Here is a 144,179-nt window from a genome sequence, read left to right as displayed (position 1 = left end):
TTTGATTTTAATATTAATATATGTACTTTATAAAAACAAAGAGGAAGTTTAAAGAAACTCAGAGGCCTGGAATGTGAATACTATGAATCACATGACTTTGAGTTCTTATTACCTGTTTTTAGGCTTTTACATATACAGTATTCCCTCACTTATCATGGGTATTATGTTCTAGACCCCCCTGTGATAGGTGAAAATCCGCGAAGTAGGAACCTTACATTTATTTTGGTATTTATATATATTTTAAGGCTTTATAAGCCCTTCCCACACACTTATAAACCATTACTAGTCCCTTATTAACCTTTCCCACTCCCTTATTAACATTTCCCACACTTTTATTAACGCTACTTATGTTCTTAAACATATTCTACACTCTTAAACCTACATAAACTTAACAACATACTTATACAGTATTGCAAAATCCCACGATATAGTGAAAAATCCGCGATCAATAATTAAATATAATATTTTTAAAAATCCCGTGATACAATGAGGCTGCAATAAGTGAACTGCAATATAGAGAGGGACTACTGTATCCCTACGTGTTTATCAGATATTTTTAAAATATTATGCTAAGATTTATTGGATGTACAATAGGAAATTATACTTTGAACACTAGAATATCTTTTTTTGCAAGAAGGGATTTTAAAGTCATATATTCAATAGCCTCATTTAACAGTTGAGAAAATTCATGTCCAAACAGATGAAGATATTTGGTGGAGGTTACACAGGTTGTCAGCAAGTTTTCCAGCTGAGTAGTTTCGTTTTTTAAAGAACTTTATGGAGACTTATCACAAATCTATTCAAGTGGCATATAATTTTATAAACAACATTTATTTTGGAAAAAACCCAGTGGTTGTGTTTATAGTAGCTACCAATAGGAACATGGTGTGTGTGTGTGTGTATATATGTTTGTGTATGTGTGTGTGTATGTATGTGTGTATATGTGTGTGTGTGTGTGTGTATCTATATATTTCTATACTATAGCATACACTGTGCATCCAGAAGTCATTATAAAATTTAGGAAACAGTATAGTATATAGAGATTCTTTTGAGGAAAACATAGATTTTAATCATGCTTTTCCCACCTATCTAACAAGTATTTTCCTTTGTGTTTTTCTAAAACTAATAATTTATGTAATTTATTTCTAAGCTCTTTCTTTTAGACATAAAATTAAGTACTGAAATGTAAATATGAAAATATATATGAGGTCTATCCAGAAAGTATGCAGCCATGTAATATGAAAAATAAAGACATTTATTGAAGGAGATATAAGGCACATGAAACATTGTACACAGGGCAATGATGCCTCAGTCCCTTTCAAAGTAGGCACCTTGGGACCTCACACAGCTCTCCTAGCATATTCTCCACTGTTCAAAACACTGCAAAATTCTTTCTTGGAATCGCTATTCGCTGCCTTGTTGTATTTTCCTGAAATTCATCAATGGTCTGAAATCTCTTTCTTTAAAGGTGATTTTAGTTTTGGGAAAAGCCAGAAGTTGCCCAAATCTGGGCTGTAGGGGGCTCTGAGTCATCTAGGTGATTTGATGTTTCACTAAAAAACTGCATAAAACATGATGCATGAATGGGCACATTGTCATTAGCTGGTTCATTGTTGTGTTGAAACTGCCAATCACCATTTGCCCATAGTTTTGACCTTCTGAATAATTTGAATAGTTTCTGTGGAGGAATGTTGAAGCTTAACGCAAAATTTGTTTTTCTTCTTGCTCATTTTGAATACAACAGTCACAGAGTTCACGTGCTCACTTAACACCATCTACCGCCCCCACTGATGAGTACAGTGAAGTCGTCATTGTTCACATATGCACATTCCAGTCCACTCTCCTTGGCTGCCAGGTTACATATGTTGTGCAAGCCATTCTCATTATATTAACAATGGTTGGGCTGTTTCCATACAGACCTTGTTTTATTCATAGTATGTCATATTTTCAAAGATTAAAAGGATAGTATGTGTTCATAAGAATTTGAGAAAAATGTTTAATCCCTGAGGACCTTTAAAATGAAACAATATTCCTTCATGAAATCTGGCAATGTTTATCATTATTTTAGATGTGCACTTTAACACAAGAATTTATTTCTAAGGTATGTGTACAAATATGCAGATACTTATTTAGTAGAATATTTATTTAAGTATTGGGAATAAAGTTGAAAACTAAAAAAAAGTCATGTCTGTCTATGGACTATAAATTATATAAATTATACTATATTGATATGATACAATGAAGTAATATTTTGTTTTTACAAATTAAGGAGATTTATACAAATTGAAAAAAATTAGTTGTTAAATGGAAGCAGCAAGTTGCAGAATATTTATAAATATTTATTTCTTCTTTATATTAAATATCTAGGCATTGAAAATTTTCACGGAATGTAAATTAATGTTTTCTAGGGTACCTATTGGGGGAGTGACTTTGGGAGGATGAGCATTTTCATATTTAAATTAATATGCTTGAGTTTTCTGAGTTACTCATTACAATAAAAGTTTATAATAGGGCAAAAGAAAGCAATATATTTATTTTCAGAGGGTCAGGTCGGCAGCCGTCCGTCTCGAGAGACGATGGTGTAGCTTCTTAAGAGTCTATCTGCACCGCCGAGAATGGCTGTGCAGTCCGACTCGGGAGTGACACGGTATCTGTCTCCTCCCGTGTTGAATCGACATGTTGCGATGACGCTGGAGTGTCCTCTCCAGTGAAGCTGAAGCTACAGAGCCTGGGCAGGGTGATATGGAGGGTCTGCTGTTGCCCATGCAGCAGACCCCCCCTCTCTTCGCAGCTGAAGGGTCCAAGGGAAAGACGGAGTCAATACAGCTTGGCTTCAGGTGGGCCGCAGGAGTTGCCGGTGTTGACTACAACGTCAAACCGCCTTAGGGACTCCGGCTCCGGATTTTCTGTCGGGGTTTACTCCCTTAGCCTTTCCCCTGAAGAGGTATGCCGCAAGGCAGCGGAGGTTTTTTCAGAGGAACATTCTAAAAAAATCATTGGATTCTTTTAGGCTCAATATTGCCATCTTTTTTGTAGTACAGAGTCCTGATAAAGGAAGGGCCAGAATTTCTGTGGAGTCAAGTGTCAATCCAAACTTGCTATTATCAATGTCTGCATTATTTCCATTCAACTGCTTTAAGAAATAGGGACTATAATTTCTATATTCCAAACAATAATCTTAAATTTAACAAAAACACTTTTGAAATTAGTTGCAAAGCACAAAATTTCTTGATACTCATGTCAATCATGCTAGTTTTTGAAAATTTCAATGGCCTATCACTGCCCATAATATTCTTTCACAAAAATATTGCTTGCTCCCACTGTCTATAGAGCAAACTTTTAATCTGAGGATTATGTAGAAATGTGGGTGTTAATGAGATCAGCACCTTGGAAGACAGAAGCAAGGTATTGAAATTAGGGTTACTAGAAGAAGGGTAACAAGGAAGAAACAAAAAGGGAGAAAGTCTAATTTTCAGGATGATATCCAGGGTAAAAATACGGGGGTGCGTAAAAATAGGTTTATAGTTGTGACTATGCAAAACACAGACATTATTCTTATATTCTTATTTATTTATTGTCGTATTCTTTATTTGTATTACAACTGTAAACTTACTTTTGCACATATCTGTATCCACCAGAATAAAGTAACGAAAACTTTATTATAGTTTCATAGCACAGCTGAAGTTGTTTCCTGACTGAAAACCTCTCTGTAACCAAGTCCCATGAGGACTTCTACTTGATTAAACTTCAGTAAAACTCCTTGAGCCCTCTTCTCAACTAGGCCTGACCTCTGCCTGCTGAGCCAAGTTTTATGGAAGTGGAATCCTGCTAAGCCAGTTTATCAATAGTCCCCCAACCCTTGATTTCTAAGTTTTTGGCCTGCCTTTAGCAAGAATTCTATTAAGCCAGTGTAGAAAGCAACCCTCTATTCTTGATATTTCATCAAGTCCTTATTTTCTAACCATCAACTCCCTTCCTCTGTTCCTTGACTATGAATCCCCAGCTGTCTTTACTGTATTCAGAGTTGAGCTCAGTTTTATACTGAACTTTCTTTCCCTTTCTGAAGTAACTCAAATAAAATCTGTCTTGTTTTTAAATTTTTTCTGGTGCAATTTTTTTTCTTTTACATTATGCTCCCTGACTCATATATAATGACCTTTCTATACAACCAACTTATGCTTCTCTTCATAGATTTGTACTAAAATTTTTATTCTTGTCATTTCTCATAGTTCTTCTCAAATACATTGTTCACAATCTAAATAGAATTACCTCTCAGTCCATCCAACAGAATTTTAGCAAGTCCTGCAGTTCACACCACTATCTTCTTCCCTCACATTGTCCACATACCTTGCATTGTTATTCTAACTGAATCAATAATCTTAATATAGTTGACTGTTCTTGAACAATATGGGGGTCAGGTAGTGCCACTCTGCAGTAAAAAATCTGCATATAACTTTTGACTCTTCAGAAACTTCAAATAGCCTACTGTTGGCCAATAATGTAAACAGTTGATTAAAACATAGTTTGTACGTTACATGTATTATATACTATATTCTTGCAATAAAGTAAACTAGAGAAAAGAAAATGTTATTAAGAAAATGATAAGGAGCCCTGACTGGTGCGCCTCAGTAGGTTGACCATCGTCCTGCAAACCTAAAGGTCACCAGTTTGACTCCCCGGTCAGGGTACGTGCCTACATTGCAGGCCCTGTCCCTGGTTGGTGCTGTGCAAGAGGCTATTGATCAATGTTTCTCTTGCTCATTGATGTTTATCTCCTCTTTCTCCCTCCATTCCCCTCTCTCTAAAATTATATAAATAAAATCTTAAAAAAAAAATCATAAGGAAGAGAAAATACATTTACAATACTTATTGAAAAAACTCACATATACGTGGACCCACACAGTTCAAACCCATGTTGTTCAAGGGTCTAGTGTAGTTCCATCTTCATATTAGCCAAGCCTATGAGTACATTTGACAATAGCCTGCAGCATCTCCTCAACTCTTAGAATTCTTTTAGGCTCCACTTTGCACCCTCAGCTTTCATTTTCTTCATTGGTCTAGTTAATAGTATTTTAAAATTTTTTCTATCATACAGAAAAGTCACTTAAAAGGCATGTTTAAATTACTTGCACCAAGGAAGCTATATATCATTAGCTATAAAGAAAAAAGAAAAATTAAAGAATGAAAAATAGTGTGGATAATTTTACTCACTATTCTACATAAAGCATTTATGCCCTAGAATATAACTTTAACTTTTAAATTCAGCATAATTTCTAAGAACAAACTAACTACTTTATGTGCTGATAGGTGAAGAGAAATTAAACTACAATGCTGGGAGGGGGAACCAACACTGGCTGCATTGGATTTATTGAGAGATGGAATAGAATATTCAGATAGTGATTTTCTAAACTATTTTTAAGAATAATTTTGACATATGCAAAAATTATTTCATCAAAATAAATTCAGAACTTGGCTCCACAGAAGATATGACACTATCACGAAATTATCTCCCCACCAGGCCTTCTCCTGATGTCACATAAGTTGGGAATATGTTCTAATTCGGATCTTGCCTTGGCTCTTTATCAAGCCTTTATCACAGATTGATCAAAAATAATTCTTTCTCATTAACCAGAAATTGAGACCTATACACTGAGAGCAGCCACAAATAAGCAGGCTAACTCCTATGGGTGGGCTCTGGACACTGAAATTCCTGTGGAGGCGATGTCTCTGCTCTCCCTTTAAGAACATGGAGTGTGTCACTCAGCAAGCAAACCACCTCTTCTCCCCCACCCCAGACAAACATTATGAAAAAGAAATAGTTTACATTACTTAAAAATAAAAGGTTAAAATAATGAGATATGATCAAATAAAACATTTATCACGGTCCATGAAAAATAAGATATTTATATTAATAGGCTTATTAGCTGGTGTCCAGCAGAAATATTTTCACCTTGGTAATAATAGTAGTGATGAAAAAGAATTGCAGATTTGTAAAACACTGACTAGGCAAATCAGTTTTGCATTCCATATAGTCCTCGTAAAACCTGTGGATATATACATAGTTAGGTACTATAATTAATTTTCTATGAGGGAAATGAGAATCAAGAAGTGATTAGAGTAATGCTTCAATCCATGTTTTCTAAATTTAGACCAATGAACTTTCCAAGGAATCTCTACAAATGAATTCTGAAAGCTGTTATCTAGAACTTGCTCATGATTGAAAAAGTAATTAGTTGAAGGTTAAATACTCCCATTAGAAAATCTTAGGTTGGGTTGACCTTCAGTTTTTAATCTTCTTATCACTCAAAAGCAAACATAATTTTGAGCCCATAAATCATGGCAAAAGTTTATGCTCTAGTGTGTAGTCTCATGGGGACCATAATCTGGTCATGTGGCTATTGCCTATAGACTTATTTCACAATGGATTCTGGTTCTAGAGACCCAAACAGGCCTATATTTCTGCTTATAGATATTGACAATAATGTGGAGTACCAGGCTCCCAGATCTGATGTTTAGATATTCATCTGCCCATCTTATGCATAAACATGTCCTGCTACTCATTGCTTCTGGTAATAGAGCTGTCCTGGAGACAGTCACTTTCTCAGGCCCTGGTCCTGGTCCTGATTTATTCCAATTCATACTTCCACTGTGAAAGCTCATACATGCTTAACAGGTCTGTGCCTTATGAAAAACACACTTGTATTATCTACTTATCCATTACTACTATATCACCTAAAAACTGGGTATATGCAATACTAACTTTTGTGTCTGCAAAAAGTGTGATATGAAACAGTTTTAAAAATAAGTTTTATTCTAATATTATTTAGATTTCATTTGAGAAGTTTATGTGAATTTCATTTATTAGTGTAATGATAGGGGCTTTAGTAGTAGTCTGAAAGATCATTTTCAATATAAGATAATTATATCTGAATTTGCTTTTTTCCTTCAGGGAAAAATTGGCTGTTTTGCTCTGTGTGTGTGTGTGTGTGTGTATGTGTGTGTGTATGTGTTTGTATATATGTCTATATATTAAAAGTAGCAAATTTGCTCAACGTAGAAAGGATTCATATTTAAATTGAATATTTTTGATATTAGCCTTCTTTATTAATATAGGTTTTTATTTACCTGATTGAGTTATGCTTGTATTACATGTATACCCAGTTATGAAAAACTTCAGCCATTTTCATGTGGCTGTAGAATCAAATTATGAACTGATGGCTATCATAGTAAGAAAAATCAACCTGTTATATGTTTCCAAGGGTGTGAGAGAATTCATCTTACAGAAATAAAACTGAGATGAGGAAATTTACCATAAACCAAGAGAAGTAAAATGTTTTTACCTTAATGTAAAAGCACATCAACCATAGATGTGTAAAAACATAAAACAGCTTCTTAAAAGGCTTTTTCTCAAATTGATTTTCATGGGTTTTAAACTTATATTTTTCAAGATCAAATGAGCCGTATCTCTCACAGTGAAATTTAACTAGAACTAATGAGAGTTTCCTTCTTTGAGGCTTAAATTGTTCTTACCTAAATTGAATTACATGCAGTATTTGAATTGTTATTCTTCATGTCACTGATATCTCACACTTCTGGATTAAGCTCTCTCAGGCTTCTCATGATCCATTATGGAACCTTAGCATCTATGATTTAACGCAAATCAATAAAAATATTTTCAGTTAGTTATTTTCATTTTAGTAATTAAAAATTTAGTATATAAATAATATTATTTGTTCAAAGAACAATTATAAAATGCCTGAAATTTTAATTTGTATGTAATTGTTAGGGTAATTTTTGGTAAATATGCCCATTTCAAATAAAATATGTCTATGTATATATTTTCCAGTTTTGTTAAAATATATTTTGAATTGGGCCACTATTATAATGTATGTGTTTTTATGTTCTTATTGATATTTTTAACTACATCTGAAGTCAGATGAATTACTTAAGGTAAGTTTACTTGGGAGGACTGAGCCTCTCTTTTGCAATGTCAAGTAGAAATATAACACCAGCTACATATGTAACTGAAAATTTTCTGTAGTATATGAGAAATTAAACATATCTATTTAAATACATTTTTAATCCTTTTAATTGAATTTATTGGAGTGACACTAGTTAACAAAATTATACAGATTTCAGGTGCACAATTCTACAATACATCATCTGTACACTGTATCTGTATTGTATAGTGAAGTATATTTTAAATGAAGGTGAAGTGATATAATTAGTTTGTTTTTTATTTAAAATAATAATGGGAATTAAAAAACAATAGAAAAGATGCTTATTCCTCATACCAGAAAATCTACTATAGACCCCTGAGTAATCAGATAAATATTTGGCTTGGTTAGAGTAGAATGAATTCAGTGAACATATTAAATCAAAAATGTGTGAAGTGAAATATGAAATAAAGTACTTGTAAGAAAAAAAATAAACATGTCTAAAATAGTATTATCTTTCAAACAAATTAGCAATATAATATTATTAGTGAAAAATTATCCATTATTTTTAGTACTAACTCTTCAAAAGATAGTATGTATTATTTTACCCCTATACTATATCTCAACCCATATTTCTTACAGTTTAAGTGCTCAATAGCCATGTGTATTTAGTGGTTACTTAAGTGGACAGAGCAGCTATAAACTGTGAGATACAATAGAGTGAATCTGGTACTATTCTAATGCCTTATGCTTTGTACTAACATTCTGATCTGTTGGGAGTACTTGTGGACTTGCACCCACATCAGTCTTGCATATTTGCATTCAAGCTCTGACTCCTCTTTGTTTCAACTGTTTTCTCCAGAAGTGACTTCTTGGTTTACATTCTTCCCTGATTACCAGTCTCTCCTATAAACTTGTTTCTTGTCTCTGCCTTTCATTCAGGTTAAATTCTATAGTGAGTGGCTACTATGTAGTTATGTGACCTTTCTGACTGGACTGTTAATTTAATTTGGCTAGTGAATGATACGAGAAGGTATGATGCTGAGTTCTAAGGACTCCCTGTTAGCTTTAATTTGAAAGGCAAATTTTAGGTTAGTATTCTAGAAATCCACTTTTCTTCTTATATAAAATATGCAATTAAGTAGTTAGTAATAGAATTATAGGAAACCAAAAACAAAACAAAAAACCAATTACCCCATATTTCAGTAGTGATGAGTTAGCATTTTAGGTTTATGTAACAGCAAAAATTTCATTTTCAAATGTTTCCAAAATCTGAAATAATATAAAATGTATACTTTTTTTACTCTTCAACTATTTTAGCATGTCTAGTACATAATGGCTAGCACCTACTTACATTTAGCAGTGCATGACATCTTTGTACGAGGGAGGACCCCAAAAAACCTGGAATTTGTTTTTAAAAAATTGTGTATTTATTCTTACATGTTTAAACATCAGTCACCTTCAAAGTACTCTCCATTTGATGCAATACAACTATCAAGAAGATTTTTCTACTGCTCAAAACAGTTTTTGAACTTGGCTGTTTTGATACCTTTTTGTGCTTCTGTTGTTTTTTGTTTCACCTCTTCTACATGGGCAAAATGTTTCCTTTTGAGGACTTTTTTCATTTGGGGAAACAAACAAACAAAAATCTCTCAGGTTGAGATCTGGTGAATAGAGAGGTTGGGGCATGGGAGTAATGCTGTTTTTGGTCAAACATTGCTGAACACTCAGCACAGTGTGGGCAAGTGTGCTCATAAACCACCCATCATGAAATGGGCAAACATGTTGAAAGAGTCTTCAAGAAAATTCACTGAAGCTGAATTCTGCCTCTCACAACAATGCCAGCTGTTACACTGATACAGATGGGTCCCTAGAACACTAACCTAGCAGGGAAAGCCTGTACTAAAAGGGGTCTGCCCTCCAGAAGATAATTTTAGTTTGGGGATGTCCCACCCGTGTATATACCTGTGGTTTCTTATTATATTTTATATTTGACCATTTAGCACATTGATAAACAAGGTTATTTGTACAGACAAGTCTCTTGTTGGCTTACTGGAATAACATATAGAGGACTTAAAAAGTACTAATGGAAGGTATAATTTAAGATGAAAAACAGAATTTTGGGCACCAAAAGACCTGATAATCATGGCAAGTCATAAATAAGTAAATTTACTTACAATTATAAGTTTATTAGAATGCTTATGAAGAAATAAGGTAAGCATGGGCTAGCTAGTAATCTTTTTTTTAACTCATCATTTGTTATTGCATCGTCTTTAATTGTTTTATATTGAATAACCCTTTTGGGGAAATTGAGGCCTTAAATGAAAACACCTAAATTTATGCAGTATAATTCTTTGAAGAAAGCTCGATATTTGCTCATGCTTGTCATAGAGGAGCAAAAGCTATTTATAATTTATGTTAGTTTCAAAGTTTCTAAGGGCTCTGCTTTGCAGTTTATTTTATACATTGCAATTAAAGGAGGAGACATAAAGACAATACAGACTCAGTTAAGGTAACTATTGACCTTTGTAAAGGATATTTGACTAGGACAATACTATCCACCATGACTCACTTTCAGTTAAGAAGTTTTCATTTCAGACCGTCCTATGTGGTTACTCTTGGTCTCTTAGTTTGTAAGGACCACCATGCAGTCCTCCCTTGAGCTTGTTGGGTTTAGTATGTGGCTTTTTTGTTTGTTTGTTTTGTTCACAGCCTGGAACTCAACAACTTCTCCAAGCCAGAAGGCTTTGTGCTTATTTTGGTGAGGTTTAGTGACCCATGTGTAGCCTTCTCTTTACTGGGGTTTACTGAGACCTACTATTATTCATTATGCTGATATCTAATAGACTCCCAACATTATTCAGAAGATTGATTTTGAGAAAGATGAGAAGAAATGAGAATATAAAAGAGAGCAATGGGAAAGGATAAAATTTGTTTAAGCACTTTAAGAGTTAAGGTATTTCATTTTAGTAAATTAGAACTAATATACCAAACAGTTTGAAAGAAAATTATCATTGCCCTAATTTATTCAAACATTCTAAAATGGGACATGGATATGTGATATTAAATGAATGTGTTTTCAAAGGTTATTCATTTTTAGCTTTCATCCTGACATTCACTCATATGTAATCACAGAGAATTAAAAGTATTATGTCATTTAGCTCAGAAAATATACAGAAGAATAAGTGAAAAATAAAATCTATTTAAAAGGCTCTAAGTATATCATGACATAGAGTTGGGCTCTCTGAAAAGTGCAGACATTCCTCATATGTATCACTACTTGATAATTGAAAAAAGATGTTTCAAACTGAACAAAGAAATGGGTGTGGTGGAAACTGAATATCTTCCCATATAGAAACATATAAAAAGTAAGAAGAAGAGCCCTGGCTGGTGTGGCTCCATGGATCGAGTGCCAGCCTATGAACCAAAGGGTTGCTGGTTCAATTCCTAGTCAGGTCACTTGCCTGGGTTGCGGGCCAGGTCCTCTGTTGGGGGCGTGCAAGGGGCAACCAGTCATGTATCTCTCACACATCAGTGTTTCTCTCCCTTTCTTTCTCCTTCCCTTCCTATCTCTCTAAAACTAAATAAAATAAAATAAAGTAAGAAGAAGAGAGGTCCAGACACAATTAATATGTTCTCTTATTATAATCATGGGTACTTTCTAATGCCCAGGAAGGAAAAGGATCTATAACCTAATATACAAGAAAGAGAATTTATCAGAAAAAAAAGGCTAGCTGTTAGAAATCAATATCTGAGAAGTATGTTAGAAGATTCTATGTACCTATATGCTGAACCAGTTACAGATTTCCATGATACCCCATAAAATGTAGAAAATTTTTAATAATTTTATGGAGGTACAAAATTCTTTCAAGAAGTAGTCATATCTGTTAAAGAAATTGAATTTATAGTAAAAACCTTACAACAAGAAAACTTCAGATTCAGATTTATTCCAGAGACAAATATCTAGCAAATATTTAAAGAAGAAATGCTCATTCTCCACAATTTCTTCCAAAGATTAGAAGAGAAGGAAACACTCCCAACTCATTTTATGAGGACAGCATTTTCCTAGTGTTTTATAAGGCAATATAAGAAAATTACAGGCCAAAAATCCAAGATCAAATATTCAAAATTATCAACAAAATTAGCTACTTAAATCCACCAATATGGAAAAAGAAAACATTGTGTTATTTAAAGAAAAAAAGTTTATTCAGCATTTAAAAATTAGTATCACTCAGCATGTTAGCAGATTAGAATGAAAATTATCATATCAATATTTGCAGAAGCATTGAACAAAATTCATTGTTAATTCAAAATAACTCTGACAATTTGGATATCAATGGAAGAAACTTGGAATCAAAGAGAAGTTTCTTAGCCTAGTAAAAATTTACAAAAATCCTACAGCTAATATCATACCCAATAGGGAAAGATGGAATGATTTATCTTAAGATTCAGAACAAGACAAGGATATTTTCCTTCACCACTCCAGTTTAACATCTTACATAAAATCCTAGCCAGGTTAAGACTAGAAAAATAAATGGACAACATGTATACTGGAAAAGTAAATGGAAGGCATGACCGTCTACATAGACACTACTGAATGCTCTAGAGAAAAAGTACTAGTTATACGTTATCAAATTAAGTCTTTTGTCCTGTGAAAGATGCTAGTAAGACAATTAAAACAGCCACAAATTGGGAGAAAATACTTGCAGATAACATTTCTGACAAATAAACTGTATCCACGTACATAAAGATCTCTTAAAACTCAGCAACCTGGCAACACTAACTCCCAATTTGAAAATGGGGAAAATATTAGAAAAGACACTTCATTATAGAAGATATACAGATGGCAAATAATTATATAAAAAGATGGTCAGCATCTTTAGTAATCAGGGAAATGTGCATCAAAAGTCAGTGTGATACCACAATAAACCTATTAGCATGGCCTCACACACACTCAAACACACGCATACTCAAAAATCAAACCTGTTCATTTCAAGTTTTCGTGAGGATGTAGACAAATCTTAATTCTCACACTTTGCTAGTGAATGTGCAAAATAAGTCACTTTGGAAGGTAGTTTAGCAGTTTGTTGTATGCTTCAACATTCATTTACCGTATGACACAGGCATCCCCCTTTTAGAGATATGAACACTTCATTCACAAATATATCAGTATGTAAATGTTTATAGTAGCTTTATTCATAATCACAAATAAGTGGAAACAAACCAGATAACCTTCAATCCGTTTAGATGTAAGCATCCACTATTCACCTTTAAAAGAATGAAGTACTGTTTGCAAAACAACATTTATAAATCTTAAATGATTTAAGTGAAAGAATCCATGTTCAAAAGCTACTTACTATAGTATTCTATTTTTGAGACACTCTAGGTTAGGAGAAGCTATAGGGTGGGGCTATCCTGAGGAGGTTTTGGCAGTGATGGAACTGTGATGTTGAATACATGACTGTATGAAATTGTCAATACAGAAGTGTACACCACAGCATGAATTTCATACTGTATGTAAATAAGATAGTACAGGTGCCCCCAGTTGGCAGATGGCATGGGCATGGGCATCAGAAGTGGGGAGAGCTGAGGTAGGGCAGGGGTAGAGCCCCTACCTACCCCACCCCCCCATGCACTGCTACCTCCTGCTCATGAGCTGACTCTCTCGGCAGCTCACCATGGATGATATTGCTATTTGCCTGGTCAACATTCTTGCTTGTGCAAGGCTGGTTTCCAGGGCAAGAATCCCTTTTCCTTTCTACTCTCGGACACCTCCGGCACCAGGTAGGACAGCCAGCCTGGGGTCTAACTTGGTGAGTGGACTTCCTCTCCTCAGAGCAGATGGAGTATAAAGCCTGGCTCCTCTATAAGAAAGGTCTTAATTAAAACTATGCAAATTTTAAAAAATATATCAAGCAGGATGTGAAAAAAATTAGGTGGAATGCAAGTTATATAAAGATGAGTTGCATAATCACAGTGAAGGATGTGGAGAAGAAAGCTAAGTAACTTTGGAAAACACTTTAATTGGTTATTTTGAGGCTGAAGGCAAAAATTAACTTTACACAAAAACTGTACTCTAGTAGTTAAATAGATTTTCACAGACATGTGTGTTAGCATTTATAGAACTCATTTACATTTATGCTATGGTTGATAAAATGTGTAAATATATTGTACATAGTGAGAGACTGGTTTCTCTTTGACTGAAAGAGAAGTTATAAACAAAAGGGGGATGTTAGAACCCATTCTGTGATGTTGGATTGGAGTTAGAGCTTACAATATGAATAAATATGTTCATGTGTGTCTCATATATAAATATATACACACAGACAGAGATACAAAGCAAATATAGATGCCTATGTATTTTTAAGACGTTAGCATATATACACACACACATATATGTGTGTGTGTGTGTATATATATATCCACAAATAGTTTAATGAGTAAAAACTCATGGATCAAATGCTGATTTCCAATAAAATAAATCAGGCCTCTATGGAGAACTTATTGATTCCTGCCCTGGGATAGAGAGAATACAAAATATCCTGAAACATCCTATGATTCCTGAAAATAAGGAAGTGATCAGAAATGAATAAAATGATGCCATCAGTGTCAAAGGACATAAGCCAGTCTTAAAGAGCTCCTAATTGTCAAAGCTGGAACAAGTATATTTTTGGCCACATCCCTTTCTTACCCCTCTTTACATACAGGAGAGGATTCAATAATGGTGATTTATACTCAGTTTAACCATAAAAATATGTAATAATATCTCTATGTAGATAATACTTGCAAGAATTGCCATTATAAAACTTTTCCAAAATGGCAGATCATTGATAGGGATATAAAATATCATCTGATTTAATCTTCAACAGCTGTGTTACTGTCTCACAATTATGCAGAAGGGAACAAAGATATGGGAAATTAAAAAATTCCCTTAAGTGACTTGGTTGACATGGTACAATAAAAACTTGAAATCTAGATAGTCTCTAATCTAAAATATACTTTCAGCATTTAAATTCCAAGCTTTTAAATGAGGGAGGATTTATCTTATGTATAGAATGAAAATCTCTTTGCTGTTTTCCCTACAGGAGCATTTAATCCATTATTCTCTTTATAATTATCCGTGGGGAACCTAGTTAACAAAGAAATGTATATGATCAGGTTATAACAAATATAATATCAGAAACAAAGAAATTAAAAATTGGATTTAAGTATTCATTGCTGCTATAATGAATATTTACTCAAAAACTATTTGTTATACATTTATGCACTTATCACTGTTCTAGGAAATAAAACATATGAATTAAAAATATATAAAATTCTGCCTTCATGAAGTTTACATTCTAGTTGGCCTGTATGGGCAATAAACGAACAGATCAGTTCAAAATGATCCTGGTGAATTTTGTCAAAAAGCTGAGTGCAATCTCTTCCTTCATTATATCCACGTTTTTCATAGTATAAAGCATCTATTCCTTAAAGCATTTTGCTTTGTCTGGTGTAGACTACCTAGATACCTCTCTGAACTGAAAATTTAGAGACTTTACATTAATAGAGGTTTGGAAGATACACCTATTTCAGTCTGTATATATGGTGTCCAAAATGTTGTCTCCATATAGTTCTTTTTGTTGAAAACTGGTAGCTCTTATGAAATGAGGGGAAAAGAAGATATTTTACAATATTCAGTGTTAGTAGGATTGATGGTGCATTTTTAAAGACATCAATAATATACATGGATGAACTGTTCTCCATCAAAGCAAGAGGGAAGACCATGTATATTGCCAAACTGGTAAGAAGGAAACAGGATGTTCTGAAGGGAAAATGTGGAATATGAATTCCAGGTAGCTAAGAGTAATTTATTTTTAGATTTTCACATTATTTACTTGAATGTTTCTTGTGTGAAAGTTACTGCTTTCAGATACCTAGGCTTAATCTGATTTTTCAGTTTTTAACAGTATTATGTATATGTATATGTACATATACACATATATATGGTTGTAATTTATGATTTTTTTTAGTTTCCTGGTTAATAAGGTATACATACTTTTGAGTCCTATGATTCATACAAAATCCAATCATTAACCTGAAGAATGTCCATTCTCTTCCACAATCACCAGCCATTTAGCCTTTGTTAATTGGATTGATGAATTACCTGATTTTTAATCATTATATTCTTGTGTGAGTTTTCTGGGCATTTCTGTTATTATTATGCTTTGATGTGAACACATATTAGAGATTATTTTAAAATTTTTTCTTGAAGGTAAACTTTGTTGCGAGATACATACTTGTTTAAGCCCAAAACATCTGTTATTAAATGAGCAACATATTTTAGATTAACATTTTCATTGAAAAACTTGACCATCATTTAGAACTTACATATACAGATGCTCACCAGTTTCTATCATCTGTCCCTAAGCACCTGTGACACTTCTCAGATGAGACAGCTGTAGCTCAGTGATAAGGAATGTGGACTCTGGACTCAGACTGCTGGGATTTTACTGTGCCTCGATTACTCTTTACTGGCTCCATGATGGCATATTTGTAGCTTCCTGTACTTCAGGATAGTCTTTTGTAAATAGTTATAAAAAATAGCTGTGAAGATTGCCTAACATAAAACATAACAAATCTCTTCAAACTACCCAGCTTGGTATTATTAACATCGTTATTACTGTCTTCATATTTGGCATAGCAGCAGCAGCAGCAGCATTTTTTTCTTGGTCAGTCAGATCCTTTTTACTTTTGACTCAATTAAGAGATGATTCCCCTTTCTCATCCCAAAGTTCTGTCAGCATAGTATCAAGGAGAGAATGAGTTTCTAGTGAGACGTTGTAGGAACGCATTTTGGGATGCTAAAATTAGAGAATCATCTCCCATTGCCAAGAAATGATAAAAAGATATGTGGCCTGTAGAAGAGTATATTGGTCTCAACTTTACAGTGTTTTCCTCTTAACTATCGCTATTCATTAATTACTTAGTGACAGCATATAATTTCTAAAACTTTAGTCTCCAGGTGTCTCTTTTGTAAAAGTTGAATTCAGTTGTAGATCAATGTAATCAGCAAGTAATTGTTAGGAGTTAATAGTGAACAAGAGTGGGCTGGTTTAAAGAGGCATGAGACAAAATCAGTTGTCAAGTAGTTCTCATCAAATTGGAGAGAAAAGGTGTGTTAAAGGAAAAAAAGTAGTGTATAAAGGCAGCATATATTTAGCAAATAATTGGATAACAGAAAATAAAAAATTGTTTCACAGGAAAGGTTTTATGTTTTCTAAAAGAAAATTTGGTTAACATGTTTTTATCTGATTTGTTATATTTATATTATATGTTAATTCATCCCTTTTAAAACATTTATTGAAATATATATTGAATACAAAGTTGAGTCTTAACGTTGACGTTGAGATACTTGGATTCAGTCCTGACCACATATTTGTGGGTGTAATTTACTAGAAGTATAGCTCACCTTTCTTAAACTCAACATTTCCATCTGTAAGAAGGGCACAAATTAGCCATTTTAAAATGATCATCTACAATATACTAAGCGCTTCTAGTCACTCTTCTATATAATGATGATGTGAGGATGAAAATTCTTTGGGGAAGTTTAGCTTGTTTAATTATTAACCTTTGTGTAATAAGGAAGTTGTGCTGCATCTCAGCCTGAAATGTGCCACTCAGAGTTGTCCACTTGCAACTCTTTGCACAAATTAGCACCTACAGTTGCACCAGAGATGTAAATGGGGAGAGAAGGGTAGCAGACCATCTCATGGAGTGGGATTGGCATCTGTCTTTACTTCAAATTAGTGAACTTATTAAGTGGTCAATAAACACTAGGTAGTAAGTTAAGGTTAGAGGGTATAAAAGTGAAAATGGATCCTCTTTGTTTTTTTAGTTATTCTATTACAGTTGTCCCAGTTTTTTCCCCTTTGCCCTCCTCTGCCCAGACCATTCCCTGCTCCTACAGTCAATCCCCACACCACTGTCTATGTCCATGGGTCATTTATACATGTTCTTTCACAAGTCCCTTCCCCTTATTTCCACCATTATTCCCCTCACCCCTCCTTTCTGGCTGCTGTCAGTCTGTTCCATGTTTCTATGTCACTGGTTCTATTTTGCTTGTAAGTTTATTTTGTTCATTAGATTCCTCTTATAAGTGAGATTATATGGTATTCGTCTTTCACCAAATGGCTTATTTCACTTAGCTTAGTATTCTACATTTTCATCCATGCTGTCATGAAAGGTAGGAGTTCTTTCTTTCTTTCTGCTGCATAGTATTGCATTGTGTAAATGTACCAGTTTTTTGGTTCTTTCATCTTCAATAGAACTTGGCTGTTGTAAATAGTGGTGCTATGAACATAGGGATGCATAGGTTCTTTTGAATTGGTGTTTCAGGATTCTTAAGTTTTAGTCCCAGCAGTGGAATCACTGGGTCAAAAGGCAGTTCCATTTTTATTTTTTTTGAGCAAATTCCATACTGTTTTCCACAGTGGCTGCACCAGTCTGCATTCCCACCAACAGTGCACTAGAGCTCCCTTTTCCCCTCATCCTCGCCAGCACTTGTTTTTGGTTGATTTATTAATGATAGCCATTCTGACAGGTGTGAGGTGATAGCTTACTGTAGTTTTATTTTATTTATTTTTCCTTTCTTTTTTTATTGTTCTGTTACCATTGTCCCATTTTCTCCCTTACGGCACCCACCCCCGTTCCTTCATTGTGGTTTTAATTTGCATCTCTCTGATGGCTAGTGATGTTGAGCATCCTTTCATCTGTCTATGGACCACCGGTATGTCCCCTCTGGAGAAGTGTCTGATCAGGTCCTTTGCCCATTTTTTAATGGGATTGTTTGTCTTCCTGGTGTTGAGTCATATGACTTCTTTATATATTTTGGAGATTAAACCCTTTTCCAGTGTATCATTGACAAATATGTTCTTGTATATAATTGGTTCCCTTTTTATTTTGCTGATGTTTTCTTTAGCCAAGCAAAAGCTTTTATAGTTTCACGTAGTCCCATTTGTTTATTTTTTTCTTTATTTTCCTTGCCCTAGAGGATGTATTGGCAAAAATATGGCTATATGGGATATCTGAAATTTTCCTGCCTATGTTTTCCTCTAGGATTTTTATGGTGTCACGGCTTATGTTTAAGTATTTTATCCATCTTTAGTTTATTCTGCTGTATGGTGTAAGTTGGTGGTCTAGTTTCATTCTTTTGCATGTATCCATCCAGTTATCCCAACACTATTTATTGAAGAGACTCTTTTTACTCCATTGTATGCCTCTGCTCCCTTTGTCAAATATTAATTGACCATAGAGACATGGGTTTATTTCTGGGCTTTCAATTTTGTTCCATTGATCTATGTGTCTGTTCTTATGCCAGTACCAGGCTGCTCTTATTACAGTGGCTTTGTAGTATGGTTTTATATCAGGTACTGTGATACCTCCAACTTTATTCTTTCTCAAGATTGCTGAGGCTATTTGGGGTCTTTTTTGGTTCCACCTAAATTTTGGAGTATTTATTCTAGATCAGTGAAATATGCTATTGGTAGTTTAGTAGGGATTGCTTTGAATCTATAGATTGGTTTGGGTAGGATGGACATTTTAATGATGTTAATTCTTTTAACCTGTGAACATGGTACATGCTTCCATTTATTTGTGTCTTCCTCTATTTCTTCAGTGTTAGGTAGTTTTCCAAGTACAGGCCCTTTACCTCCTTGATTAAATTTATTCCTAAGTAATTTATTTTTCTTGTTGCTATAGTAAATTAGATTTTCCCTAGTTTCTGTTCCTGATATTTCATTGTTGACAGACAAAAATGCCTTCAATTTCTGAATATTGACTTTGTATCCCACTGCTTTGCCAGATTCGCTTATTAGGTTGAGTAGGCTTTTTTTTTTTTTTTTTTGGTGGAGATTATGGGGTTTTCTATGTACACTATCATGTCATCTTCAAATAATGACAGTTTTACTTCCTCTTTTCCAATTTGGATGCCTTTTATTTCTTTTCTGTGTCTGATCGCTGTGGCTAGAACTTCCAATACTATGTTGAATAAGAGTAGTGAAAATGGACATCCTTGTCTTCTTCCTGATCTTAAGTTTTTAGTTTATGCCCATTTAGTATAATGTTGGCAGTAGGTTTCTTATTTATGGCCTGTTATGTTGAGGTATGCTCCCTCTATTCCCACTTTTCTGAGTGTTTTTATCATAAATGGGTGCTGGATCTTATCAAATGCTTTTTCAACATCTATTGATATGATCATGTGATTTTGTCCTTCATTTTATGTAGGTGGTTATATTACTTTTATTGACTTGTGAATACCGTACCATCCTTACAACCAAGGGAGTGGAAAAAAATGAATGTTTGGGATGAATGCTCAAGATAGGAAGGTAAACCTCCATTCACAAAATGAGTTCCTTGGAAGATAACATGTTTGTAGAAAATAATTTCTGGTGTGGACCAAAACTAAATATTGTTCTTGGAATAATCTTATAGTACATATAGAAATTATTCAACTATGAAATAGAAATTAAAATTATGTGCAGGCTTTAATGTCAGTACACTATTAGGCCTGGCAACCCACCTCATTTTATAAAGATTTTATTTTATTGACAGACACTATTCAGATATAATTTTGAAGTAATTTTATTAAGGATGTATTTTCAGATTATTTTTACCATCTGTGGTGAACGAATTATAGACCCTATTATACTGTATAGAATGGTGATGATTTTTGGTAGACGTTTATATAATTGATTGAATTATTTCACATTGTAAATTAAGTGTCCACTTGACCTAACGAAAGTTTATAAAAGCCTCACTAGGGATAGTACTATAGACTGTGTTTTTTAAATTGAAAATTAATATATGCATAGGACTACCTTATTACTGTGAATTAAGGGACAACACCAGGTTATTCTTTTTGTCTAAAGTTTAAGAATAGGTGAATATCCATTAGATAAATTATCATACAATCTAAAATGGTTCTCAGATAAAGAATTAAGTCAAAGAAAGGATACTAAGGCCAATGATGAGTGTAGTATTTCAAGTAATGTTTTTTTAAAGGGTGAAATCTTATTATCCTAGCCAAATCTTTTTAAACTTGTAGTTTATATATATCTAATATTATTGTCAGCAGATATCCTCACAGCAAAGGATGATAAAGGATTACTAAATCTGGAAGGTAAATCCCAGATTTTAGACTCTAGACAATTAATTTTAACCTATTAAGACAGCATACCAGTTTGTTCCAAAATTTTAGGGTTTCATATAATATGCAATGTCAAAAATGTATAAATACAAGAACATTTAATCCAGAAATAGCAGTTAGTAGAAGAAATACATTTACCCTGGAATTACAAATTTTACACTTAAACACCAAGGAAATATATCACTAGCTGTGATGTAAAGGCCACCTTTTTAGGTAGTAGATGGAGATTAAAATAAAGTAATATCAGAGCCTATAAACTTCAAGACAGTTTGGTTTTCAGACTAAGACAAAACATATGAAAAGCTAAATATAAATAAAAGATCACAGGTATTACAAAAAAAATTACTTCGACATCATAAAAGAATAGCTCAGACCTTACACAAATTAAAATGAAGTATTGCACTAAAGGAAAAAATGTTTTTGGCATCAGCGTTACAAGAGAAAATGGGCTGTTAGAGAACTTCATCAGATATCCAACATCTTGTGTCAACAATACTACTAGTGGCAGCTGTCACTTAGAAAGATTATCTGTAATCATTGTTTTTATTTGTTTAGACTGCCCTCTGACTTTAAAAAAAAGCGTTACAATACCATTTTAGCATTTCACCATTCAGCATTAGAAGACATTCATCTTCTTTAATAAAGCATTGTTCTATTCACATTCATATTCCAGCAACTAAAGTAGTTATTCATGTAACTGAAATAATTTTATTTAAATTGTCAGCTTGAAAGGAATGTTTTAATGAATGTTATTAACAAATGTCCTTGCCTGTCCTGTCTACCACAAATGATATCTGTTAAGAGAAAGAAAAAGATATTGGAAATTCAGAGACCGAGAATGACCTTGTCATTTTCTCCTGAAAACTGGTTTACAGCTGGGAATTTTAAATGCCAAATAAGAATACCACAGAGAATGAAGACAGCACACACGCCACAAGCAAGAGAAAAGATCTAAAAAGAAGTATGGTGTGCCCAATGCAGAAGTAAAAAACAAAAAACAATAAAACCTTCTCTTCCTATTTGGCCTGGAGGAAACTTTCAGCTTTACTCTCCCAAGGAGCAGAATCTCAATAAAGAGCAATTCAACAAGGAATGCTGAGAACTGTATCCTAAGGTGTAGATGTGCCTTGGGACTGCTGTATGTGACAGTGAGAAATTGTTTTGAAACAAAGTATCTTGTCCACTTTCAACCTATGTGATTTCTAGGTTACCAAGATATTGCCTAGTCCTAGGTGCTCTCAAATTTCTACTTTGCTGAAGATATAGATACTGTATTATGAAGTTTTAATTTCATAATATTGTTTCTAAAGCTGTTGCTCTGGACTTCATGTGCATGAGAGCCCATGACCCTTTGGCTGATATTCATGGTAATTAGAAAGGTCCTAGCAATTGAGTCTTTTTTTTAAGTTGATTTTTCTTTAGAGTGGGGGAGAGAAAGAGAGAGAAACATCAAGACATTGGTTTGTTGTTCCACTTGTTTATGCATTTATTGGTTGATTCTTATAGGTGCCCTGACTGGGAACTGCAACCTTTGTGTATGGAGATGAGTCTAACCAACTGCACTACCTGGCGAGGGCTTGTATCTGAGTTTTAAATCTCCTTTTAAGTTCTAGCCCCTTGTAAACTACTACATACCTTTACAAGGTCATTCCCAAAAATGATACACGTGTGAAAAGAAATTAACATAGTCTACTTTAATCCAGAAAAACAAACTCTATGCTCCTAAAATGCAAAGCAGCAGAGCTCTCAGATAACAGAACAACTATTCTCACAGATGTATCCAGCTGTTATATCTACTTTAGGCTCCAGTAAGCCTTTCTGCATTACCTCTGCTCTGTCTGTGACACTTTGTATTCTGCGCGTATTGTGTAAAGAATTAGATATCAAGCCTCTAAATATTAAGCACATCCAAAGAAAGAGCTTGCTTTTTTCCCCCAATGATTATTTTAGATTGTGTCATTTTAATAACAGCTTGTCACTTTGGCTTTAGAGTTTAACCTCTTTTGTCACTCTGAACTCACAGCACTGAGCTTGTTCTTTTATACCTTTAGTAATAGATTTAGAAACATTTTCTACCCTCTGGAGAAATAACATTCTTCTTCAAACTTTAATGAACTCCAGACGGACAAGGAATATCCAGTTTCTAATATTTCTGCCCCCATTGAATGCCAATGCTTAAAATTAAATATTTCTCCTTAAATCTTTCCGTGTGTGTATATGTTGTTTTGAAAAAAAGGACCATCATGGTAAAATAGCCATCAAGCCAATGTGGTTCCCTTTTAAATAATAGGAAGCACTCTGGAACAAATAGTAATACACCAACTAATGAAATCAGGTTTTATCTTTTCTTATTTTTCCCCACCATGGTTAATTATCTTCCCTAATATAATTAATTCTCTCTGGCAGTTTAACCTATTTGTGAAAGTTAAAAAAATACTGATTTCAAGAAGCAAAGCAAACGTTGCCTGTTTTAAGGTCTTAACGTGATGTTTTCCAAAAAGAGTAACATTGCAATCCAATGTTTACAATCTCTTTCAGAATTAATGCCCTCAGTGATTCAGAATAAATGAATATAAATAAGTACTTGAAGTTGAAATTTAAGATTACTTTTGTTGATTGACAAATTTATCAAATCCTTTAGTACCCTAATTTTATTGTGTTTAAACTTCCAAAGCACATCTTTCTTACATGAGGTAAAAATCTTCTAAAAGTATAATAGTTATTAATTATTTCTTTCAGAATCCCTCATTTCAAGACAATGCATTCTTTTGCATGTAGTGAGCTTTATTTGTTTATAAGCATGAATAAAAGATAAAGGCTTTCTTCAGTCCATTCTTTATTTTCGTGATGTTTTCACGTTATTATTTTGTCACTGTTTATCAGGTCTCTTGTTTGATTTGTCTGTATGAAAGCCATGTTTACAGACCGTTTTATTTATCTTTTTCTGTTAGTATGTTTTGTATTAAGAGCACTTTATGAATGTGGCATCGGTCACCTTGGCCTAAGAAATGTTTTATCTAACAGAGCTCTCACATTCATAATCCTATTTAGAAAATAGCACTTTGAGATGACATTAAAGCAGAATTTCACCTCCATTGCTCTGGGTTTAATATTTTGTTTTGTTTTTTCCCAATGCCTCAATTATAAAATCCAGGTAAAGAGTGTGTTTTTTTTTTGTCTTTTTTACTGTTTGTTTAAAATATATATATATTACAGAGAGGAAACAGTATTGGAAAACCATGATCAAGGTATGTATTTTCAGAATAACAGTTAACAAAACCTCAGAATATTAGAAATGGAAGCTTTGGACTTTGACTCTCCAGGTTTATATCATGATTCTCCTACTAAATATCTATGTTTTTTCCATGAAGTGAAATAATTTCTTATATTAGGTTTCCCCAGCAGTAAATGGGGGTATTCCTCTCATAATATTTCTATGAATTAAGTTTGACACAATCCATGAAATTACTTATCACAGTGCTCCCCTGGTTAGTTATTGTTGATAATTAATATTACTTTCTTACATTAATATTTTGCAAGGAAAGGGATGCTGGAAGTTTTAAGTCCATGTGAACTTCTCTTTTTGTGAAGAAAGCATAGTGATGACTAAACTTTATTGCCAATAATAATATATTTTCATACATTCCAGTGTTAGATTTAGGTCAAATTTCTTACCTGAGCTGAAGCAGGAACATTATTGAACTCTTCAGCCCCAGTGCTCCCTGACTGGCAGAGCTTTTTGGTCAATGTGTTGATAGTGTTACAGAAACAGGGGAGTCCAAAAACAAACCCCAGAGTTTGCGACTGGGAGATAGGGAGCAGGAAGCAGCTTTCAGGATGCCCTTGCATGCCTGGAGCTAGTGGCTGGAAACATTGTTGCAAAGATTGTTTTACTTCCAAGACTCAGAAAGATGGGAGGGATCTTGGACTGTGGGCTGGTAAGGAAGAAGCAGACAGAGCCTACATAGGGTTCTGTGAATGTGTGAATGGTCAGGACTGTTTGGCCACACCCCATTTTATGGCAGATTTCTCTACCTCACAAATCTTCCAGGAAGGAGAGCAGTCCATAAGCTTCTTCTGTCAGATGAAAGACTTCTTATTTTCGGAAGTTTATTTTATTTTTTAGATTTCTCTGTGATATCTGATAGTTTTTAAATTACCATTTTGTATCTTATTTAGCTTTATAAAATTATTATTAAGATGAGCACAATGATTTCTTCTGAATTTCTATGTCTGAAGTTAAGGTGTACTCTACCATATATATTATGGTTATACATTCCAGGATATCAGTTTCAGTTGAATTAATGGATGACCGAGTGAATGCATGCATGAATAAGTGAAGGACGCGTTACCTCATTACCTTACTCAACATTTATACTATCTAAAATACCTTAGAGTTCATATAATCATTTTCAGTTTTGAAAGTGAAATTATACATTTTACTATACTTAAGTAATAATGAAACTAATGTTTATCGGATCTCAACTCTGTGTTAGACACTGGACAAGGCACTTTATACAGATTATCTCACTGGGTCCTCATAACCTATGTGTCTTCTTAATTCTCATGTTACAAGGCAGGAAATAAGGAGCATGGATGTTAAACAAAGGTAATAGAGCTAGAGTTTGAAATTATTAAGTGCTAAATACTGTGCCTCCCTTATCTGTACATTCTTCTCCTTAGAAGAAAATTGTTTATGTGAAAGATGTGTATGTATTTTGAAGTGGAAAGTAGGATTCTATATTGGTAATTCATAATTCAATTTTTAACAATATACTTCTAACTTTTATATATAAAAAATCTTAAAAATGAATGTATAATTTCATTGAGAATAATGACTGTCAAAGTATTCTAAAAATCAGAGGAATTCAAATTGAAATCATTCCCTGGGACTTTCTTTATTGTAATTACATTTTAACATAATAAGTTTTCTTTCCCGACAAAAAGAGGCAGAATAAACTGGGATTACGAAATGAAGATTGAACTCCTTTAGATATCAGCTTTAATATTTAAAATCTTATAAAATAGAATAAAAATACTGAGGTCGTTATTTAATATATTTATTAGGGATTACCTTTTTTCATTCTCCCTTATCATTTCTTTGAGTTAGAAAAGTTGAGCATATGCCCATAGATTTTACTTGCTTAAGCAGAAACAGTTTGTTGTGATCAATGGAAGTAATCACCTTTTTTTTTTTTTTTTTTCAATTTAGGGGAATAAGAAATTGTATGAGAGAAATACATGTATTCCTGCTAATTTGAAAATTTGGAATGAACACATGGATGATTTCCATGTAACATTGTACAGGCTATTAACCTATTACAATCTTTTATTTTTACTATAGCTTTTATCTGTACCTTGTCACTTGTTATTTTATAAATATATCTCTCCGAACCTAAATATATGCAGCCTATAGAAGACAGCTTTTCTCTCCTCTTTAGCCTTGTGTCTGCAACACAGTCTAGTATTTTCCATATGGTAGATGCTCAATAATAGTTACTAAATGAATGAACTATGAGTAAAAATGCCATAGCGTACTACTTTGCACATAATAAATGTTACATTAGATAGTAACCACTCTTTTTTTTATTATAAGATCCAAAGATTGATTTTGGTATGTAAACTATTAGTAATAAATTCAAAAGTCTACCATGTTATAGAATGGAGAGGTTTATGAATTGAGGATTTTAATTCAGTATCAAAAAAAAAAAATCTGTTGTTGGAGGGAGGGGTCATTAGGATAGTTAACTTTGGTTGTTTCAACGAATTAACTTGTGGGGGGGAACGTAAAAACCCAATTGTAAACTTTATGTGGCAGAGTATTGCCTTATCTGTTTTCTATCACAGAACCTAGGACTGTGTTTGAAATATAGAGGGTAGTCAGTGAGTATTTATTTACTGTGCAAGGAATTGCAGGTATGTGTGTGTAGTTACTGCATACATGCTTGTAATATGTAACCAAAAAGAATCAAATTATCATGAATGCTACATGCCTTTATCTGCAGCATATTCTAAAGAGAGAGAGAATTTATTTAAATCATTGCAAGCATCTTTCATGGGCTTTCCCTAGACTCTTCCCAACCTACTCCTAATACCACATTATCAGTATCTTTAAATTCAATACATCATCCAAATGGATTTGAGGAGACTAATTTTAGTCATTTTACTATAATTTTAATAATCTAAAGCAAACAAGACACCCATACCAAATAATCAGAACATCCTGAAAAGCACCATGAAACGTATATAATTCTCCTTTATTTTGGATATTTAAGATGGAGAATAAAATTGATAGTGTAACTTCTGTTAATTGATACGTCAGAGATTTGTAGAACTCAAGCAGCGTTGTTAATAATATCCTGCCAGCAGTTTGTGGGATGATCATTAGTAGCAATGCACTGCACACTGAGGAGCCCTGACAGCATCCGTCAGATTGTGCCAGCATTTCCATTCAGAATCCTGTGTCTCCTGTTGAGTGTGCAGATCTGGACAGAAGGCAAGAAGAACATGTCAGTGTTCAAATTGCTACTGCTAGGTAATATGTTAACTTATGGCATTTTCACTGCCCACACTGAAATAGCTCCAGCTGTAGAGAGAGGCCAGGTAATACCACAAGTAATTAAGATAACAAATACTTGTTTTGTTTCTTCTTCTTTTTTTTTTTTTTTACTTGGATCAAGTTAGGTAGCATACAATAGTACTCTGTGCCTTGTTTTTTAAAGGCAGATTGTGTGAAAGCTTTTCTAGGAAGATTTTGATTTGGTTGATATCTGCATCTTAATAACAGTTATCTAATTGAAGTATTTATAACTAGGAGTAATTAACACATTTTAGAGATATCATCACTTATTAAAGGTCTTTCTTGGCTGGTAGTTTGTGAAATATTTTTTGAAATTCATTTTGGCTACTATGTGAAATAGTCATTCATATAAAATTGTAACTTAGCTTTTCAACCTTCTAATTATTAATATGAAAATCTATAAATCTTGGCCATGCTGCTTTATATTTATTTAATTTGAATAAAGTTGTACAAATTTGGGGAAAATATTCTCATTCTAGTTGAGTATACCAATGTGCAGTATGCTGACTAATGTAAGCCATATTTTTCCTCTGATAGCATTTTCTGGTAACTCAATTGTTTTTATTCCTATAAAATGGAAATGCATAACATGTCACTTACCAATTTATATTGATATTGAATACGTGAAAAAAGAGCTATATGAAAGGTTTTTGCTATTTCATTAAGGGAGGGAGACATTTAATAACCCTTGTAATCATTTATGTGCCCAACATTAGGAGCACCTAAATATATAGAGCAAATCCTTATGGACATAAAGGGAGAGATTGACAGTAATACAGTCATAGCAGGGGATTTTAACACCCTATTGACAACAACCGGTAGATATTCCAGACAGAAAATCAACAAGGAAACAATGACCTTAAATGACACACTGGATTTACTAGATATCTTCAGAGCATTTCATCCCAAAGCAGAAGAATATACTTTCTTTTCAAATACATATGGAACATTTTCTAGGCTAGACAACATATTAGGACACAACAAGTCTCAATAAATTTAAGATTAAAATCATATTAAGCATATTCTTTGATCATAATGGTATGAAACTAAAAATTAATCACAAGAAAAACAAAATCTGGAAGACATATAAAGACATGGAAGCTAAATAACAAGTTACTCAACAATGAATGGGTCAATGATGAGATCAAGGAAGAAATTAGATGTTACCCTAAGTTAAATGAAAATAAACACACAACTATCCTGAATCTATGGGATACAGTGAAAGCAGTCCTAACAGGGAAATTAATAGCATTACAGGCCTACCTCAAGAAACAGGAAAAATCTCAAATAAACTAACTTTACATTTAAAGGAACAAGAAAAAGAATAGCCAGGTCCGATATGAGTAGAAGGAAAGGAATGATAAAGATCAAAGCAGAAATAAACAAAACGGAGTCTAGAAAAGCAATACAAAAATCAGTGTATCCAAATGCTGGTTGTTTGGAAAGATAAATAAGGTTAACAAACCTTTAACTAGAAGAGAAAGAAAGAGGATCCAAATAAATAAAATTAAAAATTAAAGAGGAGAAGTAATAACTGACACCATAGAAATACAAAGGATTGTATGAAAACATTAAAAACAACTATATGCCAACAAATTGGACAATCTGGGCAAAGTGGATGAATTTCTTGAAACATACAGACTTCAAAACTGAATCAAAGAATCAGAAAATCTGAATAGACAGAATACAACTAATGAAATTGAAGCAGTAATCAAAAACCTCCCCACAGACAAGTCCTGGATTGGATGGCTTCACAGGAGTATTTTACCAAACATTCAAAGAAGAACTAACACTGATTCTTCTCAAAGTATTTCAAAAAATTAAAGAAAAGGGAAGACTCCCAAGCTCATTTTATGAAGCCAGTGTTATCTTAATTTCAAAACCAGACCAAGACACTATGAAGAAAGAAAATTCTAGGCCAATATCCCTGGTGAATATAAATGCTAAAATCCTCAGCAAAATATACAGCAATGCATCAAAAAGATCATACATCATGATCAAATGGGATTTATTTCAGGGATGCAAGGTTGGTACATTATCTACAGATATGATATACCACATAAACAAAATGAAGGGTAAAAATCACACGATCATATAAATGCATGCAGAAAAATCATTCAATAAAATTCAGCACCCATTTATGATTAAAATTCTCAGTAAAGTGAGCATGAAAGTAACATTTTTCAATGCAATAAAGGCCATATATGACAAATTCGCAGTCCACATCTTGCTCAATTGGCAGTAACTGAAAGTGTTTCCCTTAAGATCAGGAACAAAAAAGGGGTGTCAGTTTCAACACTGTTATTCAAATAGTACTGGAAGTCCTAGCCACAGCAATCAGAAAAGAAAAAAAGATAAAAGACATCCAAATTGAAAAGAAGAAGTGAAATCGTCCTTATTTGCAGATGATATGGTACTGTATATAAAGAACCCTAACAATTCCAACAAAAACTACTAGAAATGATAAATGAATTGAGTAAAGTAACAGAATACAAACTAAATATCCAGAAATCAGTTGCATTTTTATACATCAGTAATAAACTATTAGAAATGGAAACTAGAAAAATACCATATTTTTTCACACTATAAGATGCACCTGACCATAAGATGTACTAGGTTTATTAGACGGACACACTCGGTCTCCCTCTACAACTAGAGAGGAATACAACTACTTCAAAACAAAAAATAACTAGAAATTCCAGAAAATAAAACTACACGGAATCCCAATATATGAAGTTATAAACCAGCGGCGCCCTTTGGGCAGGTAGGAAGAGCGAAAAGTGGGTGGTGCTGTTTGCGGACCCACCAGGGACAGAGGCAGAGAGAACAATCCCAGCTGCAGGGAGAACAATCCTGGCTGCAGTCGAACCCCGGCAGTTTGCAACCCCAATGCTGGGGAAAGCAGCCACCACATCATCTTGAACAGTGAGGCCCAGAGGGCAGGAGGACGGATCCCGGTCTCCTAGCGGAATAACTGTGTGAATCCATCTTGGACCCTTGCCCCCACACAAAGCGCCACAGCGCTGCGAAATAGGTTGCGGATAGGCGCCAGTCGGTTGCTGGGTTGTGACGACAAAGCACCACAGCGCGGTGAAAAAGGTTGCTGGACCACCGCCGGTCACTGGGTCGTGATGAGTACACAGGCACTGCCCCCTATAGCCGGCCCAAGAAAACAAAACACATCTGTCAAAATGAGGCAGACAACTATAGAAATCCCGGTGGCACAGCTCACCAGGCAACAGATGAAGAATCTGACAGATGAACAAATAAGAAACCTGTCAGAGGCTCAGTTCAGGGCCATTGTTATCAGGTGGCTTACAGAATTAACAAAAGATCTGGAAAAAGGTGAGAAAGAATGGAAAAACACTCATAATGAAAGGAACAAAACCACATACGAGACAGATGGTGAGGAAATAAAATCCAGAGTTCAAATCAACAAACCAGAACACAGAGAAGGAACAAACAGTCAACCAGTGCAGAGAGAAAAAACGGGAAGCAAGGAAAATGAGGAGAGGATCAGAAACCTCTGGGACAGCTATAAAAGGCCCAACATAAAAATCATTGGTTTGCCAGAGGGCAAAGAAGATGAACTAGAAATTGAAAAATTAAGTGAAAATATAATAAAGCAGAACTTCCCAAACTTGGGGAAGGAAATAGACTTACAGGTCCAGGAAGCACAGAGAGTTCCAAAAAAACTGGACCCAGGGAGAACCACTCCAAGACACATTATAATCAAAATATCAAAAGTTAAAGATAAAGAGAGAATCTTAAAAGCAGCAAGAGAGAAGAAAAGAATCATGTACAAAGGGGTCCCAATTAGACTATCAGCTGACTTCTCAAGGGAGGCCCTGCAGGCAAGAAGGGACTGGCAAGAAATATTCAAAGTAATGAAAATCCAAAACCTACAACCACGAATACTCTATCCAGCGAAATTGTCATTCAGAATAGAAGGGCAGAGAAAGTGTTTCCAGGACAAAACAAAACTGAAAGAGTTCATTAGATCCAAACCACTGTTATATGAGATGTTAAAGGGACTGGTTTAGAAAAAGGAGGATCAAAACTATGAAATCTAAAATGAAAACTGCATCACAAGAAACAACAACAGAAGCTAGGGAATTGAAACAAAGGCAAACTAAACAGGCAATGAGAGTGGAAAAAGAACTATAGGTATGGGGAACATATTGGGGGGAGGTCAGCAGGGAGGGGGAAGAGGGAGAGGGAGGGAGATGATATAGGAATTAAGGATCATGGTAGAAGGGAATGGAATAGACAGAGGTTGAGAAGAACTATATGCACAACTAATGGACATGGTCTAAAAGGGGGGGACAACTGGAGGGAGGGGGGCCACCAGGTGGAGGGGAGAAGAGGGAAGGGAAATTGGGACAAATGTAACATTATAATCAATAAAACACATTAGAAAAACTATGAACATTAAAATGGCAATAAATTCACAACTATCAACAATTTAATCTAAAAAGCAAACCAAACCAACAAGCAGAACAGAAACAGAATCACAGATATGGAGATCATTTGGAGGGTTATCAGTTGGGAGAGGGAAGGGAAAGAATGTGGGAAAGAGTGAAGGAATTAAGAAGTACAAATTTGTAGGTGCAAAATAGGGGGATGTTAATAGCGGTATAGGAAATGGAGAAGCCAAAGAACTTACATGCATGAACCATGGACATGAACTAAGGGGGGTATTGCTGGAGGGAATAGGAGTGTACCTGGTGGAGGGGGACAAAGAGGGAAAGTTGGGACAACTGTAATAGCATAAGCAATAAAATATGTTTAAAAAAACACAAAACTTGGCAAGTCTAAAAAAAAAAACAAGATGTACTAGGTTTAGAGGAGGAAAACAAGAAAAAAATTCTGAACCAAATTGTGTACTAAAATTTTAATAAAATATAACAATAATATTTCAGCCATGGAAAGTGGAAAGCAGTCAACAGTGGTATTAAAAACCATCATCACTGTCACGAATGAATGAGAAGAGAATTTAAGGTTCAAGTACTCTTCTAGTTTTCTGGGAACCCCATGTCAGGTAATACACATCATGGCCTGTGGTGCAATATTTGCTCCATAAGACACACAGACACTCCCCTCCCCTTTTTTGGGGGGAAAAAGTGCATCTTATGGAGTGAAAAATATAGTAATCCCTTTTATAATTGCATTAAAAAATCAACATAAAATACCTAGGAATAAATTTAAGCAAGAATGTAAAAGAACTATACTTGGAAAAGTATGACACTGAAGAAAGGAATTGAAAAAGATACAAATAAATGGAAGAACATATCATGTTCATGGATAGGAAGAATTAGCATCATTAAAATTTTCTCCTCCCCAAAGCAGTCTTAGATTCTGTATAATTTCTATCAAGGCATCAATGGTATATTTCACAGAAGTAGAACAAATATTCCAAAAATTTATATGGAACCACAAATGAACCTGATTAGCCACAACAATCCTGAGAAAAAAGAATAAAATTGGAGGAATCATGCTACCTGATATCAACCAATACTATAAAGCCATGGTAATGAAAACAGCATGATACTGGTATAAAAACAGACATGTAGATCAACAAAACAGAAAAGAGAGCCTTGAAATAAGCCCATGCCTTTATAGTCAATTAATATTTGATAAAGGAAGCAAGAACATACAGTAAGGTGAAGATTATCTATTCAATAAATTGTGTTGGAAAAATTGGACAGATATGGACAAAAAAATGAAATTAGACCACCTTATTACACCATACACAAGAATAAACTCAAAATGGATTAAAGACTTAAATGAAGTTTTGAAATGATGAAAATACTAGAAGAAAATGCAGGCAACAAAATCTCAGACACTTCTCATAGCATAATTTTTCTGATATATTTCCAGGAGTAAGGGATACAAAAGAAAAATAAACAAATGGGACTATATTAAACTAAAATGTTCTTGCACAGGAAAGGAAATCCTCATCAAAATGAAAAGACAGTCTACTGAATGGGTGAACATATTTGCCAATGATACATCTAATAATGGGTTAATATCCTAAATTTATAAAGAACTTATAACATTCAACACTCCCAAAACAAACAATCCAACTAAAAATGGGCAAAGAACCAGAACAGGTATTTCTCCAAAGAGGACATACAGAGGCCAATAGATGTATGAAAAGATGTTGAACGTCATTGTCATCATAGAGATACAAGTTAAAACCACAATGAGATACCCTCTCATACCTGCCAGCATGGCTATCATCTATAAATCAACAAGTGTGGTGTGCATGTGGAGAAAAGGGAACCCTAGAGCACTGCTGGTGGGAATGCAGATTGGTGCAGCCACTATGGAAAGCAATATGGAGTTACTTCAAAAAATTAAAAATGGCACTGCCTTATGATTCAGTGATTCCATGTCTGGGAATATATCCAAATAGACCTGAAACACTGATCTGAAAGAACATAAGTACCTTTACCCCTATGTTCATTGCTGCATTACTTACAATAGCCAAGATATGGTAACAATCCAAGTGCCTATCAATAGATGAGTGTATATAAAAGCTGTGGTACATTTACACAATGAATACCACTTGCCTATTAAAAAACAAAAAATAATAATCTCACCTTTTGCAATACTGATGGTCTTGAAGAGTATTAAGCTAAGTGAAATAAGCCATTCAGAGAAAGACAAGTATATAATTTTACTCATATGTGGAATTGAATGTACAAAATAAGCCAAGAAACAAAATAAAAACAAATGCATGAATATAGAAAGCAGACTTACAGCTGTGGGGGCGAGAGTTGAGGGGCTTGGAGTAAAGGGTGAAGTGGTTAAGGAAAAAAGAAAGACCTCATTGATACAGAAAACAATATAGTGATTACCAGAGGAAAAGGAGGGTTAGGGGAGAGGAAGAGTGTTGAGGGAAGGAGACTCGACTTTGGGTGGTATACACACAAGACAATATACAGATGATGTTTTATAGAATTGTACACCTGAAACCTATAAAGTTTTATCAACTAATGTCACACCAATAAATTCAATAAAAATTTTAAAAGGGAGACGTTTAAATATTCATACCTGAATTTTATTGTTGTTTTCAAAATTAAAATGGTTGTGCATTCTTCATGGCTATCATGAAATTTCTTATTCTGATTTTTTGTTATTCTAACTTTAGTTCTCTTTATTTGAATAGAAGTCCTCATTTGTTTGTCTGTTTGTTTTTCTTTTTATCTTCTTCTCCCCCTTCCCCACACCCTGTCTCCACAGAGCTCTATAATTCTGAAATACAAACCAAGTAATGAACTTAAAAACAGGAAAGTCTATGTGGGAGAAAGAGCTTTATGTTGCTGTTCAGACCATTTTATTGAGTACAATTTCTTGAGTACAATTTCTCAACCATTAACACTTTGAAAGGAGAAATTAATTTGACTGTCATATTCTAGATGAGGGGACAAAATGTTATAAAACATTGCTCAGTTGCTTTGGAAGAGACAGTTTGATAGAAAATACATTTACGTTATTGTAAAATAAAGAGATGGATTCCTAGAGAGAGGTGGGAACATTCTCTTTATTAATAGCTTTTTTAAATTTCCCTTTGTCCTTGAGGAAGTACAGATCAAATTAGAGAAAATAATGTAGGCTCCACAGAGTACATTCTAATATACTCAGCAATAAGTAAGAAGGTGTAAGATATGAGAAATAAGATACTGTAACTAGGGAAACCTATAAAGCAGTATGGAGTTAGTATCAACGATAGTAAAACACAGAAAGATATACCCTTGAACACATTTCAAAGAAAACAAATTGAACTTTACACGTGTCAACCACATATGAATAGCAAATGAGTAGGAATTGACTAGCTGCTTCATACCAGTAATAAGTGAAAAAGAGAAATTATTGTCAACTCATATTTTTTTCTTATTTTTAAAATTGAGATATGATTACATAATATAAAATGCCCATGTGCTAAGGACACACAGTTCAGTGAATTTTTACAAATGTATATGCAGGTTTAAGCAACACACCTATTAAGATGTAGAGCATTGAATTTACTCTAGAAATTTCCCCTGCCCCTCTCTTCTCATCTCACAGAGACAATCACCATTCTGATTTGTATCTCTTTAGATTACATAAATGTTGTGTAAATGGAATCAGAATGTATGTAGTCTTTTGCTTTGAGTATTTCACAGAACATTTACAAAAATTTTTCGTGTTGTTTGAGAATAAGTAGTTCATTTCTTATAATTTCTGAGTAATATTCTATTATACAAATATATCATAATTATTTATTCTCCTGTAAGAGACATTTGAGATGCTTCAAAATATTGTTTTTTTTTTTCAGTTTTGAGGATGCTTTTAATATGAGAATAGTTTTATCAGAGCCAGGCAGGCAACAGATACAACACTCAGTCACAATTTAAAGCTGTCTGACCCTTCCAGACTTTCCTGCTATGGATTTAAAAATACACTCTGAAATTGATTTTTTAACAAACAAAAATGAGAGCCTATTTTTGTAACTTTTTAAAAAATTTTATTTTTATTGCTTTTCTATTACAATTGTCCCACTTTTTCCCTCATTGCTACCCCACACCCGGCCCACCCCTTATCCCACTGTCAGTCCCCATCCCGTTGTCTGTGTTCATGGGTTATTTATATTAGTTCCTTCACTAAACCCTTCCCTTACTTACCCCCTTCCCTCCCTCCATTCTATCCCCTGATATGACTATTCTTATACTCAGTCCAAGATATGAATTTTTATTTTTTTAAAAATAACATGGAAATGCTACATTATAAATAAGTATAAAATAAATTTATTGTCATTTCTCTGATGAATAATGGTATTGACCATCTTTTCCATGCTTATTAGCTTATTAGTCATTTATACATCTTCTTTTGCTTAGAATCTGTTCAGTATTTTTTTGGGGGGGGGCTTATTTTCAATAGATTTGTTGGATGTTCTTACATATTCTGTATACAAGTTTATGTCAGAAATGTATATGTGAATTTTTTTTTTTTTTCAGTTCAAGGCTCACTTTTTCATTTCCTCAAATAAGGTCTTTTGATCAGGTTCAGTTTAGCAGTATTTACTTATATTGTTTACTTGACTATTCCTCTATGTCTTAGTTTGGAGCCATAATTTTAGCTTGAATGTTTACGTCTGTGTTAATTTTTGTGTATAATGTGATATAAGGTTAAACCCCTTTTCTTAAAGAAGTTAGTTAATACAGAATCATTTATTGAATTTTTCTTTCTAATAGAGTTTAATGTCATTATTAAATATTTAACCATAGAGTGTGGAATTATTTTTCTGTTTAATTGAACATTTTTACTATTCTTTGTCAAGATTACACTTTCCTTGTGGCTAACAGTAACACAGACTTATATAGCATTAATTCTCTCAACTTGACCTCCGATTACACAGTTTAAAAAAATGTATTTCTGTATGAATTATAGTATTGGCTTGTGAATATTTGAAAAAAAGTATGCTGAAATAATTCAATTTTAAAAGAATAGATGTCTTTTTAATAATTAGTCTTCTTACCAAGGAACTTGGCATAGTCCTTCAAATATTTATACACCTTAATTATTTTCTCTCAACAATGCTTCATAACTTTTAGTGTAGGAATTGTTTAGATTTTTTTGTTGTTTAATTTGTTCCTGGCTACTTGACATTTTATATTGTTGCAAAATGTGTTGTAATTTAATATAATTCTGTTTCTAATATAAATAAATTGATTTTTATAAAGAAATATAACTGACTTTTATATATTGATTTTATATTCTGAGACCTTTATAAATTTGCTTTTATACCTAGCAGTATTTTTTTTTTTCCTTTGGTAGAGTTCTTTAAAGTTTCAACATGTATAGTCATGTAATTTGCAAAAAATATTGTCTTAATTCTTTGTTTCTTATATATATGTTTATTATTTCTTCTTTCTTCTCCTTTGCCTTGTTGAATTGATAAAATATTCCAGTAAAAATATAAATAGAAGTGATAAGAAAGGACAGCCTTATTTCATACAGAGAGCAGGTTGGAAGGAGGAGACTTGAACATGTTAAAAGAGTGGGAAATATGTGTAGTTGAAGGGAGCTTCTTCTGTGTAAACACATTTCTACACAGACGATGAGACTGAAATATAGAGAGAAGTGCTTTCCAATTCCCCTCCAGATGTTTAGTGCAGGACAAGGATGCAATCTATCTCCTGACCTCCAGGATTTTTTTTTTAATATGTAAGAATATTTGTACATGTAAAGTATTCTGTCAAACCATAGTATCCTGTGAAATTAACCATGTGAAGCAATTATACATTTTCTTAATAATGTTGTTGCCTGATGTGTTTTCAATTAATTAATAAAGTGCAGCTCACATTATTTTGAATATACTCAAAGTAAGATGTTATAAGTATTGATCAAAGAAGAAACATTTGATTTTTTTGGTAGTGCTGTTTAGGTGTGAATTAAATTTAATAATCTTTTTTGAATTAATATCATAAATAATAAGAGTAGAAAAGATGCTCAAGGTCATGTATTGAGAATTACTATATTCCTGTTCATTTAAAGAGTGTTTACAGTTACTTGTTGGACACTTTAAAAAATAGCTTTTCTAAAGTAGTTTTCAGATTATTTCAGTATCTGTGTCATCTTGGCATTGGCTTCTGTTGATTTTCATCTTTTCCATGTGTTGAATAATTTTGGATTGTAGCCTGGATGTGTTGAATATTTTGATATGATACTACAGATCTTGTATAAATCCTGTGGTAGAACACTGATATGTTGTTTCCCTTTCTTTTTATTTAGAAGGCAATCCACCTGGTTGAGTTCAGGTTTCAGTGGGTTGTAGGTCCAGTGTGAATTCAGTTTTCAAAAATATTTAGAGTATTACTCAGGCCTTTACCCATTTGTGCAACCCAGTGGCCTTTCTGAGACTTAGACTGTGGTTGGTTTTTTCATGTCCAGTTCTCAAAGTATATGTATGTTGTTTAGGGTCATATATGCAAATGTGAGCACAACAGTTCATAAACAGTTGAAAGTTTGGTTTGATTAGCACCTCTCTCTGCATTCTCAAGAATATGTTTTGATCCCCTGAGTTCTTTTTTCTGATCTTCCACCAAGAAAACTGGTAGTTTTAGTTCATGAATAAAATGACAGATAATGAGGGGAAAAAACAATTCCCACAATTCCAACTCAGTAAAAACCATATGTCACATATGAAAAACAACTATTACAGCATCAGCATTTCCATATTTTTCAGTCCAAGCAAACCTTAAATAATTTTCTGGTAAAAACCTCAATAATAGAGGTTAATAAAGCAACTTGGTATATTCATTTTTAAAAAAATATGTCTTAAAAGAAAAAAAGAAACAGTTTCATGAAACAGGTTGACTCATTCTGAGAGGATTCGAATCCTTTTAACTAGAAAAAATGCTGCCTTATTAGTCATCATCAAGACTTCATTTAATCAATAGAATTTATGGGACAAAATATCACATTAAGTATCAAAAACTGGTTAACAAGATGATTCTTTGTGTGAAATCCAGAAAAGTTGACATTACTCAACGTTCTCCTCTCTAAACAGTGTATTTATTGCAGTGTAATATAATTGAGGTAATAGTTTGTACTGTCATAATAATTAAATAGCAAAAATAGACTGTTACTTCAATGATATATTTTTTATATATCTCTTTCAGTATTAGAAAATTGCTGTATTTGAAAATGTTGCTCTGGCTTAACTTTTAGTGTTATTTTAGTAGGTTGAAACTAATAGAAATCCTCAATTAATTTTTGTGTAAATCATAATGAATAACATATAGAATTAACTGCATTTTAGTGGTGAAATCATACGAAAGCTTTTTTTCTTTGTGTTGTGTGATAAAGAAGTTCTCTGTTGTGACATAACTATGCGCTTTTGATGTGGCATTTGTTTTAAAGCACAGCAATCAATGACAATGTAGTCATAGTTTCTGGGAAATAGTTAATTTGCCATTATACTCAAATGTAATCTTTTTACATCCTTTGATTCTGTTTTTGATAGAATATTAATGAGCTCTTAGAAACAGTCAATAGCAACTGGTTATATTAATGATAATAGCTTGGAGGGTAGATGTTAACAATACATGAGTACATTGTTTTCTTTCAACTAGCTTGAAAACTGCCTCAATGAGAAATAGAATTTGGAATCTATGAGTGTTTTATTTCAAGTTTCTTATTTAGTGTAAGTGTTCTAGTTATTTTTTAAACCACTTGATAGTTTTTATAAAATCTCAAACATCAGGGTACTTACTGATTTTTATAAAATACTTTCAACAGGAGTCTGGGAGGTGGATAGTGGCCCTACTTAAAATAATTCCCTTGTTTAATTAATGATGTTGCTAGAAAGGGCTTGCTTATTTGGTGTTTAGTAAGGTAGAATTTTATTGTCTCTTCTGGGTTCACAGTGTAGCATTTTATTTAGTTGTCTTTAATATTTACTATCTTCAATGAAAATCAACACCAACTAAAATTTTATAAGGTATTAGACAGCTAGAATTCAGGAATGACATACTATAGAAACATTGTAATTATACATAACTCTTACAATAAGAATCACATAATAAAATTAAGTACTTCTTAAACTCCAACTCAAGGAAAAATAATTGCTCAAGTAGCTTGTATTTTGAGACATATTTGGTGGGAATTGGGAAGGAAGATCTGTTGTTTCTCTTAAATATATGTAATTGATTTTACCCATACATAAGTGGGAATTCAGACCAGAATACTAGATTCTTGTCCAACTGAGTTTGTATAATTCTCTATTAAATCTGCTTAACCATCTTTTTTACTGTCCAAAAGAGATGCTCATGACGTTGGCAAAGTGATTAAAACCAATATTCTTTCTTTTTTCCACTGTTCTATTACTAGGGACTAGAATATAGCTTGGCTCATAGAAGGAAATTAATGAATATTTGCCTATGACATTCACTAAAAATAAGTGCATAGGTCTAAGTTAGATTTTAAATTAGTCGCTTAAATTCTTTAAGCATGCATCAGTCAGAATATATGAAAAAGGCATATAACATAAGTTACTTTCTGCCATCCATATTTTACAAGTGAATTGTGTCCATCAATGTATTTATTTGAAAGTGTTTTTGGAAAGCTATAACAAGTTCTATGAATATGAAGTGATATTTTAAGAGATTACACTTATATAACTAGTACATACACAGGAAATTCATTACTTTTTTGTGTTTGTTAATCTTCATCCAAGGACATACTTACTGATCTTAGAGAGAGAGAAAGGGAGGGTGAGAGACCGAGAGAGAAACATCGATGTGAGAAACATTGGTCAGCTGTCCCTTGTACAGACCAGAGATCCAACCCACAACCCAGGGGTGTGTCCTGACCAGGAATCAAACCTGTGACCTTTTGGTTTACAGGATGATGCTCCAACTAACCAAGAAATATGGGCCAGGGCTATTTTTTATTTTTTATTTTGCTATTCATTCTAAGTTCTATTTTACCTCTCAACAAATTGCCAACTGGGTGAGATAGACCAAATACTTTAGAAAAAAGTACATTTCTGTTAGTAATGCTACAAAGATGAGTTATTTAAAATTGTTTTGAGTTATCTACAAATTTTATAGTAGTAAATTTGAAACTGATTAAATACATTGTTGTTTCCTTTGTATAATTAAACATTTTAATATAGTTTTATCCCCTAGTCAAATCATCACCATAAAAAGAACCTAGCTATGTTTCTTATATGAGCCATGTTGCTAAGAAAGCAGTAGACCAACCATAAATTGCATGGTGGTCTAGAGAAGAATTTAGGAACAGAAACAAAGCCTAGAATCTAGTTTTGGCTTGGAATGTAACTTGGCCTATTACTCTGTGGAAAATATTCCTACTTTTATGCTCTTTTTGTATTTATCAAATGTGCTTAATAACGCTGTCTCTAATAATTTTACAATCTTGTAGAATCTCATATGTTAATATATATGAAAATATGTAACATACATATGTGCATATACTGTGTGTGTGTGTGTGGTATGTGTTCCAAGGGAACAAAAACAAAGCACATAGCAGAGACCAGACAGTGATCACAGTGTGCAGTGATCACAGAAAGTTTCTTCAGTGTAGCAATATTTGAACAAAGAAGAGTTATTTTCCTTGCCATTAATCCCACAGCTCCTTCCTCAGGCCATGGGGTGTTAGGAAACTACTTGGATAGCCCTCACTTCTATTCCCGTGGCTCACCCCTCATCAGAGCCTGGTGTAGCTCTTGCTCTCAACCCACAAGCCTGCAGGCTACTGTTCAAAACTTACATAGACTTGAAAGCAAGAAACTCCTGAGGAAAAGATGACAAATTGGACTTCAATAATTTTCTAACTTTATGAAACAAAAACATGTTCAACATTTAAAAATATATAAAATGGAAAATTTGGTAAAAACATTATAACATAGATGACATACAAAGGCTTAGTATTCTTTTCATATACAGATTTTATATGCATTAATAAGAAAGAGAGGAGCAATCCAACAGACAGTGACAAAGGATTTTTCAATCATTAATGAATTAAAAAGGGCAATTTAAGATAGTACCATATCTTTTCAATCCTGCTTATTTGGCAATAATTCTAAAAATGTAGAATAATTTTCATGGGTAAGTATGTGAGATAAAAGGCATACTTTACCCTCAGAAGTGCTATCTAAAAATCTAGTTATGAAAATGTACAAAACTGACCGACCAGTTCAATAAAAAAGTATACATATTTAGAAAATAGTTGTACAAGTAAGCATAAACCTATTTTTTCAACATATTTATAGTAACACTTTTATTTAATTGCCATCAAAAATACCAATTAGATGGCCTAAAATAGAAGCACAGTAAATTTCTTGAAGAAATAATGTGAAGCTGTTGAAAATGATGACATAAATGTATATCATTAATGTTGAAAGATGACAAGTGTATATGGCTTAGGAGAAAAAGAAAGGCAACTTATAAGAAGTATGAGCTATTAGTTTTATTTCATAGAGATGTTATTTTAAAAATATTTGTAGTTATTTATACATAGACAAAATGCATAAAATTTTAGAAGGCTTTATGTGGTTAACAGTTATCTGTGACTTGAGATGACTTTGATTTTTAAATTTATATCTTCTTGTAAAGAAGATATTACTTGTCCTAATGAACATGTTTTTAATTTATAAAAACATAGAGTAAAATGACATCAAACATTAGAAAAGACATAAAACATCTTATGTTCAGGAAAAACATACTTTGGTGTTGAGTTCAATGACATTTTGATCTCATTTGCCTACTCTGGTTCTCTATTTCCTGATTGTTCTTCTTTGTTCCCTTAAACTTATTGTTTCTGTCTGTCCAACTACAGCATCAAGTATCTCACCAGCTGGTAAGGAGTAGCCACTTTAAAGATATAATATGGACTTTGAAGTAAAGCAGATATGACTTGAAATCCCACTTACGTTATTTTCTTTGTGTTTTAAGATGAACTAACTTCTGAGGATCTCAGTTTTCTCAGTTTTATTATATCAAACTTTGAAAAATTATATGTTACATTACAGCATGTATAATGTTTTAATATTTGCTATAGTTTGTCACTTTGCCAAAATCTTATTTTAATGTTGATATGAAACTCACTTAACATTCTTCATTTGAAAAATAAATTTTAATGGCAGACATAGAAAGTAAGATTAATTAAAATACAGTGTTATATCAATTCAATAGTAAGTTAATCTATTTCAAAATCATCAACATAGAATATATTTACTACTCTGATATTAATAGTGACAGACTTTTGAATAGAAGGAAAGTCAATTGGCTTTTAAATTTCTCTATTACATATTTAAAAGAAGAAGATTTATGGGTTAGATTAGACAGAAATATGCACAGATCATTTTGATTTTCTTTAATATTTACAGCTTTTAATATAAAACTAAAAATGTTCAATGTCAGAAGTAGACTATTACTCTATAAACATATCAAACATCTAATATATACTCCTTTTTTATAGAATGTTGTAGAGGTACTTAAAAAGGAATATAATATTGATTTATGCACTATACCTTCTTGAAGTACCTTTCAGTGTAAAGTATTCATCATGTGTGATGAAGCATATATTAAATAAAATGCAGCTTTGATCTTTTCCAAGTGGTATTTAAACTCAATTATTTTTATTTTAATTTTCCAAATAATTTGTTTCCCAAAAGAGTTCAATTTTGCAATGAATTTTAAATTAAAAACAGCATTTTAGAATTACAGTGTTAAACAACTCGTAACCATACAGTGAGACTTAATTTCAGAGTCTTTAACAAGTATAGAGGAATTCAAAGAAAATGAAACACAAAAGATAATGTCTGTTATTTATATTCGTCATTATGCACACTGCTATTTACTTTTAGAGCTGAAAAGATTGGAAAAATGATGGTTACATAAATGAACTACCTAATTTATCTTTGGGTATAAAATCTTCTTTGTTGGTCTTCTATAAAATGTAGTGATTGCCTTTCAAACACTTCATGTCAAACAGGCTTTGTGTCTTTAATAAAGGGAAAGAAGTCAGCTGTGAAAGTACTTTCCACTTACATGTCAGATTGTGCAAACATTTAGAGAAAAAAGAAATGAGACCAAATGAAATTCAGTGTAAGGGGTATAAAACACTCATGGAAGACTATGGGTCTTCAAATTGAGCACCACTGTGAGGACTTGGGATGGCTGCAGAGCACCTGGAAGCTCTGACCACTTGCTCTCAGACCTGGGCTGGTCTTGCAGCCAAACCACGGAGTAATCAACTAAAAAATCCAGTGGAGAGTGAGTGAGAGTGTAAATGAGTGAGTGTGTACACGGACAGGAGCGCAGGGATTGCCTGGGAGCCGGCAAGACCCTGCCCATGTGCAGGGCACTCAGCAGTGGGCAGCCCAGACTCTCCAAGCGGAGCAACTGCCACCACTGCTGCCCAAAACAGCACTTTTGGCCGCGCAGAGTTGGGGCAGCTATGGACCGGGGCAGGAGTCGCGAGCACTGACGGCAGAGAGATGGCCAGAAGAGGTGCTGGCTCCAGAAACAGCGCAGTGAGTGGGAGCAAGCCTGCCTGAGGCTGAAATCTCTAGAGGAAGTGGGGAAAGCACCCGGACACCACCCTGTGTTATAGTATAGCTGTGAGGCTCTTCCCAACGCCATCCAGGAAAGATCCAGAGAGAAACTTTCTCCAAAACTGTCAGAGGCTCTGACAGGCGGTGACCAGCCCTGACCATGAGAGACCATGATTTTGGGGGAGGGGGAGCGCATGGAGAACAGGCCCTCACAGGGGCCCACACAGAAGCTCTTTTAAAAGGGGAGCTGAGGCAAGGCCTGAGATTTGGCAGGGACTTGGGCTCACATATGAGTGGATGTGGGCACATGGGCCCTGCTAACAAAGAACTCAGAGAAAGTCACACTGAAGGGACCGTGGGTCCCATCCAGCATGGTTAGAGAGCAGGGGGCTATTCAGAGTGGAGAATTTAGGGCCAAACCTCCTGCAAGAGAGCAGCAAGCTGGGGTCTAGAAAGCCAGGAGCTGAACACCTGAGATTTGCTACAGCCAGCTAGATCCCGTCACACACAGGTGACCTCAACCCCACCTGTGGGATTACAGGCTCTGCAGATCAGTGAGTTCAGACTCAGGAGCATACTGATGGGTGCCTTTCTGTAGGGGAAAGAAGAAAAAGCTCTGAAAGCACCCTTAACTAGAGACTACGAGCTGCAGTGTTCCTTGGGCCCTGATCCACTAAACCCAGTAGCACTGAGAATAGAGACATGTGCGAAAAGAGGGGTTCAAAACCTGACCCAGCCTCAGCATCTAAACAGAGCTGTGCCTGTGCCAACCAGAAAGGAGCTGCCCCTTTTATATAGATTGGCCCCTCCCAGGAAATGGTTGGCAAATTCACCAGAAGCTATATATTATTGGAAGAGATCTGGGACAGACCAAGACATATGGAGAGGGGATGGGGAAACACTCCCACCACCTTCCCTGAACACTGAATAGTGCCCCCAGGAGTGACCCTGGGTTCCCACCCACACAATTGCACCAGAGACCCCTCTGGAGGCAGGTGGAGAAGGTACTAGCAATCTTCTAGGGCCATCAAAGGAATCACTCCTTGGCCCAGGGCTGATGGAAAGCTAGCAGGGCAGAACAGTAGGGCCCAGCCAAATTTGAAGGAGACAGCCACAGACTGGATCACTGGTAGTTTCAAACAGGCTGCCTAGGGCCAGACTGGGACACTATCTGACATCACCAGGGGAAGATCCAAAAAGATATAACAGTGGTAAGCACTGGATTCCACTGAGACAAATTCCACCACGATCTTCTTCATGATTTGTGTTATTTTCTCTCCTGCATAGCTTTAAAACATTTATTTATTTTCCTTCAAGTTTGTGCCTAGTATGTCTCTAGTTTTTATATTATAGTTTATTTCAAATCTCATAATTTATTCCTCTCTAATCATACTTCATTTTATCTTCTTCTCTCCTCTTCTTGTTTTTGTTTCTATTCCTCACTTTTATTATCTCTCCCACCTCTAGCCTCTCAAAACCACTTTTCTTGTCATTGGTCATCTCATATTCATCTTCCCATTCTTAAACACCCTTATTCTCTCTCCACCTTTATCCATCTTTGCTTATTAGTTCTGGATATGGTGGTTGTTGCATTTCTTCAATTTTATTTCTAGATCTTCATGATTTTTGTATTTCAAATCTCAAATTCTACCATTCCCCTCTCCTACTTCATTTTATCTTCCTCCTGACGTTTCTGTTTTTCATTTTAAATTTAAATTTTTCCCTGTCTTAGCCTTTCATTACTCACTCTTAATATTCCTTCACTCTATCCTCTCAAAATCACTACTCTTTCCTCTAGATATCTCTTAAGCCTCTCTCTTTCATTATTCCCTCTTATTCTCATCCCACCTGTCTCTGCTCATTTGTTGTTCTTATTACTGTGCTGGTGTAACTTTTTCTATATATTTAAAAAATTTTGTTTAAATCTAATACTGTATGCTCCCCTTCTCTTACTCCATTCCAACCTATTCCTTTCCCTTTTTATATACGAAGTAAATTTTCTTTTCTTTCTTTCTTCACATTGTTTCAATTTCCCACTGTTATTATTTCTCCTCCTTCTACCCTCTCAAAATCATGTTCTTTTTTCAGTTAGTCATCTCATTCATTTTTCTTTTTTTATAATAGTTTTAATCTCTTTACACTTTGATTAATATTGGTTCATTTGCTGTTAGTAGCATAGTTGTAGGTGGGGGTTATTTGTGTGAGTTTGTTTCCTTGGCTGTTTGGTTTAGTTCTGGCAGCACCTGTGAGATAGCATACAAGATGTGGTGGGCAATGTGACTCTTAGTCAGCCAGCCAGAGGGAAGAACCCACCAAAGAAAGATCCATAACAGCCAAAACCCAATTACAACCAGAGAGTCCACATAAATGGCATAAAGGACATCCCAAGACCATCTAGATCATGAGATCAAAGAGACTGCTTCACTAAGTCCCACAGGTCTCCTACCACAGAAGGTGACACCACAAAAGTAGGGAGTCAAAGGAAATCAATCTAATTTGCAGAAACAAACAACGGTCATTTAAAATGTGGAGCTAAAGAGACAGCCCCCAATCAAAAGGGAAGGAGGAATCCCCAGAAAGAATGCTAAATGAAATTGAGGCAAGCAACTATCAGACATTGAATCCAAGATAATGCTTGTAAAGATGCTGAAGGAGCTCAGTGAGAACTAAGAAGAACTCCAGGAAGCTACAAGGAACTTACTATGAAATTCACCAGCATAAAAAAGGCATATAAACTATTAATAAGAGCCAGGAGGAAATGAAGAATTCAATATCTGAAATGAAGAAAACAGTAGAAGGAATTAAAAACAGGCTAGATGGAAGCAGAGGATTGAATCAATGGGCTGGAGGACAGGTAGAAAAAATTCCCAGAGGAACAAAATGAAAAAATTCAGAATGAAGAGGGTTTAAGGGAGATGCAGGACAACATGAAACATAATAATATCCGTATCATATGAATGCCAGAAGGAGAAGAGGAGCAAGGGATAGAAAACCTGTTTGAAAAAGTAATGACAGAAAACTTCCCTAACTTGATGAAAGAAAAAGTCATGCAAATCCAGGAAGCACAGAGGGTTCCAATCAAGATGAACCCAAAGAGGCCCACTCCAAGACACATCATAATTAAAATGGCAAAATTTAACTATAAAGAGACTCTTAAAGGCAGCCGGGGAGAAACAGCTAGCAACATACAAGGGAGCTCCAATAAGGATATGAGCTGATTTCTCAACAGAAACACTACAAGCCAGAAGGGTATGACAAGAAATATTCCAAGTAATGAAATGCAAAGATCTGCAAGCAAGACTACCCTATCCAGCAAGGCTCTCATTTAAAATAGAAGGCAAAACGAGGAGTTTCCCAGGCAAAATAAACAAACAAACAAAAGGCTAACAGAATACATCCCCACCAAACCAGCACCGCAAGACATTCTAAAGGGGCTGCTTTAAGAACAGGAAGGAAAAATAAAGAGAGAGGAACACAGGTACAAAGGGAAAATGGTAATGAATAAGTACCTATCAAAAAATAACCTTAAATTTAAATCAGTTAAATGCTGTGATCAAAAGACATAGGGTAGTGGAATGGATAAGAAAACATGACCCCCCCATATATGCTGTCTACAAGAGACCCACCTCAGAACAAAAGATCTGTACAGACCAAAAGTGAAGGGATGGAAAAAAGTATTTCAAGAAAATGGACATGAAAAAAAGCTGGGCTAGCGATACTTATATCAGAAAAAATAGATTTAGAGGGGGTGGGTTGGGTGGGGGAGAGAAATTAGGGGAAAAGGGGACAACTGTAATTGAAAAACCAAAATAAAATAAAATAATTAAAAAAAAAAGAAAAAATAGATTTAAAACAAAGGCCATAAAAAGAGACAAAGAAGGACACTTCATAATATAATACTAATGGGAATAATCCATCAAGAAGATATAACCCTTGTAAACATATGCACCCAACATAGGAGCACACAAATATATACAGGAAATCTTGGAGGACTTCAAGAAAGATATAGACAGCAACACACTCATCATAGGGGATTTTAACCTCATATTGTCAACAATGGATAGATCTTCCAGGCAAAGAATCAACAAGGATATTGTTCCATTGAACAACACTCTAGATCAAATGGACTTAATTGATATATACAGAAACTTTCACCCCAAAGAAGCAAAACATACATTCTTTTTAAATGCATGTGAAACCATTTCAAAGATATACCATATGGTAGGACACAAAATAAGCCTCAAAAAATTCAAAAAAAAAATTAAAATTATATTAAGCATCTTCACAGATCACAATGGCTTGAAACTGGAAACCAATCCTCAAGGAAAAAAACTCAAAACAGCCAAAGTCATGGAGACTGAATAATATGCTATTAAAGAATGAATGGTCCTGGCTGCTGTGGCTCAGTGGATTGAACGTCGGTCTGCGAGCCAAGTGTCACTGGTTCGATTCCCAGTCAGGACACATGACTAGGTTACACGTCAGGTCCCCTGTTGGGGGCACGAGTGAGAGGCAACCACACACTGATGTTTCTCTTCCTCTCTTTCTCCTTTCCCCTCTCTCTAAAAATAAAAAATAAATAAACAAACATACAAATAAATAATTAATAAAAAAGAATGAATGGATTAGCAATAATATCAAGGAAGAAATAAAAAAGTTTCTGGAAACTTTTAGTAAGAAAGAACCCTGAGAAGTAAATGCATTTGTCAAAAAGTCCACAGAGGATCTCCAAAGATCACTAATGTCTTAAAATGTTTTAGCATGGCTAGTTGATATGATGCTTGTCTTTTGAAAATATGAATTTTAATGCATAATTTTCTAAAAGGTAAAATTATGTATATATTGAATGAAAATATGTCAAAGATTTTATGAAGCTTATCAACGAGAGAACCCCCTAAGATATTGCAAATATTCAAAGAGAATTTAAGAAACCGGGCAGTGTTTATCGGCAGTGTTTATCGGCAGTGTTAGAATAAGATTGCTAGTTGGATACAAAACCGGTAATATCCCAAAAGACTATAAACCATATCATTAGAGTTATTTGTTCCAGTGAACAGAAATTATTTGCATCTTTACTAAACAAAAATTCAACATTTAACCTTTTACCCCAAAGTATTATAAATTAGACCAAGAATACAATGCCAATCACTAAAAAACACCCAGGGATTTATTTTTATTCTTCCCACATTTTGAATAATTTTTCTGATAATATTTGTAGAAAGTCCATTTCCTAAAGATAGACGTATCTACCTAATTTAGCCTTAAAGGATTTTAAGAATCATATGATATGGAATATTGTAAGTTAAATAGTTTTATAATAAATATATGGGTACCAGATTCACTGTTATTTCTTATAAAATTTTTCTTTGTGAAATAAAACCATCTTTTGTTTATTTTGATGACATAAATTATGTGTTTCCCTATAATAAAAGTATCACTTAAATCCTATTCACTGAAGCTTATAGAGTAGACTCTACTCTTAGGAGACATACCAACAACCCTGAAGCCTTTATCTAGTGACACTCTTTTCTTTACTCTTAAATTAAAGTGTATCATACATTCTCCAAATGTCTGGACATGTATCCATTTTGCACAGTGTAGATTTTTTTAGCTCTCTTTTGCAGTTAAGGAATTGTCTCGTTTATATATTTTTATAGCTTTCATTCAAGTAAATTATTGACTATTATATGCTGGGGATGTATTATTAAATACACATTGAGAAAACCCATAGTATTTTTGCCAACTATTTTAGTGCTGTGTACCAGAAATGACTGTTTCTAACAGAAACCCTTTCCATAAGCCTCTGGGTTGACCTTATGCTTGCCTATTTGGTGAATAGAAAGGTCAGGGCCCGAAGGCAATGTCAACTCATGGCTCAAACAAGAAAATAATAAAGAAAGATATGTGTAATAGACTAACTCTTTGTTGACAGAACTTTTCTGTGCCTGTTTGAAGGAGACACTGTCAGCTCTCTGCAAATGTCAAATCCAGGTCTGATGCTTCCTTACAAATGAAGAGTAATACTTAGAAAAATTTTTTAAATTTTTAAGAAGGTTAAGTTTTTATTTGGAACCTTTACATATCCCCTTTGCAAATCTCCCTTCATTTTAATATCCTTATTCACTGTGAACTTTCTAGATGCCAAATATAAACAACTATAAGATGCAAGCCTGTAATGATAGGTACTAAATTAATTGTGTGCATGTGTTGTATGGAAGATGAGCTTTGAGAGAAACTTGAGTGTGCAAACATGCACAGTTCTTTTAAGACATGATACTTTCTTTAGGTTCTACTGATTATGGTCATGCCTCTCTGTGAGTTACATGTTGTCAACAATTTCAATTATTCAAGAAAAACTAGAAATCTAACTTCTAAGCATAATAGCCTCATTTTAAAAATTGGCCTAATTTTTATAAAACAAATAATGGTCAAGCAAAACATGTTTATATTGATCTTATATCTTGGAACTGTTATTTATGGTTGCAATATAGCTAAATTCAGAATATTATTTATTTTTAGCTATTCAAAGAATTGTAAAATTTACTTAATATTCAGGTATCAGGAACAGGATTTGGAAATAAACAAAAATTAATTTATCACAAAAGTACTATATTTAAAATAAACTCATCTATTGAAAATGCCAGAGTAAATTATACCATAATTTGTAATTAAGTTTAAAAAGTAAAATTTAAAAATTTTAAATATATTATTAATTCAGTTTTAATTCATTTACTTAAAATCCCATTCAGTGAAGAGGTGGGTTAAGATATTTGATGATAATGTCTAGTAGTATGATGTGTCCAAATGCTTTGACTGATATGTCCCCTTTAATTTAGGTACAAATCAAATGGCCTAGAATCTCTATTAGCAAAGCATTGCCAGTCAGTCAATTCACTGAGGTCATAGTGACCACTTAAAGTGAATAAATCATAGGAGAAAGCTAATGAGACTAAATTTCCCAGGAATTTCTTTTAGAAAGTTTATGTTAAAGTGTACAAATGTTTGTTGTGCTTTCAGAGTAAAACTGTAGAAGTATAACTATTCAGTAAAAGGTATGAAGAATTATCTTTAAATGAATGTTTCCAAATATTTTATAAACCATAGCAATTTATATTCCTCCCAACAGTTAATGAGAGTGAATTTCAAAAATGACATGTGTAGAGCAAATCGATTAAAAGTTTGTTAACTCTTAAATAAATTAAAATGTATTTTGTTGGTGGAGCCCGTACTCCCCACAGCCATTTTGTTTTTTCCTTTCACAAACTAGTCTGTAGTTACTCTGACATCTGCTGTGCAGAACTAATTGTGATTCAAGGTGTATCCTAAGTTTTCTTATACCTCTATACTATTCAGGGGCTGCCTCTACTGCCTGAAATTCTCTTTTACTCTGAAGTGTCGAAAAAAAATTCTAATTACTTACCCTTCAGGTTTCTCTGCCTATTAACCCCATTAATAGCAAAATTAGTATTATTTGGAAGACATCTTCAAATTTATAAAAGTCATTTGCATCCTAATACTACACACTTAATTCTAAATACTAAAATAGGTAGACCTGCCCTTAAAATTTTTTTTTTTTTTAATTTCTGGTTTTTCAATTACAGTTGTCCCATTTTCCCCTATTTCTCTCCCCCACGCAACCCACCCCCTCTCCCGCAATCATATCCCTCCCCGTTGTCCATGTCCATGAGTCATTTATACAGGTTCTTTGACTAAACCCTTCCCTTACTTATCCCCCTTCTCTCCCTCTCCCCTCCGCCCTTTTGACTGCTATTCTGCTCTTTGTTCTATTTAGTTCCTTTGTTTGTGTTGTTCTTTAGTTTCCTGTATTAGGTGATATCATATGGTATTTTTCTTTCTTTGCCTGGCTTATTTCACTAAGCATAATTCTCTCTAGTTCCATCCATGTTGTTGCAAATGGCAGGAGTTCCTTCTTTCTTTCTGCTACATAGTATTCCATTGTGTAAATGTACCACAGTTTTTTGATCCACTCATCTACAGATGGGCATTTAGGCTGTTTCCAGCACTTAGCTATTGTAACAGTGCTGCAATGAACATAGGTGAGCATAAGTTCTTTTGAATTGGTGTTTCAGAATTCTTCGGGTATAATCCTAGTAGTGGAGTCGCTGGTTCAAAAGGCAGTTCCATTTTTAATCTTTTGAGGTAATTCCATACTCTTTTCCATAGTGGCTGCACCAGTCTGCATTCCCACCAACAGTGCAGTAGGGTTCCCGTTTCTCCACATCCTCGCCAGCACTTGTTGTTTGTTGATTTGTTGATGATGGCCATTCTCACTGGTGTAAAATGGTATCTCATTGTGGTTTTTATTTGCATCTCCCTGATGGCTAATGATGTTGAGCATTTTTCCATGTGTCCATGGACCTTCTGTATGTCCTCTTCGGAGAAGTGTTTGTTCAGGTCCTTTGTCCATTTTTTAATTGGGTTGTTTGTTTTCTTGATGTTGAGTCGTATAAGCTCTTTATATATTTTGGAAATCAGTCCCCTGTCTGTGATGTCATTGGCAAATATGTTTTCCCATATGATTGGTTTTCTTTTCATCTTGCTGATGTTTTCTTTTGCTGAGCAGAAACTCTTTAGTTTGATGTAATCCCATTTATTTATTTTTTCCTTTATTTCTCTTGCTTTAGGAGATGTATCCGTGAAGAAATTGTTACATGAGATATCTGATATTTTCTTGCCTATGTTTTCCTCTAGGACTTTTATGGTGTCATGGCTTACATTTAAGTCTTTGATCCATCTTGAGTTTATTCTCGTGTGTGGTGTAAGTTGGTGGTCTAGTTTCATTTTTTTGCACGTCCCTATCCAGATCTCCCAGCACCATTTGTTAAAGAGGCTCTTCTCACTCCATTTTATGTTCCTTCCTCCTTTATCAAATATTAGTTGACCATAGAGGCCTGGGTTTATTTCTGGACTCTCTATTCTGTTCCACTGATCTATATGTCTGTTCTTATGCCAGTACCAGACTGTTTTGATCACAGTGGCTTTGTAGTATTGTTTGATATCTGGTGTTGTGATTCCTCCTGCTGTGTTGTTCCGTCTCAAGATTGCTTTTGCTATTCGGGGTCTTTTTTGGTTCCATACGAATTTATGGAGTATTTGTTCTAGGTCTGTGAAATCTGTCATTGGTATTTTAATAGGGATTGCATTGAACCTGTAAGTTGCTTTAGGTAGTATGGCCATTTTGATGATGTTGATTCTTCCCATCCAAGAACATGGTATTTGCTTCCATTTATTTGTATCTTCCTTAATTTCTTTCTTCAATGTTATGTAATTTTCAGAGTACAGGTCTTTTATCTCTTGGTTAAGTTCACTCCTAGGTACTTTATTTTTCTTGTTGCTATAGTAAATAGTATTTTCTTTTTTGTCTCTGTCTCTGATATTTTATTGTTGGTGTATAGAAATGCCTTAGATTTCTGTATATTTATTTTGTACCCTGCGATTTTGCCAAATTCACTTATTATATTGCGTAGTCTTTTAGTGGAGTTTATAGGATTTTCTAGGTATACTATTATGTCATCTGCATATAATGAAAGTTTTACTTCCTCTTTCCCAATTTGATGCCTTTTTATTTCTTTTTCTTGTCTGATTGCTGTGGCTAGGACTTCCAACACTCTGTTGAATAGGAGTGGAGAGAGTGGACAATCTTGTCTATTTCTTGAATTCAGGGGGAATGCTTTTTGTTTTTGTCCATTGAGTATGATGTTGGCCTCAGGCTTCTCATATATAGCCTTAATGATGTTAAGGTGTGCTCCCTCTATTCCCATTTTGCTGAGTGTTTTCATCATAAATGTGTGATGTACTTTATCAAATGCTTTTTCTGCATCTATTGATATGATCATGTGATTTTTTTCTTTCATTTTGTTTAGATGATGTATTATATTTATTGATTTGCAAATATTAAACCATCCTTGCATCCCTGGAATGAAGCCCACTTGATCATGATGTTGATCTTTTTCATGTATTGCTGAATCCTGTTTGCCAATATTTTATTGAGGATTTTAAGATCTATGTTCATCAGTTATATTGGCCTGTAGTTTTCTTTTTTGTTGTGTCTTGACCTGGTTTTGGGAGACCTGCCTTTTTTAAGATGATGCTCCAGAAAAACTAACATTTGAATTTAGGGGAAAAATTCCAAAGGAATGGTATAAATATTATATACTGTATTGCTTTTAACCTTGCCTTTATTCCATGGTGATAAAAACCTTTTCATTAATTAATGACATAGTTGTTGTTGTTTAATTTTTATTTTGAAATAGTTATATATTCACGAAAACAGTTGTAACAATAGTACAGACATGTCCCATGTACCCTTTATTTTTATTTTCTGGTGGTAATATCATACATAACTGTGGTACACAGAACCAAGAAATTGACATTGGTACATTGTGATCATGATTATGGGGGAAGCTGGGTTGTATGTAATATGGTTACTGGACTTGTAAGTACATTTAATGGAGCCAGGAATGTATGATTACTTCTTAATTTTTTTCAGTGAGATTCTCATAGTTCACAAACTACATTCAGCAAAAAAATTCACTATTGTTATATTTTCTCTGGAATTTCTTCATAAGTCATTTGCAGTTGTGAGAAGTCAATATTAATATTAAAGTACTTTATAGATATTAAAGGAAGTGCTGAAGAAATAGGGAGCCCTAGGTATATTAATCAATAACCTTTTGAAAATAGATTTAAAACCTTTTAAAATTTACTTATATTTTTTATTTTTAGAATTTGTGTGGATGGCACTGGTTAACAAAATTATGCAGGTTTCCGGTGCACAATTCCACAGCACAATATCTGTACAGTGTATTGTGTGTTCACTATCCCAAGTCAAGTCTCCTTCCATCACCATTTATTTCCCCGTACCCTCCTCTGCCTTACCCCTGCACCAGCAATCCCCATACTATCATCCGTATCCATGACTTGTCTCTTTTTTTTCTCAATCCTTCCACACGTCCCACCCAATCCCCTAAACGTTGCCCGCAACAACTGACAGCTGTCAACCAGCTCTCTGTCTATGGGTCTGTCTTTATTTTACGTGATAGTTCATTTTGTTCATTAGATTCCACATATGAGTGACAGTCATTCCTTGCTTCTTTGATGCACACCTCAAGTCCAACCAACTGAGTCACACAGGCCAGGGCATTTTTGTTTTTTTTAATTCTTAGCTTGAGAGGGATTACTGGGACTTCAGAGGTATATATTTTAGTGCATACTCTGTGTTTAATTCTACTCTAAAATAAATTCAGAAAAAAAATCATGAAATAGAGTTTGTCTACAAGGTATATTTAGTTTATTTTGAGATAAAAATCAAGGCCTATAAAATAAATAGTGAAAAATTTAATTTTATAAAAAGTAACAAAATACTTTGTTATAACCAATAAAAAACAATTACTTATCACCTGCTTGGGTCCTCACCCTCACTTACATATGTACTAGACTTTGTCTCTACTGTCATGAGGTGGGATAAATGAAAAAAAGAGTCCATTTAGTCAGCAGACAGAATCTTTAGAGATTTTATTGTCTACAGATAATCTCCAACTCCTGGATTTATGTAAAATCCCCAATCAAATCTCACTCAATATGGGTGGGAGTTTTTATCCATGTCATAAACTCTTAATCTACATAAACTTCTTTAATACCATTCCACTGCTCCATGCCCGCTCAACACCAAGCATTCACCCTCTCAGTCTAATTCACCATTTAACTTTCAGGGGAAAAGCATGGATAAGGGGAAGGGCATGTTATTTTCTAGAACTAAATGACATATATAGGTCATAGAAATCTTACTGCTATATGTTATTTTTTCCTTTATTTATGCTAGGTTACATCAGTGAGGACAGCTTTGCTCATTCTCAGTTTCTCTTATATGCCATAACTTTGCTTTGCACATGCTTGTTATTTAACAAAATTGATATTAAGGAGTGAAAGAAATAAGCCTACTTTATTTCTGAGTGCTCTTCAAAATTGTATTATGATCATTGTCTAATTTTAGAATTTTGGGATTTTATAAGTCCTATCATTTACACATTTGATTGTACTAATTAAAAGTTTAATAACTTGTCAAGGGAAATATAATTAGTTAAGTGAAAACTTGACAACTTACTCTCAAGGAGGCTTTCTATTCTTTTCTGAGACTAAATCTTGATTTCCTCAAGGATCGTCGTCGTCGTCGTCGGCAGCCGTCCGTCTCGAGAGACGATGGTGTAGCTTCTTAAGAGTCTATCTGCACCGCCGAGAATGGCTGTGCAGTCCGACTCGGGAGTGACACGGTATCTGTCTCCTCCCGTGTTGAATCGACATCTTGCGATGACGCTGAAGCTACAGAGCCTGGGCAGGGTAATATGGAGGGTCTGCTGTTGCCCATGCAGCAGACCCCCCCTCTCTTCGCAGCTGAAGGGTCCAAGGGAAAGACGGAGTCGATACAGCTTGGGTTCAGGTGCGCCGCAGGAGTTGCCGGTGTTGACTATGTCAAACCGCCTTAGGGACTCCGGCTCCGGATTTTCTGTCGGGGTTTACTCCCTTAGCCTTTCCCCTGAAGAGGTATGCCGCAAGGCAGCGGAGGTTTTTGGAGTCAGAGTTTTCCTTCTCTGATGTGCCCTGACTGGAAGATCGAACCAGCGACACTTAGCTCGCAGGCCGACGCTCAATCCACTGAGCTAAACCAGCCAGGGATTCCTCAAGGATCATTGCTGTAATAAGACTTCTAAATTCCACTCACATTAGTTTATTCTGGTTTAATCTATTATAAATGTTCAGTCTGTATAAGTTTTTAGCATCCTAACAGGTTGAACATACTTAGCTTTTGACAATCTAAATATCTTAAGTCATTTTCACTTGGAATAATGCTATATTTCTGTGTATTATGACATGTATTAGTGCCGTTTTCTGAAATCATACTCAATGTTATTAAGGCATGTTCTGCTTCATGCTGACATTTTGTTGAATTTAGAGGCTTTCTATTATATACACTAAAGTGAACATGTTAAAGAGCATCTTATTTGTAGTGGCGAAATACTAATTATTGATGATGAACCCTAACTCCACCAATGTACTATTACAGATAAAATGGCTTTATGTGTTCTAAGCAGAAAATCCCCAATGGAAAATTTGGGTGACCTTGGTACATCTAAGGAGGTTAACTTTAACAGTATAAAGATTTTAAAAATAAAAAAAAGATACATTAGAATTTATTGAGAATGGCATGATTAAAATCCATCTGGCAACAGTCTCATATTTGTGTGTGTGCATGTGCATGTGCATGTGTGTGTGCGTGTGATATATATATATATATATATATATATTTCAAAATTTACTTTTAATTTATATTTATTGCTGGAATAGATATATACTCTAGTAATTCCACTACTAGGACTCTACATTGAGAATATTTTTCATAGTGTTCTCAGATTTATACAAGTGATGCTTATAATCTGTTAATGAGTGACTTTGTAGAAAGAGCAAGCATTTCTTACAATAAGTTGATATAATAATTAAGGAAAATATATTCATCATGGGGTCAAATGAAATAATTCAATTAGTGTTCAACTTAAAAATTAATAAAAGGTCACTGGCTGGTGTGGCTTAGTGGGTTGGGAGTCTTTGAGCAAACCAAAAGGTTGCCAGTTTGATTCCTGTCAGGGCACATGCCTGGGTTGCAGGCCAGGTTCCTAGTTGTCTCTAGTAGGGGGTGTGTGAAAGGCAGCTGATCAATGTTTCTCTCACACATCAATGTGTCTCTCCTTCTCTCCCTCCCTTCTCTTCTCGCTAAAAGTAAATAAATAAAATCTTTTAAAAATTAATAAAAGGAATATGACTCTTAGGAAACATTTATTATATATTAACTTATGACTACTACCACAGTTATCAGAAAATACAATTTTAAAGAGAGTTATCAAAGAGTGAAATATATACCCATACCTATAGCAAAAAAGGATATAATTTAATTTGTGAGAAATGACATAAATTTGAAAATGGAGGCATATAAAAGTCTGGAAAGAAATATATTGAAGTCTTACTAGAGGTCATGTCTGTAACCTCACATACGCATTGCTTTCTTATATATGGTTCACTATGTTTTTCAATATTTCTGGAGAAAAAAAAGGCATTATTTTTTAATTAAAGAAAAATAGTTTTATAATTAGAACCTAAGAATACCGTGATGCCTACAATTCAATATTATTTATTGTGTCACTGTGATTATATTTATATTAATTTTATTATTTAATTTGTACCAATTGTGTATTTTACAACACATTAAAAACATATTTTTCTCCTTATAAAACCATTAGTAAAATGAAAAAGAAGATAACTTGTTAAGATAATATTGTAGTAAGTTTAAGGCAGATTTTAAATTCTGGCACAACTAAATTTGCCATACATATGATGGAAATGTAAAATAGTATAACCACTCTGACAAAAAGTGAGACAATTTCTTATTAAATAGTTAAACATATACCTAGCCTCTACTCCAGCCGTTTCACTTCTAAGTGTTCACTTAAGAAAAATAAAAGCATATGTTGATACAAACACTTGCATGTGGTTGTATATAGCAGTTTTATTTTTACAAGCTAAAACCTGTAAACAACTCAAGTGTCTATTAAAAGGTGAATGGATAAACTGTGGTATAGTAATGCAATAAAATGCCTTCAGCATTAACAAGGAATGAATAGACTGTTGATACACTCAACGAGTAAATGACTCTAAAAGTAGTTTTACTGAAAAAAGACAAAACCTCCCCTAAAAGTACAAAATCCATAATTCTATTTACATAAAATTCTACAAACTCTTAACTGATTTTTAGTGATAGAAAGTAGATCATTAAGAAATTGCACACACTTCCGGCCAAGATGGAGGCTTAGACGGACGCGCTAGGTCTCCCTCTACAACTAGAGAGGAATACAACTACTTCAAAACAAAGGATAACTAGAAATTCCAGAAAATAAAACTACACGGAAGCCCAACATATGAAGTTATAAACCAGCGGTGCCATTTGGGCAGGTAAGAGTTAAAGAGGGCAGCGCTGTTTGAGGTCGCACCTGGGACAGCGGAGGGGCGGGGAAAAATCCCGGCTGCAGTCAAGCCCCTGGCGGTGCGCGACCCCAGCGCTGGGGAGAGCGGCCGCCGCATCGCCTTGAACAGTGAGGCCCAGGGGGGCGGGAGGACGGATCCCGGTCTCCTAGCTGAATAACTGTGTGAATCCATCTTGGACCCCCGCCCCCAAAGAAAGCACCACAGGGCTGCGAAATAGGTCGCGGACAGGCGCCGGTCGCTGAATTGTGACGCGTACACAGGCACTGCCCCCTACAGCCGACCCAAGAAAACAAAACGCATCTGTCAAAATGAGGCAGACAACTATAGAAATCCTGGTGGCACAGCTCACCAGGCAACAGATAGAGAACCTGACAGATGAACAGATAAGAAACCTGTCAGAGGCTCAGTTCTGGGCCATTGTTATCAGGTGGCTTACAGAATTCACAAAAGAGCAGGAAAAAGATAAGAAAGAAGCGAAAAACATTCATAATGAAAGGAACAAAACCACATACGAGACAGATGGTGAGGAAAAAAAATCCAGAGTTCATTTCAACAAACTGGAATATGGAGAAGGAACAAGCAGTCAACCAATGCAGAGAGAGGAAATGGGAAGCAACAATGAGAGGATCAGAAACCTCTGGGACAGCTATAAAAGGCCCAACGTAAGAATCATTGGTTTGCCAGAGAGTGAGGAAGATGAACTAGAACTTGAAAAATTGAGTGAAAATATAATAAAGGAGAACTTCCCAGACTTGGGGAAGGGAATAGACCTGCAGGTCCAGGAAGCAAGGAGAGTTCCCAAGAGACTGGACCCAGGGAGAACCACTCCAAGACACATTATAATCAAAATGTCAAAAATTAAAGATAAAGAGAGAATCTTAAAAGCAGCAAGAGAGAAGAAAAGAATTATGTACAAAGGGGTCCCAATTAGACTATCAGCTGACTTCTCAAGAGAGACCCTACAGGTAAGAAGGGACTGGCAAGAAATATTCAAAGTAATGAAAATCCAAAACCTACAACCATGAATACTCTATCCAGCGAAATTGTCATTCAGAATAGAAGGACAGAGAAAGTGTTTCCAGGACAAAATAAAACTGAAAGAGTTCATTAGATCCAAACCACTGTTATATGAGATGTTAAAGGGACTGGTTTAAAAAACAGAAGCTAGGGAGATGAAACAAAGGCAAACTAAACAGGCAACGAGAGTGGAAAAGGAACTGTGGGTACGGGAAGCATATTGGGGGGAGGTCAATAGGGAGAGGGAGTGGGGAGAGGGAGGGAGATGATATAGGAATTGGGGATCATGGTAGGAGGGAATGGAATAGACGGAGAGAGGTTGGGAGGAACTGTATGCACAACTAATGGACATAATCTAAAAGGGGGGGACAACTGGAGGGAGAGGGGCCACCGGGTGGAGGGGAGCAGAGGGAAGGGAAATTGGCACAAATGTAATATTTTAATAAAACACATTAAATCTGAAAAAAAAATTGCACAAATATATTCAGGAATTGGAAATATTTATTTATTGTGTTTTCTATTTAAGAGTACATCAGATTCAATTAAACAACATTTATATTCCTACCAAATTATCTTCATTTAACCAAGAATAATTAGTTTTCTTCTGCATTGTTATGGGGAAATACAAACTATATTTTACTTTAATTTGTGCCCACTTAATAAAGCATAAATAAAAAAATAAATAAAAATGCTACCGAAAAATAATTTGAAAAGTTTGTCTATTTGGAAAGTTTTAACTGATTAATAATAATAGAAACTATTTAAAATCAATAAGCATATCTTAAAAAGGAGTAAGATGAAAATAAGGGTGGGCATTGAAGGACTATCTGTTGTTCATTCAACGCCATATTCAGCACATTTTTAATGCATTGTAAATTATTTTATTTAAATGATATCAACATTTCTAGAAAAAATTATTCTTTTCCCCACTATTAACCATGCGGCATATGAGGAACAGATTACATAATTTTAAATGCACTTTAAATAATTGGTTTCAAGTTATATACCAAAAACAAATAAAACCCACAGGGTAGAAAGGTGTAGTACAACCATAAGAAAATAGAGAAAATTGAAGTTTTCTTTATGATGAGGATGATAAGCAAATTTCAAAATTGTCCTCCTCTGACACCTTGTCTTTTGGTATTCACACCTTTATAAAATCCTTCTCAATTTGTATTTGGGCTGTACTTAACCAGTTGCTTCTATCAAAAAGAAGAAATTAAAAGTCAAGGGATATCACTTTTATAATTAGGTAACAAAAGTCTATTATCTTCCTCTTATTAGGATTCCCTCTCAATCTTACTGGCATTCTCCCTTGCTGTCTTGCTTGTTGGCTCTGATGAGGCTATCTGCTGTCTTTTGAAATGGTTCACAGAGAGACCCAAGTGGCAAGAAACTGAAAGTGACCTCTGTCCCATAGATTCTGACAATTAAGGGCTTAATTCAACCAAATACTGAAAACTGAATTCTGCCAACCATGTGAGTGAACTTGAAGTGAAACTTCCCCAATGGAGACTTCAGATGAAACCGCATCATCCCTGGTTAACACAGGCATCAAGCTAAGCTGGCCCCAGTTTCCTGACCCACAGAAACTTTGAGGTAATAAATGTTTGTTATTTTAACCCATTTTGTGCATATGTATTTGTTATGCATTAATAGATATGCTATATAACTGTTACAATAAGGAATTGGAAAAGATAAAAATATACCTTAAAATATGTAATCATCCAATTTTAGTATAGGTTACAATATGTTTTATTCAACCCTGTTTTTACTCTATATTACTAGAATTGAAGCTTTGCCCTCTTGTACTATTACTGGACCAATTTTTGTTTTCATAGTTTGAGCAATCAGCCTTGTCTTGAAGGCTGTGGCCTCAGTGGAAGTTATTATATATTCCTCAAACACAGCGGGGTTAATCTACTAAACTGGGAGTGGAGAGGCTGCTTTTGCTTTCAAAAAAGACCTACTAGAACTTAAGCGCTCAGTGTCTCATCTTCATCAAAGTCCCTCCCACGAATCCCCATTCAACTTTCAGGATTCCATTGCTATCCAATTCATGCCTTCACTAAGAGTAGACACCCTGAAAGGTTGGGAATTTAATTTGTGTTCTAATTCAGTTACTACTAGAATGAAATTCTGGGTTTTATTTTCAGCAGTTTCAGCCCTCTAGCTACAGGAGATAAAGTTTTCTGTCTATACAGAGGAAGAATGAAGCTTTTATTTAGGTCATTTATCTGACTCTTGAGCTGGGAATTAGAATTCCTGAGCTCATCCTTTTCTTTATTCACTTTGTTAGCAACATTAGGGACAATCAGTAAATCTTATTTTTTTAAATCCTCACCCAACGATATGTTTATTGATTTCAGATAGAGAAGAAAGAGGGGAAAGGGAGAGGGAGAGGGAAAAGGAGAAGGAGACAGAGAAGGAGAGGGAGAGAGAGAGAAAAGGAGGGAGGGGGAGAGAGAGAGGGAGGGAGAGAAACATCGATATGAGAAACATTGATTCATTGCCTTTCATATGTGTCCCAACTGTGGATCAAACCGATGACCTTGGTATATGCCCTGACCAGGTCTCAAACCTGCAACCTTTCTTGTGCACCAGACGACACTGCAGCCAACTTACCCACACAGCCAAGGCCAGTCAATCTTATTATACTTGTTAAGGTGACAAAAGTGTTCAAAAGTATAAAATACAGTCCTTGTTTCTGATGTGTTTGAATAATAGAAGTATTTGATGATAATATTTTGTATATCTTTATTTCTAGATCATATTTTTCCAGAGAAACAGAACCAAGAGATTCTGTTATAATAAAAAAAATATTATTAAACAATTGGGTTACAGTTATGGTGGCTGGCAAGTCCAATGTCCAAAATCTACATGGCCAGTGAATGCAGACCTAAAACAGCTGATATTCCAATTTGAGTCTGAAGGCCATGTGCTATAGAAAGAATAAGCAAATGAATTCTGAAGGCAGTCTGCTGGAGAATTCTTTTTTCCTCCGAGATCCCTCCATTTTCTTTTGATGTTTTATTGATTATGCTGTTACAGTTGTCCCAGTTTCTTTTTCCTTTGCTCCCCTCCACCCAGTACCCCCTTCCCTCCAGCAACCACACCCCCCTAGTTCATGAGCATGTGTTGTGCACATAAGTTCTTTGACTACCCTTTCCTGTCCTATTCTTAACAGCCCCCTGTCTATTCTGCACCCTCCTACTATGCTTCTTAGTTTCTGCACCATTTCCTTCCTTCTCCCCCCTCCCCTTCCCAGCTGACACTTTTCCACATGCTCCGCATACCTATGATTCTGTTCCTACTAAAGTTGTCTGCTTAGTTTGTTTGTTTTTATTCTTTAGGTTCTGTTGTTGATAGTTGTGAGTTTGCTGACATTTTAATATTCATAGTTTTGATCTTCTTTTTCTTAAATAAGTCCCCTTCACCTTGTTTGGGAAGCATTTTATCTGCCCTTCTGTTATAAGTGATAGTTTTTCTGGATAAAGTAATATTGGTTGTAAGTTCTTGCCTCTCATCACTTTGAATATTTCCTGCCAGTCCCTTCTTGCCTGCAAAGTTTCTTTTGAGAAATCAGCTGATAGTCTTATAGGTACCCCTGTATAGGTAACTCTCTTCTTTTCTCTTGCTCTTTAAAGATTCTCTTTATCCTTAACCTTTAGCATTTTAATTATGGTGTGTCTTGGTGTGGTCCTCTTTGGGTCTAGCTTGTTTGGGACTCTGTGCTTCTTGGACCTGTATGACTTTTTCCTTCCCCAAATTTGGGAAGTTTTCCTTCATTATTTTTTCACATAATTTTTCATTTTCTTGTTCTTTCTCTTCTCCTTCTGGCACCCCTATAATTTCTTTCTTGCTCAGGGGTAGCTGGACTTTCTGATCCATTCAGACTTTCAAATGATTATATAAAGCACACATTATGGAAGGCAATAAGCTTTATTTTAAGATTACCAACTTAAATGTTAATTTCATCCAAAAACACCCTCACAGGAACACCCAGAATAATGTTTTACCAAATATATGGGTACCTCATGGCCCATCTAAGTTGACACAAAAATCAACCTCACAAATACCTATAGCAGACAAGAAAAATAAATAATGAATTTCCTTGAATTGAACCTTTTATCAGGACTTATTTTAGGCTAATGTGTAAATCATACTGTTAACCTGAGATGAACCTAAGAATAAACTGAATCATAAAGATACTACTTTTCAAAGACAGGTAAAATTTTCATTGATATGCAGCCAGGGGCTTTTACTATAGCTTTTTCAAAGATAGCTATAGATTAAATCTAACAAGAAGGATTTAGGTACTAAAGTTTAGGTTTTAAAACTTAAGTCTTCAAGTGGAAAGAAATATGTTGAAAGGCTGAAGATAAAAGAACAAAGCTAAAGTTTAGGTAAATTATACATGTTACTAAGAGTCATCAAATGAATTTATATTCATATTTTTACACTTTAATAACCTTAAAATTTTATTACTCAGAAACACCTTGATATATGAAGAAATTAGAACAAAATTCAATAACTATATCTATATTAATCTATTTACCTCTGTCTATAATAGATTCATTTAGACTAATTTAGATAATTAGTTTATATGTGTGACTTCCTTATTATAATTTTCTCAAAGGTCAATATCTTCACTAATTCACCCCTAGCCTTCTGGACATGTCACCCACTATACTGATAAAAAATTATCCAATCAATATTGACACACTAACTTGAAAAAATTTGCTAAATTTACCAAATTAAATCCAAAATGTTCTTATTTAGTAGATTATCCAATAGTTAACAAGTGCATGTCTATTAGAAATGTGTCATTTCTATTCATAGGAATCAACTATTGATTTTTCAAAGGAGGATTCTTAGAGACCACAGATTAAACACTTCATAAACCCCCCCCCAAAAAAAAAAAAAAAAGCTACTGAGGTTCAGAGAGGTGCAATATTTGGCCTAGATTAAACCTTGCATAGTTGAAGTCTAATCCTAATGCTTTGATGATTTTTAAACTAACCTAAAATGTTTCTGTTTATGAATTTCTTAGAATATGTTGCAGATTACCATAATTATTCTATTGACATTTTGCAAGGATAAAAGCATGCCTATAACCTTTAGTTAAATATTTTAAAATCTTAAATTACAATGCCATAGGTTTTTTTAATCTAAAAATAGTGCTATTTTTTAAAATTGTGAAACATATTATTGACTGAAGTCACTGTCTGTTAATATTATACTAAATTATCCAAAAGTAATGTAATATAGTCTGATTTTTATTTGAAGTCCAGTTATTAGCATATTAATAACAACTTTGAATATTTATTAATGAGAATTCTAAATACAAAAACCTTTGCTTTGCTAAAAAAATGCCTGCATCTTCTCATGAAATAAAAAACTAATGCATGACTTTAAACAAATAACTCACTGTCAGATTTTCACCATAATCTGTCTTCCTGGTACTTCTCTTAAGCTAATGGCAATAATCTTCTGATGCTGAAAGCGATCTTGTGATACTGTATTTGAATATTATGTGCAGGGGAGATGATCAGCCATACTCTGTACTTTTTGGCACTACATCCAGTTGTTATTGTGATAATTGAGCAGACAGGGTGCCATTAAGCTACACATTTTTATAAATATTAAATTTATTGTCTGTTTTTATTCTCCTGTTTTCACTATTTGGTATTTCCCCAGGATTTATGACTGAAAATGCCTGACTTCTCAATAGATTCAGGAACTTTGTGTGAAAGTTTTTCAATGTCAAGACAAGTGTCCAAGGAAAATAGCATTACTTTCATAATATAGAGACATAATATATATTTATATTGATACAAGTATAAGATTACTTATTCAGTTATTAACTTTCTTTGGTTTATAGTTCATATTTTATTATTCTGACCTTGGCAAATGCCTTGTCATTGACATTTCATGACATTTTCTACATATATAAAACCAAGTGGAAATTTGAAGTTCAGTCCTGTTTAAAAGCTTGTAAAGGACAGCTCTTTTCCAGGATTAACTTTAAAGCACTTTAGTTAGATTGGAGATCAAGTCAACTGTGAGCTTCTTATGTTTTCCAGGTGAATAAAGTCTCTACAATTTCTTTAGTAATTTCTTTGCCACCCACCCACAGACATCCTTATCCCTCCCTCCCTCCCCCCTCACTCTCCTCCCTCCCTCTCTCTTCTGTCTCAACATTATTATTTATAAACTAGCAGTTCCCAAATGAAGGTCTAAGACATTTCCATATATCCATAATCACACAAGAAAAAATAATTATAATTGCAACATAGCCTATGTTAACCTGTCAATTAAAGGTTACTATCTGTCTTTCTTGGGACAGGTTGTGTATTACTTAAGATTGTGCCTTTCAGACATCTTGGAGTTAATACTTGCTTCCTGAAAGTATGGTGGTTTGATATTATTCATTTTGTTGTAATGTTTTGTTTGTTGTTATTTGGGAAAATAAAAAGTCATTGAACTCTTTTTGCCTCTTTTTTAAAAACAGTTTCTGTAATTTACTAGTCAGGAAATTACTGCTTTGTTTCCTACAGTTCTTCCTGGCTTTAAAATATTACTTAGAACTTTAGAATCTACATTTTAATTGAGATTTAGATGGACAACATTACAGTCCTAGGACCTGGGTTCCAGTTTGAGCTCCTCCACTTCTGAGCTTAATGACATTTAGCAGGTAACATTTCCATGAGTCTATTTTCTTACCTGTGAAATAAAAATAACTCTTACCCTAAGCAAGTTAGATTTATTCAAGGCTTGCAACATTAGTTTAACATGTGAAAATCAATCAATCAATCAGTGTAACAGAAGTGATGATCATCTTTAGATGTGTCAACTTGACTAGGCTGCAGTAACCAGAGCATTAATTCAACAGAGCACTAATTATAGGCTTTGATAGTGTTTTATAGATGTGACAGTTTATTTTAAAGAGAAGATTATACTAGATAATCTGGGACGGCCTGATTTAATCAGTTAAAAGGCTTTAGAACATAGCTGAGTCTTCCCTGAAGAACATATTCTGCATATGGATAGTAACTTCAGCTATGGTCTAGAGTTTTAGCTTGTCTTTTCCAACAACCTACCCTATGGATTTAAGAGGGCTTAAACAGACCCCACAATTGCGTAAACTAATTTCACCCAATCAGTTTCCTAATATGTACTTCTTACTAGTTCTACATCTGTGATTGAATCCTGACTGATACACACTATTTTAATAGAAGAAAGACAAATAGCATATGATTATCTAAAGAGATTTGGAAAATGCATTTGATAAAATCCAATAGTTTCGCACAATATTTCACAAATACTCAACAAACTAGGAGTAGATAGAAACTTCTTTAATCAGATAAATAATATCTATGAAAAACCCACAGGTAACATCATACTTAATGATGGAAGACTAAGTGCTTCCCCCTCTTCTAAGTACTTGAATAAAATCAGATACTAGCTCTTATTGTACTAGGGTGTCAGGCAGAATAATTTGTAAAGAAAAGGACATAAAAGGAACTCAGGGGAAAAACCAGTAAACTACATTTTCAGAAGACCTGTCATTTTACATAGAAAAATTCTAAGAAATTTATATGTATATGAAAATACATGGGATACAAGGTATTAAAAATACATGGGATAGAAGATCAATATACACAAATCAATTGTGCTGGCAAAGTAATGTCACCAATAAGGAGGAACCATCATGATCTGGAATACTTAAATTTCATATAAAAACAAACGGTTCATAGCCCACAAATAAGATATCAGTAATTTCCTAACAATAAACATACTACAAAGCCAGTTTCTGATCAAGAATATTATAAGAAATTCAAAACAAATTAAGAAAACAAAGTGTTCTAATATATGAACATTAAACAACAAACAAAAGAACAAATAATTGTTTTATTTCCATTCTTGGATCATAGACTAAATCAAAACTTGAATAGATGAATATTTGTGTGAATATTTTTACAAATAATATGTATCAGAATGAACTAGAAATCTTTAAAGTAATGCTTACAGGGAAATTCACACTTTACCTAATTTTACTTAAAAATGGATAAAAATGCCAAATAAGCATAATATTTAATGAGTTAGAAAAATATGAAGTGAAATTCAAATTATACAGTGAAATTAATCTAAGAGAAAGGAATTATTGAGGATAAATGCAGAAAATAATAATTTTACATTTTTATATATTTTTATTTTATTATTATTTATTTATTTTCTATTATCGTTGTCTCACTTTTTCCCCTACTGCTCTCCCCCAACCCCGCCCACCCCTTCTCACACAGTTAATCCCCACACCATTGTCCATGTTCATGGGTCATTCATACTAATTCCTTGACTAGACCCTTTCCCTTCTTTTCCCACTTCTCCCCTTCCCCCTATCCCCTGGTCACTGTCAGTCTGCTCCTTGTTTATATGCCTCTGGTTCTGTTTTGCATATTTGTTTGTGTTGTTCATTTGTTTCCTGTATTAAGTGATATCATATGGTATTTTTCTTTTGCTATCTAGTTTATTTCTCTAAGTATAATACTCTCAAGTTCCATCCATGTTGTTGCAAATGGCAGGAGTTCCTTCTTTCTTTCTGCTGCATAGTATTCCATTGTATAAATGTATCACAGATTTTTTTATCACAGTGAGATACCATCTCACACCATTCAGAATGGCCATCATAAACAAATCAACAAACAACAAGTGCTGGCAAGGATGTGGAGAAAAGGGAACCCTAGTGCACATTTGGTGGGAATGCAGACTGGTGCAGCCACTATGGAAAACAGTATGGAATTTCCTCAAAAAACTAAAAATGGAACTGCCTTTTGATCCAGCAATTCCATTGCTAGAATTATACCTGAAGAATCCTGAAACACCAATTTAAAAGAACCTACGCACTCCTATGTTTATAGAAGCACTATTCACAATAGCCAAGTGCTGGAAACAGCCTAAGTTCCCCTCTGTAGATGAGTGTTTGTTGATTTGTTTATGATGGCCATTCTGAATGGTGTGAGATGGTATCTCACTGTGGTTTTAATATACATCTCGCTGATGGCTAGTGATGTTGAGCATTCTTTCATATATCTATGGACCCTCTGTATGTCCTCTTTGGAGAAGTGTTTGTTGAGGTCTTTTGCCCATTTTTAATTGGATTGTCTGTCATCTTGGTGTTGAGGCATATAAGTTCTTTATATATTTTAGAGATCAATCCCTTGTCTGAGATATCATTGGCAAATATGTTTTCCCATACGGTTAGTTCCCTTTTCATCTTGCTGATGTTTTCTTTTGCTAAGCAGAAATTCTTTAGTTTGATGTAGTTCCGTTTGTTTATTCCTTCCTTTATTTCCCTTGCCCTAGGAGATAATATCAGTGAGAATATTGCTATGTTGGATATCTGAAATTTTCCTGCCTATGTTTTCCTCTAGGACTTTTATGGTGTCATGGCTTACATTTAAGTCTTTGATCCATCTTGAGTTTATTCTGGTGTATAGTGTAAATTGGTGGTCTAGTTTAATTTTTTCGCATGTCTCTGTCCAGTTCTCGCAGTACCATTTTTGAAGAGGTTCTTTTCATTCCATTTGATGTTCCTTCCCTCTTTGTTAAATATTAGTTGTCCGTATAGACCTGGGTTTATTTCTGTGCTCTCTATTTTGTTCCATTGATCTATATGTCTGTTCTTATGCCAGTACCAGACTGTTTTGATTACTGTGGCCTTGTAGAGTAGTTTGATATCAGGTATTGTGATTCCTTCTACTGTGTTTTTCTTCCTTAAGATTGCTGCAGCCATTTGGGGTCTTTTTTGGTTCCATATAAATTTTTGAAGTATTTGTTCTAGGTCTTTGAAATATATCATTGGTATTTTAATAGGGGTTGTGTTGAATGAAGAAAGAAAATTAAGGAAGATACAAATACACAGAAGTATATACTATGTTCATGAATGGGAAGAATCAACATTATTAAAATGTCCATACTACCTAGAAAATAGTAACTTTAAAATGACAATAAAAATATCAGACCTTGGTTAATTTAATCAATAGAAAAAGGGAGGGTTACAATTGTACAAAATAAGAATTAACAGGAGAGAAATAATGATAAAATAAGACAGAAAAAAGAAAGCATCACAAAAACAGCTTTCCTCAAACACTAAAAATAAGTTAGTAAAAGTAGGTAAAATGCATTATTATCTACAAACAAGAATTTATCTAAAAGACTCCAAAAGAAATAAGAAAAGATTTTAAAAAATACTATATACATCAATTTTGTTTTCACCATTGTGTATTCTTTCTTTCCTTTTTAAAACTGTGATCACAATTTTATTTAAAAAATACACCCAATACATACATTTATATTTCACATGAGTCTACACACATCCACATAACAATGCTGTATGAATTTTTTCAGGTTTGGGGCCACAGATTATTCATATTTTCTTCTTTATGCTTTCAATATTTTTCTTATTTATTTACTTATTTCTTTATTTTAAATTTAATTTATTGGGGTAACATTGGTTTATAAAACCATGTAGGTTTCAAGTGGACAACTCAATAAAACATCATCTGCACACTGTATCATGTGCCTGTCACCAAAAACAAAGTCTTGTTCTATTCCCATTTATTTCCCGTTTGCTTATTTCCACCTACCCTCACCCCCCTTTCCTTCTGGCTATCATGACACTGTTGTTTATGTCTGTGTATTATATGTAGTTTTTTTTTCTTTTTTTTTCTTAATCTCTTCACCTTCTTTTATTCAGTCCTTCATTACCCCTCCCCTCTGATAGCTATTGAACTGTTCTGTGTGTCTCTGCTTCTGTGTTTATTTTGTTTGTCAGTTTATTTTGCTTATTGGATTCCACATATAAGTGAGATCATATAGTATTTGCCTTTCTCTGACTGGTTTCTTTCACTTAGCATAATAATCTCCAGGCCCAGCTATAATTTCTTTTCCATTTTTTTAATGACAGAGTAGTATTCCTTTGTGTAAATGTACTACTGCTTTTTTATCCACTCATTTCCTGATGGGCTCTTTGCTATCTTGGCTATTGTAAATAATGCTGCTATGAACATAGGGGTGAAAATATTATTTCAAATTAGTATTTTGGGATTCTTAGAATATATTCCCAGAAGAGAGATCACTGAGTGTAAAGACAGTGTCATTTTTAATTTTTTGAGGAAACTCCACACTGTTTTCCACAATGCCTGCACCAGTCTGCATTCCCACCAGAAGTGCACTGGGGTTCCCTTTTATCCACATCCTCACCAGTGATTGGTGTTTGCTGATTTATTGATGATAGGCATGAGGTGATATCTCAGTGTGGTTTTAATTTGCCTTCTTCTGATGATTAGTGATATAGAGCATTTTTTTCATATGTCTATTGGCCATCTGTATTGTTCTCTTTGGAGAAGTGTCTATTCAGGTTCTTTGCCCATTTTTTAATGGGGTTGTTTGTCTTAAATGTAAGAAAAGATTAATTAGCATAGTAGGATTAGAGGAAAACCTCCTGTAAGTTATATTTGTATAAAATAACCAGTCAAAGTTATGTACATAGAAATTATTCCAGCCATAATAGGTCATGTTAATGTTAAGCTGATCCACAGCATAGAAAATGAAAAATACTGAAATAAGTATATTTGGAGAAAATAATATTGGTATCTACATTTATTAGAAAATAAAACTTAAGATAAAGCTAAATTAAATATAGCAATTCAGAATTTTTGATACAATAATAACCAATATGTTTATGGGAAAGAAGGCATATTAAGGAGGGATAGCCCTATTAGGACTTAAAACACTATAGTAAGTCATGTTAGTTAAAAGTAAAAGTGGTATAGTATAAGTCCATGTGTAGAACTTTTAGAAAGATAGTTGAATGCTTACATTAGTTTAGTATTAACCACTTGAAAAAATGTTTTAAAGTATAGAAAAACCAACTGAATGACTACCTGTAAGGTAAAATAAAGTTGTAGTCAAATATTAACCTGCCTAAAGGAAAAATTTACAAAATATTCTAATGTTCAAATTTTAAAAAATGGGAATAATTATGTAATAGAGTAGGAATATATACATACACATATGTTTTCTAATTTTCATCCTATCTGGGAGCTGTTACCCTTTTAACATCAGTTATCACACTGATGTCAAATATAATCAATGTGTTCCCAAATTTCCATTTAATTTTTAAGTAAAGGTTTGGAACATCAGTATTATGCATGTGTGTGTTTGCGCATGTGTGTAACATTTTGCATGTCAGCTTTCAGGGTGACTTGTCTATCACTGATAAATGTATGTTTAGTTTTCGAATGTCTACAACAAAGGTCAAACATCATGATTTTTACAAACTGTTCAAGCTGAGAACACTTGATGACATGGCCTTAGTGCTTACCAATTTATCCTAAATAGGCATTGTTACAAAAGTAATACAGCTTAAGAGATACCAAGTAGATATTCAGCTGTCTTTATTGCTAGTCCCATATATTGCCAAGCTTTATCAATGCCTGGGTCTACAATCAAGAATCTTGTCTTCTAACAAGGGAGATGAGACAAGCACACACACACAAGTGTGCACACAGAAATGTATAGGACATGACAGTGGCTATACCAAGGGCTGGGAGGCAAGAGTTGTGTGTCCTAGACTAGCCAATAAGTGAGTAAGTTATCTCTACCACTGTTAAAAGTAATAGTAAAACTGAGTGAAATTAAATATGCTTTTTATTTTTTTTAAATTTTATTGTTTTTCCATGACCATTTAGGCTCCTTATACCTCCCCCCAAATCAGCACACTGTTGTCCATGTCCATGAGTCCTTTTTCCTTTTTGCTCAATCCCTCCACCCCTCACCCTCTCCCAACTCCATTAGCTGTCCTCCTGCTCTCCATCTATAAGTCTGCCTCTATTTTTCTTGTTAGTTCAGTTTGTTCACTAGATTCCACATATGAGTGAAACCATATGGTATTTGTCTTTCTCTGACTGGCTTATTTCACTTAGCATAATGTTTCCTGGGTCTAAATCATCATGTGTACAAAATCCTAAACAACGTCAGTGGTAATAATATTTTTCCTGGAAAAGCAATCTTTTGCTGGTCTGAATTTTAGACAACATGGTTATAGAGGAGTTTTATTAGTATATGTATGTATGCGTATGCATATGCATGTATATACATATATATGTTTCAAATTAGATTGTTTTGTTAATTATACTTTAATAAACATTGTAATGTTTGTGGAAAATAATTAACTGGAAGTTATTAAAAGAACTCAAGGTGTGAACAATAATTCACTAGGAGAGTAACTGTAATTGTTTGGGAGAATCATGTACAGTCCATGTCTTCCCTATGCTAGACCTATTTCTTGATTCAGAATAAATTATGCTAGCACAGTGATTGTAAAGATGAAGAAATGAAAAAAACATAGAATTTGAATTATTTTACTTGATTTATTCTAGGTGACAACTTGGATATTTTATTTGTGTTTAAAATTTAAAATAATAAAATATAATGTAAATTGCAAGATGTAATATGTTAAGGAGAAAATCTTAATTCATACATAATATATTTATAGAATTTGAATAGTATGTTTAAAGTAGAAGGTATTCTGTTAGAATTAGTTGTTTAAAACTAAAGGACAATCAAGAAACTACTTTTACTGAAATGTTATAGATTATTAAAAATAATTCTCTCCTATAACAGAGGGGGTTTTTAAAATTCTATGCTCCAGGTGTCAAAAACATTGGTATAACACCAGTAGATACACAATCATTTGCAATGAGTAATAAGGGTGGGTAGCAGGTAACCCCACGTGGGCCATCCACCATGTTTGATTTAACTTTCATTTGTTTGCTAATCGCTTTCTGAAGAGCAGTGGCCAGGAAGTATGCAGTGACAACTGAGCATAAGGGGATGCTGCTCTTAGCTTACTTTCCTACCTACCTGGGTTGCTGAGGGTCAAAACTAAGTCAGTAATGCCATACATGACTTGCTAAAGCAAATGGGAAAATGTGAGACTAAGAGTGTTTACTGCTAACTGGAAATTTGCCATAATTTTCTTCAAGAGCACTAAATATCAATTTTAATTAAATTTAAATAGAAAAGTTGCATAACTTTTAAATTACAAGGTAATTGTTCCAGCTAACTAAGGCAGTAATCTCCTGTTAACCCAGGTGACCTATTGGAATAAAATAGCAATTTTAAAGTGTGCTTTTCCCCCTCTGAAAGTTCTCAGGATTATTGATTCAGTTATTATCTTATGATACCAGAAAATAATAGCAATGCTATTTCTTTTTAAAAGCAGTGGGATACATCATTAGTTACTGGTTCAATGACTGGATGTATTCTTCAGAAAAATTAGAAAGGAAAATCTCTCTTTCATACATAGTTATATGAGTATATAATAAACATCTTGAAATTATTCTCCATTGAATCATTGATCTCCTATTGATGAGACAGGTACAATCAAAGAGGTTATCATATTTTCTACTGAAAGCTTCAGCTTAATCTTCCATATTTATATGATTGACTAAATTGAATAAGAACATAACACAATTGCTGCATCAGATTGTTTGGTGAAATATTTATAACCATCTCTATTGAAAGGCTTAATAAGGAGTTTAAGAGTTGCAACATAATCCAAAACAATAATTTAAAAAACAATTATAGGGAAAACAGTAACCAACATATTATAACACAGAAACAGTATAATTTATTCCATCCTCACATATTTAGAAGTACAATCGAATGAATGCATTAACTCAGGATAAATAAAATGAAAAATTATTGATGGGGGATAAGGGTAAAACAAAAATAATACAAACTATAAACTTTATTACTTTGTTCATCTCAAACCTGCATGTACTTGCAAATACTTATGTATCTGTGTAAACAGAAAATGAGTAGTAATCAAAAAAATAAACAAAACTAGAATTGGTCTTCAACATAAATGTTGGTAAGAACAAAAATGAAGTGGAAACAATTAGATAAAGAACATACATCCTAAGAGGAATTATTGAAAGAAGCAAAGGTGGTCTTTGGGGGTGGGGGGGAGTATTTATCTATGTTCTCAAAAAATAAAATCACATGTAATAATTAAAAAATATAAAAGAGGGGAAGATAAAACAAAAGTTGGAGTTTAACTCATATATAAAATGGTAAAGAAATAAATATCTACTTTCACCTTATGAACATATATTTTGAATATAGCCTGTCTTTGTTTTTCCTCCTAATTTTCTAGTTTACTAAATGTTAGAAAGAAAGAGAATGAGAAAGAGATGATGTGTTTTTTTGAAAGATGACAGTTGAACTATGAGATAAGAATTCATTAAATGCAGAATTTATGAAATCATAAACATCTATTTGAAATAAAAATTTCAGAATCTGAAAAACAGATAAAGATTACATCACATAGAGCATCCATTAGTTTTAAATTCTATTTCTATGCTCACTGATACACACCTCCACCTGAAATGTAAACTCCTTCGGGAGAGGAGGTGGTGACTTGTAGTAAGAGCTTAATAAATATTTGATGATGAAGAGTGGACAATAAATACCACAGGATAACATGTTTGAAGAGTGGACAATAAATACCACAGGATAACATGTTTGGTAATGAAAACCAAGTTGGAGAAAGACATTATGTAGTATAGAAAGCAAATTTGTATTCCTTTTTGCATATGAATCTCCATAGGGAAGGATTGTGGATACCCATATATATTTTACATGAAGCAATCAAAGGGCTATAACCAAAGAGATACATGGATTACTGGGTCAGTCCTTAAAAAGGAACTATATTTCTATTCAGAAGTAGCATATATAGCAGATCGACAAGAAATGTAAATGCAGTGAAACTGGGAACTGAAAACCTATAAAATGGTATTCCATTTAATAATCATTATTACACATAAAAACCGAACCATATAGTATTTACTAAAAAAGGTAAATCATAGACGCTAAAGTCGGAAAACTTTGTCTCTGGGGTAGTCTTAGCCATATAATTATAATACTTCAATATTTTGGGCAAATCATTTTACTTATTGGACATTATATTTCTATCAGTCAGTTGATGTTTCTAATGTGAAATATTTCAATGTTTATGACAATGTTTTGTAAACTGTTTACATAGTACATACTGTATATCACAAATTTTAAGAGGCACATTACTTTTCACATATTTAATAACCCTGAAATTGAGTTATGTATTACGTGTGCTAGCTTTTCAATGAAATTGACAACTTTTTGTTAATGTACATTTAAAAATGGAAAAAGATGAAGAAGGTCAAAGGTAGAAAGAGAAAGTAAAAACCTTCTGAATGCAAACCCACAATAAAGTTAAAAGGCAAGCTAGAAACTGCACAATGATATTTCTACATAACAAGTTCAAGGTTAATTTGCTAAATGGAAGGAGCCAGCTTATAAATAAATAAAGGAAAGGTGAAATTTAAAAAAAATTAAACCTCCTTTTCCAATGCTTTTCTTCATGATTCTGAATTTTGACTTAGAACTAACAAATGATTTGATGAGTAGTCCTGGAAATAACGTCACTCTTCAGTAGGATTTTGTTGTACACTACTGTTCTGTATAATGACCAAACAACAACAAAAATCATTGACTTCCTTGAAAAAGAGGCCACACACAGCAGGTATGGTCCATCTTAGGTCTAAAAATTGTTTTAAATGAACGTGGAGCTTCTTACAGTGTTGGGATAGAGGCTAACAGAGATTGTGCCAGCTTCAAAATATGTCTTTTAAGAATGCTCATGAGGTCACCTCTATCCCAGCCAAGCTAAATGTGCAAAGGAACATATATTTGGGCCAGGCCATTTTAGGTTATATTCACTTCACCATATTGTTATCATGTGGATTCATAAAACTACAAATTGGGCTAGCAGTGATAGTTTATATATAAGCAGTTGCTTCTCAGAAAGACTCTTCACAGGAAAGGAGGATAATACATGCGGGACAACTAATCTGTGCCACAACTCTGAGCTGCAGATAGCTCATTAATGATTTTAGGCGGCACCCCTTGAAAGATGCCTTCCCTAACTTTCCTTTCTGTTTTAGATTCAGCTTGTTATTTTTCTCTTGGAATATACACCAGTTTCCTTCACTGCAGTTATCATTTTTCTTTTAATCAACTTAATCACTTGTTTACTTTCTTCATTTTCCACCCATGGCTACAAATAGCATATCTTTTTTTTTTCCCCCTCTGACCTATCTCTACACCTATGGTACAAAGAGTCCACAGATATTTGTTAAATGACAGAAATCAAATGTAAATTAGGGGATTAACCTAGAAACGTCAACGCACTCCTTTTCTTGGATTAGTTTTTGTTGTTGTTACACTCTTTACTTGAGATCATCATAATTAAGATGCAGTTGCAAGAAATAATACAGCAAGATACTGCACATTCTTTTATCCAGGTTCCCTACATGGCAACGCTGTGCAAAATTTTATTACATGGGATATTCATTGCAAGCAATATTACAATAGGGATACTAATATTGATACAGTCCGAACAACATTTCCATCATGAGAAGGCTCTCCCAGTAGCTCTTCTATAGATATTTGCTTCTCTCCAGCTCTTCCCCCTTTCTTAAACACTGGTACTCACTAATCTCTTCTCCCTTTCTATAATTGTGTCACTTCAAGAATGTTCTGTAAATAGAATTTGAAGTGTGCAGCCTTTTGGGTTTTCTTCCTCAGCATGATTCTCTGGGGATTCATACAGGTTGTCGCATGTATCAGTAATTTGTTTCTTTTAATTACAGAGTGATATTCCATTGTTTGCATATACCAAGTTTGTTTAAACCCTCACCTGTAAGCCTCTGAGTTGTTTTCAGGTTTTGGAATGTTACTCATGAACGCAACGTAGTATAAACGCACTTGTGTATAGCTTTTTATTTTTCTCTCTCTGAACTTGAGTTTTCATTTCTGTGGAATAAATGTTTAAGAGTGCAATTGCTGAGTAGTATGATAGTTGCAAGTTTACTTCAGTAACAAACTGCTGAACTGGTAAGAGTGGCTGTATGTACCATTTCAGCAGCAGTGTATGAGAGATCTGTTTTCTCTGCATTCTCATCAGCATGTGGCATTTTCATTATTTTTTATTTTAGCCATTTCATAAGTGTGTTATGATATCTTATTGAAGTTTTTATATGCATTTCTCTGATGACATGATATTAAACATCCTTTCAAGTGCTTATTTGCCATCTATAGGAGCTCTTCTGTGTCTTTTTTTTTTTTTTTTTTAGTTTAATCTGCTTGTTTGGGTTTTTTTAATACTGTTGATTTTTTTAGCATCATTTATATAGTCTAGATAAATGTTCTTTGTCAGATACCTGGTTTGCATATGTTTTCTTACAGTCTGTAGCTTGCTTTTCATCCTTTGAGAGACTTAATTTTGATAATGTTAACTTTCATTATTTTCTGTTATGGGCTGTGATTTTGATCCAATGTTTAAGACCTCTCTGCTTAATCCTAGCTCCCAAAGATTTTATAATACTTTACTTTATAAAAATTAAGCTTTATAGTTTTATATTTTATACCTAATTCCATGATCCATTTTGAGTAACTTTTTTGTGGAAGGTATGAGACTCTAGTCCATTTATTTCTTTGTGTATTTCCACTTCCTCCAGCATTGTTTGTTGTATAGACTATCATTCCTCTATTACAGTTTTTTCACACCATTGTCAAAAACTAGTTGATATATGTGTGTGGGTTTCTTTCCAGTACAACTGTGTCTCATTTATCTATATATCTATCCCTCCACTAGTACTGCACACTCTTGATTATCTGGCCCGTGATGGTGTGGGTGAGGGTGGAGTTCAGATGTTTTCCTGGATTCAAAAAGGTATTTTTTAAATGTTTGCCATATGGTTAAGCAGTTCCTTTCTTTGGTATTTCGATGGGGCTTTTTCTGTTTATTCCCATTGGCATTTGGATTACTGCCTTCTTTAGTTACAACTTTATGTATGAGTCAAAAGCAATATCACCCCCTATGCTCTTCCTGGTATCTTGAGGCCACTAGTAGACTGTATGACTTTTAGATAGCATATGTATATATATATATATGTAATTCCCAGCATTGTTTGTTGTATTTAGTGGGAGGGAGAGGGAATAGTATGTCTGCTTGATTTTCCCGGAAGTGCTTTATAGCCTTTTTGTTTAAAAGTAAATTTATTGGGGTGACATTGGTTACTAAAATTATATAGGTTTCAGGTGTATAATTCTATGGTACAGAATCTGCATATTGCATTGTGTAGTTTTTTTTTTTTAAGTACTGGCTCTGAAATAAGTAATCACAGGTTCAAATTCTAGTTTCACTACACAGAAAACCTGAACCATTAAGCAAGCAAGTTCTTAACCAATATCTCTTACTTCAATAATTCAGTTTTCAAAAGCCCCCACACATATCCAGTTTTCCTATGCCTCAGCTGCTTCTGGATAGCATATGTACCGTGAATGTCATAGTTCTGTTGATGTTGCTGCTACCTGGATTTTAAATGTCCTCTCATCAATAATTATAATAGAAATTATAAAATATACTTTGGTGTAGCTCTGGAATATTTCCTCTTACTACCTTTGTTTAATTTGACATAATTCTATAAATTCAGCATACAGCTAGTGCTATAGCAAATAATAGTTACTTTCAGTCAGAGGACAATCTCTATGTGCAAAAACATGTGAAAGTATACTTGGTACTTTCTCAAAAAACTTGTATTTTTTTTCACTAAAAATAGTAATTTATTTTGAAAGTATCTTTAGGTGAGAACTAAATTATGCAACTTTTGAATATTGACATTTTACAAGCTCCTTCAATATTTTAGTTTAATGAACTCTTAAGGATGTCAGCTTTTAAAACTCAATGGTTGAGGAAATTAGATAAAACCTGGATGTTGAAAAATCATGAACATAATATCACTTCTTTTTCAGCATTTCTTATGTGTCCTGCCTCTGCTTAGGGTCTCCACAAACCTAAACTAGTTTACACTCAAAAATACTTCCTAGTTTAAAAAATAAATAAATAAATAAAATAAAAAGCTTCCATGCTGCAAGCTGGTAGTATTCAGTAATGTTAGTTTTGTTTCTTTCTGCATCTTAGATACAATTTGTTCAGCAGGCAATTATCGATTTGGCTTTCATACCAGTAGGAGGCATCATTATGTTGCACTGAATGAACCCTCAGCCATATGCAAGAAGGTATTGTATCCTAGCATTACCAACATGAAGCTACAGTGATGGGTTTAAATTTTCTCTCTAGAGCTCAATACAACAAGCTTAATAGGTGACACAACAAGTATTCTATATGCAAAAGCCCGGAGGGTTTTGTTCAGGGAAGTTAAATTTGGTAAACAGATTGAGATATCAAAAATTATAATGCCACAGCAGCCGTAGGTCTAGCACTGTGATTTTGTGCTAGTTTTTTTTCTAGCTCCTTTAGTACTAAAAGAGTTCATTTAAAAACCATCACATAAATGCTTGGAACTGTCTTAAAACTAACATGGTAATGCTGATGAAACAGAGAAATAGTGATGTTTTAAACAATATGTTTTCTGAAGTAACAGATACAGATTAAGCACATGTAAAAAAAAAATCACTTCATACTTTTATATCACCACCATTGAAACTGGAAGGAACTTAAAACTATTATCTAAAATATAAATCATGGAGAAAAAACTAATTTTAAATAATATTAAAGTCTAATAAAGATGCCCTTAAAAAGGCAAGGTTACATTAAGTAATTTTTGTGAAAATGAGATTGAAGTATTATTTAACATCTACATTTAAATGCTTATTTAAATAATACATATAATGTTTTTCATTCCATATTTAATTTGTGGTCATTGATGAGTCACTTAAGTAATTGTAAGCCATATTTTAAAATTTATGTACTATTTAATGTGTTAAAAAATTACTGTAACAAATTATATTTATTAGCATCTTCAACATAGAATATCTAGGCTGTGCAGACATGTGAATCTGTGAAAGACAAGTTACAAATTAATTGCATTGTGGAATACTTTAAAGACGAAAATACATTGTCATCTTACAAATACCATGTGGGCAAAAGTGTATGTTGCCATTAACTATAACACTTAGATTAAATGAGAATGTTTTGCTTTGGCATTTACTTTTTATCTTTGAAACAAATGATTTCATACTATTGGCTGTAAGACTATTTTTAACCAAGAAAAAATAAAAATTATGTGATTACTCTCTACCTAATAAGCATATATATGCCCAAATTTTTAACTTTTTCAAGTAACAGTGTTTGAAAGACACAAAATACCCCCCGCCCCCAAAATAAAAAACCCACAGCCTTAACACATGACCGAAAAATGCTTTTATAGACACCAAAGTAAGTTATGAATAGTCTAATAAATTGATCTATAAATATAATTATTTTTCGTCGCCGTCGTCGTCGTCGGCAGCCGTCCGTCTCGAGAGACGATGGTGTAGCTTTCCACTGGCCTGCCGCTGCCGACACCACACCACGTCCTCTCTGCCCCAGCTCCTCCCCTCATTCCTGTCTGTATGAGTATTTCTTCTTTATATCTTTGTTTGTTGGACTTCCATGCAGCTCGATTTTCTGGAACTCCTGGTTGTCTCTACTTTTGAGCCGTGTGTCAGTTCAAAACAGACTAGAGCACGAGGCTGGGTTCCGAGCTACTGGGTTCCAGGCTGGAAGATGTGGCTGGAGACTGCAGTGGCGGCCCGGGAGCAGCGGGAGCGTCAGTTATATCTATTTTCATTGGAGAGCTCTGAAACTGGGCCATTGACGGTGAGAGGCTTCAGCACCAGATCTTCCTGGACAATGGACTTTTCATTCCCCTGTGAAAGGGTCACAGTGTTCAAGTTGCAGTTGTGTTCCGATCCTTTGGTTCCGAGGCGGCGGCGGCGGCGGCGGCAGCGGCGGCGGCGGTAGCGGCCCCTCCTCACCCGAACATCAGGGCCCTCCAGACCCCGGCGCCCCAACAGAAAGAGGAAGGACATCTCTAAAATCAGAGAAGGAAAACTCTGACTCCAAAAAACCTCCGCTGCCTTGCGGCATACCTCTTCAGGGGAAAGGCTAAGGGAGTAAACCCCGACAGAAAATCCGGAGCTGGAGTCCCTAAGGCGGTTTGACGTTGTAGTCAACACCAGCAACTCCTGCGGCGCACCTGAAGCCAAGCTGTATTGACATCGTCTTTCCCTTGGACCCTTCAGCTGTGAAGAGAGGGGGGGGTCTGCTGCATGGGCAACAGCAGACCCTCCATATCACCCTGCCCAGGCTCTGTAGCTTCAGTTTCACTGGAGAGGACACTGCAGCGTCATCGCAAGATGTCGACTCAACACGGGAGGAGACAGATACCGGTTATAAGCTCATCCGATTGGTGAAGGAAACGAGCGCCAGGGGTCTCCTCTGATGGTGGGAGAGGTCATCGCACCTCACTGGACAGCTACCGCCCGCCTCAAGCTGGGCAGCCCCAGCCAATTAGGTGCCGTCTCGCCATGGCTCGCCTGCCCCACTGGGTGCGTGGGGATCAGAGAGGCGCCTCTCGAAAAGTGGGCCACAAAACACCCGCACCAGTTAATTCCAAGCAAACAACAAGAAAGAAGCCTCCAGCTCTTCGCCTCGCTAGCTGGAACATCAGGACTATGTGCCCCGGACTTACTGCAGACCTTCCGTGGATCAATAGTGCCAGGAAAACCGCTGTCATCGATAGGGAACTGGCACGACTAAACATCGACATTGCGGCTCTACAGGAGACCCGGTTGGCCGACAACGGAACTATCAGAGAAACCAACGACACCTTCTACTGGCAAGGGAAGTCTCCGGACCAACCAAGACAGCACGGTGTTGGGTTCGCTGTGAAGAACACGCTTGTTAATTCCATAGAGCCACCCAATTATTTTTAATAGTTTAATTAATTAGCCAAGTAAGAAAACGTACTGTCAAAGCAGACTACTCACAATAAATCTGATTTTTATAATTTATTAGCTTTGCGAGTCAACTTGAAGAAATTATTTAATTGTCCTGGGGCCCTGTTTTGTTGTTGTTATTGTTGTTTTAATATATAAAATGTGAATGATAATATTTAGCTAACTCAGTGGCTTTCTTGGATAATAATATAGTTTATGTAAATTAATATTAGTATAAGATAGTATACCTGGTAATACCTAACTTGTATTAATTAATATTTTATTGACACTTTATATAATTGCAGTGTGATCTATACTGATATTTAGAGAATCTTAGTTTAAAAGCAGGCTAAAGGTTGTCTACCAATATCTTTTCTATTATAGAGACTTTATTTTTAGAGAAAATTTAGATTTATAACTAAATTAAAAGGAAAGCATTGAGATTTTCCAGATATCTCTTGTCCCCATGTCCAGAACTTCCCCTCATTATCAACATCCCCCTTGGAGCAGCACATTTGTAACAATTCATGAACTAACATTGATACATTATCACCCAAAGTCCACAGTTTACATTAGGGTTCACTCTTGGTGTTGTGCATTGTGTAGGTATAGACAATGTATAATTATATGTATCCACCATTATTAAAAATAAGAAGGGGAAGGGTCTAGTCAAGGAACTAGTATGAATGACCCATGGACACGGACAAGAGGGTGGGGATTGAATGTGGGAGAAAGGGTGGGCGGGGTAGAGAGACGCAATGGAGGAAAAATGGGAGAACTATAATAGAAAAACAATAAAAAAATTAAGAAATAACTCAACATGTTATGGGTAAAAGTTAAATGGCAAATAAAAATAGAATTCTGAATATACTCATATTATATATGTATTTAAAAAAAAGGCAAGAGAAAGAATGGAATGGAAGTCAAGGGAGTGGAAACAGAAAACACATAATAAAATGTTAGACCTAAGTCCAGCCATATGACTTATTAGATTAAATGTGAATATGATGGAAATCACAGAAACCCGTCCTTGTCACCTTCCAGTCTCTCTGTACACAAAAGTAATATTTTCCTGCCATCTAATAGCACCTACATATATTTTTTCTGTTCTAAATCTTCGTACAATTAGCATCCTACAATGTGTACTTTTTTGTGTCTAATCTATTTCACTTAACATTTTGCTTGCTACATACATCCATATTGTTCCTGGAATTTACCATTCATTTTTATTCCTGTCTTATAATCCACTTTATGAACAAACCAAAACACATCAATTCTTTCTCATAGTAGTAGGTATTTATGAAGTTTACAGTTTGAACTATAATGAATAGTGGTAATATAAACATTCATAATATATATGCACAAATGTTTTAAATATATGTAAACATTAGAGTAGAACATATATTCCTAGGAGTGACATGGTTGAATCAAAGGCTATGAATATGTTCACCTCTGTAGTAATTTGCAGATTCCCAAAGTGTCTATATCAATTTAACTTTCTGTCTACAGAAAATGTGTTTTTCAGGTGCTTCATGTATTTTTCAAAACTTAATATTTACTAATTGCTTTAGCCATTCTGTTTGGCAGGTAGTGGTACTTTATTGCAGCTTTGTTTTGCATCTTCCTGATGGCTATGAAGATGAGAATTTATATATTTATTCATGTTGATATCTAGTTAACCCAACACCATTTATTACTAAGATAATAATTGTTATTGCATTAAAGTGTCATTTTTATCATAAATAAATGACAATATATGTAGTTCAATTTTGAATTTTCTATGTACTTTTATTGATCTATTTTTACTACCCTACATCAATAACATTGGTCAATGTTAGCATAACTTTAAAATTGGACTTGATACCTAAGAGTATGAGTTATTCAACTTCATTCTAATCTAATCAGTTCTTTTTTCTTGCACTGTCACACAAAAAACTTCTATGTTTATATACACACAAAAACATGTTGCAGAATTTTGTTTGGATCTCTCAAAATGTATAGGTAATTTCAGGGAGGAGAATAATATTCCTGTACTAGTGATCATAGTGTCTGCCTCTTTTATTTTGCTCTTTCAAAAAATTCTTTACATACCTTTTAAAATATTTTGTGTATAGAGATAAAGGCATCTTTCTTAGCTTTATTCCTAAATACGAGATCATTTTAATGCTATTATAAGTAATAGACTTTTTAAATGTTTTTTTTCTCTGAAATCATGATAAACTTTATTATTTGTTCTTATTCTCAGTAGGAATTTCTTTATCACTTAACCAGCCTATTCATGTTTTCTATAGATGTTCATAAAATATTTTATTATACTAATGATATATTATCATTTTTCCTAGTTTGTCAATTAAATATTTTATCAAATATATTTTTGGATTCTGTCAAGATGTCTAATGAAGTTTTCTCTTTTTACTAACATGTTGAGTGACAAAGATTAATTTTCTAATACTAAACCACTTGTATAATACAACCTACTTGGGCATGATTTGTTACCATTTTTTATGTTAGTGGAATCAATTTTTATACTTCATATATAATTGGTTTTCCATCTATATTCATGAGAAATATTGTTCTGTATTTTATTACTTTTATAATCTTTGTAATGCATTTGTTTTCTTTTGTTGGATTTCTCTCCCTAAAAATCAACTTTATAACTCAAAAACTTCATTAATTAATAGCAGGCAAAGAACTTGAACACATATTTTATTAAAACATAATGTTGTATACAAATAGATAGTAAGTCTGAAGAAGTGTTGGACATAATTTTCATCATAGCATTGCAGATTAAACTGCAATAAAATAGCATGTCATAATTGCTGTATTTAGATTACTAAGTGACCAGACAGAAAAGTGGTCAAAAATCTGGTTTTAATTTACCCCTCCATCTAGGGCTTTAAATCTTATTGATGTTCTCAAGTCCATCCTGTAGTGAGGATTCCGAACCCTAAATACCTTGAGGCCTTCAAGCATGCTACCTTGTTATTCAGAAATTTGGAATTAACTCTAACTTGCAGGTCAACTCAGTTTCCCCAAATGATGAGCAAACTAACTATGATTTAAGCCTCTAGCCAAGTGATCAGGCTGGATTCATGCCTTCCAGGACAGCTGATGATTCTCAATATTCCTCTAAAAGCTTGTTGCCTCTTAAACACTATCATTTCTGAAACTCTCTGATGATGCCTTCATGAATATGTTTGTTATTTAATGGAAACTTCGTCTGCCAAGCAATGTCTGATTCTACCAAGTGTTATTTAGAGTCACCACTCTATCACCATATATATTCACAATAAAAATCATTGTTAGTTTGGTAAAATGAGAAAGTTAAAAATATATAAATGTCTACTCTTTCCCTGGCCCTGTAGTAAGCAATTGGGGTGCAATAACAATCCTAAGGAATGATATTCTGATCTTTATAAAGCTTTTCTGTTATGAAAGACATAGATGTAACCAAGTCAATCACAAAACAAATGTTTCATAAAAATAAAAATATTTTCCTACATCCAATAGGAGTACATATAATATTTTGCTAACTAAATTGTGCCTCATCTATCACAGACATTTTATCTTTTTCCTAGAGAAAAGTTCAGACATAGGAATTTTAATGTCTAAATGATTTTTGTAGAAGAAATAAAAGTTATTTAAGAATTGTCTTCTCCTAGTATTAATGACTGCAAAAATTAACCCAGGTAAGAACATTTAAATAGTTTATATATATTTCCAGTATATATTGTGGTTAAATCTCCTGTATGAAAAATGTTTTTTTCTTTTTTCTTTTTCTTTAATAAGTATTGCAAGAATTAGATGGCATAATCCAGTTATTAGCAGTTGACACAACAGGTAAGAAGTAAGACAAATTTAAGGCTTTTGAACCCTATGGATCAATATACATCTTGGCACATAGGGAATTAACCATAAAGCTCTCATTAGTTTTAATGAATATATGTATCCAATGTAAAATTTTCATATTGAATCAGCACAAAGTTATGTGCAGGTGTTTAATTGTCAACAGATCTAATGTCTGATCTGAATCGATTAAAAGAACACAGAATAAAACTATCAATTCGTAAAGATAAAAAGGTCTGGAAAATAATATTGTTACATTACATTGGAATAATTTAATCAAACTTAAGTCTATTTAGCAACATTTTAGCTTTACCTCATTTAATAAACTAAATGTAGGTGTGTATTCCATGCTTAGCAGCAATACATTTAAATATTTAAAATTTATGTCAGCATTTTTATTGTGATTCAGTTTTCATTTATTCAAATTATTCAACAGAATAAAACTCATTTTTGAACCCTAAGCACTAATTAATTTTTCATTATTTTGTTTGTAGTGGAATGTCCCCAGTATACTAGTTGTTTCAATGAGTAAATGCATTTTTGATTTTTATCTTGTTGACATGAGATAGCAACTCTCTCGTCTTGTTATGTAACCCAGAGTAGTGTAAGCACAGCGTTGAACCTATCTAGTCTGTCTTTTGCTAGTTAGATTTATCTAAATGGTTTGCTGTTTTTGTATACAAGATGTATATTTCAAGACCCCCAGTGGATGCCTGAAAGCATGGATAGTATTGAACTCTATATATAGTATTTTCACATACATACATACCTATTATGAAGTTTAATTTATTTAAAAAATGCTAAGCATAACTTATAAAAACAGTAAAAGATTAACAATAATTAATAATAAAATAGAATGGTCATAATCATATGCTGTAATAAATGGTATGTGAAGTTGTATCTCTTTGTCTCTTCCCCCAAATGTATAACATTTATATTTTTAGTCTGTGGTTGATCATGGGTAACAGAAACTATAGAAAGCAAAACACAGATAATGGGGGAGGATTGTAAATGGAATTTCTTTCTAAGTTTCAGTTTTTAATTATTTATTATTTTTGTATAGAAATACAATTGATTTTTTGCATGGTCATCTACCCTGCAACTTCTCTACAACTTTACTGAAGTTGTTTATTAGATCTACTAGTTATCTTGTGGATTCTTTGGTGTTTCTATATGTAGAATCCTGTAATTTGTGAATAGAGTTAGTATTCTCTTCCAAATTGAATACCTTTTATCTTTTTCATGATCTTATTGCTCTTCCTAGAGCTACCTGTTGACTAGCAGTGGTAAAAGTGGGCATTCTTATCTTGTGCTTGATTTCAGAGGGAAAGCTTTCAGAATTTCACCATTGAGTATAATGTTCACTATGGTTTTTTCATAAATGCCCTTTACCATGTTAAGGAAGCTTTCTTCTATTCCCAGTTTTCTTGCTTTTTTATTTTTTTGCGTCTTGAGCATTGTATATGCTAAGTTGACTTGTGATGAAGCCATGGTTGACAGGGTTCTCTAATTTATTGGAGCCCTCTTTTTAAAAAAATTAAATTATAGTTGACATACAACATCATATTAGGTCAGGTATGCAACAAAGTGACTTGATATCTATATACCTTATAAAGTGCTCACCACAATAAGTTTAGTAACCATCTATCACCATACAAAGTTATTAAAATATTCACTGTATACCCTATGCTGTACATTTAGTGCTTATGACTGATTTTGTAACTAGAAGATTATACCCCTTAATCTCCTTCTCCTTTTTCACCCTTCCTTCCCCCCCTCTCACCTCTGGCAACCATCAGTTTGTTCTTTGTATCTATGAGTCTGTTTTTTGTTTTGTTTTGTTTGTTTTGCATTTTATATTCCAAATACAAGTGAAATTATATGGTAGTTGTTTTACTTTGTGAGTTATTTCGCTGAGCATAATCCCCTATAGGACTATCCATGTTGTTCAGATGCCAAGATTTTATTCTTTTTTATGACGAATATGGTGTTAGATTCCTTAGAGCCCCTGGTCAAAATGTTTTTTGTCCCCTCAACATATGTTATTTTATGTATGCTTCTTGTTAAATATATCTTTATTATGCATTGCTGACTCATTAACTTCAAACTCACCATCATCAACAATAACTCATGCCCAATAAAGCTGATCTAATGCACTTTGTAAGACACATCACAGTGTTTTTATTCACTTGTCTATTGATGGGCATTTGGGTTGCTTCCACATCTTGGCTCTTGTAAATAATATTGTGATGAGATGGAGGTGCATATAACCTTTTGAGTTAGTGTTTTGGGTTTCTTTGAATATATACACACAAATGGAATCACTAAGTCATAGGCAGTTCAGTTTTTAATGTTTTGAGGAAACTCTATGCTCTTTTCTATTGTAATTATACCAATCTGCATTCCCATTAACAGTACACTAAGGTTCCGTTTACTCCACATCTTTGCCAGCACTTGTATGAAGCTATAAGGTTAAGTGTAGGAAATATAGTTAATGATACTGTAATAACTATCTGTGGTGCCAAGTGGGCACTTAAATTACCAGACAGAACACTTTGAAACCTATATGAATGTCTATCCACTATATTCTACACCTAAAAATAATACAAAACAGCATTGAAACTAATATGTGATTGAAGAATAGAAAAAAATTACTGTTACAAAGCAAATGTTCTATAGATGTTTGTTGAATTGACTGACCATGAAATTGATAAGTTATCCATTTACACTGACCACAGAACAGCTTCCAGAGACATGCTGGTGATGATAGGTAGTCATTTTCTTCACATTCTTGATGCTGAATTGTCACAGATTAAAGGATGGCTAAAATGAGCTTTCATGTAGCTATTCAAAAGGTAGCTTAAAATGTCTTTTAGGAAGTATAATTTTTAATATTAGACCAAGTTAATTAATTGGGAATATACCAGGTAAAATTATTTTCAATTGTGTCTTAGCAATAGATTCTAAACTTAAAAATTCTATTTTTCCAAATCTCATATGAACTATTCCACTTCTTCTTTTCTGACATTGATTTCTGTGTCTACATTATACTTTTAAATTATGCTACAGAGGGGAATTCTTAAGCATGAAGTTAGATGTAATACAAAATGTATCAGAGTTCACAAAGCTTTTTTATTAGATGCTGAGACTTCTGTCCATTTTAAAAGCAGAAACAACCTCTCCCTTGGTTTCAAAGAAGAGAAGTAATTACTCTAGTAATAAATGATTAGAGATTTCATTACATTGGAATAAGAAGAGAAGAAGGGAAATGCAGTTGCCTCTTCATTAGAGGCCTTTAGTATGGACAGAGTATCTTTGTAAAGTGAACATAAGCTTTGGAACAAGTATTACAAAATGAAAGGTAAAAAAAAGAGAGGACATGAAAGATTCTGAAATCACAAATAAAAGAGAAAAGAACTCAAATAAATGACCAAAACACTCAAATTTTACTTATGGTAAATTCTAAAAAAATATATGAAATGTTAATTTAGATTTAAAGTGTAAAGTTCTTTTCATTTTCTCCTTTCAAAATCCTGCCAACTGTTTTATGTCTTCTGATATCTATGTAGGCATAGTTATACATGTTTTACTTTACCATGCCTTCTTAGATAAATTTGAAAATCTCCAACTATGAGATAGCATAACTGTTCCAGAGTCAAACATTATATAGATATAAGAGGTGAATTGTCAGTGCAACTGTTATCACTTCTATGGAAAAAGTTATACAAGAACACGGTAGCATACTAATGTCATTTTTATATATGATTGACTATCATGTATCTATATAGTATACTTCTATCATATGCTTGATAAAGCAGAAAATTACAATTATATACAGATAAAATATATAATTATTTATTTTAATTAATGTAACGTAAGTAGCCTGTATGTGAAATCTTGTTTAAAATTATTTTCTAGAATTCAATTGACTGGTATACTTTAGAAAAAAAGGAAACTAATTGATATATTTTTAAACTTCAGTTAACATGTACCTATTTTTTTCATAATTATAGTAGTATTTGAATTAGGTGGCATTATCTGCAAAGTACCTAACTTGAAAACTGTCCCACAAGAATGATTCATAAAGGTGTACTGCATATAAATCATAAATGAATATAATGTAGTTGATGTGTTTAACCAGGCATTGAGACTATCAACAGTTATGTTTTAAAATATTTAGAATTAAGGACTTAATATAATTACATATTTGGAGATAGGGATTGCAACAAATTTTAATATATTTAATACGTTAGTCACAATTTGAAAATGGAGGGAACTAAGGCAGTTTAAATATTTAATGTAAGTAAGGCAATGGTTATTCAACTATATATTATTATTGGTCATGAAAAAGTTTAGCTTTCATAGTTTATCAAATTCTATTTCCTGTAAAAATGGACATTTTACATTAAATATAAAATAATATTCAGGTAATTCAGAAGCATACTGATTGCCAGGGAAATTAGGCTACTTTCTTTTACCTGTAACTGAGTGAAACAAGTGAAAGGACTGACAAATGGTTTTTGGAGCAGTGAAGATAGTAATTTTATTGCACATTCACAGTTTTATTTTATGTAAGACTATGAAATAATTTCATAATCATCTTCTCTACCAATAAAACAATGCTTTGCAATTAAAATACCCACTTGAACATTAAACTATCAGCCTCAAATTTGAATATATGGCAATATGTTTATATCAATTAAAATCTCCTGCACTATATTTCAAATATTTCATTAAAATAAATGGCCAAGGGACTCTGTATGGTTATAATGATAGGAAATATAAACTCATCTTGCACTACCTTAAGTACTGTCCTTCTTAAAAAAATTAGTTGCAATAGAAAAGGTTACACAAATAAAACACATATAATGAAAAGAAAAAGAAGCTACATTAGGCAGATATTTCAAACTCTGTATTTTGTCCAGATTCTACATGTGCATATAGAAAATGTTGTTCAGGTGAAAAGTTTATCTGCAGTGAATTTCCATAGAAAAGATGCATTTAACTGATAGGATAAATGACACTACTATTTTTCTTCATTTAAATGTATCTCAGAACAATACAGTCATATGACAATAACTAGAATTAGTTTATTTTAGATATCAATAATATCTGATTTTATATTAAACCTCTACACAAACTGTTATGGGGTTGTTTTATAATGTTGTAGCCTTTGCAAATTTATTTAATACCTGCGTAGTGCATGGTACGTGTAAAGGTTATATAGAGATAAGCCCATTTAATTCAATTCCCATAGTAAACCTATGAGGCAGAAATTTATCTCATACCTTATTCTACTATGAAACCAGTTGCATTTTTATACACCAGTAATGTACTATCAGAAAGAAAAAATTAAGAAAACAAATCTTATTTACAATTGCATTAAAAAATAAAATAGGAATAAATTTAACCAAGATTGTAAAAGATCTATACTTAGAAAATTATAAGACACTGAAGAAGGAAATTAAAGAAGACAGAAATAAGTGGAAGCATATACAGTAGTCCCTCTCTATATCGCAGTTCACTTATCATGGCCTCACTATCGCGGGATTTTTTAAAATATTGTATTTAATTATTTATCACAGGTTTTTTGCTATATTGCAGGATTTTGTGGTACTGTGTACATATGTTGTTAAATTTACATAGGTTTAAGAGTGTATAATGTGTTTAATAACATAAGTAGTGTTTATAAAAGTGTGGAAACGGTTAATAAGGGAGTGGGAAAGATTAATAAGGGACTGGGAATGGTTTATAGGTGTGTGGGAAGGGTTTCTAAAGCCTTAAAATATATATAAATACTAAAATAAATGTAAGGTTCCTACTTCATGGGTTTTCACCTATCGCGGGGGTGTCTAGAATGTAATATTCGTGATAAGTGAGGGAATACTGTACTATGTTCGTGGATAGGAAGAATTAACGTCATTAAAATGTCCACACCACACAAAGCAATCTATAGATTCAATACAATTCCTATCAAGGTATCAATGGCTTATTTCACAGAACTGGTTAAGTATTCTAAAAATTTACATGGAAACACAAAAGACCCCAGAAAGCCACAGAAATCTTGAGAAAGAAAAAACAGAGTTGGGGGAATCATGCTACCTAACATCAAACTATTCTACAAGGTCATAGTTAATCAAAAGATCATGGTATTTGTATAGAAACAGACAGAATAGATCAATGGAACTGAGTAGAGAGCCCAGAAATAAACCCATGCCTTTATAGTCAAGTAATATTTGACAAAAGAAGTAAAAACATGCAATGGGGTCTAGACAGTCTATTTAATATATAGTGCTGGGAGTATTGGACAGATGCCTGCAAAAAATTGAAATTAGACCAACTTCTTACATCATATAGAAGAATAAACTCAAGATGAATTAAATACTTAAATGTTAAACCATAAAAATCCTAGAAGAAAACTAGGCAGTAAAAATTCAGACTTTTTTTATATCAATATTTTTTCTGATATACCTCCTAGGGCAAGGCAAACAAAAAATAAACAAATGGGACTCCATCAAACTAAAAAGTTTTTGCACACAAAGGAAACCATCAATAAAATGAAAAGACAACCCTCTGGATTGTGATATATCTGATAAGGGGTTAATATCCAAAATTTATAAAAATCTTATAAAACTCAACACCAAAGAAACAAACAACCCAATTTAAAATGGGCAAAGGGCTTGAATAGATACTTCTCTAAAGAAGACATACATATGGCCAATAGACATATGAAAAGATGCTGAACATCACTGATCATCAGAGAAATCAAATTAAAACCACAATGTGATACCACTTCACACCAGTCAGAATGGCCATCATCCACAAATCAACAAACAAGTGCTGGCGAGGATGTGGAGAAAGGAGAACCCTTTTGCACTGTTGGTGGGAATGCAGACTGATGCAGTCACCGTGGAAAGCAGTATGGAGATACATCAAAAGTTTTTAAATGGAACTGCCTTTTGATCCAACAATTCCACTTCTGGGAATGTATCTGAAGAAACCTGAAGCACTAATTCAAAAGAATATAAAGACCTTTATGTTCACTGCAGCATTATTTACAACAGCCAAGATTTAGAAGCAGCCCAAGTGCCTGACCATCTGTAGATGAGTAGGTTTTAAAAAGCTGTGGTGTGTTTAATGCAATGGAATACTACTTGGCCATAAATCTTACCTTTACAACAGCATGGATGGGCCTGGAGAACATTATACTTAGTGAAATAATTCAGTCAGAAAAAGACAAATACCATATGATTTCACTCATAAGTGAAATCTAATGAATACAATGAACTAACCAGCAAAATAGAGACAGACTCATAGAGAGCAAGCTGACAGTTGTTGGGGGTGGGTCTGGGTGGGCAGAGGTTGAGCAGAAAAGAAAAAAGAGAACTCATGAACATAGACAACACTGTGGTGATTACAGGTGGGAGTAGGGATGGAGGAAATGGAGGAAGGTATATGGGGGATTAATGGTGAGGGACAAAGATTTGACTTGGGGTGGTAAACACAACACACAGTGTCCAGATGATATGTTGTAGAATTGTGCATCTGAAACCTGTATAATTTTATTAACCAGTGTCACCCTAATAAACTCAATAAAAAAATACCTCTAACAATTTATATATGATTTTCCCTTTTTCTGATACATCTCTGACATTTCAAAATGAGCAAGAAAGGTAGAAAGGTAACAGAATATAAAGGTTAATCCTCAAGTTGAAAAATTCATCCAGGTAGGGGTAAATAATGTGACTGATGGTTGTTCTAAATTGCCTGCAAGGCTAGTTAGAGAAAGAGCAGCACATAATTCTTCTTGATTCATTAGATTATCTCTACTCTTCAAAGAACTAGACAAGGTGATGAGGCAAGAGTATATAAGCTAGTTTCATATGTCTAAAGAAATGGGGGTAGGGGTGGGGGATATGAAATACTACTATGATAGACAGCCATTATTTCTAAGGCAATGTGAAAAGATCTTTAAGAGGATCACATTTGAACAAAATTTGAAGGTGTATTTAAGGAGAGATATGATGTGTCTCAAACTGCAGTGTAAAATGATGTGTGTCAGTTAAAGGTAATAAACTCTAGAGTGGAAAGTTTTAAGATGATTTCAAAAATAATACACCATACAAGGTCAGCAGGAACATTGGGGATGATGTGTTGATCAGTAGGATTGATGTTTTGCAAGCTTTGTATGCTATATGATTGAGGACAGGTGATTCTAAATGATAAGAGTCACATAAAACCAGTGTTGGGGCAGAAGTAGAAGAAAGTTGATTCTCAGGGTGATGAAAAGAATTTAGGGTTGGAGTGTATTGTACTTTGGGTGACTCTGGGCATCTGAGAAGGAATTTCTTAGTAAGGAACTGAAGCTGTTGATTTTTAGTAAAAACATGGGTGACATTTGAAATATATACTGTTTAGGAGAATGAATGCCATGTACAGGATTGCCCAGAAAAAGAATACAGAATCGGGAGAGAAAAGGATTGGAAAGAAAATTTGAAAGAACACCAAAATACACAGAGCGAGTGGAAGAAAATATTATCAGAAAAGACTTAGAAAGGATGTTCTAAGGAAGGTAGAAAGTAATTTGTTATAATGAAAAAATAAACTATTGAATTAGAACCCTGAAGTTTGGTAATTCTCTTAGCAGGAACCTATTTATTAGACTAGTTCATCAAAATTGTAGGCGTAGTAATATAAGGAACTAAAGTAAAGATTCTAGTTCAAGAATTTTGGTATTTAAAGGAAGAAAAAGATCAGTGGAAACAAGATAGAAAAAAAGAATTTTAGGATGGGATGATTTGACTTTTTTGTAACTATAATATAAGGAGTCAGTATAATTGCCTCTGAACTTTGACATGTAGAGATTGCAGATATAAATGATGAAATTTATAATTAAAGAAATAGGGTACTGAGGACATAAAAAATTAGGTTAGTACTTTTCCAGTTGCAAAGTAAGAAATCTGTAAATAAACTAACCCTCCAAAGCTTTTATTTCTAATGGAAGTAATAAGGATTTATTCACTTAAGAAGATGCAAGGTTTAACCTGCTAGAGAAGCATAAATAACAGCTAAAAGAATTGCAACAAGAGCTGGGTGCAAACTACAAACAGAGAGATCTAGGGTAGAAGTATAAGGTCAGTTCCACAAGTGACTCATATCAGCATTTCATATGCCCTGAAATGGCTGTACCAGTTAGTATATGTATTATTAAAATATACCCATACAGGCTAATAAGTGATTACAGGCACAATCTTCCTGATTGTATTCACAATTTCCCAATTGTACCTTTGCTATCAATAGCACTCTATTTCCCCCAAGAATCCTAAAATGTCCACTATCCCGGTAAAAGATATAAATTCCTGGCAAAGCTGGGGAACTCTTAAGACTTCACTTCTGTTTTAAGGTCTGAGCCATCATGATAGCAAACGCGGTACCATTCTTATAGATGGAGAATGTTGTCCGTGGTTTCAGCATGAATGTAGGAAGTGATAATGTGGGAGGAAATATGGGTATGATATTTGGCAGATTAATCAGCTCAACAGGGAGTCTGTAAATGCACAGAATAAAAGCCAGGTATTGAACAAAGTTAAAATCATGAAAATGACCCAGGGTATTAAAGATGTTTCTGAGAAAGTTTATAGCCTGGATCCAGCCAGTCCTTTTGTAATTGGTAAGGTAAGCTGAGTCCTACTGTGTTACTAGTTTATGTATCACTTGACACATATACTGGACTTACTGTATCTTCTGAAATGGATTGAGATTATTTTTACTTATCTAAGCATCACTTAACTAATAATTGAATCTGACATTTTACCTCTTCCCCACATCCTCTAGAACAGTGGTTCTCAACCTGTGTGTTGCGACCCCTTTGGGGGTCAAATGACCCTTTCACAGTGGTCACCTAAGACTGTCGGAAAACACATATATAATTACATATTGTTTTTGTGATTAATCACTATGTTTTAATTATGTTCAATTTGTAACAATCAAAATACATCCTGCATATCAGATATTTTCATTACTATCCATATCAATAGCAAAATTACAGTTATGAAGTAGCAACAAAAATAATTTTATGGCTGGGGGTCACCACAACATGAGGAACTGTATTAAAGGGTCACAACATTAGAAAGGTTGAGATCCATTGCTCTAGAAGCACATATACCTACTTTGTACAAATTACAAAAAAGTAGTCCCTGTGAATTCATGTAAGTCACTCACTCCAGGAATAATTAGGCGAAATCCCCCATGCTCTGAGTTGACTCCACCATGTAAGGGTTTCTGGCTTCTGAGCAGAGTATGGGATGGGTTTCAAGTTCCACTTGTGTTCCTTTAGCCAGTTGCCTTCAGTAAGGCTCTGTCTGTCTATCTGGGCAGTGTAGGCCTATTGCACTTGCCCATGTGCTCTCATAGCTTTGATGGTTCTTTAGCTGAGTTGATTATAAATGGGATGGTTATTTTCCATCAGAATTATCTAGTGTTTATAAAAACTGTACATAAAGGAGCTGTGGAGTAGCCAGAGGGATTTCACCTCCTTTATGTTCCTTACTCCCCTTCTATTGTTGAATAGTCACTTGCACGGTGACTCCTCATGTACTCCTTTGTTCTGTTCTGTTCATAATCACTTAAATGCATGTTGTTGATACCATAGCCTTTAAAACTTTGGCAAGAAAGATTTAGAACTTAAATAAGTTTTCACTGTATCATTTTTCGCGTATGGTAATTCTGAGTCTATTTCTCTTAAACCTCACATAAATGGCTTCTATTTATCTCAGGGCCTGTAATCACACTCACTCTTGTAGACAGTTGTTTAGCATGTCTGCCCTTTACCTTAAGCTTTTTTCCTCAGAAAGTGATCTAGGCTTTTCACATAGGTACAGTATGAAGAAAATGCATTATTTATGAGTTCAAATTGCTTGTGCTCCCAACTATCATACATATGCATTCCAATTTAGATATATTAAGATTAAAAATGAATTGTAAAAACTTTGATTTTATTTCCCACATATTCCCACAGACTGCATTTGGAAATGGACCCTTAGATCTCTAAGACCCTGTGACAGAGCAATATTTCACTTGGGGGAAAGATTCTCTGATGGCATTCTGGTCCAATGCATCACAGGTACAATGGTGGTTTGAGAATATACTACCTAGTTTCACCTGTCAGTGGAGCACTGGGGAGAGGAGAGGAGTCAGTTTAATTATTTATCAGTGTAATGTGTCATCACAGTGTCACCAGCTGGTGCTCAAGCACATGGTCCCAATATGAGATGCTGTGCTCATATTTTCATAAGTCATATCCTTGAATCCAGAGTGAATGAACTTATGGTCATTACAAGGTTTGTCAAGGAGAGAGTGTTATAATTGTAGTGTGGATACAAACATTTCCTAAAATGTCAATTAGCAAATAGAAATTATAATTTACACTTTCTTTATAAAGCTGCTATCTAAAACCTTTAATCACAAACTGAAATTTTATATTTTTCATAGCATATTTGATTTTAAACCATGATTCTTCCTTGACTAAACCCTTCTCCTCTTTCCCCTCATTACCCCTTTCTCCCCTCCCCTCTGGTCACTGTCACTTCTGTCAAGGAGTAAGTATAAAGGACCCATTGACATGGACAACAGGGAGGGGATTGACTATGGGAGTGGCAGGGTGTTACAGAGCAAAAGGGGGTTCTTTCACGTGGCACCTTGGTGTAAAACCCAACAACTAGTGTTGAGGAAAACAGGTCTTTATTTACATTATTCCAACCTGGGGAGGGCAGCGGGCACTTCAGCTCAGGGCCCTGTTCTCCCGCAGGACCCAGCACTTCACTTGCTCCCCAAAAGGCTAGAAGCCAAAAACATGCCCAGAACTTCCCCATTTCTTATCTGTCAGCCCTCTCCTTCAGGATCTGGGGTACGATGTCATCAGCCTCCGTATAACAGTCCAGGAAAACATGTGCCATGTTGCACTGGATCACACATGATTCTCTCCCCTTTCAAAGCCTCATGGATCTCTTCTACCTCCTTGCAGACTGCATGGATCTCTCTCTCTGTAAAACCACATGGTGCTCTCTTTCTTCGCCCTGGCTGGTTTAGCTCAGTGGATTGAGCGTCGGCCTGCGAGCTAAGTGTCGCTGGTTCGATCTTCCAGTCAGGGTACATCAGAGAAGGAAAACTCTGACTCCAAAAAACCTCCGCTGCCTTGCGGCATACCTCTTCAGGGGAAAGGCTAAGGGAGTAAACCCCGACAGAAAATCCGGAGCTGGAGTCCCTAAGGCGGTTTGACGTTGTAGTCAACACCGGCAACTCCTGCGGCGCACCTGAAGCCAAGCTGTATCGACTCCGTCTTTCCCTTGGACCCTTCAGCTGCGAAGAGAGGGGGGGTCTGCTGCATGGGCAACAGCAGACCCTCCATATTACCCTGCCCAGGCTCTGTAGCTTCAGCGTCATCACAAGATGTCGATTCAACACGGGAGGAGACAGATACCATGTCACTCCCGAGTCGGACTACACAGCCATTCTCGGCGGTGCAGATAGACTCTTAAGAAGCTACACCACCGTCTCTCGAGACCGACGGCTGCCGACTTCGACGGCTCTCTTTCTACCTCCTTGGAGACCATGTGGAGTTCCCTCTCTGCAAACTGTGTGGATCTCCCTCTATTCAAATTGTGTGGATCTCCCTCTACTCTACCTCCTGGTAAGCCACGTGGAACCCTCCTCTCTGCAAACCACGTGGTTCTTCACTCCAAAATGACTGCCCCCTTATTTTTAAATCCCTAACTGTGGCCTGTGATGCAGTGGGCAGGGTAACCAGTTCTGACCATTCACAGAACCTTGCACAGGCCCCATATGCTCTTTCCTCTCCATTCTATGGTCAAAACCCCTCCCATATCCCTGGGGCCTTGGAAGAACCAAAGCCATTTGCATAACTAAGACAGTAGTTACCAGCCATAGATATGCAAAGGCATCCTGAAAGCTGTCTCCTTCCCCCATTCCCCAACCGCAGGCTCTGGGAATTTGGTTGGGGGGAGCTGCTCTGTAACAGATGGGGCAGGAGAAGGCAACGGGGGAAAAACTGAGACAATTGTAACAGAACAACAGTAAAATAAAATAATATATATTAAAAAAATACAAAAAAATATGATTCTCCTTTTAAGAATAATTAATGTGGAGTCTACTCTTACTTTTACATGTCTATTAAAAAACTAGTAACAGTTTTTGTTACATAAAATGTTAATTCAACAAATATCCATTGTGTCCTAATACACGTCTCTTGCTGTGGCAAGTTCTTGGGCTATAATAATTAATAATCCTTTAATCTCAGAGGTATATAATTTTAGTGGGAAAGAAACATATAGTAATGTGAGGTCAGAAAAAGACTGGCAAGACTTGGTATTGCTGTGAACCAGAATCATTACAGTCAGGTTTTGGAGTTCTTTTGTTTAACATAAAGGATTTCATAGAACATCAGCATCAGACAAAGTTACGCTGATCATGATGGATCTGGACAAACACAAGACCATTGCATAATCATGTCTGAACATAGATAAACATGAGCCTTGTCCAACATACACAATACCAAAGATCCTACTCTTCTGACTAAAATGATTCACTGCTTCTTCTTTGCTTTTTATAAATTTAGCTTTGCTCTAGAATGTCCTTTCTATATTAATATTTATTAAGATACCCAGACGAAGGCCCTGGCTGCTGTGGCTCAGTGGATTGAACGTTGACCCATGAACCAAGTGTTGCTGGTTCGATTCCCAGTCAGAGCACAAGACTAGGTTGCACGCCAGGTCCCCAGTTGTGGGTGTGTGAGAGGTAACCACACATTGATGTTTCTCTCCCTCTCTTTCTCCTTTCCCCTCTCTATAAAAACAGATAAAAAATAAAATAAAAATAAAAACAAAGTAACCTTGTTAAAAAAAAAAAAAATGATACCCAGACCAATAGCTATGGTCTGAATGTTTGTGTCCCCTGCCCCCAAATCCAACAACCAAATCTTAACACCCAAAACTGATGACATCAGGAGGTGAAAGACTTTGTGAAGTACCAGGATATGAGGTTAGTACCCTCATGAAGAGATTAATGGTTTTAAGGAAGAGATCTCACAGGACTCCCCTGCCCCTTTTGTCATGTGAGGATACAAGGAAAAGCCTGAAAAAGCGGGCCCTCACCCAGCTATGCTGGCACCCTGATCTTAGACTTCCAGTTTCTAGAACTGTGGGCAGTACATATCTGTTCTTTATAAGCAACCTAGGGTTTGGTATTTTGTTGTAGCAGTCTGAACAGACTAAGACATTAATCATGTAAGTACTCTACTTTCTGACAACTCCCAGTCCAGAATAAAGACCCATTTCCTTAAACTTTCCCAAATCACATAGCAGAAACTGAAAGCCTTTGATAACTCTTCTCTGAATCCTATTACTGAGATGCCTCATAATACCCCATTGTGTGTGTTATCTCTTGCTACAACAAATCAAATACCTAACTTATTAAACTACAAGTATACTCCTAGTGATTTTCATCCAGATGGTACTGACAAAGAAAATGTAATCAGAGACATAATAGAGAAAAATGTTTTCATAGCGCAAAGAAGTTATAAAAAAAGTATGTGTGTGTGGAGGGGGAGGCAAAGGATAACTGAAGCAGAAGCAGTGATTGGGTGAGGAGATATGAGAAGCTGATTCTAGAAGGATAAAAAATTTATAGATAATTGTTATATGAGAAGAGGTGAGGAGATTGTAGTCAGGAAGAATAATAGGAGCTTATTAAAAGCAAAGGGAAATCCATAATAAAATAATAACAATGATAATAATAATAGTAATAATAATAACTTATTAAGAGCTTTACAAGTGCCAAGCTCTGCTCTACATGCTTTATGTTTATTAAGTAATTTAAGTCTGGCTATAGCACTGTTGTTATCTATATAGTTTATGTGAGAAATCTGAATCAGAAAAAGTTTATGAAACCTCCCCAAAGTTACACAGCTAATAGTGTCAGAACCTACACTCACACAACTTGAATTCAAGTTCCATGCTTTTAGCTGTGATCTGTGCATAAGAACACCAATGTATATTATGGATATTTAATTAAAAGAAAAAAATGTTCAGTATTTCTAGATTTGAATTAATATTTTTATTGTTATATTTTAATAATTATAAGGGGATAGTGTGCAAATGAATATTGATTATTCCATAGTTAAAGTTTTCCAGGAGCATGTATTAAAAAAGTAGACAGCCCTGGCTGATGTGTTTCAGTGGATTGAGAACCAGCCTGCAAACCGAAAGGTCACTTGTTCGATTCTGAGTCAGGACACATGCCTGGGTTGCAGGCCCTGTCCCCAGTTGGGGGCATATGAGAGGGGACCGATCAATGTTTCTCTTCCTCTCTTTCTTCCTCCCTTCCCTTCTCTCTAACAATAAGTAAATAAAATCTTTTTTTTTTTTTAAAGTAAACAGTACAGGGACATTTCCAAAGAACCTACAGTAGAGGTCCATGTGAGAGAGCTAGGACACTTGGGCATGACACAAAGACACCACCATGCCTATTTATACCTGCTCTAGTTAACTGAGACTTTCTAAAATCTCTCCTTCCCATCTCTAGAACCTAGAGAAGCCAGTCGTTTAAATAATAGTGTGTAGAAGATGAATTGAGTACACTCAAAGTGTAGAATTATGAAATGACCTGAGCAGGATGAAGGATGTTAAGATAACATATGAATAGATGAGAAATTGGAAAGGTTATTGAGATTCATATGGTAGGAATAATAATAATGAATGGTTTCCCAAAGATGCCGTAGCCTAATTCCAAAGCCTGTGCATTTTGGATACTGTGTAGATTCAACTGAGAAAAGATTTTCCTGGATTATCGAGAAAGCCCAATCTAATCCTTAAAATGAGAAAACTTTCTTTAGGTTGAGGTAGAAGACAAGTGCAGTACAAAGAGAATCCAGAGACATTCCAAGGATAGGAAGGATTTGACATGCTGCACTGACCCTTGCTCTTTGCAAGGACCAAGAGAAAACTTGAAGAACTAACTCTACCCACTAATTAGCAAGAAAATGGGGACTCAGTCCTATATCCTACGATTACAAGGAACTGGATTCAACCAACAACTTGAATGAGCTTGAAAGAAGATTAATTTTAGCATTGTGAAACCCACGACATAGAAACCCGCGGAGAGCCAATCTGGACTTCTGACATACACGACTGTGAGATAATAAATTTGTGTTGCTTAAGCTATTGGCTTTGTGATAATTTGTTACAAGAGAAAACTAATACAGTTGGTTTGGACTATTTAATATTTCAAAATAAGACATTTATTATTCATAAGTACATCAAAAATTACAGAATTTTCTTAAGATATCCATATGCAAGTAGAAGGGAAATATTTTAAAATGTGCTTTAAGATAGTTATAAGAAGAAAAAAAATCTGCTTGCACACACCCATGTATTCAATAACTGTCACATAAATTGTAGCATATGTCTTAAAAATTACTCAGAGGAATACATTTCAGATACAAATCTCCTGGGTGGATTCCAAATTTCTAAGAAACACAGCCTTGTCAAGAAACATATCAAGAAGGTGTCAAATGAGTGCAAGCCAGCTCTTGGCACTTTGGTTCAGTCCACTGGGGACAGGATGTTGTCTAAAGTAATGTTGTCCAGGCCTGAAAATCATATTCACTAGACTTGCCCATATAAATCTAGAATAATATGATGATCACATTAAAAAACTACCCAACCTGAGGTCAACCATGCCAATTCCTTCAGAGTTGCCAAAAACCTGTAACTCTAAGGCAAACCCTAAACCCTAACTCTTAACCCAAAGCTTCTGAGGTTAAGGTTGGGAAACACTGCACTGAGCAGGCATTTTCAATGTGTCCTTCTTGTTCTTCTCATTATCTCTGTTTGAATCTGTCTTTTTTAACTTTCTCCCCCTCTTTCCTCATTTCCTATTGTCCCTCATAATTCATCTTATTCATTTTCTTTTCCCTAACAAGCACATTTTTAAGGCTAGTTTCTAGTTTTCAAAAACATCTGGAATTTAATGAAATGCTCTTGATGTAGAAAAAAAAGGCTAGGATAAGATAATATATATCTGTATATAGAACTAATGCCATTTTCTAAGTCTATTAATAGCACAGTTGCCTGAGACTTTCTAAACACATACATAAAACCATCATCATTGAGCACAAGGTTTATAAGTGGGCTTGTTATCAAATTATGCCAGGCTCTCTGATACATATTTTAGGTATGTGATCTCCTTTAATCTTTACAGCTCTCCAAGATAGATTTGAATTTTCATTGTAAGACAAAGGAATTGGGAAGCAACATTTACTAGGAGTATAGTTACGGTCAAATGACCAAACAGCTAATATAGATGTTGCACATAAGAGAAAGAAAACACTTTAATTAGATTCTTTGGCTACTGGTAGAAAAGTTGGTCAAATTGAACTGAAACAAGCAAACAAACAAACAAACAACTGCAACAGCAAGGTAATTAACAGTATCCCTTGTCATCTCCATACACAGCCGAGTGAGACATCTTGACTCATCTAGAAAGTGGACAAAACCAGTCTCCAAAGAAGTCTCCATTTGTAATATTCATGATGTTACAACCATCCTAAAAAAAGCATAAAAGCTCAATTCATTAGCATAGATTTTTTTTATTTACTTGTTTGTTTATTTTATATTTAGAGAGAGGGGAAAGGAGAAAGAGAGGGAGAGAAACATCACTGTGTGGTTGCCTCTCACTCGCGCCCCCAACTGGGGACCTGATGTGCAACCTAGTCATGTTCTCTGACCGGGAATCGAACCAGCGACACTTGGCTCACAGCATAGATTTTTCTAATTTCATTTCATTTCTTAATGTTCTTTTTTATCTTGGTGATATTTGTATATCATAACTCTAATTTACATTTTTATCTTATAATATTTATTTTGAAAAGTAGAGCATACTTACATATGTTTGATAAATTGTTCAAAGTCAATCTTTATAAACTTTGTAACAGTTTATGCAATGCGTTATGGATAAAATTCAGGTGTATAGTCAATATATGATCATTTCTCTTAAAATTATTAGACATTTCTTCTCTATTAGCTTTCAAAAACAAGGGTCTGGCAGTAAAATCTTTTTCTTAGAAAAAAATTTTTTCGCTTATTTGAGATATTATATTTTACAATGTACTTTATCTACCTATATACAGTTTGTATTATTTCTAAAATATTCTGTTTCAAGAGTAATATTTAAATTATGTGATTATATAAGTATTAATTAGCCTTATGAAGGAAAGGTAAACTACTACATTTAAGTCTTCCACTGTAAAGGTAGGTTATAATACTTTGGTTGCCATTTCCTCAGGTGAGTGTAATCATTATAATTGTAAAAAAGAATGTTTATGGAGAATATATACATTCAGAAGTAGAAAATGAATTTTCTCAAGTAGGAAAAAAATAATTCTAAAAGAAGAAAACTTCATTGTTCTGAAATTAGAATTCTAAAGAACAGCATGTCCACCCAGGGATTACATTAATACATTCAAAATATTTATAGAAATGATGATGATGATGATAACAAGCAAGGAACATCAGTTAGCTTTTTCCCCATTAAATTGTTTAATAGACATTTCTATTGGGAAACAGTATGGCAAAATTTCTCATGATGACCATGGGCATATTTGAAAATGCTCTCTTGGAACTCTTGATTCTCTCTAAGATTGTTATATTTTCTGTTTATTGCAATTAAGAAAATACTAAATGCATGTTCAATATTATATTAATCATTATGTAGCTGAATATTGCTAACATTTCATGACCAACATAGCTATATTTACAGTCATATCATGACAAGTAAAAGCCAAATGATCTAGAGCTTTCTGCCAAGATACCCAATAGTCTAGTGCAAAGAATAAGGGGAAATGGGTTGATACACAGCTCACTCTAATGTAGGCAGGAGAATTCAAAACAAGAATTGGTATTATAGTCACATTTTGAACAGACATCTTCTTATATTTGAATCACCTATTTGCATGCAACAACCTGACATGCTCTCTTTATGAAGTAGTGATAACTAAGTCAGGAATATTTTTCTGTTCTAATAGTGATTGGATTACATATTCATTCAATTCAGAGTTTATTAAACTGCAGGGTTAATCTTAAATTTTAGATAATGAGTTATTATAATAATCAAATGGAATACCTTTAAAGTGGCAAATGCTCATTAGTGGAGTGTGGGGTAAATATGAAGTTTGATTATCTAATAATAAAGCCTTAGTATGTTTAAATAAGCCCTGGCTGGTTTAGCTCAGTGGATTGAGCGTCGGCCTGCGAGCTAAGTGTCGCTGGTTCGATCTTCCAGTCAGGGTACATCAGAGAAGGAAAACTCTGACTCCAAAAAACCTCCGCTGCCTTGTGGCATACCTCTTCAGGGGAAAGGCTAAGGGAGTAAACCCCGACAGAAAATCCGGAGCCGGAGTCCCTAAGGCGGTTTGACGTTGTAGTCAACACCGGCAACTCCTGCGGCGCACCTGAACCCAAGCTGTATCGACTCCGTCTTTCCCTTGGACCCTTCAGCTGCGAAGAGAGGGGGGGTCTGCTGCATGGGCAACAGCAGACCCTCCATATCACCCTGCCCAGGCTCTGTAGCTTCAGCTCCACTGGAGAGGACACTCCAGCGTCATCGCAAGATGTCAATTCAACACGGGAGGAGACAGATGCCGTGTCACTCCCGAGTCGGACTGCACAGCCATTCTCGGCGGTGCAGATAGACACTTAAGAAGCTACACCATCGTCTCTCGAGACGGACGGCTGCCGACGACGAGTATGTTTAAATGCACATTTTATAATATAGTTTGTAATCAGTGTATGCTTTATTAGTGTTATTGAAATAAAAAAGAAAAAAACAGATTATATATAGAACAAGACTTGACACATCATATTTCTCATTTAAAATCCAGTATTATCCATCATACTTAATGATGATTGTTAATTAGAACTTTACTACTTTAATAGTTTTGTTTGTGAATAATTTATAAACTTGTCTCTGATTTATAGTTGCATAAGCATATATGCAAAAGGAGTTTAAACATAGTTCTGTATTTACACAAATAAAATAGAGGCACAAAATTATATTTTATTTAAAAATAACACATAATTTAAGTTTAAAAATAATTTGTAACATAACAAGTACTGTAATAAGAATATTTAAATTTGTAACATGTCTTGCACTTTTCAAAATACTACTTATATCATCTTACTAGTTGCTCCAAATCAAGTTGGGATCTCAAAATCAAAAAGAGGAGATGTTTTTTTCTTTGTGTGTGTATTGTCACTAAAATTGGTATGATCTTGAGCTAGAACAACTTTCCCACATTGACTCACTGAAAACATGGAAGTAATACCTGGTTCCACACATTTACAGGTTTATTTCATACACCAAAGATTTAAAATGCTATTAAACAGGTGAAAACACTACTTTCAGAAGAACACTTGTGGAAAATATGGGGTGCCAAGATTCCTATTGGTTTATCTAACAGATACAGGAAGTACTGAATGAGAGACACTGTAAAAGAAGAAGAAAAATACAAAAGAAAAATAAAATAGTCTATCTTTCCTCTTAGACTGGTTATTTTATTTTGTAATTTTACCCTTGTGACCTTCTTGAAGTAGTCTTGATTTTTTTTTTCCCCTGGGATAACTGATAGGAGAAATGTAGAAAAAGATAAGCATTTCAAAAGAATTTACTCAATTTATATACCACTAAACTCATCCTGGCTCTTTGGGGTGGTGGGTGGCAGGGAGCTCAACTTCTAGAGAAAATAGCTTTCTTCTTGTTATCAGTGACAATAGTGAATTCTCCATCTCTAAAAGGATCTCTCTGAAATTTTGGAATTTTAAATTACAATATTAACTTAAAGTATATATAAGAAAATGAGATTACTACTTAACTAAGTTGAGTTTATATTTCAAAGGGATCATTTTAAAAAAGTATTATTATTATTATTATTTGTCATTGAGATTCCAAGTATTCCAAAGGGGTTGTTTTTACTAAAGCTCCTCTCAATTTGTGGACTCATGGGTAAAAGTACTTTTTCCCTATTATCAAAATTAACATTGAGAATTTCTTCCTTTTGTTTTAATCTATTATTTTTAGTGATGTAAACAGATCCATGTCAGTATTTTTTTTCCTTCTAAATGCTTACATCTCATTTATAAAGTAACAGAAATATGCCAAGTATCTGGACAGATGCCATTAAGCACTTTACTCTTACAAGTTGTCATAAAAATGCAACAACAACAACAACAAAAACATATATATACACTTCTCTAGTTGCTGACACAATTATTTGATTATCTTTTATACTTTCTGGTATAGTTTTATGACAAGTAAATTTCTTCTCTAAAATCGCACATTCAAAAGATTTCTCCTTCATTGAATTTTGTGCCCGATTAATGTGAGAATGGGTGGATATTTTTGAAGTAATAGGATAATTCATGAATGACCTCAGACACATTTATTTAGTGATAAATTTTTGACAGATAATATTGGTGCACTATCTGAGGTAGATGTATTGAAAGTTAATTTATGGATATATTTGTTCTAGGTAAACAGAGAAAACATTTAAGAATGGATTCTTATATGGGTTAGAGATTTTGTAGTACAAAGTGGAGGTAATGAGTAAAATGATAAGAAAGCTCAGAGAAAAAATGGCAAAACAGAATCTGTCTGAATAAAATACTAGACTTTGATAGAAGATGCATGGACCAAATATGTGCTAGAGATTACACATTATTTTATATCTATGCATATATTATTTGTAAACATATATTACTCTATAACCTCACATAAGATACGAAATCATTCCTATATTTAAAAATAACAATTATAAAAAAAGAAACACTATGTTTTTTTTGTTGTTGTTCTCACCCAAAGTTTTATAAGGAAAATGGAAATAAAAACAAAATAATATTTTTAATTAGATATTGAAAGCCTAACAGAAAGACATGCCTATAAAATGGATCATAACATTAATACAAGGTCTGCCCAGAAGGTATCCAACCATATAATATGAAAAATAGAGACATTTATCAAAGAAGATGTAAGATACAAGAAACATTGTACATAGGACAATAACACCTCAGTCCCCTTCAAAGTAGGCACCTTGGGACCTCACACAGTTCTGCCAGTCACCATCAGCTGCCCTGTCGTATTTTCTTGAATCTCATCAGTTGCTGATATCTCTTCCCTTTAAAGGTGATTTTAGTTTTGGGAAAAGCCAGACATCGCAGGGTGTCAAATCTGGGCTGTAGAGGGGCTGAGTCACCTGGGTGATTTGATGTTTCGCAAAAATTCTGCACGAGACGTGATGCATGAGCAGGTGCATTGTAGTGATACAGCTGCCAATCACCAGTTGCCCATAGCTGTGGCCTTCTGAATGATACAAATAGTTTCTGCAGAAGAATGTTCAAGCTTAATGCAAAATATAATGCAGATTTATTGCACTACTTTCTTAGTCATTTTGAATATGACCGCCATACAGTACACATACTCACTCAACTCCGTCTACCGCCCCCACTGCCTAGTACAGTGAAGTCATCATTGTTCATGAATGTGCATTCCAGTCCACTCTACTTAGCTGCATGGTTACATTAATGTCTCGCAAATTGTTTCTGTTATATTAACAATAGTTGGCCTTTGTCTGGACAGATCTCACATATACATTTTTTCAAAAAATGTTTAAAGAATTTAAGAAAACAGTTGACTCTGTGATGGCAATGTTTAAATTAGACTTAAAATGTCTGCAATGAAATGATTGGATAAAAAATAAGTATCGCTTGAAAAGAACTGACAGACTGGATTAAAAAAAAGAAAATAAATTAAAGAAATGGCTTTCCAAATTGAAGATTAAATTGGAAATAGCATAAAAGAGATGAAATACCATAGATACTACTTTAAGAGCAAATATAGACAGAAATAAAATGCAATAAATTGAAAACAAAATGAAGAAATAATGTTTTGAAAATTTCACAAAAAAATAGCTTTATATGAAAGAAAGACAGACAAAGGAGACCTAAGATATAGGAAATATAGGAAACAGTGGACATAAAGAAGAAAAACTATGAAAGAGACCAAGCTAAAAACCATAATTTAAGAAAATTTCACTATGAGAAAAGTAGCCTCGAAGCTCCATATTGAAAAAGACACCATATACACTCCAGGCTACCATTAGAAAATTCTAAGAAGAATATAATGGGGGACAGGATTAGAAGTAATTAGATACTCACTAAAATTGAAATCAGTTCTGTCCTGAACTGTTTTATGGTGACCCACCACTCGAGGATCATAATTGAACTAAACTTCCTATAAGCTTTTTATATGGTAAGGACATGGACAGTGTAAAGAACAAAATTGAAAAACTTCACTCGCTTATCCTGTATAAAACTATACTCAAATATTTACAAAACAAACATTTGTTCTGTAAATATGGAATGTTTTACTAAAATGAACCATGCATTAAGTGGTAAAGGATACTCCTACACAAATTACATAAGATTTACAAAATTTAAGTATATTACTGACTATAGTGGAATTTAGCTTGAAACAAAAGGACAAAAAAGAAAAGAATGTCCAGTGCTTGGAAATTAAGCAGTGGTACAATTCTAAGCACAACATAGATCAAAGGGAAAAATGCTATGGAAACTGGAAAGTATTTTCAGTCAAACTAATAATGAAGATATGCCATACCAAAGTATTTAGAATGGTAAATAGAGATATAGCTCCAAAATCATATGTCAAAGATGAAAATGAATGAGATCCCCATTCAGTTAATGAAAGGAAATGACCCTGCAAATCAAACCCTGATAAAGAAGAAAGGAAATAATAAAAATAGGAGAAGAAAGCAAAAATAAAAATGTAAAATTGAGAAATCAATTAAGTCCAAAATTGGGTATTTAAAAGATCAGTAAACTTGATTAAACTCTTGTATAAATGATCAAGAACAGAGAATACATACACTATCATTATAAAGAATAGAAAGAGAAATTTCACTAAACTTTCTACATACATTAATTAATAAATATAATGAAACAATATAATGAATATATTTGTTATTATATTTAACAATTTAAATGGAATGGAAGAACTTCTTGAAAATAAAAACAACTTACTAGAATGAACAGATTTAAACATTACTACATTTTAATATTTTTTAAATTAAAAGTTAGTCCCGGCTGGTGTGGCTCAGTGGACTGAGCGCTGACCTGTAAACCAAAGAGTTGATGGTATGATTCCCAGTCAGGACACATGCCTGGATTGTGAGCCAGGTCCCCAGGTGGGGGCGCGCAACAGGGAACCGCACATTGATGTTTCTCTCCCTCTCTCCCTGTTCCCCCCTCTCTTTAAAAATAAATAAAATCTTTAGAAAAAGTTAAAAGTTATTTTTGCATCAATTAAAATGATATCTTATTAAACACTTTCCCACAGAGAAATCAGTTATCTTAATCTTTCTTCATATCTTTCCAACATTTAAATTGAAATTAGCGCCAGTTTTACTCTACATTTTTAATACTTCATGCAAAATAGCAAGCACTTCCCAAATAGCTTTGCAATACTGATTTATCCTTAAAAATTAAGTAATAGAAAAAAAGAGGGAAAATATGAATTTTTTTTGACAAATGCTGAAAAACATTTGATGAAATTTAACACCATGGAGGATGAAAAGCTACTGGAATTGGTACTTTTTAGTAGAAGAAGCTCCTAATTAGATTATCCATCTGTGATGATTCTGTAGTATTTGTTTTCCTTTTCCCTCCATTTTAGAGATGAGTTCTCCTACCTTTATTATGTCTATAATATATATTTTTTTCTGAGTAAATTTTATCTTCTCACTTCCCCAATAAAGAAATAACATTGTATTTTCCCAAACTCCTCCATTCTAAAGGTAATAATTCAGTATTCTGAAGATGAAGAGTATATTATTTTTAATAATTAGAAATACAATATTTGGAAATAGTGTGCAAAGTAGTGAATCTCTACCTACCTACCTATCTGCATTATAATGCATGTACATTTTCTTTTTTTCAATGCATTAGAAGAAAACCATCGTACAAGTAAGTTAATAAGTAAGAAATAATTTAAGCAATGATAAAAATATGTTTCTGAACTAAGATTCAATTACAATTCTATGAAATATTTTAACTCTACATTTCTTATGTACCCTGGCTGGTTTGGCTCAGTGGATTGAGCGTCGGCCTGCGAGCTAAGTGTCACTGGTTCGATCTTCCAGTCAGGGCACATCAGAGAAGGAAAACTCTGACTCCAAAAAACCTCCGCTGCCTTGCGGCATACCTCTTCAGGGGAAAGGCTAAGGGAGTAAACCCCGACAGGAAATCCGGAGCCGGAGTCCCTAAGGCGGTTTGACGTTGTAGTCAACACCGGCAACTCCTGCGGCGCACCTGAAGCCAAGCTGTATTGACTCCGTCTTTCCCTTGGATCCTTCAGCTGCGAAGAGAGGGGGGGTCTGCTGCATGGGCAACAGCAGACCCTCCATATCACCCTGCCCAGGCTCTGTAGCTTCAGCTCTTAAGAAGCTACACCATCGTCTCTCGAGACGGACGGCTGCCGACGACGACATTTCTTATGTCTTCCATCTCAGTAGGGCTGTAGAATAATGAGCAAGAGTAAGAGTGAGGAAGCTTGAGAAGTGAGACAAAATGAAGAGAGAGCCAATATTAGTGTATGCTGTTAAGGGCACTGTTTCAGAATTCAGCAAAATTACTCCAGGACCTTCGAGAGTTTTATAGACTTCCTACTAGAATTGTCTGTGGAAAAGCCTGAGGTATTTATTGAAGACATTATCCCCTATTAATTGAGAATTGCTCCTAGGGGAGTTAGTTCTTCTTTATTTTCAGCATGCACTTTTACATGAGCTGATCATTTCCAAGGAATTAGAGAAAACCCCAGTTAAAAAAAAAAGAAAGTGGAAGTAGAAAAACTCTACATCACAAAGAAGTGGGTCATTGCCAGTGGAAATAAGAATTGTCTACAGCCCATGGCCTGAAACCACAGGCAGACCCAGAGAATGTAATTATAGTCACCAAAACCATCTAATGGACTGAAACTAAGACATTCTATATAGTTTGAATGTCAGTGGATTTGGAGGTGGGAAAAATTCAGGCCCAATAATTAGTTCACTTATTTATTCAATTTACAGCACCATTTTAGGAGCAAGAGATAATGGTGAAAGAGTTCCTTCCCTTAAGAGTGCATAGTCTTCGGGCAATGAAAACACAGACTGTGGTTAAGACACAGAGTGTGAGTGAACACATAGGTGGAGTGCATTGATATCCATTGCAAGGCGTTAACATGGGAGCATTGAAATTATACTTGGGGACTGCAGCTTCAACCTGAGTCTCGGCTTCTCGCCTTTCTCCCTGAGCAACATGAGCTTCAGCACACGCTCCAGCTTCTTTAAAAACTACTGGAGCCTGGGCTCCGTGCAGTCTTCCAGTCACCGGGTCCGGCCAGCCAGCAGCGCGGCCAGCGTCTATACAGGCGCCGGGGGCTCGGGTTCCCGGATCTCGGTGTCCCACTCCACCAGCATGCGGGGCAACTGGGGGTCCGGGGGCCTGGCTGCAGGGATGGCCGGGGGTCTAGCAGACACAGGGGGCATCCAGAACGAGAAGGAGACTATACAATGCCTGAATGACCGCCTGGGCCTCCTACCTGGAGAGGGTGAGAAGCCTGGAGGCTGAGAATCAGAGACTGGAGAGCAAAATCCGGGAATACCTAGAGAGAAAGGGACCCCAGGTCAGAGACTGGGCGCATTATTTCAAGATCATCGAGGACCTGAGGGCTCAGATATTTGCAAATTCTGTGGACAATGCCTGCATCATTCTGCAGATTGACAGTGCCCGTCTTGCTGCTGATGACTCAAGTATGAGACAGAGCTGGCCATGCGTCAGTCTGTGGAGAAAGACATCAATGGGCTCCGAAAGGTCATTGATGACACAAACATCACTCGGCTGCAGCTGGAGACGGAGATCCAGACTCTCAGGGAGGAGCTGCTCTTCATGAAGAAGAACCATGAGGAGGAAGTAAATGGTCTACAAAACCAAATTGCCAACTCCGGGCTGACTGTGGAGTTGGATGCCCCCAAATCTCAGGACCTCAGCAAAATCATGGTGGACATCTGGGCCCAGTATGACGAGCTGGCTCGGAAGAACCGAGAGGAGCTAGACAAGTACTGGTCCCATCAGACTGAGGAGAGCACCACAGTGGTCACCTCGCAGACCGCTGAGATAGGAGCTGCTGAGATGACATTCACAGAGCTGAGACGTGCGGTCCAGTCCTTGGAGACTGACCTGGACTCAATGAGAAATCTGAAGGCCAGTTTGGAGCACAGCCTGAGGGAGGTGGAGACGCGCTATGCCAGGCAGATGGAGCAGCTCAATGGGATCCTGCTGCACCTGGAGTCAGAGCTGGCCCAGACCCGGGCAGAGGGGCAGCGCCAGGCCCAGGAGTATGAGGCCCTGCTGAACATCAAGGTCAAGCTGGAGGCTGAGATTGCCACCTACCATCAACTACTGGAAGAAGGGGAGGGCTTCGATCTTGTTGATGCCCTGGACAACAGTCACTCCTTACAAACCATCCAAAAGACCACCACCCGCAGGATTGTGGACGGCAAAGTGGTGTTTGAGGTCAACGACACCAAAGTTTTGAGGCGTTAAAGGCAGCAGAAGTAGGGGATCTTTTTGTGTGGCAGGAGGCCAATAAAAAGTTCAGAGTTCAAAAAAAAGAAAATATACTTGGGGCAGAGACTTCTCAGCTGAAACTTGAAGAATGTGTTGAAGTTACATAGGCAAATTTGCTGAAGGAATGTGTCCCATGCAGACAAAAAACTTTCATAATATTACACAGCCTTCTTCTATATTTTGAAAGTGCTCTTTGTTGGACTAGCAACCAGATAGGACAGGGCCTATCATGCATTAACTGATTGGTAAGTGTTCATTTTAATTTTATCACCATCAGCGTCTTCATCATTAAAATCCAATGTATCTTTAAGCACAAAGAATACTAACATTTTAGGATAGTGTTAACAATGGGATATCACGAGTAAAGGTGGAGATAATAGTTCACATTATTTTCATAGAAGAACATACAGTAAGAACAGTGTGATTATTGCAGTGACAAGCATAGTGGCATTTAGGTCTTTGTATGGAAGTAATCAACTATTTAAAAACGTACAGTCAAGGAGTGCCTAAGAGCCTGGAATTCAGCATGAGAAAGGTCTGGGTTTCTGAACCACTTTTTCCACTTACCTGTCATGTAATATGTAGCAATAATTACATTTCTATATGTCTCAGTGTATTTAACTATAATTGAGGTATAGTTATAGTCATAATTAAATAGCCTTGCAGTTGAAGTGGGATCACTTATTCAAAGCCTTTAACTCATTGTTTGATACATAATTTGTCTTGAATTAAGATATTTATTGCTATTACCTTTTCTTGCAATGCTCAAATAAGGCAATCATTTAATCAAATGACTAAAAATATTTCCAAGAATAGCAATGTTCTCCAGTATTAAGCAGTAATAGAACTCATTCTAAACAGCAGAAATTTATTGTTCAAAATTCTGCAGCCTGGAAGTCCAAAATCAGGTTGCCACTATGGTCACGTGAGGGCCTTCTTTTGGATTAGAGACTTCTGTTGTTTTCTTACATGGTGGAAAGGCTGAGGGATCTGTGTGATATCTTTTATAAGAACACTGATTCAGTTTATAAGGGCTCTGTCCTCATGACCTAAGCAACTTCCAAAAGTCTCACCTCCAAATATTGTCACCCTTAGGAGTTAGGATTTCACCATATGCATTTTGAGAGGACATGAAAAACTAGCAGCTATTAATATAGTAATAATTCACATAATAGCAGAAGCAGATATAAGCATATCCCACATTGCTTATTATTTTGTGACATTCCCAGTGGTACAGAGATAAGATTAGTCACTAACACTGAATCACATTGTGTTCCTTGGTACTGAGAGTTCTAATGGAAATGATTTTTCTACAGCCATCGTCTGTGTTTGACAAAGCTTTCAGTATATACATGCTTTATAAGGAAGGGTAAACAACATTTTTTTCTACTGACAGCATGAAAGCACAAGAGAGATGACATTTCTTTTTGTGGTTACTCTAATTTACGGGGTGGAAAACATTTTGGTTTTATCACATTATGGACTAAAGATCAATTTGTGATTTTATTTCCAAAGAAGAATTCTGTTTAATTTCACAGAGTCTTTTCTAGTTTAGTTCCTTGGCGCCCCTCAACTGAACACAGGTTGCCTTCAGGATCTCACCACTGCAATGAGGAATGCATGTGACCATTATAGTAAGGTCCCTATAATTCAGTTAGAATCATGTCATCCTCTTGTTCAAAAACCTTCAAAAGCTCTTCAAATAAAATGTGTATTTCTTAGCCTGACATTCACAGCCTTTCTAAGCTTTGTTATAGCCACCTGGCATTCTTATTCTTATCTTACACTGTATGACACAGCCACGATTCCATTCATTCAAAACACCATTTATTTTCTCACCTTCACATGCTGTTCTTACCACTAGACAACTTTGACTTTACCTTTCTCTGTGAATAAAATGCCTTTATCTTTGAAGATTTCAAGTTTTGTTTTTTTTTTTTTTAAAGGCTAAAATCATCCTTGTACATGTCTCTCTGATTCTCACAGCAAAAGCATATAATGTTTCCTCAACAATTACTTTAAACTTCTAGCATAACACATTTATTTGTGTAACCAGATTGATACATTTTAGTTTGAATCACTTCCTTAATTGTAAGTTCCTTAATGTTATAGAACTAGACTTTTGAATCCTAGTAGTATCACCCATTCTGTAGTATAAAACACAGTGTTGCACATAGTAGGCACCCAACAAATATACATTTAATAAAAAAAAAAAAAAGATGGCCATTTGTAATACGCTGCTGATTCATATTATCCAAAGTATATTTAGGCTAAATGATTTAAAATTATATGTAAAAATCATCTCAAATATAACTGTACATTGGTATATAAATCCTACTTTTCTAAAGAGGTTAGTAGCTCTGTCCAGTCTAAGCACAACAATTGTGAAAAAGAAAAAAAAAACACTACAGAGCACTGAGAATGATTACAAGGACATTGAGGACTTTAACAAACAAGAACTGTAATTATCACCATCATAAATATTATAAACTATACCTTTAAGCTTTAGATGATAAAAGTAAATATATTTTTAACAGGTTTACTGGGCAATGGATATATCTGACTTCTTGCTAATTAAAAGGGTTGTGAAAAACACATATTATTCACTTGATTTGATTCTGTATCTCTCAAATTCATCTTATTGTTGACAGAATAGGAGAATTTGTCATACAAAAGAGTCCTGTTAGAGAGGTCTCAGTTAAATCAATGCAGTTGAGCTTTGAATAAAAATGATACATGCTCACATTTCTGAGTCAAATATGTTATTGGAGCGCAAGCTACAAATAAAGTGAAAGGAGAAAATTATAAGAAACTGTACTATATGGTTCAAGGATTTTCTGTTTGATTATTGTAAGACCCTAGAATGTCTAGATTATTCTTGAAATGTTTGAAAAGATTGTTACTCAAACTGAATTGTCAATGTTTGCAAATATTTTACATTTTATAACTAAGAACATCTACTGTCATTCAAATGCATAATTGTATTGAATTTTAAAACAAAGGATTGTATTGTTGGAAAGGAAGAATTATTATCAGTCTTCAATGTATCATAACAAAAATATGATAAGAAATATTTAAACACCACTTTTTAAAAAAGTTAAGTGACCATAAAAATAAATTTACTATACATGTATAATTGAAACTACAGCAGAAGTTTAATATCCCTTTACCTTGATAAAGATGATTTAGATTAAGCCTGATTCAAACCAAGAATTTATGAGAATTTTAAAATGTTGGCATACACATCTATACATGCATAATCACACACACACAAAAAAAAAAACCTTTTATTCCTACAGTCATTTATCATCATTTGGTAGAAGCAAAAATAAGTCTGTACTTATTTTATCATGTTTTCCAAAATATGAGTTGTCAGTTTGAAGTTTATTTTTATATTTTGTTTGCTTTTATTTTATTTTTATTGTATTTTTTTTCATTGCCATTTATCCCCCTTATATCCCACGGCCCCTACCCTGCAATCACCACACTGTTGCCCATGTCTGTAAGTCCTTTTCCCTTTTTGTTTGATCCCTCCAACTCCTAACCCCCTGCCCCAGAGCTGTCAGCCTGCTCTCTATCTGTGAGTCTGTCTCTATTTTTGCTTGTTTTAAATGTTTATTTAAAATGAAAGCAGGATAAATCAAGCTATAGGAGCAAACAAAAAAGAAAATATATTAGGCACATTGAATGAACTCATCATTATGGTTCAGCTTTAAATTTAAACTTGATATTCCAAGGAATTAAATGGAAAATAATTTTTACCCATTTAAAAAAAATTGAAATGTATCTAAAATGGGGATAAGAAGGGAGAGAGACAAAGTGTGACAAAGATTTTCTTACTTTTTGGGGGGGTAGGGGGGACTTATCAGGATTTTAAAACACAAAAATGTTTTAATTTGATAAAGTTTTATTAGTGATAACCCAGGAATATTCAGTCTTATAGGATCAAAGGAATAGGTTTATGCATATATTTTAGATTATTTAAATTAGAAGATAGAAAATGTGTTTTTTTAATATGCCTTGTGGTAGATGGCAGTTGTTTTCATGTTGGACTACATTTATCTTATCATTAGAACTGTAAAATCTATAGGCAGTCTTTAAGTGGCATACCTTAGAAATTTTTACTAGTAGCATCCACAGAATTATCCCTTGCCATTGTGACTGATTAAAAATGTTTCTTAATGTAATGCAAATGTAATGCTGCTATTGAATATTAAATAAAAAGGTAGTTTTCCACCCACTAAACCAAAATAGATGTAAACAATCCATATAATAATTCAGTCAATTTATATAATGAGTTTTGATAGTTTAGAATAAAGACAACTTTTTTCTTTAAAGCTAATTGCCTCAGCTTTAAGCTTCCCTTTGTTCTTATAGTGAGTCTATGAAAATCTCCTTTATTAGCATCATCAAAATAATTTTAAAATACTTTACTTGAAAATGTGAATTGAATTTTCACAATGTTATTTTGGTACGTTCAGATCGTTAAAGATGGTTCTACACATGCACACACACATACACACACACATACACACACATACCCCAATTGGGACCAGATTTCATTTGGGATAGCTCAGGGGGAAAAGTGCTCTAAGATCAAAAACATTTGAAAATGCTGAGTTATGCTAAATTAAAGAAGTTTCTTCACCCAACATTTCAGAGGTCTTGGATAAACTAGCATTTTCTAATAGACCTTTAAGATGAAAATATACTATACTGCATTTTGCAAACTTACTTGATCTTGATTCACTTTCTTTTCAAGACGATTGTGTGTATGTGTGTGTGTTAACGAGGAAGACATTCGGTTATAATACCAAACAATGAGAAAAGGCTCATTGACAGACATGAGAACTCAAGAGGCTACACTATTAAATAGAAGTTCACCTAAACCTGATACTTTATGCAAGCCCAAATTATACATGGCTAAATTGAAGTTGAGAGCTGCAATGAGAGAAATTAAAACTTCAATACTTGTAATTATAAGCCAGTGACAGCATGATAGTTTTTTAATCTATACATTAAGAGTGATGGACACTTTAACACCACTTTGACATCATATCTTGAAAGATATCTTCCCCGAATGTTCCTTGTCTTTCAAATTGGGTGTGTGTTTGTGTGTGTGTACACATACATTTGAAAAAGGTGAAATCATTTATGAAAATAAATATACTTAAAGCATTCCAGTATTAAATGTATGCTGTGCACTAAAATGATTCCTTATCCTGAAAATTTGTAAGCTAAATAACGACATAAAGCATATATACAAAATAACTAAAAAAAAAAAACACGAGATAATATGTGATTAGTAGCATAGGTTGCAAACTCAAAAATCTATAGGAGCAGCAAGTATGTCAGTAACAGAGCAAACGTTTTCTTATTAAACATGTGTTACTATTTTCCCATGCATGTAGGAATCTGCTTGCTCCTGTGTTTCAAAACACCTAATTTTTTCACTCGTGATAGACATAGTAAATATATATTTCTATCCTAATGTAGAAAGCAAAGAGTGCAATTTCAGTGGTAAATAGCCTCTGATAAAGTTGGAAATTATGGGGACTACGGCAAACCAGAAAGTTCTGCTATTTGGAAATGCAGTCCTAGTCCTGCCAAATGTTCTGTTTCAATAGAAACTGAAAATAATTTTTGTATGAGAAAATAACTGACAAAATTATTTTTAGTACCCTGTGGACAAGGTATATATTATAAGATTTAGGAGAGATACATTCCTATATGCCACTTTCTCATTAGATTTACACATATTTAATATATACTCTCTCAGAAGAGAGAGAAGTACTTTCTCTGGTGGTAGCTGTGCAATAAATATTTCATAGAGAAAATAGTCTTGCAGAAACTTAAGGAGTGACAGGATTTCATCCAGGACACTTGAGAGAAAAATGAAGGAATTACATTAATAAAAGTACACATGGCATTGCAAGCAAAAAAAAAAAAAAGCAAGAAGGAAAAGAAATAAGAATGACGAGAGTTGTGGAAGCAGAAAAATGAAAATTCTGTTTATTAATGAGGTTGCATCTGACTTGATATTGAGATAATATTAGGTATCATGGCAACTACTGATTTGAATTCCTTATAATGCTCCAGTCATCAGTAAGTGTGTGTGTTATATATGTATTAACTCATTTAATTGTTGCAAAGACTATGCAAGTGACTGTAAGTTGAACAGGAGACAGATCAAACAGACAGGATGCTGATATAATTGTATAACTATATGATAATAAAGATTTATATTGGATGGTAGCACTAAATATTGAAATTAAATAACTATAAAATCTTTCAGGAAGTAAAGATATAGCTTTTTTTCAGTATATGTGTACATATATCTCCATTGGTTTGCAAAAGCTCTATGGAAGAATCCTACAGATTAACTGAAATTAATAGAAACTTGAAAATGTTTGATTGTACAATGAAATCAAGCATGTGCTGTTGTGACATTTAAGACTGTATGTCCAAATGTGCAAAACATCATTTTTTCTTATAAATTATTTTTATCTTGAAACTTTATTGTACCTGTGAGGAAGATCTTAAATGTTCAGAAAAGCATTATTTTTAAGTTTCTGGATAAACTTTTTATTCAGTGCGATATTTTCTATACCTTCTCCCTAGACAAAGCATCTAAATTCTCCAGATAAATACACTTATTTAACCTTTTTCTTTTGCCACTGTTCTATCTATAAACCACTGTCCAGTGATTAAATCACTTTCTAGTCATCTGCTATCAACAAATGGCATTAATATCCCCAATCAATGGCCTCCTTTTATTCCCATAATTGCCATATAAGTACAGTCACCACTCATGAGAGTTACTTTACCTGTGCAAGAGTAGCATAGTTGGAACAAGAAGATGCCCATATCCTTCAAAATAGCTCCCCTTCAGTCATATGCATGGTCATTAGAAGATTTATGAGCCATCTCAGGCCAACTCTGTTCTGTTGGGACACACGTCATCACAAATTCTGCTCCACATCTAGTTCCAGGGGATATCTGGACCACATTATCAATCCATTTCCAGTTGAAGAATGAGCCACCTCTGTTCTCAGATCTCCACAAATCTCGTTGTCTTCTCTAACTCCATTCACTCTTAAATAGGCCCAAGAGGTCATGCAATTGCTGTTGTTTATATTTTTCCTGACTTTTCTCCGTTACCTTTCTTTACCTAGTGTAGGCACATGGAAACATGGGAAGAATTTTTGGCAATGTAAAGTTTATATTTCTGCTTATATATACCAAGAGCCAGAGTCGTATAACTCGTGAAACCTTTCGGTTTTCCAGTCTAGGCTATTTTCAATGACAGTTCTAGCATTTCTACACTGAAGGGTGAGCGGTGGCTAACTGGGTAGAAAAAGCTATGTAATATATTTAATACAGTCCCTGGCTTCAAACTATTTTTCACTAGAGCAAGAATGTTGCTTTTTATGTGGACAGTATGGTTCTATGTGGTGGCCTGGATGGAGGGGCTTGCTGACAGAGAGTACCCACAAATTACCCTCAGGCTACTGTTGTTGTTGCCTTTGACTTCTCTTCCAAAATTAATTTTGGAATTCAAAAGTTATGCATCATCTCATTGCCCTTAGCAGCATTTCTGAAGTAACAAAAAGGCATTAGGACATAAGACTGTAACTGTACTGGATCTCTAATATGGACAAATATCATGGATAAAATGGAGTTGGTTTTTAAAAATATTTGCATACAGGTTTATTAGCTCAGTTATTTGGAAACTGAAGTCATTTTCCTAGCACACTCCTGATATTAGAAAACCAGCCAAAACACAAGCAAAAATGAAACAACCAGATCAAAGTAAAATGTAATCTGTAAAAATGTGCATAGGATTCCAGGACCTGTTGAGAGTACCATGCAGAATAATCTAGTCCTCTATTTTAGACAGAAAAAGAAATCCAACAAAATCATATTTAAAGTCAATAATTTAATTTATACATTTTAGGGGAGAATGATTTCTATTTTTCTTTAATATATTCTGTTTTCTTTCTATATCTTCTCTTTGAAACATACCTGTCAAAGTAGTTAGTGAATATGGCAAGACTAATTACTTTTAATGACCTAGAAAATCTGTGACTAACCTTGCTTTTGGGTATGTCAAAAATATTTAATTCATCTCATGGTTATTTTCTTCCTTTGCTTAATGTGTTTCCTTTCCCAGTATCAAGTTTAGAGATGAGACAGGTTACATTTGGTTGAGTGACATCTAGTAATTGGTGCAGGGAGACTTGTCAAAATGTTGCCAGTGGAAGTAGGGTTCTTCCATGGAGTCATGAGAAAAGCATTTCGGGAACCCATGCATAGGAGGGTAAGGTGCAGTGGTAAGATTTATTGCAGCAATAACAAAGGACTGACCCCAGATGCTGGGTGTCTCATCCACAACCAGATGACCCAACTCCATCTGGCTATGGAATAAGCCTCCTGTCTGGGGCCACAAGCACACAGTTGTCCTCACAAGCACAGGTGGACCAGGGCCCATATACACAGAACTTTTCTGTGTCTTACTCCCCCATCTGCACATCCTCCACCAAGGCTGCGCTTGGTCCAAGACCAGCCCAGCACTTGGGCCCAAGCTTGAAGCCGCGCTTGGGGCCGCATGGCTGCCACACAGCTTCCACACCCAAATAGCTGCTCCAGAGGCTTTCTTTTAAACTAACCAATGTCTTTCCTAATCCTTCCCTGGCTTGTCCTCGGTCTTCCCTTTATATCCAGTTTCTTTCTTAGATCTTTGAGGGTTTCCCACCCTTGTCCAATCCAATCCTTTCCCCAGGATTTTCAGACTAGACTCCACCCCTTTATGTTTCCATCCTGGCTTCTAGTGAGCATGTGCCCAGAAGAGGAATTTCCCTTTTATTGTTGATTCCTCCTCCTGATCATCTGGGCTACCAGCTAACTGGCCCTCTAGGGAACTGAAAAGCCAGTCCTTCCTGCCTATACAGGGAGATGGAGGGGTGTTAATCCCCTTGATTTGGATTTGTCATAACTTCTAGGTTTAAGCCTAATTAAGGAGTAACTTCCAGCATCAATTAGGCCCAGCCAGTCTAGCTCCCTTCTCTTTTGCTGTCCTAGCTGCCTATACTAACACAGCAGTCAAAAAAGAGTAATGATAAAGGAAGACTTCTGATTTAATTAATCATCACAAATCATCAGAAATGATTAGCTCACAGAAACCAGTGTGAATTCAAGCCTTTGCATTCTTAGCCTCACATCCACTCTATTTCTCCCAGGAATCAAATGATTTATTTGGGACTATGGGAGATACAGTGCATTAAAATTTAAGAAAATGATACATGGGGTGCACCCCAGTTCCTTTGACTGAGAATCGTATTTTATAACAGCATCTAAAGACAGTTTTGGAGAGATTGTCATGTTTTCTTTTGATGTTTAATTAAAAAGCAAACAAACATGCACAAATATTATCATGCTAATTTCATCGGTTTAAATTTTCTCTTTATAACAAGGGCACTATTTGCAATAGTCAAAACTTGAGAACTATGGGAGACCATTCAAGAGAAAATTCATAAATAAATGGTGATATATTCACAGAATGAAGTATCATGAGACAATAAGAATGAATAGACTACAACTACATTCTACATTATAGATGACCTCACAAATGTAATATTAAATGAAAGAATTTAGTCACAAAATTTATGTATTCTCTTCGTATACCTACATGAAGTTCAAATTATTGCAAGACTAATTCATGATTAAAAGTCAGGATATTGGTTATACTCTTTGGGAAGTAAATTTGGCACACAACAGGGATTACTGTAGTGCTGAGAAATGTTCCATACCTTATTTGTGTGCTGGTTAAGCAGGCATTCATTTTATATAAATTTATCAAACTGTACTATCCTGATTTATTCACTTTTCTGTATTTGTGGCATATGTTAATTAAAGGTTAAAAAATACAAGTAGACATCTGGCAACAGGAAAGCTAGCAATATCTTTGAGACAAAGAATTATGTTACTAGTTTCAATATCTTCCCTTGAAGCATGAATGAGATAATGAATTACATATTGACTTTTAATTATATTTACTGCATTAATTTTATAATTAAACATTAAATAAATTTAGAAATGTATTTTCCTCACCATTATGTCTAGCATATGGCATGAAATGCCTGCAATATGGCAATGCATATTTTCTGTTGTTATCGGATTAAAGGGGTTTATTTGCCTGTGTGTATCAAAGCCTAACAGGACTAGAATAGGAGTTTATAATAAAGAAAGTTAGGGTTTATTTTTAGAAAGTGGCCCATGCCTAGAGACAGGTGAGCTGATGTTCAAAGACTTGCTTCCCAATTGCTTGCAGGAGATGGATTATATAGGGGAAAAATCCATCATGATGACAAGGGAGTTAGGGTCATTGTCAGGGTTGTGATCTCTACTGATTGCTTGGTGCTAGAGTAGGTGTAGCTGATCAGTGCAGCTGGTCCTGATGTCAGCCATGGTGTCCATTCCTCAGCTGATTTTCTCAGCCTTGTGCTTAAAGACAACTGAGGCCTAGATGTTACACTTAGTTTGATTGAAATTCTGTGTCTGTGGTCAATGGACCAGAGACTTTGTTCCTGAGATTATTTGATGCTGATCCTCATTGTCCTGAGGGCTTAATGATTCAGGGAGTGGACATGCAAGAGAGAAGGAGGCGGGAGAGAAGGAGGCAGGTGAGTCAGGGTGCTGGGTCAGGCCAGTTTGAATCAAAGTGAAAAGGAGAAAATGCCATATTAAAGAAATGAAGTTTCTGTGACAGGAAAATAGGATGCAAACAACTCATTTTATTTTAATCCTTGCTATAGAAAATTTTTCTGTGCCTAATATTTATTCCAACTAGTCATTTTATTTTAACTAATCCTAGAGAGATGAGTGAATTGTGAAATGCTGAATTATGTCTTGTGTTGATTTATGTGCTAGTCATCTGTGCACTCAGTAAATTATATAGTTTTAAATTGGGTAAAGTTGAATTGCTTCTGATAGGTCATAGTTTTACAATTTAATTTATGTTATACCAAATTCATTTTTAATCCTCAAAGCTGGAAATTTTTATTCTGTGAGATAAATGTGATCACATACACACACGCACACACCCCCAGAGATCTTTGTGTGAACCTAAAAATGAGGTAGCATTTAAACATTGAATTAAAAAAAAGTGTTTAAAGATAGGTGTTTCCTATTTTAACACCTGTATTCCTGGGTTCTCTAGAAATACTGCCCTTTCAAGTAACGCTAGGCTCATATCCAAAGAGATGTTGGATATGAAGAGACTGCCCCTTTTGAAAGAGACCTGTGAATTCCAGTTGAGAGCATTTACAGAACCCCTGCCTGTGCTGTTCTGGAACAGCTGTGGGGTCCGATTGCCCACCACCAAGAAATGTGACTCCCAATGCAAAAGTTTGGTGGGAAAGGAAAGTGTTTATTTAAAAGTTTTATAGGTTCAGAATAATGGCAGGTTTCTACCATTGTGTCCCATTGCCTTTATGATACCCCCGCTTAGTACTGCCTCGCCCTGCCAAACAGGCCAGTTTCAGAATACGCCAGTCAGATGTACTGTCTTTCCGAAATGCAGAAGTCCACGGCTCAGTGCTCCCAGTCACAGCTCAGCATTTCAGGCATCCCAAACTGATCCATGCTTGGTTAGGTAGGTCCCTGCAACTCCAGCCTCATTAGCTGCACCACCGTGTTCTCCAGGCAGGTTTCTCAGTGGGTCTCCTTTTTCTTACACCAGAGCTCCTGGTGGACTCCCTCCAAACCCCGTGACTTCCCTTTTACACCCAGACTTCCTAGCCAACTCCCATCTACACTCTTTCAGACTGTGTGGCCTCTCTCCACTTATGGCTGCCTGCCCTTATTTTAAATGCTGACCCAGAGCACCATACGTCATTGTTGTGAAAAGTATCTTAAGCTTATCATCTTCCCTTTTACATGGGGGCAGCATAAAAGTATATTCAGCCTATCATCTGCCCTTGTGCCCTGGTCTGCAGCAACAGCTATTATCTGGTTACCACATTGCCATAGATATGCACAGTACCTTAAAAGCTGTATTATCTCCTTTCCTCATCCCCAAAACCGTGAGCTGTGGGGACTTTGGGGAGGGCCCCTGCTCTGTTTACAAGCATTCTCCAATATTCCTTTAACATCCTGTTACCAGTCCAAAGTCTATGTGCTCGACACTTTGAAAGGCCAAAACTCAAAATGTCTAAGTGTGAAGTAAGAAGTTTAGTAATTGAGAAGGTCCAACTGAGAAGATGCGAGTTCTAATCCTCAAATCCATTTTAAGAAAGCACAGAGTTGAGTCTTCTATGTCAAAGAAAGGGAAAATAGGAGGGGCTATTTTTGTAAAAACTCAAGCCCCAAGAAGAATTCTTCTAATGATTAGCATGTCTAAAGCAGGAGTTATTAGCCTGAAGACCATGGGAACACCTCTGTCTTGAGCAAGGTAGAGTCAGAGAGACTGAGCATTTCATTCTGTTACTTGTAGTAATAGTAAGTTGGTAACTAGATAATAGCTGTGCTTCAACACTGGTGTCCAATATAACTAAAAATTCTCATTTTTATTTTTTGCTATTCTTAGCCTAGAAAAATATTTATCATCAAATATTTAAAGAAAAACAAAATTTAGAGTTTTTTTCTCCAAGGGAAATAATTGAGCACATAGCTTCAGTTAAAGTTTTTTTTTTTTTTTTAAACAAGGTTTTATTTTTTAAGATTTTATTTATTTATTTTTAGAGGGGAAGGGAGGGAGAAAGAGAGGAAGAGAAACATCAGTGTGTGGTTACCTTCATGTGCCCCTAACTGGGGACCTGGCCCACAACCCAAGCATGTGCCCTGACTGGGAAGGGAACCAGAGACCCTTTGGTTCAAAGGCTAGCGCTCAATCCACTGAGCCACTCCAGCCAGGGCTCATTTCAAGTTTTTATTTCAGTAGTTTAACATGTAAAGGAAAGTGCTACAAGCCTGTTTCAGTTTTGATCTGCAAGGACCCTGGAGATGGCTGCATTTGTAATTTTCATTCCAAACAATCTAACAATCTTCATATTGTCTTTTTCTCTAATGAAATTCCTTAATAACTTACAGAGTAATTGAATACCTGCAAGGATATATATATATATATATATATATATATATATATATATACATTGTTTTATCTCTTTATTTGTTAAGGAAATAAATATATGTAAGGAAAGAAGGGATGGTAAAAGGTCCCTTGTGAAATGATGAAGAATGGAGGGATACTTAGGTCAACTCAAAGACTCAGGAAGGAAAAATAGAAATATACAGAGAAATGTGATCTACTTTGCAGTTTTGTCTGAATTTGCCAAAATGAAAAATGAGAGTCTTTGTTATAAATGTCTGGAACAAGTGATAAAAACTTCTGTGTACACAGGAAGTAGGGTCAAAATAAAATTTCCCATTAGTCTACCTGAAAAATGCTAGTCTATTTCCAGTCCACTATTTCTGTTTTTCTATAAAACATTTTTTTCAAGGATTTTACTAGCTTATAATTATTGCCCAAACCAATTGATGGTACTCATCTGTTTTGCATTCACAAATATATCAGATTTCTATGCTTTCGGATTCTTCATCATATACCTTAAATGAAAAATAAGCTTAGACCTATACAGAATGGAAGGTTATTGGGCTGTGACTAACTCTGTCAAAAACTATTTGTAACCACATGCTGTTTTATGATATGTGCTACTTTTAGCACAGTAACATAATACGTCTTAACTTAAAAAATGATTTTATAGTGCTGTTCAACAAGAAACATGGACCAAAGCAAAGTGCTTTTCTTTATGATAGACTGTTTAAGTGAGTGTATTCCAAATGGATTAAAATGTTGTGTTGTTTAATGGTTGATTACTCCCCAAAATACAGTCTTTAAACTTTGCTCAGGGTTACTAAGTAAACACAGAGTGAATAAACCAGTTCTCATTTAGGTCTTTATACCACCTATCAATTATTTTCCTGGTATTGTTTTGGCTTCTTTTGCATTATTTGAGAAAAGAATAGTATCCACAATGCCACTGGAATACAAAGATTTATCCATTTGTGCACTGCTTTTCTAGATTTCAGCAAGGAGAAAAACAAACAATTGTTATTGAGAGCAAAACTTACATTCAAAATAAAAAATGGCTACTTCAACAGAAAGAATAGTGAAAAGCTGGGATGGCAGTAGAGCTATTTACCACTTCACAACTCAAATTTGTTGGCTATTATTGAAGTGTGGGGAGAAATATGAGCCTGATGTGTGTAGTAAATTCACACTTAAATTTAGTCAAAACAAAACAACACCAGCCCCTCCAAAGGTGATTCCACAATGATTACTTTTAGAGGGATTCTTCTAAACCTGGGGAATCCCATCTGATATGGGTGCCTTATTTTAGACATGTCTCTTAGTGTTACAAAGCTCTGAGCACAAAACATTTTGTTATTCTTAGGGTTAGAAAAAAGAAAGCTAAGTCAAGATGCATTCAATTTGTCATTATCCTTGTGATTATATCAATTAATAATATTTATAGAGGATTTTAGAGTAGAATAGTGTTAAATGGACATATACTAGAATTTGTTTCTGAAAAATTGAAATATTGGTAAAATAATATTTAAACATGTGTTTAGAATCAGATATTCAGGATTATAGTCTTGACTCTGCATTTAATAGTCACTTGACCTCAAGATGATGTTCTAATCAACTGAGCTATCCAGTCAGGGCCCAATTTTTTTTTTTAAAAGATTTTATTTAGTTAGTTTTAGAGAGAGAGAAAGGGAGGGAGAAAGGGACAGAAACATCAATGTGATCAGTTGCCCCTAGCACATCTCCACCTTGAGACCTGGCCTGCAACCAGGCAAGTGACCATAAGGGGAACCAAACCATTGACCTTTCACTTTGTGAGATGAGCCGAACCTAGCTGAACCATACTGGTCAGGGAAGGGCCCAATTCTTTATAATTTTAAATGTAAGTTGATGCTGAACCATTCCCTCCCTGCCCTAGCCTCATCTGCTCTAAAATGAGAAGGTATCACTCAGAGAGAAGGTACAGCCAAATTGCACTGGGGAACACAATTTTTGTTGAGTTAGATCTGACACTTCTTTTTGACTAACTTTGGGCATCTGACTGATGCCCAAAAATGACCCCAGTTTTTGTCTATCACATCAACTTTTTAAGGAACAGGATATCCTCCCTTTGTCCCCCAAATCATACATAATGTATATAGAAAGGAAAATAAAGAAAAAATTACCTGAATATACTGTTTATTTAGAGTTATTTTATTCATATAAAGGCTATATATTGTTACTGTAAGTCAAATTGTGTACAACTAGTAAAGTTCTGCTACCAAAGATATATATTAAGGTATTTTATCTTTTCAAATGACAGGCTAGGAAATGCCAACATGAGATACTTGAGAGAGTCTCTTTCAGTTGGCAAAGCTTTCACAAATTGCTTCATGAGACCCAGTTTTATGTGCAGCGGTGGGAATGGAATGTTCTTTCTGTCCACAAATGGCTCATGTAGAATGTGTGGATCACCATGTTTGAGGTCAGATCTTGGAGGACAATTCAACTCCACCCAATGCTTCTCACGAGCTCTGCTGTCCCACATACACAGAAAACAGGGATACTTGGTGTATCCACGTTGCTGAGCAAGAAGGAAGCAGACCATTTTAAGGTCAACACAGATGATCCAATTGTGCTTGTGATATTGCAACAGATCAATGACTGTCTTTATGTCTTCATATTCTTCATGAAAGCAAACTGAATGGCCAGTTGGGACTGCACCAAATATATTGCCATTGTGGAGGAGGAAGCACTTCAAGCTCTGCTTTGAGCTCTTGATGAACAGTCGCCATCCAGTTGCGTTCTAGATTGGAATTCTCAATTCCTCCATTAAACCATGTATGTTATGGCAGCACACAAAGCCATCGTCACTTTGAAAGTACTGCAGAAAGGCACTTTCTCTTGATCAAAAGTAGGATACCTTTGTTCCTTGTTCAAGCAAGTTTTTCTCATGCAGTCTTGATGCTAGTTCTGAAGCCTTTTTGGATAGTCCCAAATCCTGTGCCAAATCATTCAACTCATGCTGATCAAATCCCTTACAGATTGTGTCATCTTCAATTTCAAAATCTTCACTATTGCTGTCACTTAGTTCTTCACCACACTCCTGTTTCTCAAAAAAAGGGTAGTTCAATGAAAACTGGCACTGGGATTTCAGCTGAATGAGGCACTGGGTGTATAACTGATGGTAGACTAGGATACTCTATTTTACATTTATTTTTCTTGTTATATCCTGATGTTTTCACTGTACAAAAGTAACAGTCACTTGAATGATCTCTGGGCTCTCACCAAACCATAGGTATACCAAATGGCAATTTATCATGTGTTCCCTTCATCCACATCCATAAACTCTCGACACACTGCTTGCACACCTTGTGAGGGGCCCAAGATTTATCTGGATCACCAAGTTTTACTTTAAAACATGCAAAATAGGCTTGTCTGATGAATGCACTGCTGTTTGTCCTTTGACTGGGAATGATGAAACTGCCACAGATATAACAAAATGAATCAGGGTTGTTTAGGCACTTAAGATGAGAAATAGCAGAGGCAGACATGATCTGAAGGAAAGGGAATAAGTACATACGCAAATAAAAAAATAAATTCTGCTAACTCCTTGTATACAGACAAGAACTCGGATTACACTTCGGAATATGATTCACTATGTATATGGAGGGGCACACAACCTCTCACCACACTGTCTTATGGGTAACTGAATAGCCTAGACAACTATGAACTCATTGCTGGTCTCCAAGGTCATCCCCCACCCCTCCCCACTCAAGGGACGTTTGCTCTCAGCCAATTGGAGAGCACTAGTGCTTCCATTGATCCAGGCTCAACTTGGGCTAGAGTGGTCACATTAAGATAAGCTGTACAGGGGAAAAAAAACTTGACGTGATAGAAGAAAACTAACTGCTGTTTTGAAATCAGCATGCCTGTTTAAGTCTAAAACAGCTGAAAAATTGAACTCAACAGGAATTATGTTAAAAATTGTTCCCCTGTGTTATTCTTTTGATAGGGGAACTCACGAGTTGAAGTTTTAGCCTTAGTTGATTGGTTTAAGTGATTAATGCTTGTGGGAAAGCTGTTATTCCAGGAACTGGAAGGCATGACTTCAGGAGGTTGACAAGTAATTCAACCTGTATGCCCCAGAGGGTCCACAAGCCCTGGGGATGGTATGTGAGCCATTGTGTTCCAGGGAGGGAAGGTAGGTGAGGTACATAATGAATTGTTGATCAACAAACACATAAGGAAGTACTAGGAAAGTCCCAGCTGGACTGCAACTCTTACCTGATTAACCTTTTTTTCTGACCCCCTTACCTACCTTTTCTGCTTCTTATAAAAAGGTCAGCTTGAAATGTGATGTTAAGATTTTTTTTTGAGGGGACATAACCCATTATCTTCTCAGACTGCCAGCATCTGAATAAAGTGCCCATAAAGATTCAACCCTTGTGTCTATTTATTGAAAGAGACAGGCAGCATGAACACTGATTTTTCTGGTTTTGCTTTCTTTCTTCAACTGTACATCTATACATCCTCTTATAGCTTCTTTGGCTGTAGTCCTTGATCTCTTGGGACTGGGAAGTGAAGAGGGGAAAGAGGATAAAAGAAAGGATGGTTCTTACTTGATGGACACTGATGAGAGCTGGTATCAGTAGAAGTTCAAAGCAGACATTTGCTCAGGAGCCTGAGTCAATCTGAGTCACACACCCCTGTTGCTGCAGATGACTCACTGGAAGTTCTCTCTGAGTGAACTCTCGTCTTTTTATTTGAAACTGCATCTTCTCATCAAATGACTACTTTAATACATGTCCATCCTGAAGGTTGAATATTCTCATTGTCAACCTTGAGATTGTGTGGGAATGCACACTTATTACTCTAGTTTTGAAATCAAATTCATGATTAAGTAATTATTGAGCACTCATCTCTCTACATATATTTGCAACAATAAATGTTGTTTTCAAAAGAAGGATTGAGATAGTTAATAGAGTTCAGAGATAAAGCCATATTTTGCTTTTGAATGTTCAAATTGATGCTTGCAAGCTCATTACGGTATATGGCTTTCTGCTTCCTTTTTTGAAATCTAAAAGGAAATATTTTCCTAAGTTTGATAAATCTATTTCCATAATATTCCTAAAGGGAAATTAGTAACTTTTTCCAACAATCAATTCTGTAGAATTATTTAGTTTCTTCTTGCATTCTCAGTTTTAAAAAGTAGAATTTCTTTTGCTTAATATTTCTCCTGTTTTCAACATTATGACCTATTTTTAATGTGCTCATTTACTTCTAACAGTGTAAGGACTCAAAGGTTTCTATGAATGGCAAACAGGTGGATAGCAGGTATTTAACATGTGAATGCATTATTAGTTCTTATCAAAGTCCCAATACTGGAATCAAATTGTTGCATATGATTACTTTAGTTCTCAATGTTGGGGTCAGGAAAAAGAAACACCTGTAGTGTAACGTATCAAAGAAATGTTTTTCAGATTACTTTGTAGATAACCACATTGAGCTCTGTCGTTTGTACTCTAGCTTTTTTATACCAACTCTGTTTGTTCACATTGCAGTATAAAAGTCTTCATCAATAAACATTGCAAAAATGGAATTTACATCAACCAGTCAGCTGTTATAATAAAAATAAACTGGATTATCTAGAGCATTTACTTAAAACTAAAGAGCCTGAGCTTATCTTTTACTGTGGAGTGGGAAAAATACTTGTCCTCTAATATTTACACTCAATGAAGGGATTTTAAAATGTTTCACAAATACTAATCCTTTTAACACATCAACAGATAAGGATTATAAGTGATAGTTTGCTGAGACCAGGAGATAATACATGAGTTTCTGAAATTGTCAGGGCATGAAGCTAATGCTACATATAGATTTTCTGGGCTCTTGAGTTATTATCCTTATTCTGAATAAGGGGCTGTTGTGCCTCTCAACAAATGTTAGCCATTGAAATGTAATTCTGAACTTTCAATAGTAAAATTATAGAAAAGTCTACATGTTCCAACATAAAACTAAATAATATATAAGTCAATTATTTTTAGAAAGTTTTAAAGAATAAATGAATCAGTTAACTAAATACAGGGTTTAGAGATTTCACTTAATTTATTATATGTATTCATCTTACAAACCTCTGAGATATTTATTCTGTTCACTTAGTAGGCAACTAAGTAAAGGATAAGAGATGTTCAATATCTTCATTAGGGTTTGAGTTAGTAAATAGCAGATGAGAGATACAAAGGCAGGTCTTCTTATCAAGTATAGCTGCTTTTTCATTCTAGCATTTGTCATCATCAGGACAATATTTTTAGTATATTCATAAGCTCAAAATATTCAGTATCTGCATTTTTATTAATGTACTGTCTTGTTTTCAGTTTGACATTCAAGGTACAAGTCTCTTCATTCCCCACCCCACTAAATAGTGTCAGCTTAAAATGAATAGTCATAAGGAGTCATAATTTAAAATTTAAAAGCATAAAATATTTCTGCTAATTTTTTATTCCAGGAAACCACAATTTAAAGAAAACATTGGTGCAGCAACACACCATTTACCCAGAACATATTAATTGTTTAAATTTTTAAAAATCTCCTTTATCATTGCTGATTTTGAGTCTCTTTTTTTTCTTGGTGAGTCTAGCTAAAGGTTGTAAATTTTATCTTTTTAAAGAAACAACTTTTAGTTTCATTGATTTTTTTAATTGTCTTTTTAGTCTCTTTCATTTATTTTTGCTTTGATATGTTCTTCTGCTGACTTTGGGCTTAATTTTTTTTTTTTTTGTAGTTTCTTGGGTTGTAAAATTAGGTTATTTATGTGAGATTTTTCTTGTTTTATTAATGTAGGCATTTATTGCTATGAAGTTCTTTTTTAGAACAGCTCCTGCTAAGTCCTATATGTGTTGATATATAATATTTCCATTTTCATTTGCATCAGGGTATGTCTAAAACTTTCTTCTTTGACCCATGGGTTATTCAGAACTATTTTGTTTAATTTTTGCATATTTGTGAGTTTTCCAGTTTTGTTCTTGTAGTTGATTTCAAATTTCATACCATTATGGGTTGAAAGAGATACTTGATATGATTTCAGTCTTCTTAAATTCAATAAGACTTGTTTTGTAGCCTAACATATGATTTACCGCAGAGCATTTTCAAGTGTACTTGAAATTAATGTATATTCTGTTGCTTTTGGATGGAATGTTCTGCATTTATCTGTTAAGTTCATCTGTTGTAATGTGTGGTTTAAAGCCAATGTTTGCTTATTGATCTTCTGGCTGAATGACTTCTCCATTGGTGTAAGTGGGGTGTTAAAGTCTCCTACTGTTATTTTATTGCTATTTCACTTTTATGTCTAAGAGTATTTGTTTTTATATTTTGGGGTACTCCTACATTGGGTGCATAAATATTTACAGATGTTGTATTCTCTTGTTGGGCTGACCTCTTTATCATTATGTAATGGCCAGGTCTCTTATTGTGGTCTGTATGTTAAGGAGAGTGCTTGTTTCTCCTTGCTGTTTTCTACATTTGTATGTTGTGTTCCTTGTTCTTGTTTTATTGAATTCTTTTTTTGCTGCTGTTTGGGTAAATCTCTGTTGAAACATTAGCTGAATGCAAGCTAAAGAAACAGAGACTTCAATGACCATACAAACGAATATGCAGTCTGAAAAAATAGTTTGGAAAATTAATTAAACAAATTGACTACAACAGCATTCAAAAATCAAAGAGTAGCAAATCCTAAAGAATGAGGAGAATCTAAGTTCTACATTTACTGCTTATGATGTTTAAATGTCCAATTTTCAATAAGAAAAAAATCACAGGGCATACAAAGAAACTATAATCTATGTTCTATTCAAAAGAATTAATTAAATTGACAGCCACCTCTAAGGAAGTATAGACATTGGATTTAATTGATCCAATATATTTTAAAGTCTTAAATATTTTCAAAGATCTAAAGAAAAACATGTACAAAGAACTAAAGAAAATCATGAAAACAACATAGAACAAGGGGAGAATATTTAAAAGAGATAAAATTATAAAAACAAACAGAAATTTCGATGCTGAAGATTGTAATTTCTAAATTTAAAAATTGACCGTAGAGATTCAATAGCAGATTTGAGAAAGTTTAGAATACACATGAAAGGATCACTAGCAAAATGGCAGAAGTCCTTCTTTATTGATAATTACTTTAAATGTAAATGTGTTGAACTCTTCAATGGAAGGCAGAGATTGGCATAATGGATTAAACATGTTAAACTTATAGGAGAAAACAGAAGTAAATCATGATCATCTTGGATTTGGCAATGGATTCTTAGATATGCCACCATAAACATGAGTGGTAGAATAAAAATAGATAAACTGGACTTCATTAAAATTTGAAACTTCTGTTCATCAAAGGGCATTTTGAATAAAATGAACAAACAACTCTGTTTATAAAATGGGCAAAGGAAATTTTAGTCATTAGGAAAATAGAAATCAAAACCACTGAGATACAAGTTCATAGCTTTTAGAATTGTTATATTTAGAAAAAACAAAACAAAACAAAATATCAAGTGTAAGCAAAGATTTGGAGAAATTAGAACCTTCTTAGATTTCTGATGGAAATGTTAAATTGTGTAGGCATTGCAGGAAACAGTTTGAGGTTCCTTCAAAGCCAAACACAGAATTACTATGTGACCCAGCAATTCTATTCCAAGGCATAGACCTATAAGAATTGAAAACAGAGACACAAATAGATATATGTGTGCCAATGTTGATTGCAGCATTGTTCACAATAGTCAAAAAATGGAAACAGTCCATTATCATCAGATGAATGGATACACAAAATGTGCTGTATATAAACACAATTGTCTTGACACATACTATAACATAGATGGAACTTAAAACCAATGTACAAAAGTGAAACCAGACAGAAAAGGGCAAATATTGTATTATTCAACTTATATGAAATATCTAGAGTACTCAAAATTACAAATAGATTGAAGTTTACCTGGGTTTAGAGCAAGAGATGAATAGGGAGTGACTCCTTAATGACTACAGAGTTCCTGTTTGAAGCAATGAGTAAGTTTTGGAAATTCATACCAGTGATGACTGCCCAACATTGTTGATGTAACTAATGCCACTGAACTATACACTTGCAAATATTTAAAATAAATAATTTTATTTTATATATTTTTATTAAACTAAAACTTTATAAAACTTGGAATTAAAACAGAAGATTATATGTGGATGTAGAAACAATTTCTAATGATAAAAAGGTCAATCTGTCAAAAATATCAAATTTGTTTAAAGTACTTATTTTGTTATAGCAACCCAGACCCCCTAAAATGCCTCTAGATATTTGCGCGTAGCACTCAACTACTTACTTGACCACTCAGTCCATTTTCAAAGCAGAAAGGTCTACAAAGTATATAACTTTTAAATCATTTTTCCTCTTAGCCTTAAATCTTTTAAACAAAGTTGTCAGATGCTGTGAATGACATATAGCATGTCAAATAACTGAATCTTTAACAGCAAAATAATTTAAATAAATACAGTGTGATATAAGTTTGCCTCTCACTAATATTTACCAGGAAGTCAAGTAAATGATCTGAATTATAGTCATCATAGAGCTGTAGAATAGAAAAAAAAAAAAAAGAGAGAGAGAATAGCACTGTGCATCACTGAGTCATGTTATCAGAGAAATAAATGACATCGTGGAGAATAGTCTTATGACCCTGGGATAGTGCAGACAAGAAAACTAAAGCAGGTGGCTGTGTATGGCATATGAGTTCCTGTTCTCAAAACACTTTTTGGAAGTTTGTTCATTTTTATCAAGAATCCCAAAACTAGGTAGTCAAAACTAATTTTGTTAATAACAAACTATATCCAGATCATATCCTTGCAGATATGTAATATTAAAGAGATTGTAACCGTAGAGACTCTGTCCTTTAATTATTTGTACTTTTAGAACTGACATGTATGGCTCACTCAGTAATATTTGCCAGAGATTAGACATTTTTTCTGTTTATTAGATAATATTGCAGGGAATTGCTCCTGTTTCTCATGTGGTAAATTAATAATGGTCCCAGTGACAAACTATCTTGTACATGAAGTGGGGTAATCAAACCACCAGAAGATAATTATATTTTTCCATTAATTGATTTGTGACATTTATTTTCACTCTAATACTTATTTAGGTTTTAAGGATAATGAACCAGAATCTAAAAGTACAGAATAACATGGAAAGGCAGGCATGGGATGCTAGCCTTTGGCCAATTATCAATTACAAATATTTTCTGCATTGGCTTCTGTCTTCTATTTGATTTCTAAGCAAATAAAGGAAAGGATCAGAATGACCATCCAGAGAAATTACAAAAACATGGTAAACGTTAAAACTATAGTATTATCTTTTATATAAAAGCCATGCAATTCTAAAACCTGATTTCTGTGATGAAGCCTACAACAAAAAGAAAAAAATAGCACAACATTAATTCAGTCCTCTGAGGCTCTTTGGAGCAGGAGGAAACTGTATCATCTTAATCTGTTTTAATTACAAGGCTAAGAATGTAATCTTGTGACTAAAAATCCTGGAATCAGAATTGAATACCAAATGAAGAAACTTCTCACAGAATGTTATGACAGAGCTCCCTTAATAAGCTTTGTAATCAGCATATTTTCTTGTTTTATCAAAAATTTGGTTGGAATTTAAAATGAATCTCTGAGATTTAACATATTAAACCTGGAAGTAATTAAAATTTATAATCATGAGACAATTTTAAAGATACTATCTAACATCTAATAGCCAATTTTAAAATAATTATTTCCTAATCAAACTCATCACAGGTCTTTTCAATAACAAATATTATGAGAAACAATTAATCAATTCAAGTGGACATAGGTGTTAGCGCCATGATAAAATTAGCTCAGCTTGAAGCACTTTTGTACTAGAAGTGTGTGTGTGTGTGTGCATGTGTGTACAAGAAGGAACTCCCCCACCCCCCAAAATGGAATAATCTGGGGTGGGGCTCTTGTAGTACAGGCTGGCATTGTTGTGAGAGACTGCTCTCAGCTTCAGTGAAATTTTTTGGAGACTCTTTCAGTGAGTTTGCTCATTTTGTGATGGGTGATTTGTGAGCCCCCTGCCCACACCTAGGTGACTGTTCAGCAATATTTGACCAAAAGCAGCATGACTTGTATGCCCCACCCTCCCTATTCACCTGATCTCACCCTGATCAATTTTTTTTTTTGCTTCCCTGGATGAGAAAAATCCTCAAAGAAAAATGTTTTTCAGTGTAGAAGAGGTGAATCAAAAAAATGACAGAAGCACTAAAAAACATAAAAATCAACGAGTGAAAAACTGTTTTTCATTAGGTGTATTTTATCAAAAAACATTTCAATAGGTGTATTTTATCAAATGGAGAGTACTTTGAAGATGATTGAAGTTTAAACATGTAAAAATAAATACAAAATTTTTAATGAATAAATTCTGTTTTTTGGAAGGGATCCCCATAATATATATGTATGTTTAGTTCTAGACTGAAAAATTTCTAACCAAAATATTCTCAAATATTGTTAAAATGGCTAGTTTAAAATTTTAGTTGTTTTTTAAGCCCTCTTAGACTGCACCAAAATGCTAAGTAAAACACACTGAAAACCTTTCTAGATGAAATTTCAGTTGCCAGGTTGCTGGTGTGGTAGCAATACTTTAACTGGTATCATATATCATGACCACAGACATAAAAGTGAACATGTATTCTGTGATGTGGAAATAAAATTGATATCAGGCTTAACATGAATGGAGAGAAAAAATTGGAAGGAGGGAACAGGAGAGATATGTCAATTTTTAAAAAGTTATTTTGGAGGGGAAATTTTTGATGTCATGAATCAAATGGTTATTTGACTTTTGAGGAGGTTCATTATATATATTATAATTGTGAGAGAGAAGGGACCAGTTTTCTGCACCTATTCCAAACCAATTTCAGATCAATATTTCTTCCACCTTAGGTTATCCTTGTGCTATTTTGGAGCAATGGCCGTTTGGACATATTATGTCCTACTGCTGTCATCTGCAGATATTCTGCTCATTTCCCCCTCTCATCAAGTCCTTGGACACCCAACTATCCTTTATACCTTTTGGGGGGATGGTGTTGGCATGATTTCAATGTTTAGATAGCCCATCAAAGATCACTTTGGCCATTGATCCCGGATCTCCCTAGTCTCCGTAACTTCCTCCTTGAATCCACTTTAGCCATTTCTTCCTCCGGCAAATGTATTGACCCTGTTTTTCCTTGTGTGTGATAGCTTACAGATGAAGTAGGTAATAGAAACATTCCATCAAAGTCCTTTTTTGTTTTTTGTTTACTCATCACTTCTTTATTTGTGCTTCAAACTCAAGGGGGTATTCAGTACCATAATCATTTTCTTTTCTGTTTATTATTTCACTTAAACGTTGTCTCTTTTATCCTCCCAGGTTAAATTTAATAGTCCGTAGCTTCTGCCGCTCTCCTTCTTTCTTTTTTTTAATCAAATAAATTTTATTGTTATTATAATACAGTAGTCCCAATTTTCCCCCTTTGCCCTCCTCCGCCCATCCCACTGCCACTCCCACAGTTAATGCTGCAGTTGTCCATGTCTGTGGATCATTGATACGTACTCTTTGTCTAGTCCCTTCCCCTTCTTTCCACCATTATGCCTCTCCCCGCTTTGTTAAAAATTTATTAACCTTAGAGACATGGGTTTATTTCTGGGCTCTCTGATCCAATGATCATTGTATCTTATCTTATGCCAGTACCAAACTGTTTTGGTTTTGAATAAGCCTTTCTTGGCATTATAATGCACAGTGTTCCCTCTTCCTGAAATATCATTCTTTATGTACCTTGCCTTCTTTATGCTAACTTTTCATATAAGCATTTCAGGTGTCAGTTGAAACTTCATTTTCTTCATACTCTTTGTGACCATCCCTCCAACATTGAGTATTTACACATTCTCCTTACTCCATATCACCCCTGAGTTTATCATGCTTTCCCTTCTAAAATATTCATTAGATGCTGATGAAATTGTTCAGTTGTTTCTGTGTCTTACAGAGCTGTTTCCATAACCACTCTCTAATCTCAGTAGACTAACTGGTAGTAGACAAACCAGTCTCTACCGCTTAGTAGATTCCCATGAATACACATTGAGTAAATCAATGAATGAATGTATAATAAATAATGTCATCTAGAATGCCAACAAATTCTTTAGGAGAAAAAAAAATGACTGGTTTCAGCGTATAGGGACTTCTGCAGTCTCTTGTTAAATAATTGAAATTTTGTGTTCTTTCCTTCATCATGCCTTTATATAAATTTTGCATTGCTTTATTCCAAGAGGACATAGGAATTTGATCTATTATTTTTGTGCAATTGTTATTAAATATTTTTTTGCCTTAATTACAAACCAGTTGTAAAGTACAGCAGTATCCAAATTCCTTAATTCTTTGCTCTTTCTGCATGATCCTGCAGACTTAAAAAATATATCGAAAGTATCCAGACGTGTAATATGGAAAATAAAGACATTTATTGAAGAAGATACAAGATATCAGAAACACTGTACAGAGGACAATGACACCTTAGTCCCCTTCAAAGTAGGCACCTTGGGACCCTATACAGTTCTCCCAGCATCATTGGCAACTGCAGCATGATGTTCCTTCTGCTCTTATAGCAGAAGCCATGGATCAAATTTTGCCACGACATGTTTCATGCCAAGATCCTGTGTCAAAATCTAGGACACAGTAGTTTTTGGCATCCCAAGATCAGTTTCAGTACTCACACTGTCGGTTGCTGATGTTTGTTGATTGCAGCCTGTACATACATGTTCTGCTTGTTGCAAGGCTTCAGGAATGTGGATCACTTCTAACAGATTCTTGACCTTCTTTGAAGCATTTGTGCCACACTTATTTGTGCTGCACTCATTGCATCATCCTGAAAAGCCTCCTGAATCATTCAAATAGTTTCTGCAGAGGAATGTTCAAGCTTAATGCAAAATATGATACAGAGTCATTGCTCTACTTGCTTAGTCATTTTGAATGTGATGGCTACACAGTACACATGTTTACTTAATGGTGCATAACCACCCCCACTGACTAGTACAGTGAAGTTGTCATTGTTCATGCATATGCATTCCAGTTCAGTCTCTTTGGCTGCCAGATTACATCGATGTTGCACAAACCATTCTTGTCACATTATGATGGCTGGACTTTTTCCAGACAGGCCTCATATATTACTACTAGTGATAGGAAGAGAAAGAATTTGTTTTAAAAAGTCAAGAGATAATTAGGAAGTTCTTTTTGTTCATGTTGATCATTGTTGAAATTTTAAAGGAGCTAGGCCTAATATATTGGCTCCTCAATAGGCCCTTTGTTCTCGAGAAATAGATTTACTTTTGAAAAATTCATCAAATTCAGAAAAAATGTATTAGATGAAACTGGGTCTACTTGATTGATCTTGCTTTTTATTCTTTTTCCTGAACTGAACCTATCTCTGATCAATTTATTAGACTTAACACTCAGACTTTAAACCAGGGATGATTTTGATTCCTAATGGTTTTCGTAAACTACTAGAATCCACTGCTTAGTTTTGTCTTCTAGAATTAAGCTCATGAAGCCCTCTCTTCCCTGTTCCTCAGTTCTTTTTGCCTTCATTCCTTTGTCTATACCATATTCATCATTTGTTTTTTAAGCAAACTAAAGCCTTCATTCATTATATATTGTTTTAAATGTATGTGTCTGATCTTATTGACCTATTAGCTCTCTCCGATAAGTTCAATGGATGTCTAACTTCTCCTTTTACAAACTTTTCTTTTGTTTATTCTCATTAATTTTCTATTTTCAGTCCAGTCTGCATGTTTACTTCTTAGTTTATTGGCAGATTAGACAACAGATAAGCTTGGATTTGAATAAATGACTGAGGTTTTACTGGGATTGAATTCCAGCCATGCCTCATTCCCCACTTTTCTTTCTTTTTTATATAAATACCATAAAAGAAAAAAACTTTCTAGAAATATACTCGCATACTTAAATCACCAAAATACCCTAAGCATACAAACAAATACCTTTTTCACCCAGTGAAAAAAATTTTTTTCTATTTCAGAATAAAGAAAGTCATTGCAAGAGACTGTTAGGATCTAAATAACACAGCACTATCAGTAATGCTAGTATCTTACAAAGATTACCTCAAACCTGGTTTTGAGTTAAACATGACCCTGAGTGCCATGAGGCATTCAATATATTGTTCCATGCTTTGATTCTAATCTTTGAGGACATAGAAATTTATGTTTTAACGTCTGGTAAACATAATCCCTGTTAGATTGTTGTGAATCTAAAAACATAATGGTCTGGCTCTATCGTTACATTTGACCAAAAGTTTTACATCCTCTTCTGCTGGGATGTTTCACAAGGAAGGGCAAACAATGTTTTACCCACCAAGGAATAGGCCATGAAAAGTAAGGGGGGAAAAAAGAAGGAAAGAAAGAAAGAAAAAAAAAATTAAACTAAGATGCCTTGCATTATATCTTTTGAATCATATCTTCTTGGTTTGGACATTTTTACTGCTTTTATACTGGATTGCATGTTTATTGCTAAATACCTCTAAAAGAAAATCTTTTGAAATACATTAAATATGCATCTCTGAAGACATTATGTTTAAAATCTCACAGGGAACTCACAAAGTTCAAACCCATTATTTTGCTGTATACAACCTTTTAGCCTTAGGAATCTGCCTCTGTTTCTCACTATGCCCTCCAGTCCATTTTAGGATGTGGTATTCCCTCTTCCTAAGG

General features: G+C 34.6%; 1 pseudogene; it reads left to right on the top strand.

The window, feature by feature from the left end:
• The first annotated feature begins 114,016 nt into the window (after positions 1–114,016).
• Positions 114,017–115,314, top strand: LOC150010088 (keratin, type I cytoskeletal 18 pseudogene; annotated as a pseudogene).
• The last annotated feature ends 28,865 nt before the right edge of the window (positions 115,315–144,179 follow it).

The sequence above is a fragment of the Furipterus horrens genome, unplaced genomic scaffold (assembly GCF_987537825.1).
Source record: "Furipterus horrens unplaced genomic scaffold, mFurHor1.1.pri manual_scaffold_5, whole genome shotgun sequence".
Taxonomy (NCBI): domain Eukaryota; kingdom Metazoa; phylum Chordata; class Mammalia; order Chiroptera; family Furipteridae; genus Furipterus; species Furipterus horrens.
This window is presented reverse-complemented; position numbering and strand designations above follow the sequence as displayed.